At 44.4% G+C, this 144,179-nt stretch overlaps 3 protein-coding genes across 3 annotated transcripts; all 3 read left to right on the top strand.

Annotated features, from left to right (window-relative positions):
* Nucleotides 1-12,103: 12,103 nt before the first annotated feature.
* LOC309530436 (stromelysin-1-like) lies at nt 12,104-27,253 on the top strand. Its single transcript, XM_082219412.1, has 10 exons — nt 12,104-12,313; nt 13,844-14,088; nt 14,204-14,352; nt 16,195-16,320; nt 17,059-17,220; nt 18,107-18,266; nt 18,776-18,909; nt 20,338-20,497; nt 21,366-21,466; nt 26,007-27,253. Exons 1-10 carry the CDS (start codon nt 12,215-12,217, stop codon nt 26,111-26,113), a joined length of 1,443 nt encoding a protein of 480 aa, XP_082075538.1. The 5' UTR covers nt 12,104-12,214; the 3' UTR covers nt 26,114-27,253.
* A 24,183-nt stretch (nt 27,254-51,436) lies between these two features.
* On the top strand, nt 51,437-88,917 carry LOC309531573 (uncharacterized protein). The gene is made up of 21 exons (XM_082221165.1): nt 51,437-51,616; nt 52,744-52,988; nt 54,242-54,390; nt 54,474-54,602; nt 56,007-56,168; nt 57,975-58,086; nt 58,627-58,757; nt 60,346-60,505; nt 62,799-62,902; nt 63,393-63,491; nt 72,763-72,819; nt 73,984-74,213; nt 76,391-76,629; nt 78,877-79,025; nt 79,106-79,234; nt 80,046-80,207; nt 82,192-82,312; nt 84,677-84,807; nt 86,474-86,633; nt 87,694-87,797; nt 88,458-88,917. Exons 1-21 carry the CDS (start codon nt 51,497-51,499, stop codon nt 88,556-88,558), a joined length of 2,994 nt encoding a protein of 997 aa, XP_082077291.1. The 5' UTR covers nt 51,437-51,496; the 3' UTR covers nt 88,559-88,917.
* A 12,252-nt stretch (nt 88,918-101,169) lies between these two features.
* On the top strand, nt 101,170-127,617 carry MMP20 (matrix metallopeptidase 20). Its single transcript, XM_082219407.1, has 10 exons — nt 101,170-101,306; nt 102,164-102,408; nt 106,323-106,471; nt 107,996-108,121; nt 108,275-108,436; nt 110,615-110,765; nt 118,584-118,720; nt 120,622-120,778; nt 123,177-123,280; nt 126,220-127,617. Exons 1-10 carry the CDS (start codon nt 101,181-101,183, stop codon nt 126,318-126,320), a joined length of 1,458 nt encoding a protein of 485 aa, XP_082075533.1. The 5' UTR covers nt 101,170-101,180; the 3' UTR covers nt 126,321-127,617.
* The last annotated feature ends 16,562 nt before the right edge of the window (nt 127,618-144,179 follow it).

Raw genomic sequence — 144,179 nt, 5'->3', positions numbered from 1 at the left:
ACCTCTCACCCTTTGAAAGCCTGTTCAGGGAACACTCTGGGTTTTTTAAGACCTTTCTTCTCTTACACATCAAATGGCAATGCTAGAGTCCCTTCCCAGCATTCACACACACGTGCACACACAAAAACCTTACATTGGCCAATGCCAGTTTTCACCAGCTATATTGTGCAAATGCTTTCTGAAGAAGCAAATATAGAGGGCAGGTGAGGGAAAACACAAATCTGCTTAGTCATAGCCCAATGCACAAGGAGCGGTTGGGCCTGAGGCTGACCGTCTCTTTAGGGAACAGATATTCTTTTCAATGGAGGCCGAGGCAGAGATGAAAGAGTGTTTGATTTGATTTGGTTTGGTTTGGTTGGTTGGTTGGTTATGTCCTACCTCATCATTTATAACCCTGGGATTTATAACCGTACTGCAAAAAAAATGGTATTTAAAAATACTCTTGACTTTTTTTATCCCAATATACGTCTAAGAAGTTCAGGGTAGCAAACCTGGTCCCTCCAGGCATCCACAAATTCACTCATTTGATTACAAGGGATGAGTGGCCCCAGGCCTCTGGAAAACAGGGCAGCCACACAACAGCGGCGTAGCGTGGGTTATCAGCACCCGGGGCAAGGCAAGTAATTTGCGCCCCCTAACCCGGGGCAAGGCAATTAATTTGCGCCCCCTAACCCGGGGCAAGGCAATTAATTTGCGCCCCCTAACCCGGGGCAAGGCAAGTACAGTAATTTACTCTCCCAAGCAGCAGCAGCGAGGCTTCTCTTTCCCCCGCGCTCTCCTGGAGCTGCCTCTTTTCTTTCCTTTTTTCCCTTTCTCCAAGGCTTTTCGCTTTCTCTCCTTAATTGATTCCTCCTCCACACCGCAGCGTTTCCTGGCTGCTTCCCCCCCTTCCCCTCTCTTTCCTCCTTGCTCTGCTTGCCTTGCCCTGCCCTGCCTGAGGGCGCCCTGAGGAGACTCCGCTCTCCTTTTTGACCAGGCGAGGTGGGAAAGTCTCTTCCCGCCCCCTCGCCAGACTCCCTGCTCGGCTCGGCCAGTGGAGAGAGAGGGCTCACTACCCAGGCGGCCAGTGGAGAGAGAGCCGCAATTACCATAAAGCTCCTCTCCCTCCGCTTCGCCAAGCTGTCAGCAGCGGCAACGGCAGCAGCAGGCGCAGCCAGACCCCCGCCAGCTCGCCCGCCCGCCCGCCCGGCTTCCTCTCCTTTTTTTGCCCGCGGCAGAAGGCTTCGCTCTCCCCCTTCCGCAACCTCCTCGCCAAGCCGAGCGAGCGCGGGCTCCCTAACCCATGGATTTTAGTAGGGGCAGAGAGCTGCTAGTGCGAGCGCGCCCCCCGCCCATGTTGTGCCCGGTGCGGCCGGCCCCCCTGGCACCCCCCACGCTACGCCACTGCCACACAAGTCCTTACCCCCAGAAGGCTCATTTCCACTACTGTTTTCATGTAGGCAGAAAACAGCAGAGTCCCTTCTGAGAAACTCCTGTTGTTTCTTACCTTCTCCAAATCCTCCCATCAGATGTCAAGAAGATAAAGAACTACACAACTTTCAGAAGGCAGCTGAAGGCAGGATGTTTTTAATATGTGACATTTTATTATGTTTTTATAAGTACTGGAAGCTGCCCAGAGCACATATGGGTGGGGAATAAATTATTATTACTAGCATTATCCAAGGAGAGAGGACTGCTATCTCACTAGCAGGACCTCAAGTGCTTGCCAAGGATTTGGAGCACAAACTCAGTGGTGATGACCACAAATAATGGTTGGCTAGGAAGCCAACTCCTAGATACTGTGGACTCCTGAGTATTCCCCCTTTTCTCCACTCAGCAACAACCCTTTGAGCTTTCGAGGATCCACACCAAAAGCACAGTCAACACACATTTAAAGAGCATAGCTTCCGCAAAGAATCCTGGGAACTGTAGTTTGTTAAGAGTGATAGGAATTGTAGCCCTGAGAGGGGGGGATTGCAGTTCCCAGGATTGTTGGGGCGGGTGTGTGTGTGCAATTGTATACTTTAAATTAATGGATCTGCCCTTAGGTTAGTGCTGAGGAAGTGTGACTGACCTGAAGTCACTCAGTAAGCTTTGTGGGGATATGGGGATATGTACCCAGATCTAAATCTGAACCTCGAATCAATACACAACAGTGCATCTCAGTTTTAAAAGAAATGCTTAACAATGCAGTATTAAAAACAAGGGAAAAAACTGTCCAGTAGCACCCTCAAGACCAATTAAGTAGTTGGTCTCTAAGGTGCTACTGGATATATATATATATCGACTGCGTCAGACCAACATGGCTACCTACCTGAATCTAAAAACAAGGAGACGGCTGGTTCCAGCTACATACAAGCTATATCCTGCCTCGTGTGGATGTTGTTAAATATAAGCATCATAAAATGGGGTGCATAATACTTTCTCTACCACTCCCATCCTGGGTATGATTGCAGATGTGTACTTACATAGACTGGCCTCAGGGTCTGGCAGAAACAGTACAAATTATCAGGTGATGCCAACCACTCTAAGGCAGAAATCATCCCTGGCAGTAATGTGTGCACATTCAGAAGTAACATATATATTATTAATTTTCTCCTGAAAATTCTTCTGCATTTTACTGCAAATTTATCCTGATAAACATTTTTGCAGTTTCGACTGCAAAAAATTGCACATTTTTGCAAGCAATTTCATCTAATAAAATGCATTCCTGTTTGTTGTTTGTTGACTAACAGCATCATTCCGTATCGTTTGATAAAGGTATCAGACACCCTTGTAAGCTTTGAAATGACCTCTTTCTGAGCAAGAAGCCATCTGAACAGGATCCCACCCTACCAAAGTAACAGAAATGCCTGCTCCATCTTTCTATCCCCCCCAAAACAGGAAATGTCCAGAGGAGGTAAAAGCATAGACACTCCCTATGACCAGGACCTTTGCAGGGTCAGGGGTTGTGAGTGTATGGACTGTCTCCGCACTCTGACTTTCCCATAAGAATGTAAGAATTGCCTTGCTGACTAAGCCCCAAGGTCCAAGAAAAGTGGCAGCTATGTGAATCAGAGAAATGACAGGATGCAATTAGTACTTGAGACTTCGAGGGAATAATTTTGTAATTGAAAGCTGCCTCCCAGAAAAGTCTCTTGAAAACCATAGTGAAACAGCCTTCTGTAAACCACAAATTTCCTCTTTCTCTCATGAGAAATGATGGGACATAGCAACGGGGAGGTAATACGATTCAATTTGTTTCCGACACTTGGAAGAAACAATTTTGTCACCAAGAGCAAGACACTTTCTAAATAAAATCTCCCACTTTATTTAAACAGTTAAAGGTAAAGGGACCCCTGACCATTAGGTCCAGTTGAGACCGACTCTGGGGTTGTGGTGCTCATCTGGTTTTATTGGCCGAGGGAGCCGGCATACAGCTTCCGGGTCATGTGGCCAGCATGACTAAGCCGCTTCTGGCGAACCAGAGCAGCGCACAGAAATGCCGTTTACCTTCCCGCCGGAGTGGTACCTATTTATCTACTTGCACTTTGACATGCTTTTGAACTGCTAGGTTGGCAGGAGCAGGGACCGAACAACGGGAGCTCACCTCGCCACGGGGATTCGAACTGCCGACCTTCTGATCGGCAAGTCCTAGGCTCTGTGGTTTAACCCACAGCACCACCCACATCCCATTTAAACAGTTATATGACACCTTTTTCCAACAAGGTCAAGATGGGGCTAACAGCATACAATGGAAATGAAACAATAATATAAGAAATGCAACAACCGTTTTTTAAAAGCAACATCAGCAATTTAAAAATATTCAAAAAGAGAGCAAACATTTAGGGCTTGAAAGGGTTCCTAACATGGAAGGCTTTTGCCATCTTCTGGAAGGCCCTTAGAGAAATCCAGTGAATATATCCTCTTCCTAGTACTAACTAGCCATATTTCTTAGGACACTGGGACATACAGGAGGACCTCAGTAGGACAGGTGCATTCAGGAGAAAGTGATATCCTTGTGATTTCCTATTAAAATAGGCTTTGAAGGTCATTACCAGCCCCTTGAATTGAGCCTGGAAACAAAAACGAGTTTAATGATGTAGATTCATGAAGCGAGTTCTTCACAGGTATGTTGGAAATAGCCTTCTTCTCTTGCCATTCCATAGAAAATGGTGATGAGAAAGAAGGTCTTCTTGGTGGTGTCCCCCCCAAAAAAACCTTTGGAATACTTTGGAAGCTTCTCTGACTGTAGCAATGGGCAAATCTTGTCAATATCCATATTTTTTTTAAAAAAAGAAACAGTTTAAAAATATTTCCAGTACAGGTGCAGACTGGGATAAAGATCTCCACTTAAAAGTCTTGGTGACTCCAGCGGGCGCCAACGAGGAACAGAGACGCTACCTGTAAATATTGATCCTGCAAATATGTGGATTTATTTTTTTACTCTAGTGGTTGCAAGCTGCTTCGTAGAGGGATTTTCAATAAAATAAAATCAACAAAGGCAAGGACGAGGGAAAACAATTTACGTCAAGTTCACTGTAAATACACCAGGTATTATTAATGGTGCAAAGCGGAGTATGGAGGAGGGGGGAGGCGGGGAGCAGAGATCAGAGAATTTCCCAAACAGACTGAAGAAAAAAATTAAAAAGGGATGCCATGCAAGTAATAAAGAAACCATATAGAAACTTGGCACAGTGTTGTGTTGTGGTTACAGTGTCAGACTTGGAGCTGGAAGACCAGGGTTCAAATCCCCACACAGGCAGGAAGCTCACTGGGTGAAACTGGGCCAGTCGCTGCCTCTCAGCCTAACTTACCTCACAGGGTTGTGGGGAATAAATGGGGAGGAGGAGAACCACGTTGGCCTCCTTGAGTTCCTTGGAGAAAAGATAGGATATAAATGGAATAAGTAATAAATAAACAATGAACTTGGAGGAAAAACAAACTCATGGCACATTTCACATGGTACATTTATATCCCACTGGTCTTCCATCAAAGAACTCACTGAGTCCCAGTTGGGCTCTTATACAGGCACCGAGCAAACCTAAACCAGCTTGGCTTGTGCAAGCATCATGAGCACTTCTGCCATGTTCCAGAGGGTAGGATTCAAGTTACCAGAAAGGAGATTCTGACTAAACATCAGGACGTAAGAGCTGTTTTACATTGGAGGTTTTTAAGCAGAGATGGGGTGACCTTCTGTCATGGATGCTTTAGTTGAGATTCCTGCATTGCAGGGGGATGGACTAGATGACCCTCAGGGTCCCTAGCTTCTGCCAACCTAGTAGTTCAAAAGCATGTCAGCGCAAGTAGATAAATAGGTACCGCTGTGGCGGGAAGGTAAATGGCGTTCCCGTGCGCTCTGGCACTCATCACGGTCTTCCTTGTCCCAGTAGCAATTTAGTCACTCTGGCCACAGGACCTGGAAAACTGTCTGTGGACAAACGCTGGCTTCCTCAGCCTGAAAAGCGAGATGAGCACTGTGTTAGAATTCCTGCTCCATGATTGCAGTCATGGGATTTTTGTCTATCACATGACTTGGTATGTTTTGACTCCACAAAGTGGGAAGTGACGGAGACAGGATGTTTGTGTTAATGTGTTCCGTGAAGTGGGACTGTTGTCCTTTGTTCTTTCTCTTTGCCGTCTGATGCTAGAGAGAGAGGGAGCCATGTTGTAGTGCTCTGTGTGTGTTTATATGTAAATAAAGTAGATTAGCCAAAATGCTGAGTTGCTCAGGTCTGTCACGCAAGCTGCAAATACTCTGCGGATCCCTAAGGGTGCCGATGTCTGTTGGCATTGGTCGCTGTGATATTCAGGCAGAAGAAAGCTTTTGAAGCTCCCAAACGATCGACCAGGAGGGAGGGAACATGCCAGTGTCCTACTTGAGTGTAGGATGAGCTCCTGACACACTGCACCCCATAGTCACCTTTGACTGGACTTTACCGTCCAGGGGTCCTTCACCTTTACCTTTTTACCAGGGTCCCTTCCAAGTCTACAGTTCTATGATTATACGCCATTGACAAAGCATGCTGTCAGGGCTGCCTCAGGTCTCAGCTCACAAAAGACCAACACCAAGCTCTTCTTATATACAAGGATATTTATTGCAGTTCATTATTGGTTCCACAACCGAGGCCTGCAGCCCCGCGTCTCTTTCCCCTAGACATTAGAAGTCCCCTCTGAATCGGTCCCTCCCCTACACCAGTTTAATAAGCTAACGCTGCTCCACCTTTTTCTCTCTTTCCTTTTCCGCAGGGTCTTTCTGCCCGTCGGGGTTCCTCCCCTCCTGCTCTCTCCTGAAGCGGAGTCTCCAGACTGCTCCTGCCCCCTCCTGCGGGCTTTGGGTCCTGGCCCCTCCTCCTCCGGGCTCCCTGTTCTCCCGCGCGCCTCCTCATTTGAACTTGGCGCGCGTGCCCAACTTCTGACCTTCCTTTTGACAGTTATGCTACTCCCCTCACTGCCTTCCTCCCCTTCCGGGAGAACGGCTTGCTCTGATCCCTCCCCTTTCTCTGTCGCCGGAGCTGCTCCCTCTGACACACTGGAACCTCCCCCTCCCTCGCTGCGCTCTGGTGGGGAGGCTGGCCCTGATTCCCAGCTGCCGCTTTGGGGTCCCCTGCTGGCCCCCCGCTCCTGACACTTTCCACCCGGGGCTCCCCTTGCCCTTACCACAGGCGCCCCTTTCTGGGAATCCTCTGATTTGCTGGAGAGACTCATGGAATCCCCTGCGTCATTCCTATCCTCTTCCTCACTCTCCTGGGATTCCTCTCCATCGCTCTCCATTTCCTGCCTTCCCTGTGCCTCTGTCCCTGTACCCCTGACACATGCGGTGTGCCTTTACTGTGGAGGCTGGTTCATTAGAGAGAACAGGACACAGCCACCACCAACCTCAATCTGCCCACAGTTAAGTCCCCAACTACCTGTCTTCTTACTTGCATCCAGTAAGTGGTGACACGTCTGTCATTGGCTCTGGCTCCACCTGCTGTCCCCTTCTCTGCTTTACAGCCTATCGGTCCCAATGGGTACCAGCCATAGCTGCATGCTAAAAATAATAATAATAAACATTAAAAAAATCCAACCCGTGCCATCAAAGTGCTGAACACATAATTAATTTTTACTTCAGCAATTTGATAGATGTTGCTTGATGTTGCTCACCCAAACTCATTATCTGGAAGAACAGCTTGTGCCAGACGAATCAATGTTTAAATTATTGTTGGGTAGGTGGGTTGAATCAGAGAACATCAAGAGGTGTTACAAGAAGCTCGTGGCATGGAGCAGGTCCCTGCTTGCTAGTAATTATTAAGCATGCCCTGTTGTATAACTAAGCCACAAGTTCTTCGCTCTGTTGCAATTTTTGTAAGCAGGCATTAAAAAATTTTTTTGGCACAAATGTCCCATGTGAATGAATAACAGATTCACTTGGAATGTTCACAATGCAAAACGTTTATTTTGGGGACATAGATGGGAACATCATCAAACTATGACATGTCATGGAGAGGGTCCACATTGCTTGGAAATTCAGAAATGACCAAGTTGCTAATTTTTATGATTGAAAGGACAAATTCTATAATGAGTCACCCGAAGCCCCTCTTAGCTATGATTGTGCTATGAATCATGGCCATCGATGATGCTTCTAATGGATCACTGAGTCTCAACAACAGCTTCCTAGTTCTTTTAAGTGGTAAGGAGAAATCGAAAGGAGCAAGCAAGCAAAAACAACAAAAACATCTGAATATGGCAAATCCATTTATAAGGAAACATTTCCTGAAGATTCATATTCTATCACATTCATTCTGCGTCTATTCATCACATGATAATCCACGGTAGGGAAGTGTCCTTTTTTTTCTGGGGGGAAAGTGGGGGAGCTCACCATGAAGTAAGTTAGTTTTTTGCGGACCCAGTTGCAGTGTCACACCCACACAACCATGGGCAGTGCCTAAATGTAATATGTGATTAATAAACTCAGGCAGACAATGATCTGGATTAGAAATGGTCACAACTTTATGATTACAGATATAGGTGCATTTTTGGCACAGGCATTGGGTATACAGTGGTGTCCCGCAAGACAAATGCCTCGCAAGACGGAAAACTCGCTAGACGAAAGGGTTTTGCGGTTTTTGAGCTGCTTCGCAAGACGAATTTCCCTATGGGCTTGCTTCGCAAGACGAAAACGTATTGCGTTTTTTGCAAGTTTGTTTCCTTTTTCTTAACACCGTTAATACAGTTGCGACTTGACTTCGAGGAGCAACTCATAGAACACGGTGTGGTAGCCTTTTTTGAGGTTTTTGGTGATTTTTGAAGCTTTTCCAAAACTTTTCCGACACCGTGCTTCGCAAGACGAAAAATTCGCTAGGCGAAAAAACTCGCGGAACGAATTAATTTCGTCTTGCAAGGCACCACTGTATATTCATTTCGTCCGGCCGCCCACTGGCAGACAAATAGTAATAATAATTTCATTTTAAAAAGGTTTAAAAACCCTGTAGGTTGTCAGAACAGATGTTTACTGTTATGTACTGAAGTTCTCACCCTGGGTCAGCAGGGGGATACTGTAGATAGTTCAGGTCCACATATGCAAATAAGGGATCGAAAATGACGTTCAGTGATTGGATAGTTACAGAAAGTTGTTACAGTTATGTTGTACTGGAGCTCTATATAAGCAGGCTGGCTGAACCGTTCAGTTCAGTTCTGTTCTGGCCTGTGAATAAACAAGACCTGTTTGAAGAATCGCTGTGTCATCTGATATGTTCACCCAGAACTTAACATTTACCCACCTCATGTTTCACCATTCAACAGAGAATTGAAGTCTCCAAAGAAGACCAGAGGACTTAACGTAATATAGCTATTAAGTTATATAAACAGAGCATGGTGCAGTGTCTAGAGTGTCAGACTTAAGACCCAGGAGGCCAGGGTTCAAATCCCCACTCACATACCCTCCAACATTTCTCCGATGAAAATAGGGACGTCCCATTCTATAATGATAATTTTACTATTTATGCCCCACACATCTTATTGGGTTACCCCAGCGATCCCGGGCAGCTCCCAACCTATAGAAAAACATTAAACATTTTTAAAAAACCAAAAACCTCCCTATACAGGGTTGCCTTCAGAAGGCTCAGGGGTTGGATAACTCCAAACCCTCCAACATTTCTCCAATGAAAATAGGGGTATCCTAAGGAAAAGGGGACATTCTGGGATCAAATCAGAAACTGGGACGGCTTCTCTAAATCAGGGACATCCCTGGAAAATAGGCACACCGGGGGTGGGTGGGTCCTGCACTCATCCAGAAAACCCAGTCACTGTAATAATGATGATGATGATGATGATGATGATGATGATGATGATAATTTATTCTTTATACCTCGCCTATCTGGTTGGGTTTCCCCGGGCACTCTGGGTGGCTCCCAACAGAATATTAAAAACACGATAAAACATCAAACATTAGAAACTTCCCTAAAAACGTCTCTAAGCCTAACCTGCCTCACAGAACAAAACGGGGGGGGGGGGGAGTGTGTGCTTGATAAGCTGGATATAAATGTCTGTATACATACATACATACATACATACATACATACATACATACAAACAGACATAACCACTGCAGTCAGAAGATTCCTCAGACAGTAAGAAACAATCTTCCTGCCTCTCAATTCATCTCACACACACACACTTTCTCTCACATACACAAAGACGCACACACTGCCCATTCCAGCAGTCCCTGTCTGCTCTCACTCAAGTGCTTTGCCTCTGCATCGTTTTTTTTTATTATTATTATTATTATTATTATTATTATTATTATTATTATTATTATTTTAAAAAGTCAGTTGGAGGAGGGTAGTAAAGTTCGACTGTTGTGGGACTGAGAGAGGTTTTATCCTCTTGCCCCCACTGAGGTCCATTTGGAATTAACTGTCTTTGCCCCCTAACTGTCTGCAACTTATCATGGGAGGAAAGCTCTCCCCACCTCCACATCTGACACACAAATCTGCAGAGCATCTGCCCAGATCCAACTCTGGTGGTTGAAGGGGTCGTTTAGAGCATGGGTAGACAAGCTAAGGTCCGGGGGCCGGATCCGGCCCAATCGCCTTCCCAATCCGGCCCACGGACAGTCCGGAAATCAGCGTGTTTTTACATGAGTAGAATGTGTCCTTTTATTTATAATGCATCTCTGGGTTATTTGTGGGGCATAGGAATTCGTTCATTCCCTCCCGCAAAATATAGTCTGGCCTCCCACAAGGTCTGAGGGACAGTGGACCAGCCCCCTGCTGAAAACGTTTGCTGACCCCTGGTTTACAGAATGGGTAAAAAAAAAATTCTTTTTTTTTATTCTGAGGGCCACCTTTCAAGGCCCTTATGGGCAGGAAGGCCAAGGGGACAGAGCAATGAATACAGATTTCCCCTTTGCGCAGTGGACTAATTTCATCACACACTGACAGAACCCCCTCAATCCTCCGTCCAGCGATGCAAGAGGACAAATCCTGGCCAGGCAAAACCACTCAAGGCAAAGCAAGGCCCATGAGGGGTGTGGCCTGGAGAGAGTTCCAAGGGCCATATAGCAAAGCTTGGAGGGCCACATGCAACCCCCCTGAGATTCCCCACTTCTTGTTTAGGTGAACTAAATCAGTACAGTGGTACCTCGCAAGACGAAAGCCTCGCAAGACGGAAAACCCGCTAGACGAAAGGGATTTCCGTTTTGGAGGCGCTTCGCAAGACGAATTTCCCTATGGGCTTGCTTCGCAAGACGACAGCCCATAGGGAAATATCCGGGACAGTGGGGAAGCGCAGCGCGTCTTCCCCACTGTCCTCGGACCTCCTCCGAAGCCGGGCGGTGGGTCGGGAACGCCTCCTCCCGCCGCTGCCGGGCTTCAGAACGATGCTCCGAAGCCGGGCGGGGGGGAGGGAACACCTGCCCCCGCCGCCGGACTCCAGAGCGCTGCTCCGAAGCCGGGGGGCGGGAACGCCTCCTCCCCCCGCCGCTGGACTCCGGAGCGCTGCTCCGAAGCTGGGCGAGGGGGAGGGAACACCTGCCCCCGCCGCCGGACTCCGGAGCGCTGCTCCGAAGCCGGGCGGGGGGGAGGGAACACCTTCTGAAGGCGGGCGGGAGGGAAGTCTTTGTCCCCCCTGCCTGCCTTCCCAGGGGCTTTTAAATCGCCCCGGACAGCGGAGAAGTCCTCCACTGTCCCGGGGCGATTTTAAAATGCCGCCCACCAGCATTTTAATATCGCCCGGACAGCGTAGAAGTCCTCCGCTGTCCCGGGGTTTTTTAAAATGCTGGGCGTGGGAAGAAAAGCCCTTGTCCCCCCCCCAGCCTTCAGAAGAGGTCAGGGGACAGACTGTCCCCGGACCTGGTCTGAAGGCGGTTTCCCTAGGAACGCATTAATTGATTTTCAATGCATTCCTATGGAAAACCGTGCATCGCAAGACGAAAAACTCGCAAGACGAAGAGACTTGCGGAACGAATTAATTTCGTCTTGCGAGGCACCACTGTAATCAGAGTAGTAGTCCTATTCACACTTATTTGGGAATAAACACAAACTGAACCCAGTGAGACTTGCCTCTGTGTGTAAACAGGTACAGGATTGGCCTGGAGAAAATCTCACCATTCTTTTTTCAAAACACTTTAAGGCAGAAGCACTATGCCCCATTCACAGGCACAGTAATCATGCAGCAAACATATAACACTATTTTCTCTCTCTCATTTCTGAATTCACTCGATATTTTGGTGTTATTTTGACAGTCCTTTTGAGCTGGAAATACATTTGTTCCAGCAATCTGGATTCATCTGATCATTTTAAAATAGCCAGTCGTTTCAAGCTAGGAATTGGTCCGAAATGAATAGAATCAAATAAATTTGTGGGCCTATTTCTGGATTATAAACAAGAGCCACCTTGACTGTGCCCCATGAAATAAAATTATTCAAGTCTCGGATAAAAAACGAAGACAGATTCGTCACCCTGGAGCATGCTGTCAGCATCCTTGCGGCTAATTGACGGACAAACGTAGGCAACCATTTCCTAAAACAAAATTATTTAAGATTGCAACATCTGCCAAGGTGAAGAGTGAAGCAACTATCTCCAGGCCAAAACATAACTCTCTCTTTTTCCATGCCCTCTCCTCCTGCTGATTGGGTAATATTCTTAACTGAGTCAGAACACAGCTTATTTTATGAAGCCCCAAAAGTGCTATATAAGCAGGGACAGATAGTAAACAGGAGCAAAGACTGAGCTTTGGAAACGGAAACGTGCGTAAAGGAGCAACTGGATTCAGAATGAAAACCATCTGCTTTATGCTGCTGTGCCTGGCCGTGGCATATGCAGCGCCAGTCAGTTCACAAGGAAGAGAAGAAGAAAACTTGCGGTTCGTTCAGGTAATGGTGGTTAGGTGATGGGTAGAAACAGTGCTTTTTCTGGGGCGATGCAGGGGTATGCATACCCCTAAACATTTTGTGAATCTTTGTACTTTGGTCCATTTACTGTATTTATTTCCCCCGATCTGAACTATAAAATGGTGATTTTCTTGAGTCAAAATGAGAGTACCCCTAAACTTTTTTTTTTTTAAGGAAAAAAAGCACTGGATAGAAATCATTTGTCCATGAATAGCAAGGAGACTCGAATGAAAAGTGATTGCTGGTTTTGCAGCTTATTGGTTTGGTTTGCATTATTTTGAGAAAGGTGGGCCTACCCAGAACTCTATGTATTGTGCACTCTGTTGGTCTTTTACGGTGGTCTTTGACAAAATGTTATTCAGAGCAAACCCACTGAAATTAATGAACATGGCCCCATTAATTTTAATATGTCTACTGTAAGTAAAAGTTTGTTGTTTATTGTTTAGCGTTACGGATTTACTTTATAATCAACAACAAACTTTATTATGGTCGCAGCCCAGCATAAGATACTTTAGAATCTAGACTGCAGAATTATAAGGGATTTTCTGCATTCGTGATTTCTTTTTAGGTATACTGGAACTGAGAATTTTACCTGATCTCACTGCATAGAATTGCTATGTTGCAAAAATGAAATTGACCTGGCTTGCAGTAAAGTCAGGCAATGGCAGGTGGCTTAAGTGGTGGTGAGCTTGGAACAAATATATGCATGTAGATAATTCAAAGGCTGTTTTAACAATCTGTGTGGTTGAGCCAGGAAGAAAATAGCATGTAAAACCTAGCAATGGATAAATATGTCAGTTTCAGATTTCTCTCAGCGCATTTTTTTTCTTTCATTTTTTTCCAGTCTTAAATTCCCCTTCTCCACATTTTTGCAACAATTGATGACATTTTTTTAAAAAAAAAAGATCATCAAAATTTAACATTTCAGTGTGAATTTCACATACTACGGTACAGTCAAGCCTTGGTTGTTGAACGTAATCCGTTCGACTTCCGAAATGTTTGGTAACCGAGGATCAAAGGGCAGTTGGCAATGGAGAAAAAAGAAAGAAAACTCCCCGGAAGCCATTCAGCTTCTGAAAAGCATTCGAAAACCAGAGCAGTTACTTCTGGGTTTTCGGCATTTGGGAGCCAAAACGTTCCAAAACAGAAGTGTTCGGGAGCCAAGGTTTGACTGTATACACATCTTTGTATGCAGTTTTGAACAATATGCACATCAATCAATTAGCAGCCAATATTAGAAAGTCACCTGGCATCATGTATGGAACATCAATTTTCCTGCTTGGCAGGGGGTTGGACTCGATGGCCCTTGTGGTCTCTTCCAACTCTATGATTCTATGATTCTATGATCTGCAGAAGCTGTTTGTTCCTAGCATTTCTTGAAATGGTTTTTATTGTTTCTGTGTTTCATTCTGTGTATCTTGTACACCACACCAGTGGCTTTATGCTATGAAGCAGACTATACATTTGTTAATTAAAAATAAATAAATGTGCACATTTCTCTTTCTTTATCAGAAGTACTTGGAAAAATATTACAACTTCACATCAGATGGGCAACCAGTTTTTAGACAGAAAGCCAACAGCCCTTTTGTTAAAAAAATCAAAGAAATGCAAAAATTCATGGGGCTCCAGGTGACGGGCAACCTGGATTCTAATACGCTGGAGGCGATTCAGAAGCCCAGGTGTGGAAACCCAGATGTTGGGGGTTTTGGCTTCTTTCCGGGACAGCCCAAATGGGAGAAGAAAGACCTGACCTACAGGTAATCTTTCAGCATCAGGTCTTAAGGGTGAAATCCACACATTTTATAGTGATTAACCACAGCCTGAAATGATAGCCCGCTTCTGTTTTGATTTGTGCTGCCTTCTTTTTCGAAGGATTGTGAACCATACGCCAGATATGGATTCAAGCGATGTGTACGAAGAGATTGCGAAAGCGTTTAAAGTGTGGAGCCGGGTTACACCCTTGACATTCAAACGTGTTTCAGCCGGCGATGCAGATATTATGATCAGTTTTGCTGAAAGAGGTAAAAAAAGGGGGCGGGAATAGGTTGAACCATTAAATATATTAAGGGCAACCTAGAAACGCTGGACAGATATGACATCAATAATAATAATAATAATAATAATAATAATAATAATAATAATAATTTATACTCTGCTAATCTGGGTGGCTTCCAACAGAATATTAAAAACACGACAGAATATCAAACATTAAAAACTTCCCTAAACATGGCTGTCTTCAGATGTCTTCTGAAAGTCAGATAGTTGGCCATTCCACAGGGCAGGCGCCACTACTGAGAAGGCCCTCTGCCTGGTTCCCTGCAACCTCACTTCTCGCAGTGAGGGAACAGCCAGAAGGCCCTCGGAGCTGGACCTCAGTGTCCAGGTTGAACAATGGGGGTGGAGACGCTCCTTCAGGTATACTGGGCTGAGAACGTATAGAAAGGAAGCTGCCGTATACTGAGTCTGACCATTGGTCCATCTAGCTCAGTGCTGTCCATACTAACTGGCAGCCGCTCTCCAGGGTTTCAGGAGTTTTCCCTAGCCCTACTGGGAGCTGTCGCAGATCGATTCTGGGAGCTTCTGCATGCAAACCGGCTGCTTTATGGCTGAGCTATGGCCCTTCCTCCTAAACCAATTGCTAACAGTACTTCTGGACAACTTGTGATGCCCAAACTGAAGAATCTTCCAGTGTAGCTTTTCTAGCAATTGGACATCAAGTACAACACCTTGTTTTTGCAGTGCTGGGGGGCAGGGAGAAGGCTGGAAAAACTGGAGATGCCTGGTGCTCCATGATGCATTAGTGTTATATGATATCTGGTTTCATGGGTTACATGTCGGTTTCTTTATGTATAATTTTTATTAAATTTTCTGTTTTACAATTTAGAGTATTCATTTAAACAACCTAAAAATATCAATGACTTCCATTCTTCTCTTTCCGTGGTTCATTTTAAATAGCATAAATCCCTGCATATTTTATATAAACGAAATCATTCAGTATTCCGTTATTACATCCATCAAAACTTATTTACACTATTGAATTTACCTTAATGCTGCCACAATCCCGCCCATATATTCAATAAACATTTTCCAATCTTCTTTAAACGAAGGTTCTTCTTGTTCTCTTATTCTATAAGTTAGGTCCACAAGCTTCACATATGCCATCAGTTAAAGTTGCCATTCTTCTTTAGCTGGGACCTCACTCGTTTTCCATTTTTGGGCTAACGCATAGCTGTCAAGCGTCCCTTATTTGGCGGGACAGTCCCTTATCCCAGCGCCATGTCCCGCTGCTGTCCCTTATTGATGATGTCCCTTAAATAAGCTACTGAAGGTAATGTCCAGCTGTCCTTTGTCAACAACAAATTGTTGCTAGTTTTTTGTGTTGAATATATGCTATATGGTAATTTATGGACCTAATAGGTATCTAAAGCCATTTGAACGCAACAAAATATGTATTTTATCAAAGTAATTGTTGATCCCTTATTTTGGCTGCTGATCCCTTATTTTTGAGGCTGCTGGTCCCTTATTTTCAAATCTGTAAGTTGACAGCTATGGGCTAACGAAACACGGGCCGCAGTAGTGACATACATAAATAACCTTTTTTGACATGTTTACTAGCACGCTAGAAATAGTTACAGCATATTTCACACATTCTTGTTTTGTAAAAACTTGCTTCATGTTTTGTGAAGCTTCAGCAGCATTTTATGAAGGAAGGGGAGAAAGCAAGGCCAGGTGTTATCAGTGTGTTGATGGTGTTGCAATTGGAAACTCTGGGATGAAGGCACAATTGCTGAGTAATAACTAAGTGCAGCTCAGCAACTATGGCCAGCAAATGGGCAACCAACTGTTTCTTCTTGCGTACTTAGAACATGGCGATTTCAATCCCTTTGATGGTCCTGGCGGGACTGTTGCCCACGCCTATGCTCCCAGCAGAGGTATTGGAGGAGATGCTCATTTTGATGAGGACGAAAAGTGGACCAACGGCTTGGAAGGTAATTTTAAAGAATGGAAAACAAACAAAACCACACAGATTTGCCATGTCGTATTGGAGATCTAGTGTGATATCCCTATCTCCAGTTGCAAACACAAAAGTATGCACATACTTCTAGAGGGGGAATTACGTGGTGTCAGCTGACTCAGACATGTTCATTTGCTCCTAAGTAAGTTCATAAAGGAGAGAGAGTCCGCTGGCTTATTTTCAAATCTCTGTGCACCAAACAAGGTCCAGAAGGCAGGCAATCAGTCAGCCTCTATGCTGTATACAGTGTGCTTATAGATAACTCTGTGGTTTGCATGGGGACGGGGGATTTTTATCACATCTTACTTTTGCCATCTGCTTGCAGAAATGCAAATTTACAATAGTGAACAATATTCAAATCTGTATTTCCCCGAGAGCTCTCAGTTGTTATAAGATACCTTCTGAGCAACACTGGGAGACAGAGTTTGCTTAGACAGATGATAACTGTTAGAGGGTTGTTGCTGTTTTTTTAAAAAAAGCAACCGTGTTTATTATTTTAACATTTTAATCTACAGAGGAGTGTTGGTTGCTGCAGTAGGTGCTGTTGCTACCAGATCCTGCTTGCATGCTTCCCATAGGAACCCGATTGGCTACTGTGAGATCAGGATGCTGGATTATGATGGGCCTTTGGCCTGATGCAGCAGGACTTTCCTTATGTTAAACCTTGGAGATGCAAATCTGTGACGTGATGCGTTTCTCTTCTGCCTTTCAGGTTCCAACCTGTTTTTTGTTGCTGCTCATGAATTTGGCCACTCGCTTGGGCTCTACCATTCCCAGGACCCCCAAGCCGTGATGTTCCCAGTGTATAGCTACACCCAGCTCACTCAAGAGGTTCTCTCTCAGGACGATATCAAAGGCATTCAGTTCCTCTATGGTAATTTATGTTCAGTTTTATTAAATGATTAAGGAATTTGTAATACCTTTTTTGAAAGGCCACAGGATGATTGACAACGTAATAACCTTAAAACACACACACAAACTTCAAGCCATTATTTGAGTATAACTAGTAAAAGCATCAGCATCAAACTATTCATAAATTACGAATCACAGTTCCCTTCACTCAGCCTGCTGGAAAAGGTGCATCTTTACATGTTTCCTAACAGAAAACAATTATATGACTAGGTGTACCTCACTGGGGTGCAAGCATCACACACACACACACACTCAGGGCTGTGCCCTGCTCACTTCATGCATGAACCCCATATATCCCTTTCCCCACCCTTTATACCTCACCAACTCCACCACCATAACCCTGTGGTTTGTATGGAAGACCCACCTGCTTGTGTCTCCATCCTCTGGTCCCCTCCTTCTCACCTTGCCTGAGCCTGCTGGTCCATCTTCTAGAACTCTCCTCCCCTTCTCTCTTTGGCTGGGCTGCCTGCCCACCCACTGGCCCAGCAGCTCAGCATGCTGTAGTTCTCGGTGCCACCTGTCTGTGGCTAAGCGAACTGCAATGTGACAGCATCCTTACAATTTCATATACGAGAGAGAGAGAGAATCTAAAATAGTGTAACATTTGGGAAATGAAAGTTGACTGATGTTTATGTTAGTCTATGTAAAAGCCATTCCTTAATGATATGTTACTAAGAAATACATTCTTCTTGGTCCTGCTTGTCAAAAACTTTGTTTACACATGCTCTGTGTAAATTAATGTCAACATATAATTAAGGAAGTGTTCTTTGTGCAAATGTTTGAGTATTCTTATATTTAGACAAAGAAGGCTGTGCTCTACTAATTTCAGACTATTCAATATCTTTAAGGATCAACAACTAACCCACCTGAGGAGGACCCAGTGGAAGACGACATACCAAGAGTACCTGCCAGGCCAACCCAACCTGCAATACCAACTGCCTGTGATCCTCATTTGACGTTTGATGCTGTCACTAACTTTCGGGGAGAAATGTTGTTTTTTAAAGACAAGTAAGACAGTAATCTTTAAGCCCCCCTACCATCCAAACAAAGTAAGCTATGCCCAAGTCCCATAGAACTGAATGGGGCTTAGGGCAGCCATAATGAACTTGGCCCATTAATTACAATCAGATCTAAACACAGATTTGTTGAGTTGGAAGGGTCATCTAGTCGAACTCCCTGCAATGCAGGAACATGACTCATAGTTCAGTTCTAGCCATGTCTCTCAGAAGTAAGTCAATGTGGCTCACTCCCAGATTAGTGTTGTTAGGAGTGCAGCCTAACAGTACAATCGTATACATGTCTACTCAGAAGTAATTTCAGTGGGACTTACTCCCTGGCAACTGGGTTCTTCTGCCACACACACAAACCCCTTTCCTTATCCTTTCCTCTCTTTAAGCCCCTCTCCTCACTTACCAGGAAAAAGCTGCCATCATCATCATGCTGTCTAGATGGTACAAGTACAGAAATAGCGTGTCCCCAGGCACATTATATAAAATAAATGTATATGTTTCTTACAGGTATTTCTGGCGAAAGCACCCCCATTATGCACAGCTTGACTTTAGTTTAATTTCCACATTCTGGCCATTTTTAACATCTGGAGTTGATGCAGTTTTTGAAAATAGTGATAAAGATGTGGCGTTTCTTTTTAAAGGTAAGGATGCAGAAAATAATGACGATTCTGTTACACTTTTACTATTTAGAGCTTTCAGCCCAGACCACTGTAAGCAGATGAAAACATTAGCAGGATTTTAATTGCACTTGTAATGTAAAAAAAATAATTCAATGGATAATATGGATAGATATAAAACATAGACTATGATATAATACACAGTTGAAAACGTTGACATTAGGACCCACTGAGGGGATCTCTGAGTCACGAGATTCAGAGAAATCTCTGTATATGTAAATCTATTTGGTTTTGTTATAAAGCTATACCTGTATTTGAAAAATCAAATAAAAACGATTGTAGAGCTTTCAGCTCACTCCATCTTGACGATCGCAGACAATAGAAAAATGAAGATTGGCAAGCAAGTGGCGCTACATTGATGACATGCGCTTGCTGTAGCGATAGCATTATCGTGCCTGTTTCCACCCTTGATCTGGTGGCCGGATGCAAAAAAGAGGACAGTGTTTCAGTCCCTTTAAAAGTTGTAGCTTTTACAAGAAGGGTCGTAGCTCAGTGGTAGAGCATCTGCTTTGGGCACAGAAGATCCCAGGTTCAATCCCTTAGTTGGGCTGGGAGAAAACCCTGTTGGAACTCCTGGACAGACAAGCGCCAGGCCGTGTAGACAACTTTAAGGTCTATAGACCAAGTCTGACCCAGAATCTCCCTCTGGTCCTAATTCGGGGCCAGATTTAGGTTTGATGAAGCCCTAAGCTAAGGGGGCCCTTTATATGTCCAGCTGTCCTTTGTCAACAACAAATTGTCGCTGTTTTTTGTGTTGAATATATGCTATATGGTAATTTATGGTACCATTGTATATAGAAACAAGCAAACCAGTGATATTTTAGGGAGCGGGCTAGCAGGCGGGGTCCATTATTTACATCATAGGAGCCTACACAACACAAAACACTGTTGTTGTATGTAGGTTTTATTTCATTTGTTTTTTTATCTTATATTTTGGAAATGTACATCCAGGTTTTTTCCTTTATTTTTGGGGGGAGAGGGCCAAGAGAGTGGGGCCCTAAACTATAGCTTGTTTAGTTTATACATGAATCCAGCACTGTATAGACGAAGTCTGACTCAGAATCTCCCTCTGGTCCTAATTACTTTTTCTACACAACTATTAAAGGTATGGGAGCCTTGTCTCCTTTGGCATCCAACCCCCCTATTTCTTCCACATATGTAAGTGGTATGAGCAATATCAGAGGGGTGCAGGGGTGGGTACTAATGCAGTCTCCCCCCAATCTGCCCACCCCATTGCAGTTATTGGAAGGGAAGGCACATCTCTCTCATGCACTGTCCCCCACCCTAAAAATCACTTTGCACCTCCTGTGCTGTCCCCAGCGTTGTTTTTCTTCTATTGCCGTCACTGAGAAGCGTTGGCTAAAATATGTTCCCCCACCTGCTTCATCTCAGGCAACCAATTTTGGGCCGTGAAAGGAGACTCCAGGCTTCCTGGCTACCCCAAGCGCATCCATACCTTGGGCTTCCCAAAAGACGTCAAGAAAATCGATGCAGCGTTTTACAACAGCAATGAAAGAACGACATACTATTTTTCATCTGACAGATACTGGAGGTAAGAAATCGTGTCAGATGCAATTGGTAAATACTCGTCGCTGGCTTGAAAAGAGCTCCAGAAGAACCACAGAATCAAGCATGTTAGATGACAGATGATAGATAGATAGACAAATGATAGCTAGATAGATAGACAGATGATAGATAGATAGATAGATAGATAGATAGATAGATAGATAGATAGATAGATAGATAGATTATAGATAGATGATAGATAGATAGATGATAGATAGATGATAGATAGATAGATAGATAGATAGATAGATAGATGATAGATAGATAGATAGATAGATAGATAGATAGATAGATAGATGATGATAGATAGATAGATGATAGATAGATAGATAGATAGATGATAGATAGATAGATAGATGATAGATAGATAGATAGATAGATAGATAGATAGATAGATAGATAGATAGATATAGATGATAGATAGATATAGATGATAGATTCAAATATATAGCTCTGTTTTATTGTTCAAGTCCCATTCATTTTGGGAAGATTGACAGAATTGAATGTTCCCCACGGAGTGTCCCCAGGATTAAGTTCCACACATTTATTTGAGCTGGTTTAGACCCTTGGGGTGCCTTCATGAGCTATGGCCTGCGGAGGAAGTAGCATTGAATGAGACCCACCCACAAATACAGAGAGTGCTTTCTAGCAGTGATTTGCATGAGTGTGGCAGCCAGAAATCACATGACTTCTTCCCACGTGGCTGTAGGAAGGAGCAGTTCTAAGATGGGTGGTTTTTTTTGATTCAAGGATTCACAAATCCCCTCCCCCCCAACAAAAAGCATTGTTATCTCAAATAGTGCTTTGTTCGTGTACAAATGCCTTCCTTATTATTATTATTATTTTTTACTCAGATACAATGAAGCTAGCCAAACCATAGACAAGAAACCCACAAAAATAAGAGACGGCATCCCAGGTGTTAATGGGAAGGTTGATGCTGCCTTTCAGCATAATGGTAAGTAGCCTCTGTCATGAGGACATATGAAGTGATTCCAGCCTGGTGTGAACCTTGTGATGTGTACAAACAGGAAATTGCCATGGTCTGGGTCAAAGTACCCATATTTTATTATTCATTTTTTAAAAGGGGGCAACTCCATCCAGGCGTGTAGGAAGCTGATTCAATGGTATATCCATTGCATCTGGGCAACCCAGTCAGATGGGTGGGGTACAAATAGATTAATTAACTCTGGGTGGCTTCCAACAGGACATTAAAAACACAGTAAAAGATCAAACATTAACAACTTCCCTAAACAGTTACAGATAGGTAGCCGTGTTGGTCTGCCATAGTCAAAATAAAAAAATTCCTTCCTGTAGCACCTTAAAGACCAACTAAGTTAGTTCTTGGTATGAGCTTTCGTGTGCATGCACACTTCTTCAGATACACAGAAACAGAAGTAGCCAGATCCTTCTATATAGTGAGAAGGTGGGGAGGGGTATTACTCAGAAGGGTGGTGGGAATGGGAGATAGGCAGATAGCTGAGAGAGCCTGTTGACGACTCTTAACGACTGTAATAGGTCTTACAGGAAAAAGCAAGGGGTGAGAAGGTGAGAAATGGTTTAGTCATGTATAGTGAGATAAGAATCCAATGTCTTTGTTCAGCCCAGGTCTTTCCATGGTTTTAAGTTTGGTAATGAGTTGTAATTCAGCAGCTTCTCTTTCCAGTCTATTTCTGAAATTCCTTTGTAGTAAAACAGCTACTTTGAGATCTTGTATAGAATGTCCTGGGAGATTGAAGTGTTCTCCTACTGGTTTCTCTGTTTTGTGATTCTTGACGTAGTGCCTGGCTATATACAATGGACTGTTTGGTATGTTTGGGATGGTAGCTAGAGGCATGTAGATATGTTTGTCGGTCAGTTGGTTTACGGTATAAGGTGGTGTCTATGCGCCCATCCTGTATTCTTATAGTGGTGTCCCAAAAATGTATTTCTTGCATGGATTGATTCATAGTTAGGTTGATTGTGGGGTGAAAATCGTTAAATTTCTGGTGAAAGGTGTCCAGGGTCTGTTGACCATGTGTCCAGATGATAAAAATATCATCAATGTATCGCAGGTACAAGAGAGGTTTGAGTGGGTAGGAGTTTAGGAAACGTTGTTCTAAATCTGCCATGAAGATGTTGGCATACTGTGGGGCCATGCGGGTGCCCATTGCTGTGCCGCTGATCTGAAGGAACAGGTCATCACCGAATTTGAAGTTGTTGTGGGTAAGGACAAATTGGCAGAGTTTGGTGGCAAGGTCCTCTGTGGTTTTATCTGAAATGGTGTTCCTTATAGCTTGTAAACCATCGTTGTGTGGGATGTTGGTATACAGAGATTCCACGTCCATAGTAGCTAGTATAGTATTGTTGGGGAGATTATTTAAAGATTGTATTTTCCTCAGAAAATCTGTGGTGTCACGTACATAGCTGGGAGCACTGATGGCATATGGTTTCAGAACAGAGTCCATATAACCAGAGACACCCACTGTAATAGTGCCAATGCCTGAAATGATGGGGCGTCCTGGATTTCCTGGTTTGTGTATTTTAGGTAGAAGATAGAAAGTTCCTGGTCGAGGTTCTGTTGGTGTGTTGGTGAGGATCTGTTCTTGGATGTGTGGGGGTAGCTGCTTAACAATCTTGTTCAGTTCTTTCTTGTATTCTTGTGTGGGGTCTGAGTCCAATTTTGTGTAAAAGGTGGTATTGGAAAGTTGTCTGTGAGCCTCCTGAATGCATCATCAGAGATCTACAACCTCTCCTGGACAATGACAGTTCTCTTTCTCAAGCTCTGTCATTGCCTACAGACAGCCACCCAATCTTAAACAACTCCTAACCCACAATAATACTACAACCAGACTTAACACAGACACTGGCACCAGAGCCTGCAATAAACCCAGATGCCAACTTTGCTGCCACATACACCCGGACAACACCATTACTGGCCCCAACAACATCACACATACCATCTCGGGACTATTTAATTGCTCATCGTCTAACATTGTGTATGCCATCAAATGCCAACAGTGTCCTTCAGCTCTCTATATTGGACAAACAGGCCAAACCTTACGCCAAAGAATAAACGGACATAAACCTGACATCAAGAATCACAAAACAGAGAAACCAGTAGGAGAACACTTCAATCTCCCAGGACATTCTATACAAGATCTCAAAGTAGCTGTTTTACTACAAAGGAATTTCAGAAATAGACTGGAAAGAGAAGCTGCTGAATTACAACTCATTACCAAACTTAAAACCATGGAAAGACCTGGGCTGAACAAAGACATTGGATTCTTATCTCACTATACATGACTAAACCATTTCTCACCTTCTCACCCCTTGCTTTTTCCTGTAAGACCTATTACAGTCGTTAAGAGTCGTCAACAGGCTCTCTCAGCTATCTGCCTATCTCCCATTCCCACCACCCTTCTGAGTAACACCCCTCCCCACCTTCTCACTATATAGAAGGATCTGGCTACTTCTGTTTCTGTGTATCTGAAGAAGTGTGCATGCACACGAAAGCTCATACCAAGAACTAACTTAGTTGGTCTTTAAGGTGCTACAGGAAGGAATTTTTTTATTTTCCCTAAACAGGTCTGCCTTCAGATGTCTTCTAAAAGTCAGATAGTTGTTTATTTCTTTGACATCTGGTGGGAGGGTGTTCCACAGGGCGGGCGCCACTATTGAGAAGGCCCTCTGCCTGGTTCCCTGTGACTTCGCTTTTCGCAGTGAGGGAACCGCTAGAAGGCCCTCGGTGCTGGACCTGAGTGTCTGGGCTGAACAATGGGGGTGGAGACGCTCCTTCAGGTATACTGGGCCAAGGCTGTTTAGGGCTTTAAAGGTCAGCACCAACACTTTGAATTGTGCTGGAAACATACTGGGAGCCAATGTATTATTATTATTATTATTATTATTATTATTATTATTATTATTATTAAGCTAAATGTTCTTCACTCTCCCTGCTCTGTCTATATCCAAATCCAGAAGTTCCAAACCACTTATGGTTGTCTCTGTACCCCTTTATCTGATTTTATGGGTACCGCATTCCCAAGAGATACTGTGACATTAAACACAATTAAAATTGAAACATCCCTGACCCTGATGGCCAGTCAAGTTTCCCATAACTCAAAAGTGGAGTATCTGTCTTGCATGCAAAAGATCCCAGGTCCAGAGGTTCATTCCCCAGCATAGGATTGGGAAAACCTCCTACTGAGCTGGATGGACCAAAGTTCTGACTCAGTATAAGGCAACTTCCTCTGTTCCCAACAAACCATAGAATAGGCCCATAGTTGCTAATCAAGGTCTAAAGGGCACCATAATAATGAGTAACTCCCAAGGCTGGATCTTCAAAATACATGTATGAAATTTTAATACTTATCTAGATCATGATGTGACGTTTGCTGTGCATATAGTTGCAGCTTTAATTATGCCCCTTTCCACGAGATTAGCAGTGAAATATAAATGTTGTGCCTATAAGATAGTGCTTATCGATGACCATTGCATGTCGAGGTCCCCAAGCCACCCCCCAATAACTCACACATCACACATCAATTTTGGTTTGGGTTTTTGGCACTATTTTGGCCACAACTTTATTTAAATACATCCAAGTGAGTGGTTGCTTAGGCATTGGTTCCGACTATCTGTCCTTGCCCAGGGGACAGGACTGACTTCCGGATTCCAGCGGAAGCCAGTCAGGGAAACAAATTTTGGGGAGAAAATGAAGCTGGGTCTCAGTCCCTCACTTCTCACCCTCATGCTCCTGGTGGCTTGCATGACCCAAGTCCGATGCCAGGGACAAGGACGAAAAGAATGGCAAGCCCCTGGATTCCTTTAATGGAATTCCCTTTCCGCACCACCATTGGAGGGGTAGGCACTTACCCCTCCACCAACCAATTTGAACCAATGCCTAACCACCAACCTTACAAGTTGTGATGATTTGCTACGCAGTAGGCAAAACCAAATGGCACCAGCCAATCAGCCAGATGGACAAATTCCTACCAGGCCCCTGCCTCAAAGCAGACGACCCCATGACAGGCATAGCAAGGTCAAGCGAACAACCCCCCCCCCAATACAGGGAGGGTGGGAGGGTGATCCGGTGCAAGCAGCCAAGAGCACACTCAAAGTTGGGCGACCAGTATTTAAAACAAGCAGTTCTCCCCAGTGACCCGATTAACCAACTCACTGCCTGGGTCCCTCTACAAATCCGCCCAGTAACAATGGGGTGGCTTGTATCCCCCACCGCAACACGCGCTCTCTGCTAGGGAGAACACGTCTTGTCTTCCAGGAGGCTGCTGAGAGCTGTCGCCCAGTGCTATGCAAACGTAGCAGTTAGTTTGACAGCAAACAGGGTCAATAGCAGGAAATTATCCCTTTCGCGTTCACCATCTCTCCACCCCCATGACGCCAATGTCCCAGCCATTGTCTTTTGCACTAGCCAAAGTTTCCCAATACCTCAGCATGTTTTTCTTTTCATATTTTCTTGCTGCATGTAACTTATAGTAACTTGACTATGTTTCATTTTATAGGATTCTTTTACCTCTTCAGCGGAACAAATCAACATGAGTTTGACCCTAATAGCAAGAGCGTTACTCGGATCACAAGGGCAAACAGCTGGTTTCCATGCAGAGGTTAAACCACTGACGATACAGAAAACAACTGTTCAGAAATAACCATATCAGCACTGGTCCACTGAAACTGGTTATATGTTTATAACGCATACAAATGGCAGCTACTACATGTGCAGGAGATCCAAACAGATGCAACCAGAGCTGCCCTTGAAATATCAAACTTGGAAGCTGGCATACCAGTTAACTTGACCTCCGTTATCCATATTCTGGTTACTTCCAAGTGGTTTAGACTACTGTAAAGTGCTTTGTGTGGGGCTGCCTTTGAAGACTGTTTAGAAACAGCAATTAGTACAGGCCATATTACTAACTCACGAATGTGTGTTAAGGTGATATTATATCTGTATTGGGCCAATTGCAGTGGCTCCCAGACTCCCAGTGCTGAAATGTATATCAGTAACTGTCTTTTCTGTATTTTTGTGATGACCAGTGTTTTTTAGCAGATAAACTTGACTGACTGACTTTCACCAATGTTAAGTGCCACTTTTTGACGACTTGACGACTGCAGCATAAATGTTCAGTCTGTGAACTTTGTGCCTGACACTTGTGTAATATTTTCATCTTTTTTTATTCCATATGTTGACCGCTGGCATTCACATATACACATATATAACCTTCACCACCTTGGCATAAATGACAGCTGGCTGCAGCTGATGGGAGTTGTGGTCCAAAAAATCTGGGTTGATGAAGGCTGATCTATACTAATAGCAATTTCAGTTCTCTACATAGCCAGAACAGTACCATCCATGCAGCAGAATGGTGAGGTTTTAAACAAGTTAGAGTTAACCAACTTGGAGATCCTTGGATGGGGAGCAGCCTGTACATTAGTTGAGCTACTAAATAAAAGCAATAAACCCAAAGTTCTGCAAAAGGACAAAAATGTTTTAAGGGGGAAAGTTGAAGGGGAGAGAAACACCCTAAACGAAGACTGAGCAAATTCAGTAGCCACAAAATGGGGGAAATGGAAATCTGGGTTGAGATGGGAAACAGTAGCCTGGAACCAAGAGCAATCCATACTGCAACATTTTGTTGCAGGCCCCATTTCTTTGTTTATCAGTGGACATGTGGTTTTAGCCCAGCAGTTTGTATGTACTTGTTTCTCACATGGTGTTTGATAATTCATGAATAAAGTATTTTTTGTTTCCACATACGCGGGCTACGTTTTTGTTGCTGTTCTACAACATGGCCATTTTTGCATATATTTCAGAGTCTATCAAAACAACTGAATATGTTACCCTAAAGAGCTGGGGCCTCACGGGATGTTTAAACTTCCATCCACTAAAAGCATTAAAAAGCATGAGTTATTTTCAGACACATAGATTATGAAAACCAGAAGGAACCACTAAGGCCATCTGGTGTGATGTTCTTTTTAACATAGTCATAACATTTTGCCCACTGTTTCCTGCAGTGAATAGAGATTAGTGTTCCCCCCCCCCCAATTATTTCAGACCCAATAAACTTGGGTGGAAAGCTAGGACATATAATGTAGAAAGGTGTCCTAACTTCAGCTGACAATTTCAAGTGAGATGAAATGACCACTTCCGCAGTAGAAGTAATCCAGTAAATAATTTTTCTTCCTTAGTAAGCAATGTTTAATACCAACATACTGCCAGAGTCACAAAACATTATACCAAGCAGAACTTTCCATTCATCAGTTGTGTTTGTTTATGCTGAGAATTAAATGCATATGCTATTACAGGCTTGGTTACCTTCTTAATCTCACTTACTGGGAAAATGAATATATAACCGTCATAAGGAATCCTGGGAACTGTAGTTTGTTAAGGGTACTGGGAATTGTAACTCTGCACAGTCAGAACCTTTAACGAACTACAGCTCCCATGATTATTTGGGAGAATCCATGACTATAATAGCAATCTAGTTTTAAATGTATTGTGTCAGAAATAAATTGAATCGTATTATGTTCCCCATTGCTATGTCCCATCATTTCTCATGAGAGAAAGAGAAAATTTGTGGTTTACAAAAAAGCTATTTCACTATATGCTTCGACAGTTTCTCAGAGCAGCTTTTGATGAGAAGATTACCGTATTTTTTGCACCATAACACTCACTTTTTTCCTCCTAGAAAGTAAGGGGAAATGTCTGTGCATGTTATGGAGGGAATGCCTACGGATGGCGGGGGGATCTGCTGCAGTCATGAGCAGAGGATCCATTGTTCCCCTTCCTTCCCTCCTCCGTGGCTCGCTTTGAGACAGCAAAGCGGGAGAGGAGAGGAGCCTTCTCCTCTTGTACCCCTCTTCTGCATTATGAATAGCATCCTTCTCCACCCAACCCACGCGTGTTCCTTGTCCCTTGAGTGCTTTTCCTTCCCTCCCCACTTAAAACGTGGTTACAAAGCATGGATCCACATGGATCCTCAGGATTTTTGCACTGGGCTACCCCAAATTCACCGTCAGATCACATGTCTGTGGCCACAGCATGAACCACAAAAATCATACACCCACTGTTTCGTTTAGAATATTTTTTTTATTGTTTTCCTCCTCTAAAAACTATGTGCGTGTTATGGTCGGGTGCGTGTTATAGAGTGAAAAATACAGTATTTCCTCAAAGTCTCAAGAACAGATTGCGTTCTGTCATTTCTCTGATTCACATAGCTGTGAAGTGGGTTAAAGTATGGATATTGAGTTCATTTCTCACACTTGGGCCTTGGATGAGAAAGTCAAAGTGCAAAGGCAATCCATGCACCCATGACCTCTGGGGACATTTCATTCTAAAAGCATAAAGGTAAAGGGACCCCTGACCGTTAGGTCCAGTCATGGATGACTCTGGGGTTGCGGTGCTCATCTCGCTTTATTGGCCAAAGGAGCTGGCATACAGCTTTTGGGTCATGTGGCTAGCATGACTAAGCCGCTTCTGGTGAACCAGAGCAGTGCATGGAAACGCCATTTACCTTCCCGCTGGAGCGGTACCTATTTATCTACTTGCACTTTGATATGCTTTTGAACTACTAGGTTCGCAGGAGCAGGGACAGAGCAACGGGAGCTCACCCCATTGTGGGGATTTGAACAGCCGACCTTCTGATCAGCAAGTCCTAGGCTCTGTGGTTTAACCCACTGCGCCACCCGCATCCCTTCTAAAAGCATATGATGTCCCTATTTTCATGCAGAATGTTGGAGGGTGAGCCCTAACCCTGCAGGGTTCCAATCACAGCAAGTGTCTTATGTGCTTTCATCGCCTCTCGACATTTTTTGGGTTTTGGAATGAAAAGACGCAGCAGGCACTTCTGTTACTTTGGCAGGACAGAAGCCACTGCAAAATGGCTCCTTGCGCAGAAAGAGATAAATAAAAGTAGCATTTCATAGCTTACAAGGAGCTGATTATTGGGAGTCGGAAATCTTTATCAATTAATACAGAATGATGCTGTTGGTCAAGGCTGCCTAGGAAAAGAGTGTAACAAAATGGGTCCTTGCAACACAATCTTGCAATGTAGAAAGCTATATATAGCTATACAGTGGTACCTCAGGTTAAGAACTTAATTCGTTCTGGAGGTCCGTTCTTAACCTGAAACTGTTCTTAACCTGAGGTACCATTTTAGCTAATGGGGCCTCCTGCTGCTGCCATGCCACCACTGAGTGATTTCTGTTCTCACCCTGAAGCAAAGTTCTTAACCAGAGGTACTATTTCTGGGTTAGCAGAGTCTGTAACCTGAAGCATCTGTAATCTGAGGTACCACTGTATATAGATTAAAACCTTAACTACTTAATTAAAAAAATTGTCCAGTAGCACCTTAAGAGAGCAACTAAGTTTGTTCTTGGTATGAGCTTTCGTGTGCATGCAGACTTCTTCAGATTTATATATTTCGACTGCGTCAGACCAACACAGCTACCTACCTGAATCACTAAATTAAAATGTGCATATTAAGACATTGGCCACTAGATTCATTCAGAGCTTGTCTCCTTAGTTTTATAGCAGCAGCCCAGAATTTAGCCACTTTTAAGGTAATCTCTGATTCCCTGTCCTCTATTAGATATTTTAATCTGCTTGGTTATTGTGTGTGACATGAATGCTTTAAATAAATAAGAGATTTGTTTTGAGATTATTTCAGGCGGGTGACAACGTTATTTCCTCAACGTTTCAAAAACAGATGGCTACATATCATCTCCTCCATAGCATGTCCCATCAAAATCTGCTCATGAGAGAAAGAGGAAATTTGTGGTTTACAAAATGGCTATTTCACTATATGTTTTGACTGTTTCTCAGAGCAGCTTTTGATGAGAAGATTATTTCCTCAAAGCCTCAAGAACAGATTGCGTTCTGTCATTTCTCTGATTCACATAGCCACGAAGTAGGTTAAAGTATGGATAATGAGTTCATTTCTCACACTTGGGCCTTCGGTCTGATTCAGCAGGGCTCTCCTTGCATTCTTAGGAGAAGGTCAAAGTGCCTAGGCAGTGCACACTCTCGTGCCCCTTTACCCTGCAGGGTCTGATCACAAGGAGTGCCTAAGTGCAATCACCATGTCTTGTGTAGGTGTATTCGTATAATGCATGGAGATCAAGGGACGTCCCAACGGTATCATGTGATGATGGAGGAAGAGCCACGAACATGGCCTCATTTCTAACTACATGCATGGAACCTCTTCATGTGGAGAACACATGGTGGAGGCTTAGTTTGGTCCTTGAATTTTCAACCCACCCAGTTTGCCCAACTTCCGGTTCTTTAGTCCTCCATTTTTCTTTCCCCAGAGGTAGAAATGAAAGGTGTCCATAGAAACAATGGAGAAATCTAGACTTTTGATTTATCTGTGATTGGGCCCCAGCATGCTTAAACAAATAGGCAAACAAAGTATACATAGTAACCACTTTAGTTTGCCAGTGACACAAGATCCATTCCCAGAAAATGAAATGGGTCTGAAAATTTCAGGTTCTCTCTGTTTCTCATTATTCCAATCTTAATTTTTGTTGTCCGTGTTTCCACATCAGTTTGCGAATTTTAAAAAAGCAAGTCCCCTTGAAAATTCATTTTATGTGAATTTCCCCTAATATTCATATTTTTGCAAAGCAATTTCCCCTAATTTAATGAAATTTTGGATTTCTCTCTCTCTCTCTCTCTCTCTCTCTCTCTCTCTCTCTCTCTCTGCAGTGTGTCTGAAGGTGAGTGTGGAGCCCAATTCTGGATCCGCACATCCTTCCACATTAGGGACATAGGTTTCTAGGTGGGAGTTGATCACGGTGAGGATTTGCCAAATGTGCCTTCCTCTTAGCTCGTTATTCCCTTTGATCTTGAATTTGTGCTACTTCAAAATCCACGATGCCTTTGTAGAGGCTATTCTCATTACTATATGCATTCCTATGCACACTGTACCACAGTATATGCATTTCTGTACTCTAAACAATCCAGCTTCTTTCAGTTAATGATGCCATGTCTGGATGCAAGTCAGTGATGTGCACACAGTGTTTAACATGTCAGAAGATGGTCGGGTGTTTTGTTTTTCTCTGACTGCAGCAGATTAATTATGTTGATAACAGTTTGTGGTGTATTCTTTGCCCATGGACAATACTGTCTCAGTGTAAAGGTGTGACTACTACTACTCTGAGGATGAACGTCAAAAACAATAGTGCCTTGTTTTAAAAAAGAAAGTACCCAATTAATCATTTCCCTAAAAATAGAATCATTGGTGTGATTCGTTTGGAAACATAATGAATCATTTCTTTGCACAAAGTTACCCGAGGTTTAATACAATGAATTATGTCAAATAACCCCTTTCTTTGAGAGAGAGAGAGAGAGAGAGAGAGAGAGAGAGAGAGAGAGAGATCCCTCCTGGATCATGTCCATCGAGATCAGCATCCTGCTCTCATGGTAATGAACCAGATGCCTGTGGGAAACCTGCAAGCAGGACTTGTGCACAAGACACATCTCCCCTCCTGCACTTTCCAGCAACTGGTATTCAGAAGCCTGAGACAGATGGATGCCAACATCACTGCCTCCAACTGTGAAGGCAAAGCATAGCCATCATGGCTAGTGGTCTTTGATAGCCTGGTCTGCATGGTTGGCATCCGTCTGTTTCAGGAGACAATGGAGGAGTGGGGATTCAGCTTTGGGACTGAATTCAAACTGTGGGAAGGTTGCAGCGCCTGCTGTGGCTGGAGAGACCAATGTGGGAGAGACATGTTTTGTTGCAGCTGGGGCAGATGAAGGTATTTGGTTGTGCGGCTGCAGACGCACCATGGTGTTTCTTCTCGCTGAGCTCCTCTCTCAGTGGTCATTCCTCCTCTGGTCACTGCTGTGGGCACACAACCTCACTGTCTTTCTCCAGGCACTGTGGTCATCTTGCATGGTTGGTGTTGTCAGCCTTCATGCCACACTTGCAGACATCTTTGTAATGCAGAGCTGGTCCGCCAACAGGCCTAGTGTCTGATTTGTCGTTCAAGTTGTTTGGCATCATTGCCTCCGATGGAAGTGAGTTCCGTAGTTTATGGGCAGACGCTCACACATTATTATCACATTTCTATGCTAGCTTTCTTCCAAGGAGCTGGATCAGGCCAAATATATTCCAATGTAAACCTCCAGCTTTGCTTGTGATGGTGCATTGTGAAGCACATTTAGCTGTGTGGCAGGATTAGCACTGGGATGTAGAAATGATGCTCATCTTAGCGAGGGAAGACTGCTTGTCTCTGCTCTTCTTGCGCCCATGAGAACATAAGGTTTGCCCTTGCCTGAATAGGACCAAGGGTCTACCTAGTCCAGCCTTTTGTTTTGAACCATAGTCAGCCAAATGTGTCCCTAGAAATCTCTGGAAATGGAAAGGCAACTCCTATTGTCTGCTCCCAGCAGCAGCTTCTTTGGAGAAAAGCTCATCATCCTATAATGCCTTATAATGCTTCAGTTTCTCCCATTTTACTGTCTTTTAAAATCCAGCCTCAGCCTGAACTGATCTTTCCAATGGACGCTAGCACTGGACTTCCCCACAAGTCTGGGATATGTCACAATGATGTGTTAATGCCTCCAAAGATAAATAGCACATATTTCAGTTCATCCGTCCCGTGCTGCCTGTTCATGCTTTACAAAAGCACAAAGGGCTTATATATTGGCCTGTTGCGGATGGTGGTTCAAGACTTCATAAGCCATGATTTATGAAACCTTAAACATTAGGGCAGAGTTGCTCCCATTCCCCCTCCTTCCTTAGGATTTCCCTCCCACCATGTGCTGGATTCCATGCCAAGAACCTGGCATGGGGAACTGCGGTTAACAAACTAGGAAAATAAGTCAAGACATGGCCCTGGCTTACTTTCTTAGCCAATATTAAGGCAGAGTTCCACAGATCAGACATAACTGGGAACTTTGGCTTAAGTCAATCCAGAACATCATACATAAGAAAGGTACTACACTGGAAGAAGGTAGTGTACTGGAAGAAGCAAAGATCACCAGTGTCGAAGCAATGATTCTTCAACATCAACTTCGTTGGACTGGTCTTGTGGTTCAGATACCTGATTATCGTCTCCCAAAGCAATTACTCTGTTCCAAATTTCAAAATGGAAAGCGTAATGCTGGTGGTCAACAAATGAAGTTTAAAGGCTCGCTCAAGGTCTTTAAATGTAGTATAAACACCGACAACTGGGAAACACTGGCCTGAGAGTGCTCCAATTGGAGAACAGCCTCTACAAAAGGTGTCATGGACTTTGAAGACGCTCGAACTCAGGACGAAATGGAGAAATGTACTAAGAGAAAGGCATGCTTGGCAAACCCTCACAGTGATCAACTCCTGCCCGGAAACCTATGTCCCCACTGTGGAAGGATGCGTGGATCTAGAATTGGCCTCCACAGTCATTAATAGAGTAACTGTTAAAATCGTAATCATGGCAAAGCTCGTGCAAAACAGGAGTACAGTGTAGGGTTAAAGAAGAATATATAGAAGAATAAAGACTTGAAAATCCCTAGTCCCGGACTTGCAGCGGGCAAAAAGTTGTGTTGCGGATACACTTACAAAGCTGAAACAGACACTTAGAGGCATTACCGGTGGATACAATTAAGTAACTGTATTTTGCACCTTTTAAGAAACTATTGTGGCAAAATTGAGAGGGCTCTGCCAGAGGGAAAAGATCTTCTCTAAAGACACTGATTAATTTAACAAATTGTAGGAACTTTAATGGCGACTGAAACTTTGTTTCTTCTTTCATGAACTGAACAATACTCCCCCTAGTGGAGTTTGGGATTTACAATTTCCTGAGAACTGACTTTGTTTTGTCTCTCTGTGGTCTGGTTACTCACTCTGAGGCCTGTCTTTCCCATGGAACTTTTGATAGCTTGACCTTGAATCCAAAGACAGGTGTGGAATGAGTGTGGAATGAGTGGTAGACCAAAAACAAGAGCTGCGTCGAAAGCAGGGAAAGGCAAATTGGTACAAACAACTTTGGTTTCCCAGGCCCGCAGATCTTCAGTCCCTGCGGTTCTACAGGCTGTACCATTACCAACAACCCCAGCTGAAGAATCAGAACAATCAACAAGTGAAGATATGGCAGCTGGGGGATCCAACATTCTCCTAGAGGAAATGCTACAACAATTTGCAATTTTGAACAAAAAAGTGGATGATCAAACTGCAAAAATTGACTTAGCCACATCTTCAATTACCAAACTTTCTGAACAGGTGGCTAAGCATTCACAAGATATTGGAAACCTAAAGGACGTTGTATCCGAAAATCGAAAATTGGCCGAGGCTGCGAATGAAAAAGTAGATGCAGTAACTAAAGAAGTGGAGGAATTGAAAGGAGAGGTAAGGCCGCTCCATAAACATATTACTGACCAGCAGGCCTATTTGTCTTTGGTGGAACTGCGAAACAGGGAAAATAATTTGAGATTACGCTCTATCCCAGAGATTGAGAAAGAGGACTTGATTGGCTTTTTAACAGCAGAATTTGCTAAATTCTGGGGTATAAACGAAGATATAGACTTCAAAATAACAACTGCATTCAGATTGGGAAGGGCCGCCGGGAAGGACAGACCTAGAGACTGTTTGATTATCTTAAGGACTAAGCAGGAGAGAGACAAGATACTTGACCTACATTTTAACAAAGCACTTGTGATCCAGGACAGAAGAGCACAAATCTACAAGGATATTCCCAAACAATTACTGGATCTAAGAACTAACTACACTGACCTAGCTGGACTTTTGAGAGGCAACGGAATACCTTACAGGTGGGAGTTTCCACAAGGCCTCTCATTCAAATACAAAGGAAAGAAGATAAAAATCAAAACGAAAGAGGATAGCCAGAAGTTCCTACACGACCACGGAGAAGACTTGCAGAAAGGAGCGGCAGCTATTTGGCCACCACTAGAGTCAGGAAAAGAGTTACCACCCTCGGATTTGGACAAAAAAGAAGACACCCAACAAGAGTAACAACAGATTGACACAGGATGTCTCTGCAGCTGTATAGTTGGAACATTAACGGTGCGAATTCCCCAGAAAAACGCAAAAGGATCTTCCATATCCTAAAGAAAGAGAATTTGGATATAATTTGCTTGCAAGAAACCCATGTGACCAGGTCACACAGGAAGGTGCTAACAAATAAAAGATTAGGCCAAGAATTTATTTCATCAGACAGAGTTAAGAAGAGAGGCGTGGTGATTTACGCCAAAGAGAATCTATCACCAAAATTTTTGTTTAAAGATGAACAAGGAAGAATCCTGGCTATTGAAATTTCGACCCAAGGAGAAAAAGTTTTGATATTAGGAATCTATGCACCAAATGAGGGGAAATCAGAATTTTATAAGAAGCTGCATGAGACACTACTGGACTATCTGGACTATTCCAACATCATTATGATGGGAGACATGAATGGGGTCGTCTCTACTTTGATGGATAAGTCACAGAATCAGAATCTGACTAAAGATGGAAGACTACCAAAAACTTTCTTTGAACTAACTGACAATATGGACCTAATTGACTTATGGAGGACGAGAAACCCCCTAGGTAAAGAAGGAACTTTCTTTTCTGAGGCCCACCTGTCATGGACAAGAATCGACCAAATCTGGGCAACTAGAGGGCTGGCATCTAAGACTACAAAAATAGAAATCTGCCCAAAGACCTGCTCCGACCATAAGGCTTTGAAAATGGAAATGAGATTTACTACTGCCGACTCCTTCAGATGGAAAATGAATGACAACCTGTTAAGAGATCAAGAGATCGTAAAGAAGGCCCAAAAAACTTTAAAGGATTATTTTGAAATTAACTTGAATACCTCGGTGGAAAAAAGAATTATCTGGGACGCAAGCAAAGCTGTTATGAGAGGGTTTCTGATACAACAGAATACAATCAAGAAAAAACTTTGGAATAGTAAAAAAGACAAGATATTGGAGAAGATAAGTGATGGAGAGAAAAAATTAAGAGTGAATCCAAAATCAAAAGAGACTTTAAGAGAAATCAAATTTCACCAGTCACAATATGCGAAATTGATTAACCCAAGAAGTGGAATGGAAAATCAAACAAATGAAACAAAGATCCTTTGAATCTGCGAACAAATGTGGGAAACTGCTCGCTTGGCAGTTGAAAAAGAGACAAAAATTAAATTATGTCACCAACTTAGAAGTTGAAGGGAAAAACATTCAGAAACCGGGAGAAATTAGAAGGTGTTTCCAGAAATATTTTAAAAAACTGTATACACAAGAACCCGAGGAAGCAACTGAGATAGAACAATTCTTGAAAGATAACGGCCTACCAAAATTATCTCAAGAGAAGAGATCAATCTTGAATTGTAAAATAACACAACAGGAAATCGAGGATGCCATTCAGAATATGCAACTAGGCAAATCTCCGGGCCCTGATGGACTCACCTCCAAGTACTACAGGATTTTAAAAGACTATTTGATACAACCATTAATGGAGGTTTGTAACCAGATTATGGGGGGAGGGAGGGCACCGGATACGTGGAAAGAAGCATTCATCACACTGATACCTAAAGTGGAAACTGAAAAGACTCAACTCAAGAACTACCGCCCCATCTCACTCCTAAACGTGGATTACAAAATATTTGCGGATGTTTTGGCTAACAGATTTAAAAAAGTACTAAATGAAGTAATCCATAAGGACCAAGCAGGCTTTCTCCCAGGCAGACATTTGTATGATAATACCAGGAACATTATCGATATTCTGGAACTTTTACAAACAAATATTAACACCAAAGCAGTGTTAATTTTTATTGATGCGGAGAAGGCCTTCGACAACATTTCTTGGAAATTTATGAAGAAAAACTTGGAAGGGATGGGAGTGGGAAGGGGGTTTGAGAACGGAATAGAGGCAATCTATTCAGAACAAAAAGCTAAGTTGATAGTGAACAATGTGGTGACAGAAGAACTTCATATTGAAAAAGGAACACGCCAGGGGTGCCCCCTATCCCCTCTGTTGTTTATTTCAGTCCTGGAGGTTTTGCTGAATATGATAAGGGAGGATCGGCAGGTACAAGGAATACGGGTCGGAGCGAAACAATATAAACTGAAAGCATTTGCAGATGACTTGGTTTTAACATTACAGGAGCCAGAACCTAGTACAAAAAGAGTTTTGGAATTGATTCAGAAATTTGGTCGGGTGGCGGGTTTTAAGCTGAACAAACAAAAAACTAAGGTGTTAGGGAAAAACTTGACGGTTACTGAAACAGAGGGGTTTCAGAAGGAAACAGAACTAAACATCGTAAAAAAAGTGAAATACCTGGGGGTCAATCTGTCCTCCAAGAATTTGAATTTATTTAAAGATAATTATGAAAAATGTTGGTCAGAAGTTAAAAAAGATCTAGAAATTTGGTCAAGATTGAAACTATCCTTGTTAGGCCGAATTGCAGCTATAAAAATGAACGTTTTGCCAAAAATGTTGTTTTTGTTCCAGGCCTTGCAGATTGTGGACAGAGTGGATTGTTTTGGAAAGTGGCAGAAGGACATCTCTAAATTTGTCTGGCAGGGCAAAAAGCCCCGAATAAAGTTTAAAATACTAACTGATGCAAAGGAGAGAGGGGGGTTTGCCCTGCCGGACCTAAGGTTATACTATGAAGCTGCGGCCTTCTGCTGGATGAAAGATTGGATTTTATTGGAAAACACTGATGTCCTAGATCTGGAAGGCTTTAATAATTCGTTAGGATGGCATGCGTATTTGTGGTATGACAAGGGGAAAACACATGGAATGTTTAAAAACCATATTGTCAGAAAAGCAATATTCATGGTCTGGAAAAAATACAAAGACTTATTGGAAAGTAAAACCCCGAGGTGGATCTCACCAATAGAGGCCAAAGCTCGGAAAACATCCAATATGGAGGCATATTGGCCGAAATATTGGGAAATAATAGAAAACATTGGAGGTAATTGGAGGTTGCAGAGCTTTGAAAAATTAAAGGATAAGGTGCAAAATTGGCTACATTATGCCCAAATTAATGAGGTTTTTAAGCTAGATAAAAAAATAGGATTCCAGGTGGAAAAATCGAAACTTGAGACAGAGTTGTTAGAACCAAAGACCAAGGTAATATCGAGAATGTACAACTTGCTGCTTAAATGGAACACTCAGGATGAGACAGTTAAATCAGCCATGATAAAATGGGCTCAAGACATTGGTTACAATATTATGTCTGAGGACTGGGAAAAGTTATGGACCACCGGTATGAAGTTTACGGCATGTAATGCCCTGAAAGAAAACATTATGAAAATGGTATACAGGTGGTACATGACCCCAGTCAAGCTCGCTAAGATATACCATTTGTCTGATAATAAATGTTGGAAATGTAAGGAGGCTGAAGGGACATTCTTTCACCTCTGGTGGACTTGTCCAAGATTGAAGGCCTTTTGGGAAATGATCTATAACGAGTTAAAAAAGGTGTTTAAGTACACCTTTCCCAAGAAACCAGAGGCCTTCCTTCTGGGCATTGTCGGCCAGAAGGTGTTAAAAAAGGATAGAACTTTTTTTCTGTATGCTACAACTGCAGCAAGAATTCTTATCGCCAAGCATTGGAAGACCCAAGATTTGCCCACACTGGAGGAGTGGCAGACGCAATTGATGAACTACATGGAGCTGGCCGAGATGACTGCAAGAATCCGAGACCTGGGAGAAGAGGCAATGGAGGAGGACTGGAAAAAATTTAAAGACTATTTGCAAAAGTATTATAAGTTGTATGAAACATAAGACGTCGTATGATTTGGAACGTTAGCCCCAGCAATGAAATTTAATTATCTATGAAATTGCTAACATTTGTGAAAGAATCAAAGTTTAAATGGGTAAAAATGATATCATGTTATATTTTTGGAGTAAATGGAGAATAAGAGATTTAAACTTAAATTGCAACTGAAAATATAAAGAAACACACGAAATAAGGGTATAATTTGCTGATGACTTTATTATCAAGAATGCATTATGCGGGAGATGTGGGGAAGTCCAATGGAAATTTGAAATAAGCTGTTGAATTGGATGTGATTTTTTGTTCTTTTTTCTTTTTTTCTTCTGTTCTGCTTTTTCTTTTGTTCTTTCTGTAATTTGGAAAAATGTAATAAAAATTATTATATAAAAAAAAGAAGAATATAGCACTCTGCAGAAGCAAGGGTTAGGAGAGGAGTGCTTTCTCTGTTGCCTGTTGGGAAAATGATTTTTCCAAACTGTGATGTTCTGTTGTGGGTGCAGATGTGCACTCCGAGATTGTTGGCTAGAAAAGAACACATGGCTTTGGAACATCTTATGTAGTTCTAATAACACCAGTGACGTTTAGTGTAACTGCACTTACTTTACAACTTCCAGATCTCTAGGGAGAAAGAGGCCTGCTTAGGGGCATGTGGGGCAAAAATGTTTTCTGGAAAACGAAAAACACTTCCTTGTGTGATTAATAGATTGTAGTTCGAGGTGGGGAAACTGAGACCTGGAGCCAAATACGTCCTTCCAGACCTCTCTATCACCCCCCCCCCAACATGCCGCAGAAGAAAATCAGGATGTGCTTCTTTGGGGGGCAGCACTCCTGCCGGAGCTAAGAAACTTGTGAGAGATTGTGCCCCCCCCAAAAAAAAACCCAGGTATCTTTGTGAGGCACGGTCTTGTGTGAGCCAAAACAGGACATCCCAGGATCCAGTCGGAAGCTCCTGTAATTCTGGGAGGTCATCATCATCATCATAACTATTCCGCCTGGCTTTCAATTTTGAACTTAGCCTGATCTTTTATTCCCTTTCCTTCCCTCCCCCTCCCCTTTTTATGAAGATTACCCACTCTGGGATCCCACAGCTAATTCTCCCCGGTCTCCTCGCTTACCAAATAGAACTAATTTAGCCACCTAGCCCTGGTGATCATCTAAATTTATTTTTGATTTTTGGTTTTATTGTTATTCACGTTTTCTACCGTAGTTTATGCTGGTTTTTTTGTAGCATCAATTAAGTGTTTTAAATTTGTTGTTAGCCACTCTGAGCCCAGTTTTCTGAACCAGGAAGGGCGGGGTATAAATAAAAAAAAAATCATTTATTATTATTATCATCATTATCATCATATATTTATATGGCACCCATCTGACTGGGTTGCCCCAGCCACTCTTGGCTTAAAGCGGAACAGTTGAGGGGTATACTCAATCTATTTCTTGGAGCTCAACTGAAGCCACACCCACACCCCAGGCCACACGCCTCCCTGGCTGGTATTTGCTGATGAGCTCTGCTCAAGTCTCTATGTGAATTTACAATCTTTGCTCTGCTCACTTTTGTCTCTACTGCAGGCGTTCCCAAACTTGGGTCTCCAGCTGTTGTTGGACTACAACTCCCATCATCCTTAGCTAGCAGGACCAGGGGTCAGGGATTATGGGAGTTGTAGTCCAAAACCCACTGGAGACCCACGTTTGGGAAACCCTGCTCTACTGGCAGGTGGCCCCAAGAAGGTTGCACAGAAGGAAAATTGGCCCCTGGCTTTTACAAAGTTCTCTCCCCGCCCCTTGCATATAGTTGGGGGGGGGTTGTTGAGTCAGAGAGCAACAGCGGGGTGTGTTCCAGTGCACGTAGACCTATTTTTATTGATTCATAAAGTGTCACTGAATGAAGAGGGGATTTAAAGAGCTTTTTGGGGAAATGGAGGGTATTCAAGGCCATGATGTGAACATACATAATCATCTACTTCTGCTTGGTCCCGGAAATTTAAACACAAGGTTGTCATGGCTGCTCCTAGGCATCCGTTCCTCTCGTTATTGCTCAGAGGAAAAGTGATGAAATAAATCAGGATACTTGCAGAAATTTGTCACCCTCATTTATGGTTTTAATGACTGATGAAGAAGTCTGGAGGAAGCTGAGTTTATATAGTCCTTGTGTGGTCCAGTAATGGGGATGCTGTACCCAGGGTGACCTGGGTTCAAATCTCCCTTCAGCCACAAAGGGCTCCTGCAGATAACCAGTCAATTGAACATTCACCCTGATTTGCTTACACAAAACTTGTGCAGAGGTAAGATTATATCCAGACTTCATTGAGCATTTGCTCTGATTGCTTTTGCAGGGACATTATGTGGCAATGAACATGCATCCTGAATTACTTGAGGGTGTTGGTACATTTCCTGTTAATCACTGCTTCTTCCCACACTTTTCAATGCATTGCCCCATCTCTTGCCTAACCACAAAATGTCTGTTGCTTTTTTAAAAAGTGGATTTGTGATGGCACAGAATGTCTTGATACAAACCAACATTTCCTAGTACTGTATGTGCCTGAATCCCGCTAAACACCAACAGTTTAGATGTACAGTGGTACCTCAGGTTAAGAACTTAATTCATTCCGGAAGTCCATTCTTAACCTGAAACTGTTCTTAACCTGAGGTACCACTTTAGCTAATGGGGTCTCCTGCTGCTGCCACGCAATTTCTGTTCTCATCCTGAAGCAAAGTTCTTAACCTGAGGTACTATTTCTGGGTTAGCGGAGTCTGTAACCTGAAGTATTTGTAACCTGAAGTGTCTGTGACCCGAGGTACCACTACCCAAAGTTTACTGCTGATTTGGGACTTGTCACTATCTTTCAGCCTGACCTTCTCCGCAGGGTGGTTTTGAGGATAAACAGGGCAGATCCTGAACTCACTAGCAGAAAGGCAGAGTTAAAATATGAATATTTATTTATACAAAATTTATACAACGCTTGATTGGGTTGTTGTTTTTTTAAAAAAGCAACCAACAACTTCTAAGCAGTATACCAAAATATATAGATACATTATTTGCCATAGATCAGATCTGATAAAACATTTGGAGGAGAGAGATTGCTGGTGGCTTGACTTATCCTTAGCTGTGATTTCTGCATTAGACTAGATGATAATTAATTATTATTTATTCAATTTCTTTACCACCCTTCACCTGAGGATCACAGAGCAGTTTACAATATAACAACACAAAAATACATAACACCAAAACAATATCCCCCTGCAACTTTAAAAAGCCATAAATTGCTTAATCAGCAAAAAGGCTTGGGAGAAGAGGAATGTTTTTGCCTAGTGCCTAAAAATATGTAATGAACGTGCCAGGCGAGCCTCCCTGGGGAGGGCATTCCACAAACAGGGAGCCACTGAAGAAAAGGCCCATTCCCATGTTGCCACCTCCAGAGCATTTGTGGAGGAGGCAGGCAAAGAAGGGCCTCTAATGATGATTGCAGGGTCCAGGTCAGTTCCTAAATCAAGGATTAACAAGGATGTTAAGTGAGAGCCAGTGTGGTGTAGTGGTTAAGAGCGGTAGTCTTGTTATCTGGGGAACTGGGTTTGTGTCTCCGCTCCTCCACATGCAGCTGCTGGGTGACCTTGGGCTAGTCACACTTCTCTGAAGTCTCTCAGCCTCACTCACCTCACAGAGTGTTTGTTGTGGGGGAGGAAGGGAAAGGAGAATGTTAGCGGCTTTGAGACTCCTTCAGGTAGTGATAAAGCGGGATATCAAATCCAAACTCTTCTTATAGATCACATCATTTAGAGGGCACCAAGTACTCAACAGCATGGATAAAGTGTAATCTCTAAGTATTCTGAGATCATTTCCCCCAATTACCTATTAGGTAAAATGCACTATAGTTTCAGCAGAAGACCAATGAAGATCCCCACATATGTTGAACGGTCTTCATGACATAGGAAAGCAATTAAATTTACATACGTATTTCTACAAACTATCTTTATGGGTGGCAAGCTTTTCCAAGTCTGATAGCAGAAATCAAAGCTTTTTAAAGAAAGCCATGCTAGCCTAGGAAAAAGACGGAAATAATATATTGGATGGTGTGATCAATTATATTTTAGCTGCTCACCAAGAAATGTTGTTTTATCCTTGAGTTACTGCAGAGGCATGGGTTTGGAGCCTAACTTTTCATTCTCTAACTTGGAGGAAAGTTGGGCTCTTGGAACGGAGCAAAATGTTGTCTGGAAAAACAGCCACGCAAACAGTTTTCTAAATAAAGGAGACATCAATCTGTGGGGATATAATTTCTGGGTGTGATTTTTCTTTTCTTCAAAAAGATGGTGCTATTTTGTAAAAGGCAAATGTTGCTTGAATGCTCCCCAAATCCTGAAAGCTGTCTTTGCCAAAGTATCTGTCTTTCATTAGTTTTCCAACTGTCTAATTTCCTGCATCAAGCAACATTTCAACTGTCTCATTATACTCTAACAACCATGCCTCTTGATTTCAAGATCAGCGATTGTTGCTTCCACAGAGGGGCTTTTTAAATGGAGGGAATAACAGCATTACAATAATTTCCATAGTTTTAACTGGTAAAAGAAGAGTAATTGGTGATAGGAATGGAAGGATCTGTCAATTCCAGTTCTCTCAGTTTTCTTCTTATTTTTTCCAGTCTTAAATTCAGTTATCCACATTCCAGCAGCAATCCGCTTTTTAAACAAAAATCCTTGTAAAAATTAATCAGCATCTTAGTACCAATTTTACCTAATAAACACATATTTATACACAGTTTTGGGAAAATATATATATACACAGTTTCACAAGCAATTTCACCTAGTACAGTGCATTTTAGATGTTATTTCCACTAATACCTTAATTTTTATGCACCCTAGCACAGTTGTACAGTAGTACCTCAGGTTAAGTATTTAATTCATTCCAGAGGTCCGTTCTTAACCTGAAACTGTTCTTAACCTGAAGCACCACTTTAGCTAATGGGGCCTCCCGCTGCCGCTGCGCTGCTGCTGCACAATTAAGTTCTCATCCTGAAGCAAAGTTCTTAACCTGAGGTAATATTTCTGGGTTAGCGGAGCCTGTAACCTGAAGTGTATGTAACCTGAAGCATATGTAACCCGAGGTACCACTATACAAGCTATTTGGCTGGAGAACTACATTGCAAAATTCAGATAAGTGCAAAGTTCAAAGGATGGCTGTGTTTCAGTTTGTGTGTTGTTTTGGAAAGTGCAAATTTGATAGACTGAATCAAAGTTCTTCCCCACTCCTACCCAGAAGGCTGATGGACTGTCCCTCATTACAAGTTTTCAAGGAGAAACTGCACTAGAAGATGCTCTAGATCTGGATTTCCTTCATCATTCAGGGGGCTGGGGTAGATAGCTATGCAAGGCCTCCTGTAACTCTTCATATATTCTTGCCTACTCTAGTTTAAAGGTCCAGTTCGCAGGACACTGGATGAGTGCTCTTTTAAATGACAACTGAATTAAAATTCCTCCCACCTTCGCTTGTGGACACATGCCTGTGTTGCAGCTGGTGCTCTTCAGGGCAGACACAGGAGAAGAGTCCTTAAAATAAAACAGGGGGAAGCCAACATGCTGCCCCCCCAGGTGCTGTGGTCTCCCATCAGCTCCAACCGCCTCTGGCTACGCTAGTGGGGGCTGACAGCTGATGGCAATGTCTGGTGGACCACAGATTCCCCATCTCTGGCATACAGGATGTCAACCAAGAACAAAAGCTACCTATCAAGATTTGCATCAAAAAATAAAATAATAATAATAATAATAATAATAATAATAATAAGAAGAAGAAGAAGAAGAAGAAGAAGAAGAAGAAGAAGAAGAAGAAGAGTTTGGATTTGATATCCCGCTTTATCACTACCCAAAGGAGTCTCAAAGCAGCTAACATTCTCCTTTCCCTTCCTCCCCCACAACAAACACTCTGTGAGGTGAGTGGGGCTGAGAGACTTGAAAGAAGTGTGACTGGCCCAAGGTCACCCAGCAGCTGCATGTGGAGGAGCGGGGAAGCAAACCCGGTTCCCCAGATTACGAGACTACCGCTCTTAACCACTCCACCACACTCAAGTCAGGTCAACTCAAGATTCACCCAGAATCGGTTGCAGCAGGTCAGATCAGGTCCACCCTGGCAAGGGCAGGGAGAGAAGGAAACCCTGATTAAACTTGCATTCAGGGAAAGAGACATTTAAAATCTTAATTAGACACTGTGGAAGGTCCCTGGTTCAATTTGGGGCCCAGATCCAGGTTGTGTCACTCCTGGGCAATGCTATTTTTCTAGGGGGGGGGAAGGTGCCAGAACTCACCATAAACAACTCCCCCATTCTCTTAGAATGGCAATGGCGCCCACCTGAGAGGTGCCAGAACTGGGCTCTGGCAAGTTCCGGTTGAAAAAAGGCCCTGCTCCTAGGTCAGTGCAGCTCCGAATCGCCAGATTTGGACCCGAAACAAATCTGGGAACTCTCCCTGCCATCTTGCACTGAAATGAATGGGGTGGAATAACAAATATATATCCTAAGAACAAACCAGTTTAAAACCAAACGTGTTGGACTTCCGGGTTGGCGCGATCTGGAAATGGCGGATTTCCTCCGAGCTCCGGAGGGAATCGGCTCAGCGGTGGATGGGTCTTTGCCGTGCCGGCGACACGGGGACCTTTAAAAACCGCAGGCGCGGAAGCCTGCGGACTGAAGACTCGGTGGGTGCCTCAAGCGCCCCCCCTGATTCGCGAAGAGCCTTTTTAAAGGCTGCGGAGGGGATACGGGGGACGGCGCGGCACTGAGAGTCGATCGCTACCGCCGCTGAGCGAAGCCGCGAGCCATGACTGGAGAGCGCTGACTTCCTTCCTTGAAATTTGGATTGAAAAGAAGAACCCGTGAGTAATTTGGAACCGAACTTTAAAAATTTTACCTTTCGAATTTGAGACGATCGGGGGGGGGTGTTAAAAGGAAGTCCCCACCCCCCCCCTTGCAGACAATCCAGAGCAACGATACAAGAGCTAAGCTGGAGTGCCTACCCTGTAAAGGGTGAGTTTCAAAAAGACAGTAACTTCCAAGATTTGGAAAGGTAAATTTGAGCAGGAGAGTGGAGTGTTGGAAGTGTTTCTGTTTTGTTGTAAACAACCCTCCCTCCCGGGCCCGGGAGCGACCTGCTTTGGAGCCTGTATAAGAGGAGCAGAATTTGACAGCTGTCAAAGCTGTCAAATGGACTGTTAACAGTGGAAAAATTGCTATTTAAGACCTCTCTGGTTAAAAGGAGTTACAATTGAATTAAAATTGTTGGAAACAAAGAAACAATAACAGGATAGAGGATTGTTGGAGAAAAGAACATTAAGTAACCAGATCCCCTCTAGGGGGAACTCTGTGGAATTACAATGGCTGTGGATGGAAAGATACTGAGAGAAATCGAAAGGATGTTTTGCCTGGTGGGAATCTTACAGGAACAGACTACAGATATGAGCAAACAACTGATGACCTTGAATTCTGAAACAAGTAGTCCTGCTGAATGTAATGAGGACTTGAGAGAGAAAGAATCCACAGCTGGATTTGAAATAATAAATAAAGAAGAGGAGAAGACAAAACAAGAAAGAGAACAAGTGAAGTGGGAAAATATTAACCAGAAGCTGACACCTGGAGAACACAAGCAAGGAGACTATTGGATTAAATCTACTTTAAGCCTACGAAAGATACAGAAGACGAAAGTGGAGGCCCTGGGACTTTATGGAACTCAGAAATTTGAAATAAAGAAGTACAATTGGGGCCTCCACATAGACTTTGATTTTGATTATCTTCAAGAGTCAGGCCTTGTGGAAACTCTTCAGCAGTTGTTTCTGAATATGGGAAGAGACTATGGACTGATTGGACTGATTGTGAAGGAACTCTTTCGAGACTTGATGACCGACATAAAGGACTACCAACACAACCGGCGGAGAGGGACTGAAAGAGATTTGAGAGCCTCGGACGTGCGGAACCCAGGCTAAGAACTGATATTTTGGACATGTTTCGGGAAGGGACGCAAATCGGGGATGGGAGGGAGGGAAGGATCTAAATTTAAACAACACTCAAGACCAGGGGGTTTAGTTAATAAGAAAATTATTCAAGATAAAATGAGAAATCGATGGAAGAGAATTGGGGTCCAACTTAGGAAAAATTTATTTTTGCTTTTCTTTATAAAAGGATTAATATTAAGATAAAAAAGGAAATGCCAATTTGCTGACATAAATTTGGGAATAGGGATGCAAGGGAGGGGGTGGGGGAAGTCAAGGACTAGGGTTAGAAAATTAAGATTTTCGGAAATTATATATGTTTGTTGTCTTTTATGTTTGTTTTGGTGTTTTGTGTTTTGTTTTTGTCTATATAAAATGTGAAAACCCAATAAAAATTTTTGAAAAATAAAAAATAAAACCAAACGTGTTTCTGCAGCTTCACCTTTAATTGGTAAATGTACTGGTGATGTAACTTTTCATCATCATAATCTTCCTAACAGCTACATCTGCACAGCGGTGGCTTGGCTTGGCTGTCCAAATACGATTTGTTGGAAGAAAACTCTCCCCACTTCCTTTCATTTAAGTCTCTTTCTATTACAAGGTTACATCTTATTTCTCCCACTGAGCAAGGCTGATCCACTGTGACTCTTGTAATGAAATAATTGTTTGGGATGGTGCAACTGTCTGGACGGATAAAACTTCCTGACAGTAAGAGCTGTTCTTCCTGACTGTAAGAGCTGTTCGACAGTGGAATTTGCTGCCAAGGAGTGTGGTGGAGTCTCCTACTTTGGAGGTCTTTAAGCAGAGGCTTGACAACCATATGTCAGGAGTGCTCTGATGGTGTTTCCTGCTTGGCAGGGGGTTGGACTCGATGGCCCTTGTGGTCTCTTCCAACTCTATGATTCTATGATCCTATGATTCTATGATTCCAATTAATAGTTTTCTTGGGTGTTCAAAGATGACGCATGACATTGTTTGCTCACCCACGTTTTCAGACATTTCGGCGGAATAGCACCCAAGTGCTAAAACATGCATTCATAATTTTCTGTGTTGAAACTAGTTCAGATCTGCCTGTTCAAGAAAATACTTTTTAAAATTACTGGTGACAGGATAGTGTCTGCTTCTTTTATTATTACTTTTGCGCCAGGCTCCATTGCCCAGGCAGGTGCAATCTGTGGCCCTGTGTTGGCTAAGACTCACGGGAAATCTTTATCGTCTTCATTGGAAAGCAGGGCTGGCATGGCAACGGGGCAAGGATCCTGTTTCACAATCCACCCACCCTTGCTGATGGAATGGCCCTCTGCTAGGGTTCAGAAGTGCCCAAAACCCCTTTCATGGAAATCAGCCAGTGCTGAGTATTGGTATGGTGCAAGTCAGGTGTCCAGCGTCTCACTGGGTGATCAGATCATGAAGAGATCCAAGCTTAGGGCATGCTATGGTCAATCCTTCCGTCAGGTCCCTTGGGGGGCAGCCTTTACAAACCCGCCTAAAGGAATTTCCTGGATATAGCTGGCAGTGTGAAGGCAGTGTTGGAAGCAGTTTTGCAAAAAAAGCTCAAGAACTTTGCCCAAAAGAAGCTCAACCAATTGGGACTAAGGGACCAATTAAGGTTGGGAGAGAAAAATATTTTCCAGCTCTGACTACGAATAGCCCAGTGAGGCTCTAACACTGAGGTGGGGTGGTTGGGATGCCACATGGATGAGGCATTTTAGAGGCCTCACGCCTCACTCCTCTCACATGATCTTGCAGAAAATGCCACCCCACAAGAGAAGCCTACAGAGGAGGTACAACTGAGCCTCCTCACAACTCTCTGGGCCCCACTCTGCCAGACCAAGTCACCCCACACCTAAGTAGCTCCCAGAGCGAGGCTAATCACATTCACTTTGGATGTGTTGAAAGAATGAAAAGCATCCATCTTTTGCCACTCATTTTGCCAGTACAGTGGTACCTCGGGTTACATACGCTTCAGGTTACATACACTACAGGTTACAGACTCCGCTAACCCAGAAATAGTGCTTCAGGTTAAGAATTTTGCTTCAGGATGAGAACAGAAATCGTGCTCTGGCAGCGCAGTGGCAGCAGTGGGAGGCCCCATTAGCTAAAGTGGTGCTTCAGGTTAAGAACAGTTTCAGGTTAAGAACGGACCTCCGGAACGAATTAAGTACTTAACCCGAGGTGCCACTGTACATTTATTCCTTTGTTTGTAGAGTTCTTTCCGTTTCTATGTACTCCAAGTAGGATTAGCATTGGAAACAGCCCAATATTTTAAAGGGGGTGGTGTTCTTATCTTCTCTCATACGTATATTTTTATACTAGAATGAAAAACAGGACAGTAATAAGTCATGTCCTTAAGTGCCCCTTAGAATATCTCCCTACAGCCACATTCCACTGCTTGTCCCTATCTAGTTAAACATCCCCTTTAGTTCTGCTCTTCAGGCATGGGTGGTGTTGCTTACGTAGGCAAAATTGCACAACCCCACACAAAGGAGGCTTCTGAAGACTTAGGAGAATGCCAAGCATCTTGTATATATTTACAAAGTTTTTTTTAAGGAAAAGAAAACTGGTGGGGGAAACTTCAAAACAGCCCACTGCGGACTGAGCATGCTTACTGAATACAGTGGTACCTCGGGTTACAGGCGCTTCAGGTTACAGACTCCGCTAACCCAGAAATAGTACCTCGGGTTAAGAACGTTGCTACAGGATGAGAACAGAAATCGTGCTCCGGCGGCGCAGCGGCAGCGGGAGGCCCCATTAGCTAAAGTGGTGCTTCAGGTTAAGAACAGTTTCAGGTTAAGAATGGACCTCTGGAACGAATTAAGTACTTAACCCGAGGTACCACTGTATAACAGTCATAAGGAATAAGGGAATATCATGAAGGACGCCTCGGCACAGCAGCGTTTTGTTGCAGGCCGCAGTTGCAGCCAGATCATATGCATTAATGCTTCTTGCTTTCACTGCACATAGAAAGCAAGCATGTTAAAGCAGGGCTGGCCCAGGGCATTTTGACACCTGAGGCTACCCACAAAATGGTGTGGGTTCCCCAGGAAAGATCCACATCAGGAACAAGGGGTGGAATCAAATCAACTTTACCAGATGCAGTGGCGGAGCATCATGCTCCGGCACCAGGGGGGCGAAGAGCAGGCAGGGGTGGGGCTGGTGCACATCCCAGGGTGGGGCGCGCCGCCTGCAGGGGCGTGTCATGCATCCCGTGGGCGTGTCATGCTGTGATGGCACCCCACTGGGATTGCGCTGCCGGGGGTGGTGTGCTCCCCCCACACTCCTCTTCCTCCGCCAGTGACCAGATGGTTGCAGTGGGAATCAAAGGCTGCTGTGGAGGGGAAAGAGCCCCACTCTGGGTCATAATGTGTGGATACAGACCCCACGAGACTCCAGAGGTCAGTCCCCCCCCCCACTTCCTCCCTTGGGATGGGATTAGACCAGCAGCATCTCCCATTCACCACGAGGCCTCTGTAGACATGGCATTGGTGGGACTGCTGAGCAGGCAGCATATCCAACCTCCAAAGCCATCGCTGCTACCACAGCGGCAGCAGGAGCACCAGGCAAAGCATTCCTTGGAGGCTGGATTGGCTGCCGCTGTGGAGCCTGCCGCCTGAGGCAGCTGCTTCACCTTGCCTCACGGATGTGCCGGCCCTATGTCAAAGATGAGAGATGAGGCATGCCAATTCCTGTCATTAAACTTTCCTATGGGGGATGGGGAATTTAATCCGGATTTATCTAATTCATGCCTCCTGAAACTGAAATGCAACTGGGTTTTTAAAAATCTGCACTCGTCCAAATTCTTCAATGCAGTTTCTCCAACAATGAAAACCTACACAAAAATGCATCGTCAAAGTATGATATGCACCAGCAATGAACATAATGGGCAAACGTGCATTATGTTAGGAACCATATTAGGAAAAATGCTTGGTTAAAATGCAGTCAAATATCTGTGGTGACCTCTCTTTTTTTTTAATGCAAACTGATGCAGAAAGAGACGAAATGACCTTGGCCGGAAAAATGAGGAGTAAAATGCAAGAGAAATATCTGATCATCACAGCATGTTCTGACACTGAGCAAAACATCTTTCCTTTTCTTTTTCTTTTATTTTTTAATTACCCAGTCTAAGGCATTGTGAAAACAGCCATGATGGTACCATTGCTCAATGATGAGCCCTTCTCCGGTTGCTAATCAGAGGATGTTGTAGCAGACGATGAGTCAGAGCAGAGGGAAGTTGTGAACTGCTATATAAATCGGGGAGATCCCGCTAATAATACAAACAAACAAAGGGAAACAATTTTCTCTATAGGCAACGAAGACACCACCATGGCTGTAAGGATGAAGAATCTACTTGTTCTTCCATTCCTGCTGCTCATCATTATATCTTCCACTTTTGCTGCTTTACTGGATCAAGGCAACAAGGATGAGAACACCAGGCTTGTTAAGGTAAATATTCACTTTGAAAGTTTCATTGAGCAAAAACACTTTTGCTTCTTGTTGTCGTGCCAGGATTAATTAAAAAAGGAGGGCTCTTTGGCGCTCCTATTTTATTGAGGGCCAGTGTGGTGTCGTGGTTAAGAGCGATAGACTCGTAATCTGGGGAACCGGGTTCGTTTCTCCGCTCCTCCACCTGCAGCTGCTGGGTGACCTTGGGCCAGTCACACTTCTTTGACGTCTCTCAGCCCCACTCACCTCACAGAGTGTTTGTTGTGGGGGAGGAAGGGAAAGGAGAATGTTAGCCGCTTTGAGACTCCTTCGGGTAGTGATAAAGTGGGATATCAAATCCAAACTCTTCTTATGTTCGAATCTAGCCCTTCTTCTAAGGCTTTCAGGACAATATGCACATGGTTTCCTCTCTATGCATGGAATCATAGAGCTGGAAGGGGGCCTTGACAGTCATCTGGACCACCCGCTGCTCAATCTGGAGTGCCAGATGCAACAACAGCATCCCTGACAGATTGCCAGCTCACATTCCTCCAGTGATGGGGGCATTTTACCCTTACATCCAACCCTCCCCTAATGCTTATGATAGATAGACATCAGGGATTTGGGGGCCTTGTCATTGGTTGCACCAGCAGAAGGACCACTGGCAATGATTCGTCACCTACTTGGGTGGGTCTGCAGCACCCACAATAGTAGTGTGTGTGTGTGTGTGTGTGTGTGTGCGTGCGCGCGCACACACACACACACACACACACACACACTACACAGCATGTGACACTCCCATCATTGACATACTACTCAGAAAAGTCAGGTATTGGTTGATTCTAAGAGTCATACCTATTTAGCTGGCTTGGATTTTCACTGTGCATTTAAAAAATAAATCTCTGGGCTTAAAAGGTAGGACAATGTGCCTGTGATATCAGGAAATATTCTGTTGTCTGCATAAAAGGCCAAGATTGTGCAGCACTCCCATTCCACATCTAGAACCTGACTGAATTGACTGCTGAATATTACTTCCACTCTGTTTATCTCACATTTTTATCTCGCATTGAAAACACAAAGGGTCTAAAAGCCCCTCTCTCCCTCCCTCCCTCCTTCCCTCCCTCCTTTTCTCTGTTTCCCCCCGGCAGTCCTATTTAAGTAAATTCTACAGCCCTGAAGGTGAGGCCGTGGCCACGATCAATATGGATGATGAAGTCGCTGTAACAGAAAAGCTCAAGAAAATGCAGAAATTTCACGGGCTACGAGTGACCGGGAAGATTGATGCCGAAACAATAGCAATGATGAAAAGGGACAGGTGTGGCGTCCCTGATGTGGAGCAATTCACCCTCAACCCAGGGGAGCCCAAATGGGACAGGAAGAACATCACATACAGGTAAAGGTTTGTGAGTTTCCCTTAGGAGTGGGCAGCTTCAATAAGGAAATGCTCCAGTCCTCAATGTACTTGCTCAGGAGTAAACTTAGGACTTCCTGCCTACTGTTCTATGCAGAGCTCAGCATGCCTAAGGTTATAGATTTCACTGGGCTCAGCAAGACCTGATTTTTCATAGAACCATTGCAGCGCATGTATTAGGATGATAGCCTATGGCCATGGTTGTGAGAGCTGTGCAACAAGGCTTACACACACACACACACACACACACACACACACACCGCAAAAACAGTGTGAATACATGACAGTACACACTCACTCACACTACCACTGCAACTGAGAGCGGGGTGTGTGTGTTAGGGATGTGCATGTACCCTCCCTCACACAGCAAATGAGGGAGATTTGGACTCTGCTGCCTGCAGATTTCATCCACTTGTGTGAAAAGCGAGGGAAGGTTACAGCCATTCTTAGATGCATCACTGCAGTCAGTGGGGACAAAACTCCTTCAGATTAACAGATCGAGTTGGGTTCCAAATAATGAGTCAAATCTAAATGACACAGAGTGGATTTGAAAAAAGATTGGGATGCTTCCAAAGGCTACAGGTATAGATACAAGGTGGCTCTTGTGTTCATTGCATGTCCCTAGTATATGCAATTAGCAGACTCAGGTGATAAATCTTTTCTTTTTTCTTTAAAGTGCGCACATTAGGTGCAAAGACACGCCTGCCTTAGGGCCAAAGTAGACAGGCATGTCTTTGCACTTAATGTGTGTGTGTGTGTGTGTGTGCGCGCGTGTGTGTGTGTGTATAACCAGACTCCACTCGCTTGACTCATCCACTGGGCTGCTATTTGTATTTGCTTTGCTTTCTTTTGATGTACAAGTCAAATGGAAAGACATATTCAAATGTGTCTCTACACCAGCCTTCCCCAATCTGATGCCCTCCAGATGTGGCTGGACTCCAATTCCCATCAGTACCAGACAGCATGATCAGGGGTGATGGGAGTTGTGATCCGAAACCACTGGATGGCACCTGGTTGGGGAAAGCCTCCACCGCTGGGGATTGTGGTCTGTCTGTCCCACATACTGTTTCATTCTATGTTCTGGTTGCCTAAGCAGTGCTTCCCAAACTCGGCCCTCCAGCTGTTTTTGGACTACAACTCTCATCATCCCTAGCTAGCAGCTGGAGACCCACATTTGGGAAACACTGGCCTAAAGGAATGACCTTGGGCCTTTTTTTGTTTGTTTGTTTTGAAAGGATTGTAAGCTATACTCCAGATATGCACGAATTCTATGTGGAGAAGGCAATCGAGGCAGCATTTAAAGTCTGGAGCAAGGCAGCACCCTTGGAATTCAAAAGAGTCACGGATAAATTGGCAGATATAGAGCTCTCTTTTCAACGTGGAGGTAACCCTACAGTGCAAGAACAAAGTCACCATATGTCCAATTTTAATAATGATGATGATGATGATGTATTGTTTTATATTCAGACCACTATGATAATTCTCCTTTCGATGGGCCTGGTGGGACACTGGCACATGCCTTTCAGCCAGGGAGCAACATTGGAGGAGATGTCCATTTTGATGAGGATGAAACCTGGACCGCCGGGGGCCCACAAGGTACCATTTTACAACACTTCCTTTCTCAGCACTGAACTGTATAAAAAGACAATGCAGCGCATAGGTGATGCAAGGATATAAGCAGCTGGTTTTGCTAGGTCCCCGAAGGCAGGCAAAGGTGATTGGCGGAACAGATTATATCCTTCCAGAGCACAGTATGTCCTCATTCTGAACTCTTCACTACATAAAGCATTTCTATGAATGAGAGTGTGACCATTGAGGAGATTCGGGGAGGCTCTAGACCAGCCCTTTCCCTCCTATGCAGCTTACCTATCCGCAGAAGTGAGAGCCCCATTGAAAGCAATGCAAAAGGGACTTAGCCACACTAATTCACATCCCAATAGGACTTAAGGCTAAATTACGCACAATGTTAAATGCATTCGTGAATGTAACGTGCGCAGGAATTGGCTTTCTCTTCTGCCTAAAAACAACCCCCCAGGAGGATATCAGGATTAGTGCTAGGACATGCTGGAAATTAAAGTTTCCCACTTGCCCCATCCCACCCCCGGCATTCTGATGAATATTTCCTCCCTGTTAACTGCCCTACAATCGAATTTTCCTTTGGACCAAACACAATATTTTTGATTTTATTTATTAAATGCATCTACCGCCCTTCCTCCGAAGATCATAGGGCAGTTCGCAGCAGGAGATTCCCTCTTCTGCCAAATAGCAGGGGGGTGGGGGTGATTTTCATCAGGACTGTGGAGCAGGGAAAGGGTCAAAAAGCATATCTATGCATCGTGGTCCCAATCCTGAGCAGTGCCCCCCTCACTGGGGAAGCCAGACATGTTAAATGTAGCTTGGCCTTCCTTTCTTCCTTTCTTCCTTTCTTCCTTCCTTCCTTCCTTCCTTCCTTTCCTTCCTTCCTTCCTTCCTTCCTTCCTTCCTTCCTTCCTTCCTTTATTTTCCCCCAAGGAGCTCAAGGTGCTTTACGTGAATCTCCCCCTCCTCATTTACCGGTAATGCCCAAAGTGACCCTGGGTTGGGGTGAGAGGCAGTAACTGGCCCAAGGACTCCAACTCCCATCAGCCTATCAGTGAGCTTCCTGGCCAAGCGGGCATTTGAACCCTGGTCTCCCAGGTCCTGGTCCGACACCAGCCCAGAAGTTTCCCAACCTTGGGTCTCCAGCTGTTTTGGACTACAACTCCCATCATCCCTAGCTAGCAGGACCAGTGGTCAGAGATGATGGGAAATGTAGTCTGGAAAAAGCTGGAGACCCCAGGGTTGGGAAGCACCGCTTTAGCCACTAGACCACAGTGGCTGGGTCACATTCTGCAACCCTGATATGCAGAGCCTGTGCTCATCCTCTGAGCAGCAGCCCCTAGTGAAAGCATGCCTGGAGTCTATATTCTGACCCTTTTCCTCCCAGTTTCCCCCCTAATGGAACCATGACTTCCTTTTCAGGCCACAACTTGTTCATCGTCGCGGCCCATGAGATCGGACATGCTCTGGGTCTGTCTCACTCCACCGACCAGGGGGCACTGATGTACCCCTCCTACACATACTCGGACCCCCGCACGTTTCAGCTCAACCAGGACGATATTGATGGCATCCAAAGCCTCTATGGTAAGGCTAAGAGAAATCACCATGAAGTTGAAACGTGTGTGTTCTTAAACGAAAGAATTGGTTTTGCCTGCCCATACCTTAAGATGGGAGTGGGGAACATTTGCCACTCCAAGGACGACATTTCCTTCTTGGCAAGCTTTGAGGGGGGGCAGCATGGCCCGGGTGGCCAGAGGTGAAAGAATGTAAATTTTCACTTGGCGAAGTAGAATTGGTCCTCTCTATCTTCTCATCTTGGCAAGCATGAGTCCCTGTTGCTCAAGGAGGATGTGACGCAATCTCAGAGGAGGTTCTGGTCTAGGGAGAGAGGAGGTGGCTTGGAAGGGGTGTAGCTTGTGGGGGGGGGAGTCCCAAGAGTGGGCTGGAAGGCTGTGTTTGGCCTTCAGGAGTGAGGTTCTCCATCTGTGTCTGCCAGTCTTCTGGAGAGGCACTGCTGCTCTCCTTTGTGAAAGTGTGACATAATTCTCTCTGCAAAAGAGGGAAGAATAATAGAATCATAAAATTGTAGAGTTGGAAGAAGAAGAAGAAGAGTTTGGATTTGATATCCTGCTTTATCACTACCCTAAGGAGTCTCAAAGCAGCTAACATTCTCCTTTCCCTTCCTCCCCCACAACAAACACTCTGTGAGGTGAGTGGGACTGAGAGACTTCAGAGAAGTGTGACTGGCCCAAGGTCACCCAGCAGCTGCATGTGGAGGAGCGGAGACGTAAACCCGGTTCACCAGATTACGAGTCTATCGCTCTTAACCACTACACCACACTGGCTCTCAATAAAATAGGAGCGCCAAAGAGCCCTCCTTTTTTAATTAGTCCTGACATGACAACAAGAAGCAATAGCACAGAAAAGTTTGTGTTTTTTCTCAATGAAGGTGAGACTGGCCCAAGGTCACCCAGCAGCTGCATGTGGAGGAGCGGGGAAGCGAACTCAGTTCACCAGATTATGAGTACACTGGTCTTAACCACTACACCATGCTGGAAGGGACCCAAGGGCCATCTAGTCCAACACTTTGCAATGCAGGAATCTCAGGGAAAGCGGCCATCCATCTGTCTTGATGTTGTGCTTTTACAAAAGAGAAGGCCTTTTCCACTCTTGTTTTGGAATGACTTCTGGCATGGGGGCACATTTGCTGCCAACACGTCAAGTGTCTCTGTGCTGCATGAAGATTTTTGTAGGCACATAGGCTTTCGAGTTTTGGAATTGTGCTCTGTTTTTTTAAATCGTTTTTTGTGAGGGGTTAAAAAAACAACAACCTTGAATTTTGCCATTCTTTGGGTCAGTGATGGTTTAAAATTGGATCTATATGTTACATGAGTTAATTTCACTCATCCTTCCATAGATCGCCCCTGGGGTGTTTGATGAAGGGTGGTTGCGAACATATTTTAAATAAATAAATAAAGCTGATGGATTTTAAATAAATAAATAAAGCTGATGGGTGGACCACAACCAACTGGAATATGGATGCACCTTTCAAGGGAAATGGAATGCGATTCGGAGGTGCTTTGCCATAGGTCCTCTTCATTTCAATAGGGTCTGCATAGATCTCTGACAGATTGGGCCCACATCTGAAATATGCCTTGTTGCATCAAAATGAGACTTGCTTTGCCAAAAAAAAAAAATTTAAAAATATTTACATTGTAGCAAAAGGCACTTTTTATTTTTTAGTTTAACCTTTACTGAATTCTGCTACTCTGAACATCACCTTGCTTACTTGTTTGTTTGCTTAATTTTAATTACTGTATTTCCATATGCTTAAGATTGCTTAAATTATCCACTTGATGTGAGGCTTCCTTTATTTTTCTTTCCATTTAGGAAAACCTGATATCCCAGTAAAAGGACCCAAAACACCGGAAGCTTGTGCCCCCAGCACCACTTTTGATGCTATCACCACCTTACGTGGAGAAATGTTGTTCTTTAAGGGCAGGTCAGTTGCTTTCTTAAAAACACCAATTTGAACAAAATTTCCATCTCCAAACAGGACTTGCATCTCTAATGCCTTGCTCCAGCACCCCACCTGTACCAAAGCATGCTCTCAGACTCTCAGCCCTGCATTTTGAGGCGAGGTAACAACAAAATGAGCCATAAGAAGCCATAAACAAATGACATGAAAAACAGCAACACCACATACCTATCGTTTCAATTGTATGTGTCATGATGGATCAATTCAGTGTTATGTGACTCTCTCTTACACAGACAGACAGACAACAGATCACTCTATGGTGGCTTCACCCCACAACTCACAAAATCCGGCTAATAGTCTGGATTTATTCCGCTATTTTGTCACAAAAACAGAATCATAGAATTATGCAATCATAAAATGCAGAGAAAAGCATCAGACCAAAGTCAGAGCCCTGGACCATGTAGTTCAGTATTGTCCACATTAACTAGCTCTCTGGGGTTTGAGACTGGAGTCTTTCTCTCTGGAGATGCCACTTACATGTTTCCATCGACGTTTTCAAATTAGGTATTTCTGGCGCAAACACTTCCAGTCAGGTGTTCAGCTCGAATTCATCGGTACCTTCTGGCCGGATCTGCCATCTGGAATACAAGCCGCCTATGAAAATTTTGAAACTGATAACTTCATTGTGTTTAAAGGTGAGTGGCGAATTTCGATTCCCTTGCAAAATTGCTGGGACTAGTTTATGCTGCAGAATAAGCACTGAAATGCATTTGGTCAGTGTTCCTCAGCCAGCATGGCCTCTTCAGGGTGCTATGTGAAAGCCAAGAGTATGTAGGCGGTATTTATTTAATCGGCTGCCTTATCCTACGTACTGTCTACTTACCCTGAAGTAAGTTCTGTTGGGTTCTGTGGAACTGAACCCCAAGTAATATTGCAGCCTGACCAAGTGAAATTTGCTCATATAATTTGGCCTTCATGTTCTAAGTTCTGCCACGTTGCTGTCCTTCAGACTTAGCCAAGGCTTAGCAAAGGCTTCACACACTCTCAGCGACATCGCAGAATGGAAGCCAGGAAGGCCATAGTTTTTGTAATACTAGCTTCTTCCATCTATCAAAGCTAGCATTCCCAAAAACCTTTTTGAACAGTACAGTACTTTTTGGGGGGTGAACCATTGCACATTCCAGTCCGGAATGCCCTCTCCAAGCCCAGTGTAAGGCAGGGGGTTGGAATGTCTTGTTGTTAGGAAAACATTATTTAAGAAACAGATAAAAGTTCCTGGAAGCTTTAAAGAGGGTTCCAGAATTTTCTTTAGTGTGTAGGAATGGCGCTCTAGGCTTGATTGGTGTCAGCCGGAGGTGCAGATAAAGGGAGGAAGTTGCAGGCTGCAATTTCCGCACAAGGAAAGCACGCACACACACATGCTGTCAGCACACATTCTGACAAGTCTGAAAGTAAGACAATGTGTGCTGCTGATACTGTGAGTTTTGCTGTGTCAGGATTGTTAATTGCTGGATTGAGATTATACCGTGCTGGAGAGATAAAGAAGGAATGTAAATAGCTTGTATATACAGGTTACATACGCTTCAGGTTACATACGCTTCAGGTTACAGACTTCGCTAACCCAGAAATAGTACCTCGGATTAAAAACTTTGCTTCAGGATGAGAACAGAAATCGTGCTCCGGCAGCGCAGCGGCAGCAGGAGGCCACATTAGCTAAAGTGGTGATTCAGGTTAAGAACAGTTTCAGGTTAAGAACGGACCTCAGGAACGAATTAAGTACTTGACCCGAGTTATCACTGTAATAGTAACAGAAAATGCTTGTGACTGTGAATTTGAGTATGACTCCTGTTCTTGTCCTCTGTCTCCAGGGAAAACTCTGCTACAAACAGTAAGAAGTGGTTTTACCGAGGTGCCACCACACAAGAGAAAAGCACAGCAGAAGTGTGGGGGTGGTAACCTCTAATATTTGCCACATCTGCTTAGTAGGACAGGAGAGTCCATGCAATCTCTCTCACACAGGGAGAAAGCAATAATTTAGCACTCGATCTTCAGATCACCTTTTAATTCCAAGCCACTTTGGATACAATCACATGAGCATAGCCAGCAGTAACCATTAATTCATTAATTAATTCATTCTTAAAATATTTATATACCCTAACTCTCTATCAAACTTTCCTGAAGCATCTAATATAAAACGGTTTCCCTATTAAAAAAAAAAAATTAAACAAAACTGTTTCCCTTGAATTACATGGAATGTTAACCCCTCTCTTCCCCCCCCCCCAGGAAACAAATATTGGGCTCTAAATGGATATACCATTGAATCTGGCTACCCTAAGAGCATCTACCAGCTGGGCTTCCCAAATACTGTGAAGAGAATTGATGCTGCGTTTAGTGATCCAGAATCTGGGAAGACATATTTCTTTGTAAATGACAAGTATTGGAGGTATGGCTTGACTATTCTGAAGTTCCAAATGAGGGATGGAACAGTCTATTTTCAGTCTGGTCGATTTTGCCAGCATTTATTCATAAGTCTGTCCTGTCCCATTTCCACATCTATCTGTGATTTTTTTAAAAAAATGCATAGATACAAAAAATACATTCAACTGCAAACTAAAATATGTATTTTATCGCAAAATGCCTATTAAATGCAAATTTAAATAAGTATTTGATAATAACACACATATTTATATATGGATTTAAAACAAATTGTAGGAATGGGAATTGCAGTGTACACTTTTCTAACCCCATTTTGTCCTAAAACATGCATTTTTATGCATTTTCATACATTTTTTTGAGCTGAAACTATTGAAAAATTTGGAGAAGCATGAAATATGAAGAATAACAATATTCAGATCTGTATATCAGTCGAGGATGTACAAATTAGGTTGGGGACTGCTTAAAAATACAAATGGAAAACTCTCTTTTCCTAATGCCTCACTCTTAAAGTGTGGCCACTATATATTAATTTACTTGCATTTATATTTTTTATTGCTTTCATTGAGGAAGCCCAAGGTTGCAGGTTTGATCTGTGAGAACATATCCTAGTAGTCAGGAGGAACCAATAGAGGCTGCATACATGTCATATATTTAAAACACATGTAAAACACATGTTGTTTGTTGTTTAGTAGTTTAGTTGTGTCTGACTCTTCATGACCCCATGGACCAGAGCATGCCAGGCACTCCTATCTTCCACTGCCTCCTGCAGTTTGATCAAACTCGTGTTTGTGGCTTTCAGAACACTGTCCAACCATCTCATCCTCTGTCATCCTCTTCTCCTTGTGCCCTCAATCTTTCCCAACATCAGGGTCTTTTCCAGGAAGGTTTTTCTTCTCATGAGGTGGCCAAAGTATTGGAGCCTCAGCTTCAGGATCTGTCCTTCCAGTGAGCACCCAGGGCTGATTTCCTTAAGAATAGATAGGTTTGATGGTCTTGCAGTCCATGGGACTCTCGAGTCTCCTCCAGCACCATAATTCAAAAGCATCAATTCTTCGGCGATCAGCCTTCTTTATGGTCCAGCTCTCACTTCCATACATACTACTGGGAAAACCATAGCTTTAACTATGTGGACCTTTGTCAGCAAGGTGATGTTTCTGCTTTTTAAGTTGTTGTCTAGGTTTGTCATTGCTTTTCTCCCAAGCAGCAGGCATCTTTTAATTTTGTGACTGCTGTCACCATCTGCCATGATCATGGAACCCAAGACAGTAAAATCTCTCACTGCCTCCATTTCTTCCCCTTCTATTTGCCAGGAGGTGATGGACCCAGTGGCCATGATCTAAGTTTTTTTGATGTTGAGCTTCAGACCATATATTGCTCTCTCCTCTTTCACCTTCATTAAAAGGTTCTTTAATTCCTCCTCACTTTCTGCCATCAAGGTTGTGTCATCTGCATATCCGAGGTTGTTGATATTTGTTCTAGCAATCTTAATTCTGCTTTGGGATTCATCCAGTCCAGCCTTTCACATGATGAATTCTGCATATAAGTTAAATAAGCAGGGAGACAATATACAGCCTTGTCGTACTCCTTTCCCAATTTTGAACCAATCAGTTGTTCCATATCCAGTTCTAACTGTAGCTTCTTGTCCCACATAGAGATTTCTCAGGAGACAGATGAGGTGATCAGGCACTCCCATTTCTTTAAGAACTTGCTATAGTTTGCTGTGGTCAACACATTCAAATGCTTTTGTGTAGCCAATGAAACAAAAGTAGATGTTTTTCTGGAACTCTCTAGCTTTCTCCATAATCCAGCGCATGTTTGCAATTTGGTCGCTGGTTCCTCTGCCCCTTCGAAATCCAGCTTGCACTTATGGGAGTTCTCGGTCCACATACTGCTTAAGCCTGCCTTGTAGAATTTTAAGCATAACCTTGCTAGCGTGTGAAATGAGTGCAATTGTGCGGTAGTTGGAGCATTCTTTGGCACTGCCCTTCTTTGGGACTGGGATGTAGACTGATCTTCTCCAATCCTTTGGCCACTGCTGAGTTTGATTCCCCCAAAGAATCCCAGGAACTATAGTTTGCTAAGGGTGCTGGGAATCATAGCCCATTTTCATAGTCACGATGTTTTCCGATACATTATTTTCGTATGTTGTCCCATTTTTTATGGTTCTTTCCATCAATCCAGTTGATGGCCTTGTTTATAGAAATGAGAAATTTCATTAGCTTCATATTTCCGTGAATTGTGAATAAAACCTATGCTAAAGGTTGTTTTAGCTTCAAGTAACAATGCTTGTCTTTGATCAGGTATGATGAAATTAGACAAACCATGGAAACAGGTTACCCAAGGCTGATAGCCCAAGATTTCAAAGGAGTTGGCAAAAAGATTGATGCTGCTATACAGCAAAATGGTAAGTAAAGGAATTAATTGGTGCCTTTTTTTAATTGTAGAAATAAAATTCACCTGGAACTCAGCATGGCTTAAAGAATAGTCTAGGATCTCATATATTGTGTTATTAAAATGTATTAATTGCTGTGTTGTTTTAATGGATTTGTTTTGATGCATATTTTAAAGTTGGTTAAGCTTTTTTGGGTAAAATCACTGCCGATGTCCAGATTTTCCCGGACATTTTTAGTGATTTCTACTTTGGCAACCTCATACTTACTCAGCTGCCGATTCAGGCATTAAGCACTACATTAATTTAATAACAGCAGGAACCATTGTAGACATACCCTAAGACTGGACTTTCTCCAATTTTACAATTTTGCCTGAACTTCGATACAGTCATGAAATCATAACTTTCTTTTTTTTCTTTCCTTTGCAAGCACAGCTCACTTCTTCTGAAAGAGATTTGTTATCCCGCTTTTTCATTTATCCCTATCTCTTTTCTCCTTTTTTAGGGTACATCTATTTCTTCCGGGGAAGACGGGTGACTCAGTTTGATCCTCGGAGTAAAAGCGTTGTTCCGCCCATTCAAAAGAGCAACAGCTGGCTGAACTGTTAAAACATTTAGCGAGTGCTTTCTAATTAATAGTTAGCACTCCTGTTGTGCCTAACCTTAATTTATAAACAGCAATTCCTCCTTTATCTACTGTCAACTGATGAATCAACAATGGCACGTGGAATTATCTTCTCACCCAAACATACAGAAATTTTGGCTGAGGAAAACGTGCCCTAAATGTGCTTATGCAATCCACTGTGTTGTAACAGATTTGACTGCTTCTTCTATAAAAGACTTGTTATGAGGAACATCACTGTGTGTGTTTCCTTTGTGATTTTCTGAACTGAACACCACATATAGATTCACAACCAACCTACTAAAACCAGTGCTAACTCTCTGAAGTCAGAGAGGAAGAAGTTCACCCTTTTGTAACTCTTTGGCCTGATTCACACATTTATGTGCCTCACTGGATTGGTCACCACTTGATCATCACTGGATAACTCAGTATGGAATTGCCATCTGTAGTGTTATCTCTTTGATGGCTCATTCACTGGTGAAATAACAACAACAACAACAACAACAACAACAACAACAACAACAACAACAACAATTTATACCCCACCCATCTGGCTGGGTTTCCCCAGCCACTCTGGGTGGCTTCCAACAGAATATTAAAATACAATACTCTATTAAACATTAAAAGCTTCCCTAAACAGGGCTGCCTTCAGATGTCTTCTAAAAGTCTGGTAGTTGTTTTTCTCTTTGACATCTGGTGGGAAGGCGTTCCACAGGGCGGGTGCCACTACCGAGAAGGCCCTCTGCCTGGTTCCCTGTAACTTGGCTTCTCGCAGTGAGGGAACCGCTAGAAGGCCCTTGGCACTGGACCTCAGCATCTGGGCAGAATGATGGGGGTGGAGACACTCCTTCAGGCATACTGGACCAAGGCTGTTTAGTGCTTTAAAGGTCAGCACCAACACTTTGAATTGTGCTTGGAAACATACTGGGAGCCAGTGTAGGTCTTTCAAGACCAGTGTTATGTGGTCATAGGGATGGGGGATAAATTCAATTCAGTTCACATTTAAAGAGGAACCTACCTAATTTGCACTTTGTGAAACTCACAGTTCACTGGATTTTGCAACACAGTTCTCCAACCAAGTAATGTGTACAAAAATGCATACACTGGGGTAAAGTGTGCAAAAAAAGAATTCGCATACAGGTGGAAATGTGCATGTTTGTCCAAACTGCATACGAAAACATGCTTATTAGGAGAAACTTGTGCGACTGCAGGATACATCAGGCTTCTCCACAACTGAGCAAAATGTGGATTCATACCTGCCTGTCTCCCCATTGATGCAGAAGTATCCATATGACTTTCTCTTCATCCCATTGTTTCCTCCTTTAAATGTGGGGTTTCTCCATTCTTGCAGAGTCCAGAATCCAGAGTTGCAGAATCAAAAACCAACAACCCTACATATAAAGGTGGAGAAATCTGGGACAGCAATGGAGTGAGACCCACATTTTTCTGCAGTTTGATCAAGGCCATCTCCTTCTTGAAGCCTTTCTCCTTAAGCCCTACAGTTTGAGGACACCCTGTGAATATTTGCTGGTGAGGGAGACTCCCCGTGCAACTGCCCTGCCGGTTTTTTTGTTCTATGTCAGGCATGTCGATTCAATCCAGCCCCCATGGCAGTATATGTCCTGGGGTAAAGAAAGCTCAACAACTTTGGGGTTAAATCCTTTAAAAAGTTCAACAACCTCAGAGTAAACTTCAATCCTAAAAAAAGCTCAACTTTGGGGTAAAATGGTAAAAAAAAGTTTGACAACTTCAATCCTAAACTTCAGTCCTAAACAAATCTGGCCCTCTTTGAAAAAAAGTTTGGGCTGAAGAGCACTATGTGATCTTCAGGGTTGGTTGCTCATACTGAAAAAGACAGCATGGTTAACTGGCAGAAATTAACACATGGTCATCCCCACACACATAGTTTTCTTCTGCAGGGGCCTTCATGAATTGTGGGCTGAACTCTCCCTATTATCAAAGTAGTATTTAATATACCCATTTTCCACAGACCCAGAGGCCCTGGGAGAAGGGAGATGAACCAGTCATACAACACTCCCCAGTTTAACTGCTCTATCTCACTGGGCGGCCAGAAGGAGCAATGGGGTACAAAGGATTGGTTTCCCCAAAGCGCACCATGGTTGTGTATGGCGCATGCCATTCAACCCAGGACAGCACTTGGTAATCCCAGACAGCACACATTGAGCCATATGTGTGTGTTCAGATCCTGATAACTCTTTTTAAAAAAATTACCCGCCAAATCAGTGTGTGTGTGTGTGTGTGTGTGTGTGTATATATATATATATATATGCTTTCGTAGATTTTCACGGGTACAGGAATGCAGGTTTTGGTGTCTTCGGGTGTCTTCCCGTGTAAGAGTCGGGGTGTCTGTGCGACGTTTCGACGAGGTCTCACTCGTCATCTTCAGGCTGGTGCTTTCGGCTTCTTGTTACTGGAACAGAGCAGAGTCTGGTGTTTGAGTTCCTATAAATACTGTTGAGGGGTGTGGTGTATAGCCTCCAACGTTCTGGGCAGAGAGGAAGTTCCTAGATTAGTGTGCCTTTTCTTCTTTTGTTCCTTAATTACTTGAGGGATATCTTGGGTGATTTCATGAGTGATATTCTGAATATCACTGGGTGGGTCATTAAGTGTAGATTAGTTGCTAAAGCTTTCGTGTCTTGACCTCTTGAGCTTGTGAAGAGTTTTTCTGAGAAGATGGCTGTGCTGCATTTAGTTGTGCTCTGGCTTGGCTTCGTGTATAGGGGCGAGCTATGGTTTTGTGCCTTGTGCCAGCCAGATCTGTGTAGGGATTGCAGGGGGGTGCAGCATCCGGAGGTGCCACTATAGTTTGGCTACTGGATGGAGTCTGTAATATGTCTGTGGAGAGGGTCTGGGTTTGGGTCTGGTGTGGTTGATTGGTGACGGCGTTCTGTGTGCCTTTGGTTCTGGTGTCGGTTTTTGTGGGGAGGGCTAATTTCCAGATGTCTGGCAGGCGGGACGTGTCGTCACGCTTGTTCATGTTGTGAGGGTGTTTCTCTATCTCGATGGCTTCCATGATTATTCTCTTGTGGTGATGTTCCATGTTAAAGAGCAATTTGGAATCTGCAAAATTAATTTCATGTCCTGTTTCTTTCATGTGTTGGAAAAGAGAGGAAGTTTTTTCTTCTTTTTTGACGGCATTCTTGTGTTCTGCGATACGTGCATTTATTCGTCTGTTTGTTTGTCCAATGTACGTGGCTGGGCAGACTTTGCAGGGTATTTCATAGACCCCTTGGTTTTCCAGCTGGATTTTGTCTTTTGGGTTTCTGAGGATATTGGCTATTTTTTGGTTGGTGCAGAAGGCTGTTTTGATATTGTGTTTATGGAGGATTTTGCTGATTTTGTCTGTAGTGCCCTTGATATAAGGAAGGAGGGCCATGCCATTGTTTTCTTCTGTGTCTTGGTTTTTGGGGGGTGTTTCTTTTTGGATTAGCTTCGTAACCCTGTTTTTCTGGTATCCATTGGCGATTAACACATTTGAGAGATTCTGTAACTCAGTTGTCAAGTGGTCTTTGTCAGCCAGGCGTTTGGTTCTGGAGATGAGAGTCTTGGCTACGGAGTTTATTTGTGCAGGGTGGTGGTGTGATTGTGCATGTAAGTAGCGGTTGGTGTGTGTTTTTTTCCGGTAGATAGTGTGTCCTAGGGAGCCATCAGGTTTTTTGTAGATTAGGACGTCAAGAAAGGGGAGTTGGTTGTTGTCTTCTATTTCCATAGTGAATTGTATTTTGGGGTGTAGGCTGTTGAGATGTGTGAGGAAGCTATCTAGTTTTTCTTTCCCGTGTGGCCAAATTACAAAGGTGTCGTCAACATATCTGAGCCAAAGTTTGGGTTTGTGTTCTGACTTGTCTAAAGCATTGGTTTCAAAGTGTTCCATGTACAAATTTGCGATGACCGGTGAGAGGGGTGATCCCATAGGTGCTCCTTCTATCTGTTTGTATCTTTGTCCATTGTGGATGAAGTACGTGTTGGTTAGGCAGTGGTTGGTCAGGTCCAGGATGTATTTGGGGGGGTTGTATTTGTTTTGAATGGCTGTCAAGGCTTCATTAATGGGCACTTGAGTGAAGAGAGATACAACATCGAAGCTCACAAGTAGGTCATCGGGATGTAGGTATTGTTTCTTTATTGTTTCTATGAACTGGAAGGAGTTAGTAACGTGTGAAGCGATGGATTCTGCATAGGGCTGAAGTTGCTTAGCGAGAACACAGAACGCCGTCACCAATCAACCACACCAGACCCAAACCCAGACCCTCTCCACAGACATATTACAGACTCCATCCAGTAGCCAAACTATAGTGGCACCTCCGGATGCTGCACCCCCCTGCAATCCCTACACAGATCTGGCTGGCACAAGGCACAAAACCATAGCTCGCCCCTATACACGAAGCCAAGCCAGAGCACAACTAAATGCAGCACAGCCATCTTCTCAGAAAAACTCTTCACAAGCTCAAGAGGTCAAGACACGAAAGCTTTAGCAACTAATCTACACTTAATGACCCACCCAGTGATATTCAGAATATCACTCATGAAATCACCCAAGATATCCCTCAAGTAATTAAGGAACAAAAGAAGAAAAGGCACACTAATCTAGGAACTTCCTCTCTGCCCAGAACGTTGGAGGCTATACACCACACCCCTCAACAGTATTTATAGGAACTCAAACACCAGACTCTGCTCTGTTCCAGTAACAAGAAGCCGAAAGCACCAGCCTGAAGATGACGAGTGAGACCTCGTCGAAACGTCGCACAGACACCCCGACTCTTACACGGGAAGACACCCGAAGACACCAAAACCTGCATATATATATATATATATATATGCATATGAAATTACTATAACAAACAACAACATTGTTTTGAAGTTCAGGGTAGAGGGACAAACATTTGGCAGGGGAAAGCCGGAATATGAATTCACCTCTCAGGAATGGGGTATATTTCAAAAAGTGAAAATCTCCTCCCAAAATGAAGCTTTTAAGCTATTTGCAATGGAAATTTGCCCCCCAAAATCAACGCTTCCAATATGGACACCCAGGTTTTCCGCACATTTAAACCGATCTCCGAAAATTCCACCCAAACGCCATTTTTGGTGGACGAATCCCAGCTATGTCCAGGAGATTCCGATTGTATGGCAGCCCTAGAATAGGGCGGATCCAATTCAGATCTACCAAAGCTCCCTTCGTACATAACCAGATTCAAATTGAGGTTCTCACTCTGCTTCCACCGTCTCAGGGCGGGGTGTGTGTTAAAAATTATTAGCTTAAAGAGGAAGGTAAGAGGTGACAGAGTGCTCTCACCCTGTCTGGAGAAGAAGAAGAGGAGGAAGGGGGGAGGAGGAGTTTGGATTTGATATCCCACTTTATCACTACCCAAAGGAGTCTCAAAGCGGCTAACCATCTCCTTTCCCTTCCTCCCCCACAACAAACACTCTGTGAGGTGAGTGGGGCTGAGAGACTTCAGAGAAGTGTGACTGGCCCAAGGTCACCCAGCAGCTGCATGTGGAGGAGCGGGGAAGCAAACCCGGTTCACCAGATTACGAGTCCACTGCTCTTAGCTACTATACCACACTGGCTCTCCTGAGGGATCTTTTCTCAGCTGCAGATAACAAGCAGAACATAATTTGTAGCTGGATTGCATTGGAAATGAAAGGGGGAAGGAGAAGAGGAAACCGTGGGCAAATCATGAATTTCAGGTGTTCCAACTGAGCACTAAAAATTCACCCACACCCACAAAGGATTTCATATGTTTGACAAAACAGCCCAGGGTGTGGGGGGGAATGAAGACATTGCTCAGTTCCAGTCCAGCAATTCTTAAAATAATGGAAATGTGGGGCATAGGAGATGCTTACAGGGGACCATTTGAAGGTGGGCAAGGGAGGCCTCCCATCTCCTATATCCACTAGATCTACTTTGCAAAGGCTCTTCCAGGACCCTGATCTCCCAGTTAGGTTCATTTCCAGGCAGATTTGGAGACTGACTCAGCTTCTTAGAAAAGAACCTGCGGGCAGAGGGAGAGAATCAGAAGGAAGAACAGTGCGGAAGGGAATTTGGTAACGCAAATTGTGTCTTTCTGCATTTCAGTCGGAAGGCGATGTCACAACACGAAGCACTGATGTGTAATCTTATCTTGTTTACAAGCAGCAATTATGACATCGCTCCATGTCAGTAGTTTACATTCTTTCCAGTTTCCACTGTGGGATAAACATCAGTATGGAGCACACACCTCCTCTTGAGGCTATGTGTTTATCAACATGCGTCTGGCATGCCTCTTTGGTGACCTGAAACTAATGAAAAATTGCAAGAGCTTACCTTGAGAAGGGATACGGGTGGCGCTGTGGGTAAAACCTCAGTGCCTAGGACTTGCCGATCGAAAGGTCAGCGGTTCGAATCCCCGCAGCGGGGTGCGCTCCCGTTGCCTGCCAACCTAGCAGTTCGAAAGCACCCCCAGGTGCAAGTAGATAAATAGGGACCGCTTACTGGTGGGAAGGTAAACAGCATTTCCGTGTGCTGCGCTGGCTCGCCAGATGCAGCTTTGTCACGCTGGCCACGTGACCTGGAAGTGTCTTCGGACAGCACTGGCCCTCGGCCTCTTAAGCGAGATGGGTGCGCAACCCCAGAGTCGGACACGACTGAGAAGGGAAAAGTAGAGGAGGAGTCTTCATGGAAGAGAAGGCTATCAGTCGCTACAAGTCATGGTGGCTCTGCTCTGCCTCTGTGGCTGGAGGCAGTGATGCTTCTCGGCACCAGTTGCAAGGGAACACAGTGCTGTCGTGCTCATTTTCTGCTTGGTTTCCCACAAGCATCTGGTTGGCCATTGTGAGAACAGGATGCTAGACTAGCTAGACCATAGGCCTGATCTGGCATGTTCTCCTTATGCTCTTATGGAAGAACCAGTGGAGAATGAAAGGTTGGCCAGGGCCAAGCCCAGAAACCCTAACAAAATATGATGTCACTGTAGCAAGAGCTAGGGGAAACAAGGGCTGCCATAGGATCAGGGAACACACACAAACAAATATATTTCAGAGCACTTTTAGTCTGAAAATGTTCATGGGCAAACGCAATGTTCTTATGCACTTAAAGGCCGGTGTAATAATAATAATAATAAATTTTTATTTATACCCCACCCTCCCCAGCCAAGACCGGGCTCAGGGTGGCTAACAACCAATAATAAAAACAAATTGATTAAAATACAATTTAAAAGATTAAGATACAACATTAAAACATTAGGGTACAATCTCTTCATAGGAGGAGAAAGGAAAAAGAAAGAGGGGGAGGGAATCAAACTGATTCCAAGCCAAAGGCCAGGTGGAACAACTCTGTCTTACAGGCCCTGCGGAAAGAGATCAGATCCCGCAGGGCCATGGTCTCATGAGGCAGAACGTTGAGAAGGCCCTGGCTCTGGCTGAGGTTAATCTAACTTCCTTAGGGCCCAGGACCTCTAGGGTGTTGCTTAAGGTCCTCCATGGGGCATACCAGGAGAGGCGGTCCTGTAGGTATGAGGGTCCTAGGCCGTGAAGGGCTTGATATATAATATGATATAAGATGTACATTTTGTAATGTTCTAGAGGGGCCTTTCCAACAAGAGGTCTGCAGGGAGGCAACATGGGAACAGGCATTTTAAGCTGTGGCTTTCCATTTGTGGAATGCGCTCTCTCTGAGGAAGCTCGCTTGGCGCCTTCATTACATATCTTTAGGCACCAGGCAAAAACGTTTCTCTTCAACCAGCCACTGGGCTGATTAACATTCTACGGCACTTTAAATGTGTCTCTGGGGGGGGGGAGTTATTGCTTTGTTTTGTTTTATTTTATTACGTATTCTGTGTTTTCATTTTGCATTTTTATGTTGTGAACAGCCCTGTGGTCTTCGGACGAAGGCCAGCATACAAATTTAATAAATAAAGCAAAACAAAAGTCACACCAAAGTGACTTTCTCATTGCACCATCTTGATTCAAAATGGCGCTGGCAATCCAAAGGGTGAGGAAGTCTGCCACCCCAACCTCAGGACCCCTTGTGCTGAGTTTGACAATGATATCTCAAGAGATGTCCAAAGCTATGGAGAACAAATGGAGAAACCAGTTCCCAAAATACGTTACTGCATATAAACAACAAGTCACATTCTGCTGATAAATCTGTGTTCTACTCCACGGGAACAGGATGGTGGTGAAGCAAGAAGCTTAAAACAGAGCACAGATGTTGCCTCATGGTGATGAAAGTTGCAGCAAGGGAATTTAGTAACAGGCAGTTTTGCAGACGATGGTGAACCTCCTCATACTTTTGAGGGTCTGAGAACTTCATCTCCTCCTAGTACCTATAGGAGGCAGGGATGGGGAACGTATGGCCCACGAGAAGTTGTTGGATTGCACCTCCGATCAGCCCCAGTCAGCATTGCCAATGGTCTGGTCTGATGGGGGTTGTAGTGTATACTGTGTATATACGGACAATGACAATAAATTTATCTATCTATCTATCTAACATCAAGTGGTAGGTCCTCTGCATGGGGAAGATGGAGAAATGCTATTGGGTGACAGAGAAAAGGCAGGACTACTCAACAGCTACTTTGCCTCTGTCTTCACCCAAAAGAAAAGTGATGCCCAACCTGGTGATAAAAGAATAGATGATGTAAGGAGGGAGCTGCTGCCCAAGACAGGAAAAGAGGTAGTAAGGGAACACCTAGCTACTTTAAATGAATTCAGATTTTCGAACCAATGGCTTCAAGTTGCAAGAATGGAAATTCCGACTAAAAATTCAGATAAACTTTCTGACAATAAGAGCTATTTAACAGTGGAACGATCTCCATTGGGAAGGTGGTGGACTCTCCTTCCTCGGAGGTTTTTAAGCAGAGGTTGGACAGCCATCTGTCATGGATGCTTGAGATTGCTGCATTGCAGGGGGTTGGATTAGATGACCCTTGGGGTCCCTTCCAACTCTGAGATTCTATGATCATTTGGAGGGCCTCAGGTTCCCCATCCCTGATGTACAGGAACAGACAACCTCCTGCTGACAACAACTTGTTATGGAATATATGAGTTTTGAAACATGTTTTGCAAACTTACTCAACAGAGGAAATGTCAGCAATTTGTGGTTGATGGAGGATTTCCAGAAGATTAGTACCAGCTCCTGGAGTGGGAGGTGAGCTGGACAAAGGTCTTCTCCTCCAAAGGGCTCACTGAGGACACCTAGTTAGCTTCTGTGGGATTAGATGGACTTCTGGTCTAATCCAACATGTCTCCTATGTAAAATTAGTTACCTTTGTCATATTCCTTCCCTCCCTCTTTTGGTCTCAGACCACATACAGCCTGGGTGTGGAACAGCATTCGGGGACCTTTTTCTTATGGTGCACAGGCACATTCTCAGGGGATAATCCTTTAAAGGACATGTGCTGACAGTGGATATGGTACACACCTTCTCTCTCTCTCTCTCTCTCTCTCTCTCTCTCTCCTACCAGTCCTTTCCCACTGTTTTCCCTTTCCTTGCCACCTATAGGAAATTAAGCTGAACTGGGGCCCCAGGTTGACCACCTCTGGTGAACAGGATACATGGTAGGGCACAGGAACAAGCAATGGGTGAGGAAAAGCTGGGATGAAGACTCATTCTTGGGTGCTATGCTATTTTGTATGCCCTTCCATTGGCTGGCCTTGAATACAAGGTGCAAGTTTTCGTGTGTGTGAGAGAGTACATTGTTTCAGAAGTGAGTCTGCAGCAGAAATTCACCTTATTTTAGACACACATACTATCTTCTTCCCCATATCAGCTTCACCAGAAACCTGTTTTTTCCTGGTTTGCTTCAGAAGACATTTGTGCAGAGCGCTGATCGGACGGCCAATCTGTCAATCATGAAACCACTTAACATTCTCACAGCAAGTCTGTATGCAATGCTGATTGTCTGACCTTGGTATCAGTCATGAGACCTGTACTCAGAGTAGATCTTCAAGTGGGGGAAAACATTTGCGTTTATGGCAGCGTCTAGTCTCAGCTTCAGGACAAAGAGGCTTGCTTCCTTGGTCATTTTGTGGTTTTATTTTATGACTTTGATTTAAATTGCACTTGTTTTAATTGTGACATTTGGGGGGGCATTTAACGATGATGACATAGGAACAGGAGGAGGACAAAGTGTGCTTAGATTGCTTTGCTGTTAAAACAGCCACTCAAGAGTTGCAAAAACATTTCCTGTTTCACATCTTCATCCCAAGGATACCTTCTTGTTAGCAACTGTCACAAAAGCCGGACTCTGTTCTTTCATTGCAAATATGCTTGCCAATATGGTGTCACGCTGCTAAAGAAGCTTATCAGCAAGTCGGTTGTTTTGTGTGTGTGTGTTGGGGTTTTTTGGGGGGGGTGGGAGGGTTTGCAGAACATCATTTATTAGCTGCAACAAAGGGTTACAAAACCAGGCTTTTTGAGTTTACTTGCATTGTGACACCCTCTAGTGAGCCTTATGTTTTCTGTTGCTAATCAGAGCATGATAAACTGTGAGTCAGTCCACAGCTGGCTTTATGAAACCTAAAGCAGAAAGGAGCCTGAAAGTCAGAATTACTGCAGGAGCAGAATATGCCACCGACCCTTCTCACAAAGCAAGACCACCCAGCTTTAAGATGACGAGTCTCCTGCTTGTCCTACTGTCGGCCACATTTTCGTACGGATTGCCCATTTTTTCAGGGAAGCAAAGTGAAGAACAAAAAAGACAGCTTGCACAGGTAACAAACGTGATCAGCCCCTGAGAAACTTGGAGGTCATGGCTAGTGCATGCCTTTCCAATTCTAATTCCAGGGCCCTTCCTGCAGAGGCAAGGCTTGAGCCTAAGGATACTTCTAGCAGGTCTTTTGGGGCAGGGGCTAAGACTTGTGTGGCTGATCAGGAACGGCAGTTCTTCTTAGGTAGCGTAGTGTCTAAGAAACGGAGCTGCGAATAAGGAGGTCGCTGCTTCAAACCTCACCTTTGTGACGAAGGTGGTCTGTAGCAAGCCACTATCACCCAATCTCACTCCCTACATCTGCAATATGACAATTATACTGGATTAATTTGTTGCAGAGTTGTTGTAAGAGATTGTACTGGAAGCACTGTGAGTCCTTGAAAGTGCTCAGCATTGTAATCTGTTGATGTTGATTTGAAGAAATTATTGAAGGACTTTCTTTACTTGCGCCTAAGTGCTGAAAGGTGATGCGTGGGCTGGTTCAAATGTCACCTTTAGCTAAATCTCTTAAGATAATATAATTAGAAATACTTGCGAGCACCAAATATGCCTAGGGTTTGAAAATATGATGTGTAAAATATTGTGTTAAGTTAAAAATGAAAAGAAAGTAAGATGTTAATTGACCAAGTAAATTTTATGGGGAAATAGTTTTTATACGGAAACTCAGCCAGGGGGATTCGAGGAAGTCACCAAACAATGTTAATAAAAGTGGAATTATTATAATCAGGATAAATGTTTGTTGGTTTGTTTGTTTTGTTTTCTTTTTCCTATCCATTTGTTATAAATTTGGAAAATTAATAAAAAAAAATTGGGGGGAAAACAACAAATGTCACCTGAGCCTCGTGATCTCGGTAGATCATGGAATCATTGAGTTGAAAGGGACCACAAGGGTCAACTCATCCAACCTCCTGCAATGAAGGAATTTTTCACGCGACGTGGGGTTCAAACCCGCAACCCTGATATTAAGAGTCTCATGCTCTACCGACTGAGCTATCCAGCCGACGATCAGTCCACTGTAATCTCCATCCTTCTTTTGCACTAGATGATCATCTATACTACAACCACTTCTAAGTAGAGCCATTATTTTCACCCCCTCTCCTTTCCTTGTTCTTTCCCTTCTTTGTGGTTTTTGTTTGGGGACGATGAGGGCTAGATTCAACTTGAAGTGTCTGTGAATGTGAGTTGGAGTTATTATTTTGGTGCACACGTAAGTTCTTTGAACACCGTTCAAAAAATCAGTCTCACTTTCCTGATCACTACTGTGCTTTACTTTTGTTCTCCGTATTTCAGATTTTCTCAATGTTGCGCCTAGATTAAATGATTGGGGGGGTGTAGGAATGCCTAAATAAAATGCAACTTGGGGGGTGATTATTCTTGGCCTCAGGACCCTTTCTGGTATTATTGCTTACCCTGAGACTTTGGAGATAGGAAAGGTTAAAAATGAAATAGTTGCTGTAAATTAAATCCCTCTTTTTGGCAATCCTGCTCACTCACCTGCAAAGAATTCCTAGTCACCTATAGCGACCAGGCAGGTGATTGATTGATTGATTGATTGAATAAATGACTGATGTAAGCCATTAATCACTTTGCTGGTGTCTTCTGTCACCCACCCTCTGTGATCATGGAAAGACAGACTCCTCACCGTTTAGGCTATAACCATTTTTTGTACCCATTTGCAAGGCTGGTATAATAGACCAAAAACCAAACTTTTTTACATGATTTTTATTGTAGAGTTTTATGTACCATTGCTGTAAACCACTTTGATTTTTTTAAAAAATAAATGAAATGAAATATATAAATATGTTTATAAATAATAAATGGATCCTAAACAGCCATGTGGTCATTGTTGGTTTTATGCTGTATTTTTTCTTAACATTAGCAGTACAGAATTTTTTTCCAGTTAAATAAATGATATACACTCATGGTTCATCATCATAATAATAATAATAATAATAATAATAATAATAATAATAATACTGTAAAATCAGCAGAGGTGATCAAATAATAACTGGAGAGGATTTCATTTATTTATTTAATATTCCTAAGAAATTGTTATTTGTTCCTTGGAAAATGCAAAACTCTTCATATTCTAAAGCAGAAATCACAACAGGTGGTGGTGGTTGTTTTTAGAAGGCCTCTTCCCAATCCTGTAGCAAATTTACTATTATCTCTTTTTATCAGGAATATCTAAATCAGTTTTATGAGCAGGAAAATGAACCACAACAACGAGGCTGGAAAAGCAATAAATCTTCCTTTGTGGAGAAAATCCAACAAATGCAAGAATTTTTTGGACTGAACGTAACTGGAATGATAGACACTGACACCATGAAAGTGATGGAGCAACCCAGATGTGGCGTACCTGATATTGGACAGTACGTCCTGGCCCTTCCTGGGTGGGAGAAAACCAAGCTTACGTACAGGTAACAAACAATTTTGGGTTACAGTTAGGATGAATCATGGGAGATGTGGGAGATTCCTTATTCCGAATGGCAACACGCACATCTAGGATGGATCAAGACCAGGCATCCCCAAACTTGGCCCTCCAGCTGTTTTGGGACTACAACTCACATCATCCCTAGATAACAGGACCAGTGGTCAGGGATGATGGGAACTGTAGTCCCAAAATATCCGGAGGGCCGAGTTTGGGGGTGCCTGATTTAGACACATCAAAAAAATGTGATTCAGTTAAATGCGTTGTAAACTTCATACAGGGAAATCCCATTGGCGAAAGATGGGACTCCACAGCGCCATCTGGTGTCATGGTGTTATAATACATATAAAGGGCTTTATCTTACGAATGTAGCTGAGTCCAGAGTAAAGAACAATAGCCAAAGGAATATGGGGAGTTGACTTATACTGAGTGAGACCATCAGCCCATCTAGTTCAAAATCATCCACACTGGCTGGCAGTGGCTTTCCTGGTTTCCAGGGCCACATCTACACTTGTGGTTTAGAACGTTAAAAATGTGTTATTAGAATGGGACACCAGAGGGTGCTGCAGAGCAGCGAGCCACCGGCAAAGGGAACTGCATTAAACATTATAAGAATGTTATGTCTACAGTCCTATATGGAGATGTTGGGGATTGAACCTGTGAATTTTGTATGCAAGGCAAATGCTCTACCACTGAGCCACAGCCCTTACCCGGCCTGTGTATTTAAGATGCCCTTCAGTGCCCTACTTAAACTGCTTTGGAATGGTTTTTAGACAACTTGTCCTTAGTCTTAGACTTGCTTTCCATGACCATTGCTTCCATAGTGGAATCAACCCAGGAGAAGGGCTCAGTTTCAGTGGATTTTGACATGCTAACCTGGTCTTGTGAATACACCTGCATAGATTAATTAACTACCTGTCCCTATGCATGTTCCTTCTGCTGAATTCAATGCGTTTTACTCTCCAGTAAGTGTGTTTACGAAGCAGGGCTGGCCCAAGACATTTTGGTATCTGAGACAAACTACAAAAGGGCTCCCCTTCCCCCCCACCAGGGAAGAAGGGGTGAGTGGAGATCCACACTGGCAACAAGGATGGAACAAAGAGCCAGCGTGGTGTAGTGGTTAAGAGCGATAGACTCGTAATCTGGGGAACTGGGTTCGTGTCTCTGCTCTTCTACATGCAGCTGCTGGGTGACCGTGGGCCAGTCACACTTCTTTGAAGTCTCTCAGCCCCACTCACCTCACAGAGTGTTTGTTGTGGGGGAGGAAGGGAAAGGAGAACGTTAGCTGCTTTGAGACTCCTGAAGGGGAGTGATAAAGTGGGATATCAAATCCAAACTCTTCTCTTCTTCTTCTATATTGAGATCTGCTGCCCTGTGGTTGCCTGACTCTGCCTCCTGGTGGGCCAGCCCTGTTACAAAGCTAAAATCCTAAGCACACAACTGCTTGGGTAGCCTAGGGCTTGCTGATTGGAAGGTCGGAGGTTCAAATCCCCGTGACCGGGTGAGCTCCCATTGCTCGGTCCCAGCTCCTGCCAACCTAGCAGTTCGAAAGCACGTCAAAGTGCAAGTAGATAAATAGGTACCACTCCGGTGGGAAGGTAAATGGTGTTTCCATGCGCTGCTCTGGTTTTGCCAGTAGCGGCTTAGTCATGCTGGCCACATGACTCGGAAAAACTGTCTGCGGACAAACGTCGGCTCCCTCGGCCAGTAAAGCAAGATGAGCGCCACAACCCCAGAGTTGTTAGCAACTGGACTTAACTGTCAGGGATCCTTTACCTTTTTTTAAAAAAAAATGCATAAGATTGATTAGTAAGACTGCAATAATTAAACACATTTACTTGTGTATGTAGACTTTCATCTGATTAAAAATGCATAGGAACAGACGGTTAATCCTGCTGGCTGCATCAGGATGCAGTCAACAGAAAGCTGGAACATGTACAAAACCAGTTAATTGCAACAAAATGTTGGGGGGGGGGTGATGGAGATCAGCTTAAATTCATCACATTCGATTCAACAACAACAACAACAACAACAACAACAACAAGTCATGTGAATTGGGCCCATATTCTGGAACTGATCAAAAGTGAAATCTGGCAGAAATCAAAAGCTGCTTGGCAACTTCTCCAGCCTATCTCTGAACTTAATTAAAATCTTCAGTTCTTAAAAGCTCATTGTGGATTGTGACAGCAACGATAAAGATGAGGGTGAAACCATTTCTTGCATTTTACTCCTTTAGGATTGTGAATTACACCCCTGATATGAAACAAGCTGATGTGGACACATCTATCCAAAAGGCATTTGAAATTTGGAGTGCAGTGACTCCTCTCACTTTCAGCAGGGTTTATGAAGAGACAGCAGACTTCTATATTGTGTTTGTAACTGGAGGTAGTATATGAGATTTGTTGAACTCTTTCCATAGCTATAGCAGTACATGAATAATGACTCCTCCCTATGCTTTTGATCAGCACATGGCAACTGTCCTCGGCGTTTTGACGGTCCTCTGGGAGTCCTCGGTCATGCATTCCCCCCCAGCGACCCCTTCCGTGGAAATGTCCACTTGGATGATGATGAAAATTGGACTGCCAGCTTAGTCCGTAAGTTGAAAAAGGGTCCCTTGCAGAAATGATGGCTCCACGTAGGGTTGATTGGGGTGAGGTGGGGAACCTCAGGTCTAGAGGCCCAGTGTAGCCTTCCATGCCTCTCTGCCTGTACCACAGGGGTCTTTCTTCAATCCTTGAGAGAAAACATAAAGTGAAACTTAAATGAGAAAAATGGAAATTTTGTTGGGCACACCCTTCAAATAGGAACCTTTAGAATTTTCATTCCCTCCTTAGTTCAGGTTAAAGGTTATAAAAGGTAAAGGTAAAGGGACCCCTGACCACTAGGTCCAGTTGTGGCCGACTCTGGGGTTGCGGCGCACATCTCGCTTTATTGGCTGAGGGAGCCGGCGTACAGCTTCCGGGTAATGTGGCCAGCATGACAAAGCCGCTTCTGGAGAACCAGAGCAGTGCACGGAAAAGCCGTTTACCTTCCCACCAGAGCAGTACCTATTTATCTACTTGCACTTTGATGTGCTTTTGAACTGCTAGGTTGGCAGGAGCAGGGACCGAGCAACGGGAGCTCACCCCGTTGCAGGGATTCGAACCGCCGACCTTCTGATCGGCAAGTCCTAGGCTCTGTGGTTTAACCCACAGTGCCACCTGTGTCCCTGTTAAAGGTTATACTGGAATGCAAATCCATAGCAAGTTATGGTATGCATTATAAATACATTTTAAATATTTACTATTTTCTCCATCTTCATCCACACACTTACTTGAGAGTAAGACCCATGAAATTCAGGGGGAGTCAGAACACACGTCAGGCTGCACATGTAACTTGTCTTTGCACACTTGTTTTGTCATTTAGAATTCAACCTGATGCTTGTTGCTGCTCATGAGATTGGCCACGCCCTCGGCCTTGCACATTCTGGTGACCCAAGAGCACTGATGTTCCCCAATTACAAACTCATGGAGCCCATCGATTTCCCACTCACCCAAGATGATATTGATGGCATTCAGGCCATCTATGGTAAGACAAGAGAAGATGTCCAAAACATGTGCAAAACAAGAGCAAAAAATCTACATCTCTAAAGTTAGAATGTATGCTTAGAATCCTAAGTTGTGTGTACAAATGTGTTTTCTTCAGTGAGTTGAAAAGGACAGTCATGTGTGTGTGTGTGTGTGTGTGTGTATTTGTATGTATTTGTATGTATGTGCTTGTGTGTCGGTGTACACACAAACACACAAACTTCCACTCAGGCCCATGCAGAGGGGAGGACATATGGGTACACTTACCCAGGTCTTGGAAGAAGAAGAAGAGTTTGGATTTGATATCTCGCTTTATCACTACCCGAAGGAGTCTCAAAGCGGCTAACAATCTCCTTTCCCTTTTTCCCTCACAACAAACACTCTGTGAGGTGAAGTGGGGCTGCGAGACTTCAGAGAAGGGTGACTAGCCCAAGGTCACACAGCAGCTGCATGTGGAGGAGCGGAGACGCAAACCCAGTTCACCAGATTACGAGTCTACCGCTCTTAACCACTACACCACACTGGCTCCCTGCTTTAGCTCTTTGAGGGCTAAACAATCCTGGGCACCCTCCCAGGGGCCTGCCGGATTTATGCTGTCATGTCAAGAACAAGACTCCCACCCTGGGCCTCATATAAGCTCTGTGCAGCCTGCTTCCACTATTGGAAGAAAACTTGTGGGTTAAGGTGGATGGCTTATGCAGTCACTGTAGTAGCAAGTAGCCTGTTTGAGCCAAATGGTCAGGGGCAGACTTCGATCTTTCAAATTTTAGCGGCACCCTGTGCAAGGCCAGAATTCAGTGCCCCCACCCTCCCATTCTTCTCAATTCACTATGCCATGGTTGTGGTGTTCTGTGGCGCCCCCTAGGCTCAGAGCCCAGTGTGGCAGAACTGGCCGCAATGCCCTAAATCTGCATCTGTAAATGGTACAATGCCAACTTGCAATGTGAGGCTGAGTCACATGGCCACATGCACACGGTAACTTTACAGCACAGTTCGAACAGGAGGTTGTGGACTCTCCTTTTGTGGAGATTTTTAAGCAGAGGTTGGATGGTCATCTGTCATGGATGCTTTAGCTGAGATTTCTGCATCGCAGGGGGCTAGACCCTTGAAGTCCCTTCCATCTCTATGGTTCTACGAAGCACATTCTTTCCCTCAGAGAATTCTGGGTGCGGCAGTTTGTTAAGGGTTCCTGGGAATCGCAACTCTCTGAGGTATAAACTACAGCACCCAGAATTCTTTGAGCTAGAAAATGTGCTCTAAAGTATGTGTGTAGCCTATGAATTATTTGAAGAGCAACTGTAATCAACAAATTACGCTAGTAGGACTCCAAGAAGTTTTGTAAGGAGAAATATACGAAGTGTTACAAAGTAGAAAAAGATAGAGATATTGGTTATGAGTTTGAAATGTAATAGGGAAGATAAGAAATGCATACGGAGAGATTAGATTGGAAAATTTCCAGGCAGGATTGATGGAAGTCAAAAATTTGATTAAGATGTAAAAGTATGTTTAATTACGGTTGAAAATGATATGTTAAAAAAAACTAATAAAAAATTATATATATAAAAAAAAAATTCCACGGAATTCCACAGAGCAGGCTCCTCTCAGTCAGAGGAACACCGCCATTGCCGATGGCGCTAACCCGGAAGTATGCGCGTAGCCACAATCCATCTGAGAGGAGGAGCTGCTGGTGGTCCAGCATGTGAGCTAGAAACACCTTGTGCAAAACCTCAAAATCTGTTGGTCACGATGCTGGAACTGTCCAGCCTCCTGCACTTATTTGCCTGCTTGAGAGGTGATAGGATAAGCCCAACTTCAAATCCCCATGACGAAGCTCCCTGGAGAGCCTCGGGCCAGGTACAATCTCTCAGCATAACCTACTTGGCAGGGTTGTTGCACAGATAAAATGAAGGAGGACCACCTTGAACTTTGGGGAGGAGAGGTAAGTATTGTCGGCAAGCGGTTGAAATGCACCTCCTTATTTTTAGGACCTCCGCGAAATCCACCCAAAAAGCCAGTGAAGCCATCAATCCCTAAGGCTTGTGATCCGAAAATGACGTTTGATGCCGTCACTACGATGCGAAGAGAAATCATTTTCCTACGGGGCAAGTAAGTACAAACACCCTTAGTATCTGTTTAAAAACTGAAGTTTGCATTTGCCCCGCGGCCTGAATATGTAGACAAGTGTATGGATGGACAGCTGTAGAGATTCTTCTAATTAATTAAAATCATCGTTATAGAAATGCATGTAATTATGTTGAATGGAGTATGTGCGTATGAAGAAAAAGCACTTATAAATGACACACACACACCCGGAAGATGCAACTCAGCAGGAACCTTGTCCGTGAGGGATGAGCTGGTAGTCTCACTGCAACTATGTCCCCAAGTACTAATAATAATAATAATAATAATAATAATAATAATAATAATAATAATTTATTATTTGTACCCCGCCCATCTGGCTGGGTTTCCCCAGCCACTCTGGGCGGCTTCCACAGAAACCAAAAAACACTAAAATATCATACATTAAAAGCTTCCCTGAATAGGGCCGCCTTAAGATGTCTTCTGAATGTCAGGTAGTTGTCCATCACCTTGACATCCAATGGGAGGGCGTTCCACAGGGCGGGCGCCACCACCGAAAAGGCCCTCTGCCTGGTTCCCTGTAGCTTCGCTTCTCGTAATGGGGGAACCGCCAGAAGGCCCTCGGCGCTGGACCTCAGTGTCCGGGCAGAACGATGGGGGTGGAGATGCTCCTTCAGGTATACTGGGCCGAAGCCGTTTAGGGCTTTAAAGGTCAACACCAGCACTTTGAATTGTGCTCGGAAACGTACTGGGAGCCAATGTAGGTCTTTCAAGACCGGTGTTATGTGGTCTCGGCGGCCGCCCCCAGTCACCAGTCTAGCTGCCGCATTCTGGATTAGCTGTAGTTTCCGAGTCACCTTCAAAGGTAGCCCCACGTAGAGCGCATTGCAGTAGTCCAAGCGGGAGATAACTAGAGCATGCACCACTCTGGCCAGACAGTCCGCGGGCAGGTAGGGTCTCAGCCTGCGTACCAGGTGGAGTTGGTAGACAGCTGCCCTGGATACAGAATTGACCTGCGCCTCCATGGACAGCTGTGAGTCCAAAATGACTCCCAGGCTACGCACCTGGTCCTTCAGGGGCACAGTTACCCTATTCAGGACCAGGGAGTCCTCCACACCAGCCCGCCCCCTGTCCCCCAAAAACAGTACTTCTGTCTTGTCAGGATTCAACTTCAATCCATTAGCCGCCATCCATCCTCCAACCGCCTCCAGGCACTCACACAGGACCTTCACCGCCTTCACTGGTTCTGATTTGAAAGAAAGGTAGAGCTGGGTATCATCTGCATATTGATGGACACCCAGTCCAAACCCCCTGATGATCTCTCCCAGCGGCTTCATATAGATGTTAAAAAGCATGGGGGAGAGGACGGAACCCTGAGGCACCCCACAAGTGAGGGCCCAAGGGTCTGAACACTCATCCCCCACCACCACTTTCTGAACACGGCCCTGGAGGAAGGAGCGAAACCACTGTATAACAGTGCCCCCAGCTCCCAACCCCTCTAGACGGTCCAGAAGGATGTTATGGTAGATTGTATCAAAGGCTGCTGAGAGATCCAGCAGAACTAGGAAACAACTCTCACCTTTGTCCCTAGCTCGCCGGAGATCATCAACCAGTGCGACCAAGGCAGTTTCAGTCCCATGATGAGCCCTGAACCCTGATTGGAAGGGATCCAAATGGTCCGCATCCTCCAGGCGTGCCTGGAGTTGTTCAGCAACCACACGCTCAATACTTTACCTTTCCCTTTAGGAATAAATTGTATCCATTCATTCATTCATAAGAGCTGATTGGGATCTAAACCCCCTCCTTGCCCTTGATGACACTAGAGCATGGACTTGGGATAGGAAGTTGACAGCTAATCTTGACAGCTACTTAGCATTCACAGAATGCGTTTTTGGTGTCTCAAAGGCTTCATGTGGAAGCTGGACTTGCTGAAATAGTTGATAATTCCATGTCCCCCACTCAACCTCAAAGGACCAGATTCAAAGCGCTGGCACACATTCTAGAATGGACTGCAGGAAAAGGTGCATTGATGCAACATTCCATTGCTAAGAGGGATCCTTAAAAAGCCAATCTAGGAACCAGCCGGATGGGCTGCAGAAGCACCAAACATCTGTGTTGTACTCCTCACAAAGAAAATATTATTAGTAGTAGTATTAGTATTAGTATTATTACTTACAATTAGATAGGTAGCCGTGTTGGTCTAACAGTCGAAATAATGAATTAAAAAATAGTCCAGTAGCACCTTAGAGACAAACTAAGTTTGTTCTAGGTATAAGCATGCACACGAAAGCTCATACCTAGAACAAACTTGGTTGGTCTCTAAGGTGCTACGGGACTATTTTTTAATTTATTATTTACAAGACAAACACAAAACAATCCTATTCATTTCAGGCACCTCTGGAGAGTGTATCCCAGTCATTCAGAAGTTGATTTTGACTCGATTTCTACCTTTTGGCCTTCTTTACCATCTAACATCCAAGCTGCTTATGAAAATATGAAAGATCAGCTCCTCTTTTTTAAAGGTAAGCCACCCTGAAATTATCCTCATTTGTCTTGTTGAAAGTAGTTTCAGCAACTGGCATTCAGAAGCAGGGGCGTAGCGTGGGTTGTCAGCACCCGGGGCAAGGCAAGTAATTTGCGCCCCCTAACCCGTGGATTTGCGCCCCCTAACATGTGGATTTGCGCCCCCTAACCCTAACCCCTAGATGTTGCACCCGGTGCGGCCGGCCCCCCCTGCACCCCCCACGCTACGCCACTGTTCAGAAGCCTCTAAGGTGTTGGCCACTGTTTCCCACAATGGCCAATCAGATGCCTATGGGAGATCTGCACCAACAGGGTGCAGGGCATGTGGGCAATAGCCCTTTCCTTACTTGTGATGCCCATTTGGACACATGCTGCCCTTGAACTTGGGAGTGGTATACAGCCACTGATTGGGAGAACTATTCTACTCTGGAGTACCGGTAAGGACTGTAGCTAAGCAGCAAAGCATCTGTTTAGTGTGCAGAAGATTCCAGCTTCAACCTCCATCATCTCCAGGTTGAGTTGGGAAAGGATTTTCTGTCAGAATCTCCACTCGGCCAAACTGATAAAGCTCATCTTCCGTCCGAGTCCTTCAGAATCGCCCTCTGACGAATAATTAACGACCTGAGCCTTTGATAAGGCCTCAGGCACGTTCCCCCATTCAGCAGAGTTTCCAAAGCAGCAGAAGTGATGAGGTTTAGGGCTACATGCTATGCTTTATTACTAAGCTACACGGAGAGCAAAGAAAAATACATCCTCTCCCTGTGAGAGCAGAGAGCAACTGAACAAAGGAACAAAGGAACAGAGAAACCAGTACGTCACATCCGTCTCCCTTCTCCCGTGAGACTTCCAATAGCCTGGACTGTCTCTGGAATGTAAACAGAGCCTTGTGACTCTAAGCAGCTGCTCAGTGGCAAACAGAAACTAACATTTTCTGCCTGAAACCTAGAGTTATGCCAGTCTCTCTTATTTTCACAGTAGCTGGACCAGCTAATGAAGGAGGAAAGCAAGAGATGGAGGTTTTATTCTCCTATGCCCCCTCTGTCCATCTTATTAGCAATGTGATTGGTGGGACTCTGGGGTGGGGAGTTCTCCTGAGGTCTCCTGCTCTTTTTGGGAGGTGACAAGCAGGGACTTTGCTAGGTAGGTGAGAAAAGGACTGTGAGCTTTGCATATGCTCATTTTAATGCATCATTGGAAAATTAAGATGGCAAGTGGCTGAGGTCTCCCTAGTGTATGCCCAACACTCAATATATAAAGATCCAGACCTAGCACAAAACATCTGAGGTTGGGAGAGGAAGTACCCAGCTGGCGAGTTGGGAAGGGGAAGCTGGGAATCTCTCTACAGGCTGGATTTTGATCCAAGCTGGAGAAGAATTCTGGGCCTTGTAAATCTCAATTTTCATTTTGAGATGGGCTTTCCCAGCTCCCATGTACTGTAAGTACTCCAGGCCTTGCTCAGGAGAACTTTGCTTTTTCCTCAGCAGACCAACTGGTGCGTACGACATCCCCAGGAAAAAGAGATAGAATAAGCCTTGCTCTCTAGAAGATGTAAACCTTCTGGAACTGATTTACACTGTTTTGCAATGAGGACATTGACATCTATGTGAGCTTTGTTAAATGAAACCAGAAACTCTTTCACACGACATTTTCCACCTGTTCGAACAGATAATCACTTCTGGGTCTTTAGCGGATTACAGATGCAGCCTGGCTACCCCCAAACCATTGACCATTTGGGCTTCCCACAACGCATTAAGAAAATTGATGCAGCTGCTTTGGATAAAAATACTGGGAAAACCTATTTCTTCGTTGGGAACAAGTACTGGAGGTAAGATCTCTGGGGAATGTATTTTGCAACAGTGCATGGACAGATGTTGCATTGGGCTCTCACAGGGAATGTTCTCCAAAATCCTAATAGAGGATGTTGTTGTTTAGTCATTTAGTCATGTCCGACTCTTCGTGACCCCATGGACCAGAGCACGCCAGGCACTCCTGTCTTCCACTGCCTCCCGCAGTTTTGTCAAGCTCATGTTGGTAGCTTCGAGAACACTGTCCAACCACCCCGTCCTCTGTCATCCCCTTCTCCTTGTGCCCTCCATCTTTCCCAACATCAGGGTCTTTTCCAGGGAGTCTTCTCTTCTCATGAGGTGGCCAAAGTATTGGAGCCTCAGCTTCAGGATCTGTCCTTCCAGTGAGCACTCAGGGCTGATTTCCTTCAGAATGGAGAGGTTTGATCTTCTTGCAGTCCATGGGACTCTCTAGAGTCTCCTCCAGCACCATAATTCAAAAGCATCAATTCTTCGGTGATCAGCCTTCTTTATGGTCCAGCTCTCACTTCCATACATCACTGCTGGGAAAACCATAGCTTTAACTATGTGGACCTTTGTTGGCAAGGTGATGTCTCTGCTTTTTAAGATGCTGTCTAGGTTTGTCATTGCTTTTCTCCCCTTCATGGATCACTTCCTTGCTGTGGCGAAGGGGCTTGAATAACTCAGAGAAGCTATGAGCTATGTCGTGCAGGGCCACCCAAGATGGACAGGTCATAGTGGAGAGTTTTGACCAAAAGTGATCTACCTGGAGCAGGAACCAGCAAGCCACTCCAGTATCCCTGCCAAGAAAACTCCATGGACAAAAACAAGAGGCATATAATAGAGGATAGTTCCGAATATATCAGTGATCTCACCATGTTTTCTATGCTTGTGCTAAGAAGGGTTTTAGGAAAGGGGAGTGGGGGGAAATAGCGGCCGAAACACAAATGATAAAAATGCTATATCTTTACACACTATATGCCTTTCATTCATATTTTTTAGGATGATGTGCTGAACTCACCTTGGTCAGGTTCCCTGCCTGATGTGAACAAACTCGTTTTATCAAATTGTCTTTTTCAGATATGATGAAAACAATCAATCCATGGACAAGGGCTACCCGAGAAAAATAAGAGAAGATTTTCCTGCAATTGGCCAGAAGGTTGATGCTGCCTTTCAGCACAATGGTAAGGGGACTTTTCTGCATAACTTAACACGGGTTCGTGCATAGAATCATGGAGCTGGTTGATAATTTCATAGGGAGAGAGAGACCTCATAGGGAGAGAGAGAATGTAGTGACATTCAAGTCATCAGTAAAAAAGCTAATGACACCAGGTTTGCTGATTCAGACAATTTGGCGGCATCAAAGCCCATCAGCCTTGAACATTTTCAGACACCTTCATGGGATAATTGCATGGCAAACATCACCACGCAGTGGAGAGGAAACCTGATTTGCTAAATCCATCAACCTTCTCCAGCACTGGGAAATTCTGAAGACAAACAAAGGCTGAATCTAGACACATCAAAAACGTGTGTCAGGAAAATGCATTGTAAACTTTATTATGGGAAATCACGTTGGTGAAAGCAGGGACTCCACAACGCCATCTGGTGTCCCAGTGTTATAATGCATATAAAGCGCTTTTTCTTTACTAATGTAGCTGAGTCCACAGTTACAGCCACAGGAGCAATTTGCAAGGAATTCAAAATTCTATTTTCTTGCATTTTAAACCCCACCTTTCTTCTGTCATGGTCCCCAAAAGTGTTTTGGAACATTGCCTCTGCTGTCTTGACACCAACCCTCCATAATATAAATCTGCTATAATAATACAATCTCCTTTTGGTTCTAGGATCCTTCTATTTGTTCCGTGGGTCGAAGCAGTGGCAGTTCGATCTGAATGCGAAAAGAGTGATTTGCGTCATGAACAGCAACAGCTGGTTTAGCTGTTAGCATTTTAAAAATCCATTTCCTATAAGGGAAGAAAACGTTAACATTTCTGCCAGAACATCAAGAGTCGAGTACATCCAGAACTATGCAATCTTGAATTCTGTCTTCAAAACAAAATGCCTTTTTCAACAGTCTGTATTTAATCGCTATACATATAAAACAGTGGCAAGACTTTAACTGCCTTTTTATTACTGCGCTAATGTATCTTCCTGAGATGTCCTGTGCAATCCTTTACATATCAGCACAGGACTAAACCCCATTTGTTTCAATGAGACTTCCTTTAAGATGAGTGTGTTTAGGCTTGCAACTTTAATGTGTTTACATTCTGAATGGGCTTGCAATAAAACCGGTTCATTGTTACAGTCTACGTTTAATGTTTTTTGAATAAGAGGAAATCTAAAATACTAAATTCTGAGGGGGGGGTTAAAAAAATGAAAAGCAATTTACGAAACTGCTCTGACATATTACACAACTTTTCAGATAAAGCACAGAATCCTCGCATTGCATAATGAGAAATACAACTGTTCAAAGGGAAGAAAGGAAAGGTTATAGGAAATTAGAGTTTGGGGCAGCTTTTGGTCATAAGTGATTCAGTTTGTACTGGGAAAGTTTAGGAGAGAAGACACACAAGGGAAAGATGAAAAGACAGTTCAGAACAAATACTGCGTGTGTATCTGAAATGTGCATGGTGTAGAACGATCCTCTAATCGCTTTCATATGCTTCAAGGAACAATTTTCAGGGCCTTATGGCTGGATCGGATGAACAAGGGTGCCTTTATCATCAAGCTTCACTAAGGCAAGTACACCCATTCACACTTATTGACTGTGGATCAGTGGCTGCCACAAGCAGAAGCTATTCTAGGTGGCAGATATTGCAAAGCAGTGAGGTGTTTGCATACATTAGGAAACTTTCAACACCTGAAAATTGGTTGCTATAGCGAAAATTACCTAATTCCCATGGTAAACCAAATATCATGTGGTTAACAGCTGTGCTTTGTGCAACAGTTTGGAACAAGGTCCCAATCCAGCTAAACTTGCAGCAACTCATGGGAACATAGGGATGCTGCCTTATCCCTAGTTAGACCATTGGTCCCTCTATCTCTATCTACTTGGAGATGGCTGGGATTGAACCTGGGACCTTGTGCATCCAAAGCAGGGACTCTGTCACTGAGCTATGGCCCTTCCCTTCCTCAGTCCTGCCCACGTCTACCCAGAACCAATCCCCATTGAGTTCAATGGGGCATGGGATTACAGCCTTATTCCCCCTGGAACCAATGGAACAAAAGTTAGCTTTCCTGCATTATTCCTATGTTAGAATGGCCCCAAGAGGTTCTCAAAGCAGCTTACAAAAGACTCCCAGGCTAAAACTGCACTCAAATCCGGCACAGGAGCAGAAGCTGCGTGGTGTCCATATGGAACTGGGATTCTTCAGGCGCCTACCAAAGTCTTTTGAGTCAGCTGGATCTCGCTCAGCCTGCGATGGAACTGCCTCGCTGGCAATTGATGGTTGCCAATCAACACATCCCTCTGGGGTCCTCTGAGGCAAGGGAATAAGGCTAAGCAGCTGGATCCTGCTCAGCCCATGATGGAAGCAGCTTCTGTTGCTGACAGCTGGCAGGTAACAATTCATCTGGGGTAAGGGAGTGTGGCTGAGCAGCTGGATCTCATTCCTTCCCATAGTGTCAACATTCCCAGTTAAGTAGCTGTGGCTGCATTTGCTCATTTCATAGAATCATAGAACTGTAGAGTTGGAAGGGACCCTGGGGATCATCTAGTCCAACCCTCTGCAGTGCAGGAATATGCAGCTGGTCCATACAGGGATCGAACCTGCAACCTTGGTGGTCTCAGCACCATGGTCTAACCAACTGAGCTATCCAGGCCTGAGCTAAGGAGGCAAAAGCCTACAGCACCCAGTATTCCCAGGCGGTCTCCCATCCAAGTACTAACCAGGCCTGACCCTGCTTAGCTTCCGAGATCAGACGAGATCGGGCGTGTTCAGGGTAGTATGGCCTCCATCTATTGTTTTCATCATTGTCTGTAAGCTCCTCAAGGGAAGGACCTCTGCCCTTTTGTCTGTGTACTTCTGAAAATGTGCTGGGTAATAATAAATCATAAAATAAGTTTCAAAGGCACTTTGTCATAACCGATTGTAGCTGGGCTGGGACTGGTAGTTATAAGGAAGCTACAAGTGACGAGGGATGGTTGGAGGAGCTGGGTAGGATGAGATTGGAAAAGAGGAGACTGGGAGAAGATACGATAGCCATCTTCAAATATCTCAATAGAAGATGGAGCAAGTTTGTTTTCTTCTGCTTCAGAGAGGTTAGAGCTCAAACCAATGGCTTCAAGTTACAAGGTGATTCTGACTTAACTTCAGGAAGAACTTTCTTTTTTAAAAAATAATTTTTATTAAGAATTTCAACATAACAAATTATCAAAACATATCATTTTCATTCCCCCCCATTTTTCCCTCCCCCCTCCCTAAGAAAAATCCTTCCCAAGACTTCCCTCAGCTCCTCTCTCTGATTTTTCAGCACTTGTTATTCTCTGCATATTGTAAAATTGTAAAGATCCTTAATTATCTGTCTATTATGTTAACAATCAATAAATTTGTGTATGTTTATTCAAAACCTGCCAAGGAGTTCAATTCATTTTGTTGTTGTTTTTTAGTAGTTTATAAAAAGTTCCCATTCTTCTTTAAAGTCACAGTTGTCCTTGTCTCGCAGTTTGTATGTCAATTTCGCCAATTCTGCATAATCCATCAATTTCTCTTGCCACCGCTCCTTTGTCGGGGTTTCCTCATTCTTCCATCCTTGTGCTATTAAGACTCTTGCTGCCGTTGTCGCATACATGAATAAATTCTTTATTTTCCTTGGCAGGTCTTTTCCTACAATCCATAACAAAAATGCTTCTGGTTTTTAAAAAAATGTTAATTGAGACATTTTCTTCAACTCATTATATATCATAACTTCAGGAAGAACTTTCTGATGGTAAGAGCTGCTCTACAGTGGAATGGTCTCCCTTGGGATGTTGTAGACTCACCTTCCTTGGAGGTTTCTAAGCAAAGGTTGGATGGCTATTTGCCATGGATGCTTTAGCCGAGATTCCTGCATTGCAGGGGGTTGTACTAGACGATGCCTGAGATCCCTTCCAAGTCCACAATTCTATGATAATAGGCAAGCTACCCACTTACTGGGTTTGAGATACTGGAAGGTGCTGTGTTTCTTGTCACCTTCACTGAATTATCTTAACAGCATCTGCCCCTCCTGGTATGTCCCACAGAGGAACTTACGGCCTTCAAATAAAAACATCCTGAAGGTCCCAGGCCACAGAGAGGTTAGGCTGGCCTCAGCTAGAGCCACAGCTTTTTCGGCTGCGGCTCCGATCTGGTGGAACACTGTCACAAGAGACTAGGGCCCTGCGGGACTTGACATCTTTCCACAGGGCCTGCAAGACAGAGCTGTTCCACCAGGCCTTTGGCCAGGGCACAGCCTGACTCCCTCCTTTGGCAATCTTCACAGAACTTTAGCTTAATGGTTGCCATCAATTTGATTTTAATTAATTTTTATAATGAAATGCTTTTAGAATGTTGCACTATTTTATTGTTGTTAGCTGCCCTGAGCCCGGCTTCGGCTGGGGAGGGCGGGATATAAATAAAAATTATTATTATTATTATTATTATTATTATTATTATTATTATTATTATTATGACAGAGCTTAGAGAGCTGGGCTAATCTTTAGCCCTCTTCAGCTGTTAGCCTCCCACACCCCCTGGCATCATGTCATGTTTAAGGTGTAATTCTGCCCACTCCCAGATGAAACATTGTGTTTGATTAGCCAGACATATCCTCTTAAAAAAGAACAATTACCTATACAATTACAGCTCAGTCATGGCTTTTTATGAGTCACGGCTGTTGCTATTTTCTAAAGGAAAAAAGTGTGTTTAGGAGCAACTTGGAGTGGGAGATTAAATAGCATTGTAAGCAATTGCTATTTAAACAACCCTCTCACTCTGCAAATGGCTCGCTTCTATTCGTGACCAAACATGTACGTTGATGTCAAAAGAGTGAAGCAACCGGCAAGATGCAGGAGTCAGTCGTCACTTTGTCTGCTCCAGGCTAGGAAAGACGTGTTTCATGTGCATATTGAAGCCAACTTTGCGCTCAGGTGGATGAGGAACTTGCACGACAAATTCCAATCCATCTGTTGGGGCCCAATGAAACTGCAAGTGTGTGCAGTTAAACGATGGAACTGCCTTCCACAAGGAGGCAGTGATGGTCACCAGCTTTAAAGGTAAAGGTAAAGGGACCCCTGACCATTAGGTCTGGTTGTGACCGACTCTGGGGTTGTGGCGCTCACCTCACTTTATTGGCCGAGGGAGCCGGCGTACAGCTTCCAGGTCATGTGGCCAGCATGACTAAGCTGCTTCTGGCGAACCAAAGCAGCACACAGAAACACCGTTTACCTTCCCATCGGAGCGGTACCTATTTATCTACTTGCACTTTGACGTGCTTTCAAACTGCTAGGTTGGCAGGAGCAGGGACTGAGCAACGGGAGCTCACCCCATCGCAGGGATTTGAACCGCTGACCTTCTGATTGGCAAGCCCTAGGCTCTGTGGTTTAACCCACAGTGCCATCTGTGTCACCAGCTTTAGATGGCTTTAAAAGAGGAATAGACCGATTCATGGAGGAGACGACTCTCAAAGGCCACTAGGCATGATGGCTTTGCTCTGCCTCTACTCTTGCATACCAGTTGCTTGAAACCTCAGGAATCATAGGATCCTAAAATCATAGAGTTGGAAGGGACCCTGAGGATCACTTTGGTCCAGCCCCCTGCAACGCAGGAAAATGCAGCTGTCCCATACAGGGATCAAACTTGCAACCTTGGCGTTTTCAGCACCCCTCTCTAACCAACTGAGCTATCCAGGCTTGAGAGTACTCTTCTGCTCAGGTCTTGCTTGAGGGTTCCCCACAGGCATCTGGTGGCCCCGTGTGAAAATAGGATGATGGACTAGATGGGCCATTGGCCTGATCCAGCAGACACTTATTATGTTCTTATGTATTCATAACAGTGAAGGGTTGCAGCAGGTGGAATTTCAGAAGGTGCAAATGGCCATATAACCACACTGGGGGTTGGGGGGAGTCAGTTCTCATGCTTTTCATAACTGCCAGTGTCATAAATTTGGGCTTTTGGGGGGGAAAGGATGCAATATCATCATCATCAAAAACAACAACAACAACATAAAGATTTTTAATGGGGAGTACAGATGGGACGTGGGGGGTGGTGCTTTGGGTAAACCACAGAGCCTAGGACTTGCCAATCAGAAGGTCAGCGGTTCAAATCCCTGCGATGGGGTGAGCTCCCGTTGTTCGATCCCTGCTTCTGCCAACCTAGCAGTTTGAAAGCACGTCAAAGTGCAAGTAGATAAATAGGTACCGCTCCGGCGGGAAGGTAAACGGTGTTTCCATGTGCTGCTCTGGTTCACCAGAAGTGGCTTAGTCATGCTGGCCACATGCTGGCCACATGAGCTGTACGCCAGCTCCCTCGGCCAATAAAGCGAGATGAGCGCCGCAACCCCAGAGTCAGCCACGACTGGACCTAATGGTCAGGGGTCCCTTTACCTTTACCTTTTACAGTTGCTCTGCCTCCCTTTACATTTAGCCATCCTAGCTGAATGGATGACAAAACTGAAGAAAGTTGCAAAAAAAGTTATATAAGCTATACCAGTGATAAAGTCTTCCATGCATTGTTCAACTCCAATTGTCATCAGCCCTAGCTAGCATTCCCAGTATCCAGGAATTTTTGGAAACCAACAGCTTCTGGAAAGCACCAGATTCCCTATCCATCATCTACATGACTAGGGGAAATATTTAACTACTGCTGCATCCATTATATGTGATGTGTTGTTTTCAGTGATGCTGATCACCAAATCAATGTTGTTTTTTTATGAGTAAATAAAAATTGTTAAAAGTACAGGAAACCTGCGCAACAAATGCCTTTCTTGGTCTTGATGGAAAGCCATGTTCTTTTTTGGACATAAATGACTGACTAGACAATCCCTGCAAAAAAATAGCATGCAAAAATATTAGAAGGGCATGGTGTCATCGCTGAGCATTTTAGCATTCAAAAGAATAAACAGGTTGGTTTTCAGAAAGCACTATGGACATCGTCAGTGCCAATAAGAATTTCCTCCGGTTCTGTGTGTTATATGAAGATCTTCCTCTGCCACCTAGTGGGCTTGTCTGTTCCAAAATTCTTTCATCGTTTGGCCAGTCTAAGCCACTGAAATGTGTTCCATGCAGAAGCAGGAAGTCGATACTTCTGAATCTCCCCTTTCTTGACCTTTGATTCTTACAGCCTGCACTCTGTGATCAGAAAAAAAGAATGCAGTCTGGGTGTATTTGCAAATATATAATTTTGCTAATGCATTCTGATTGCAAATGTTGACTTAGGGTTGATCGGACATGTTGTTGCATAGGAATAGAAACAAACAAATGAAAAATCATAAAACTGTAGAACTGTCCAACCCCCTGCAATGAATAGGGACACTGTATTATGACTTTGTCTTCTTCAGATTTCTTGCCCATCCTTCACCATAAGGTCCCAGGGTGAATATCAATCATTTACTTCTATTTATTTTGTTTTTTAAAAAAGACTTGCCCACTGCAATTTCATTAAAAAAGGATCAAATCCGTTTACAACTGTTATATCTGTGCAATAAAAACCACATAACAATTTAAAATCACATGTTATCAAACAACTATTACAGGTGTTTTATTATGTGGGGAAAGTCCATGTCAAGGGAAATGAAGGTACGGGTATCAGCATTCTTTCTAAGTCAACATGCCAAAAGGGAAAACAGAGAAGAGATAGCAAAAATCCAACACTGCAATTAAGTTATGGGGATGAGGTTCTCTGCTGTGAATGTTTTCATGTCAAGTGCTTTTAAGGGAACATAGGCAAACATTTTCTTTATTTTGCAAAATAAAGAACTTTTTGCACATTCAAGAGCAAGTGGCCAGACAGATGGCATATTGTTTTCGCCCCATCTTTGCCCCTATATGCTGAGAATGGGCATTATTTAAATCTCTTGTCCCTGCTCTGCATATAGTTTCATGGAGGACTATGTAACCCTTGAGTCAGCCCCCAGGTCTGCGGTCAGTGTCTAGAGCAGCCTTTCTCAACCTTGGGTCCCAAGATGTTGTTGGACTACAACTCCCATCACCCCTAGCTAGCAAGGCCAGAGCTCAGGGATGATGGGAGTTGTAGTCCAACAACATCTGGGGACTCACAGGTTGAGAACCGCTGGCTCTAGAGGGCATTCTTTCATATTAATTTCTGGCTCAAGCCCCACCCAGGAAACTTCAGACTCCAATATGGATGTCAGAGGAGCAGCCTTCCCTCAGAGCACACACATTCCTTAAGCGATGCGCAAGCAATGGCTTTATTCAGCTAACAAGCAACAGGGGTTCAACAAGAGATTAGCTACATAGAGAACAGTACAAAAACATATTTGAGTCTCTCAAGGCCCAGCTGTGCCAAAGCAAATCTGTGTTCTTAGGGGGCACAGGCAGTTTGGTGATGCAACCGAGGAGTCGATGCAAAATTCGAGAGCGTTGCAATTTGAGAGGCCTGCCGGGACGCATTGCAATAAGGAACTCCAGGCAGCAGGTGGCAGCAGTGAAGTTTCTGCAGCTCCAAGCCCGGTCTAAGGTCCTAGGGTCCAAGGTACTAGCAAGGCCTGGCAAAGGCCCACGGCAGCTGCAGCGAGGCTTGGTGAAGCCCGTCCCCTCAAAGTTTTTTGGGGGGGAGCCTCAGCCCTGTCCCATGGGGGGGTGAGGGTTGGTGCCTATGATGGCTGTGCATCGGATTTCATTTTATGCTACTCTGCAGTTTCAATATGTTGTTTTTCTTGTGGTTTTTCGCTCCTCCATTTTATGTGAGCGCCTCTGAAAGTCCAGGGGATGAAGACTAGGATTCAAGCGTTCGAAGTAAATAAATAAATAATGGCCTTGTGCCTGTGTCGTTTATTCTCTCTAATATAAAGGTATCTGATCTAATGAAAAGCATGTAGCATAAAGGGGGGAAAGCACATCACTGAATCATTTTGATCTATGCCTGCATTTCTGGAAGGGCACGTGACCATGACTAAACCTGTGGTTCAGAAACGCAAACATGCCCCAAGGTATAATTACAAGGCCTAAAATGGACCGCTGCAAAGGATAGCCTGTCAATTTGTTTGCTTTTTTAGACGCACTACCAGAAAACAGCTGAGATGGTACATTAAGTGCTAGGATGCGAATGAAAGAATGATACCCGCATCTGGAATGTCAAAATATGCCCTTGGGTGTCATCAAGAGAGTTTCAGGTTATAAGCAACAAATGCATCTTGATGCTGTGGATTCTTCTCATAGATCCTGAACCAGTTGGAATATTCCAAACAGAGGAAAAATATCTATTTTGGGGGCGGGGAGCCGCAGTCTCTGAATTGGGTGCAAATAATCCAAGGAGAAAATGCATGCACGATCCTTCACGAATTCAAGCAGGTGTGCTAACAACAGCTCTGCACAAATGACCTCTGGAAATGCTCCACTGAATAGAATAGAATAGAATAGAATAGAATAGAATAGAATAGAATAGAATAGAATAGAATAGAATAGAATAGAATAGGTTTCCCCAGCCACTCTGGGCGGCTTCCAACAGAGTATTAAAATACAGTGGTCTGTTAAACATTAAAAGCTTCCCTAAACAGGGATGCCTTCAGATGTCTTCTAAAAGTCTGGTAGTTGTTTTTCTCTTTGACATCTGGTGGGAGGGCGTTCCACAGGGCGGGTGCCACTACTGAGAAGGCCCTCTGCCTGGTTCCCTGTAACTTGGCTTCTCGCAGCGAGGGAACCGCCAGGAGGCCCTCAACGCTGGACCTATTGCTGCACAGTTGATGAAAGAAGGGAAATTGATGTCATTCTGGAGTAATGTTTACCTCTGGAGTCTGTCACAGGAGCAGGGTACTGATGGGGTGAGAGATACCTGTATGACTGACTTCTCTTTGGCCTATTTAGTTCAGTATAGCGTAAACTGGCTGACAGTGATTCTCCAGGGTTTGGTGCAGGAACATTCCCAGCCATACCTAGAGACGCCAGGTATTGAACCTTCTGCGTGCCAAGCAAATGTTCTATCACTGAGCTACAAGTCCATGGCAAGTGACATTGTGGTTGAAAGAATATTCAGATTCCTTCCCCAGTGGCAATATCATCATCATACAAGTATGCCCGATCCATCATAGTACTTTTAGGGCACAATTCAGGCTATCCCTTTACTCCAGTTCTTCCATTTGTGTATCTCTCTCTGTGTGAGGTGCCAATAGGAGAATGGGGAAACCTAACAGGACTTTCTTGGGCTCCATGATCACTGCAGATGGTGACAGCAGTCACGAAATTAAAAGACGCCTGCTTCTTGGGAGAAAAGCAATGACAAACCTAGACAGCATCTTAAAAAGCAGAGACATCACTTTGCCAACAAAGGTCTGTATAGTTAAAGCTATGGTTTTCCCAGTAGTGATGTATGGAAGTGAGAGCTGGACCATAAAGAAGGCTGATCGCCAAAGAATTGATGCTTTTGAATTATGGTGCTGGAGGAGACTCTTGAGAGTCCCATGGACTGCAAGAAGATCAAACCTCTCCATTCTTAAGGAAATCAGCCCTGAGTGCTCACTGGAAGTACAGATCGTGAAGCTGAGGCTCCAGTACTTTGGCCACCTCAAGAGAAGAGAACACTCCCTGGAAAAGACCCTGATGTTGGGAAAGATGGAGGGCACAAGGGGGCGACAGAGGACGAGATGGTTGGACAGTGTTCTCAAAGCTACCAGCATGAGTTTGACCAAACTGCGGGAGGCAGTGGAAGACAGGAGTGCCTGGCGTGCTCTGGTCCATGGGGTCATGAAGAGTCAGACATGACTAAACGACTAAACAACAACAACAGGACAGAAGTCGATGACCAGAGAGTAACAGGAGAGGGAAGGAATCAGCTAGGCACTGAATTGTGTCCTAAATACAACCTGCTTGACAAACATTATCTCAGTACAGTGGACGCTCGGGTTGCAAACATGATCTGTGCAGGATGCACATTCACAACCTGCAGCGGCGCATCTGCGCACATGTGGGTTGCAATCCAGCGCTTCTGCACATGCACAAAGCACGATTTAGCGTTTCTGCGCATGCGGAACCTCCGAAACCCGGAAGTAACCCATACCGCTACTTCTGGGTTTTGGCAGTGCGTAACCCGAAAAAAGGCAACCTGAAGCATCTGTAACCCGAGGTATGACTGTAATTCTTAAAACAACCCCCTACGGTGCCCTGGTGTTATTATATTCCTACAACAGGATTTCTTTGTTTCTGAGGTACTTAGAATAAAAGTGGTTAAACAAGAAACCCCAACCTTCCTCTCCACCCTGAGAGAATGGGGATTGTAAATGTGGCCATGCAGGGCTTTCGAGACCCCACAAAGAGCTATTGCAAAATAGTTTCTTCCAGCAGGATGCTGAAACTCAGCTGGAGAGATGTCAACTTCACTTAGAGAAAATGCTGATTTGTATGCCAAAGTACCCTATAATTTAGGAGACTGGTAACGGTGCAATGAACCGACAGCTTGCCAATGCATCCAGTATGTGATTTCTTCCATAGCACACCCAAACCCGGCTATAATTGTAATGGCTGTTCATGGGCATCTTTCAGAATATAACCCAGTAAACTTACATTTAGGATAATTAACAGTAACGGGAGTTTAACAGACTTCAGATTTCTTAAAGAGCAAACACACTTTACCACCCTTCTCCGCAAAGGCAAGTGCTATTTGGAATATTGTTGAGTAACTGATAGCTGAAATTCCAACGCAGCAGACATGTGTAGATGCAATGTCATGCAGTGAAGGCAATCTTTTATTTCACCAAACTTGTTTATGTGTTGTGATTGTGAAGTGTCTTTCAGTCATGTGTCATGTGCAGATCACTCTTCCCAACACCGATGTCTCCGTTTTGGGTGAAATGCTTGCAGAATGCCACACACAAGGGTCATCTGTTTACCCATTAGGGATGGGGGAGGGACTTGATTCAGTTCATATTTAAAAACAGAGCTACTAATATGCACTTTCCAGAACAACATGCAAACCAGAACACAATCATCTTTCAAAATCTGCTTTTCTATGAATTTTTGAAATGCAATTCTGCAGTAATGTAATAGTTACAAAAATGCATATATTGGGGCCAAGTGTTTATTAAAGTGCATATATTAGCAAAAATATACCGTTGTACCTTGGAAGCTGAACGCCTTGGCACTCGTACGCTTTGGCTCCCAAACGCCGCAAACCTGGAAGTGAGTGTTCCGGTTTGTGACTGTTCTTTGGAAGCCGAATGTCCGGTGCGGCTTCTGCAGCTTCCAATTGTGTGCAGGAAGCTCCTGCAGCCAATCGGAAGCCGCGCCTTGGTTGCCAAATGTTTTGGAAGTCGAACAGATTCCATTCGGCTTCCAAGCTATGACTGTACAGAATCTATTTGGGAAAATTGCTTTGCAAAATGGTGTGTTTTAGGCAAGACACCTATAACAACAAATAGTTGCTTCTTCACATTTGGCAGGTGCATTATCTGAAGAATATAGGAAGCTGCCTTTCCAAAATAGTGGCTTGCCAGAGTTTCACACGGAGCTCTTCACCAGCCTTACCTGGATATACTAGAGGCTGAACCTTCAACCACCTACATTTAATTTCATTTGCCTCCATGCAGGCAGCAGGAAAAAGTCAACATCAAAGTTTCTTTTTTTAAAAAAAGTTTTTATTTATACTTTTCTAGTTTATGCATTTCATTAGTTTTACAATCAATTTAAGATTTCAAAGTTTGACTTCCTTCCCCCTCTTTCTACGGTTCCTTAATATATTTTTTTAATATCTTCTGCATATCCAAATTCATTTAATTATCTACTTTAAATATATACTCTTGTGAAACTGCAGGTTATTGCAATAATCCTGCCAATGTTTTTATCTGTTTGTAATTTATCTGTAAATATTCAATAAACCATTTCCATACTTTTATAAAAAGTTTGTTATCTCGATTTCTTATTCTTCCGGTAAGTTTTGCCATTTCTGCATACTCCGTAAGTTTTTGTATCCATCAATACCAGAGTTCCAGGGCACATTCCAGGGAAAACATGCATGGAGGGAGTGGCCTACAGAAAGCAGGTGTGACTGGGAAGAGTTCAAAAGACCAGGGCCTGAGCTTCACCACACCTGTAGTTCAGGAAGACCCTCAGGAGCAGCTGTTTGGGAGGGGCCAAAGTGGCAGTTTCAGGAACAGAGAGGTGGAAAAGCCCCATTGTGGAAGCGCTGCTCTTGATTCCAGCTGCATCTCCCCTGGCTACTATACAATGTTTCTTTCTTGATAAGTTCGAGAGGAATCCAGCTTTTCCCCCTGTTTAAGTGCTATTGTGTTACCCCTTCATCAAAACACTGAGCTGTGTAATTACCTTCTGAGACGTGAGTCACCTTGGCTCTGAGCTCCCAGAGCTGCTTCCCTCTATAAAAGGGGCTGCAGGGTCTCTCTACCTGCTCTTCTCAAGCCACCCGTTGCACATTTAGGAAGAAATGGAGCTCTGTTGGATGCTGTGCCCACTTTGGTTTCTCGTGCTTTCGTTGACGTATTCAGCTGCCGCCCCTGCTCTTTTTGCACTGCCGCGGACAGCCGGTTGGAAGGACTTCTACCTGGCCCAGGTTGGTGGTGCTTTGCACATCTTAATGGCTTGGGGAGTGATGCTAAGTCCCTTCTAGCACAGCAAGGCTTTGCAGAGCAGCAGCCAGGGTGGAAGATGTTGGGGGACACAGGCAAACCACTGCATTAGCCGAGATCTGGTGCAGCAGTTAGTCCAGCTCATGGACCACACTCCTGGAGAGCATCTCCGCATGAGGAAAGGTTGCAATGTCAGATGCTTTTTTGTTTAGAGAAAAGGCAAGTAGAATCACAGTAGAGTTGGAAGGGACCCCGAGGAGTATTTTCTCCAACTTACTGCAATGCAGGAATATGCAGCTGTCCCATGCGGGGATGGAACCTGCAGCCTTGCCGTGATCAGCACCACACTCTAACCAGCTGAGCTATTCCGGGAGGAGTAGAAATGCTAGGAATGGTGGGATTTTTATTTTCTGCACTACATTGAGTGGAATATCGCCCCTCACTTTTTATGCGTAGATGGAGAAAGGTATCCTCATTCCCCAATGTCATGGAATTCACGGGCACCCAGTGAAACTGAACGCCAAAGATTTGGTACAGACAGACAACGGTCCTTCTTCACAAAGCACAGTTATACTATGGCTGGGGGGTGGGGAGTCCCATTGTGCAAGCAGAAGTCGATTCATTTGTGCATTGAGTTAGTTGAATACTGCCCAAAGTTGGTGTTGCTTTCCTTTTGACCTGAGGCGGAGAAGCCAAAATATGGACTTTCCTTCTTAGGAGCCAAAACATCTCAGCCCTGCCCTGCCTTTCATAAGTATGGATATCAAAGAAAGAAAAAAAGGGGGGAAAGGAGGGATAAAATATATTCCTTACCCCTTTCTCTCTCTCTCTCTGCCTGTAGGAATACCTGGACAAATATTACACACCGAAAGGAGAACATCACGTTGGAGAAATGACCAGCGGTAGCAATTCCATGACCAGGAAGGTCCAGCAGATGCAGGCGTTCTTTGGCTTGCGTGTCACAGGGAAACTGGACTACAGCACCATGGGAGTCATGAAGAGGCCTCGGTGTGGCGTCCCTGACGTAGCAAACTATCGCCTTTTCCCAGGGGAACCAAAGTGGAAAAAGAGCACATTGACATACAGGTAACAGGCTGACATCAAGTGTACAGTGGACGCTCGGGTTGCGAATGTGATCCGTGCAGGAGGCACGTTCACAACCCACAGCGCAGCATCTGCGCACGCACGAGTCACAATTTGGTGCTTCTTTGCATGCGCAAAGCACGATTTAGCGCTTCTGCGCATGCACGAGCGCCGAAACCTGGAAGTAACCTGTTCCAGTACTTCTGGGTTTGGCGCAGTGCGCAACCCAAAAACATGCAACCTGAAGCATCTGTAACCTGAGGTATGGCTGTACTTGAAATGTTTTAGATTGTCCCCTCTCCCCAGGAGTTTTCTTCTCGTTGTCTGGCAATCTGCAGAAGATGCAGCAATGGCCACCAACTTGGTCGGCTTTGAAAGACGATGGTGATTATGTAGTGTGTAGCATATTTCATTAGGGTGTGCACCCAGGGCCTTTTTTTGTTGGTTGGTTTGTTTCAACAAAGGAAGAAGGGAGGGGGGAAATGACATGGAAAAATGAACAAGGAAGAGGTAAAGAGGCAAAAGGCTAATGAAACAACCACAACAAGTGGTCAAGAAGCCAAAATAGGAGATTTATTTCCTGCAGAGGCAGGGCAGAATGGGAGGGTCAAGGGCAGGATAGCTCCACCTTTGGGTTCTTCCTGGCATATCCAATTTATGTGCGATCGCCAATGCACGGGTCCTTTGGGACCTGGAAGAAGGCAAAACTGGGGCGAGATGGGGCAGGGCACGCTCCACTGACACACGTGTCGGCCGCAAACCGGATCCCCACACAAAATGCTTGCCACCTGTATACACCATGCATTTTCTACTGGCAAAATTATGCAACTGACTCTGGGCTTATCTTATCAGAATTCGCCTTGTGGGTTGCCTGTTTGTGCTTTTTTGGGGGTATGAACTACATGACACTAACCAGGTGGCATGTCAGTTTTCCTGCAACTAAAACCCACATTTTGCCTAACCAACTGCAGTGCAAAAAGGTTTTCTAAAACAATTACATTCATGCATTTGGCATATTGCGGTTTTGGGATGACATTGGGTTTGTCTGCTTTCAGACCCTGCCTCCTCGTTGGTGCCCATAACCACGTCATGCAGTCCTCTCTCTCACACACCCTCTTGCCTTGTTTCTTTTTCACTGTTGCTGCAGTTCTTTTCTGGGTGCACATTCCCCTCCTTTCTGGGTGTATTTACCTGAGAGTAAGTTCCTTTGCACTGAATAGGGCTCATGTCTGAGTAGGAGTGCCCGAGATTGTGCTGTGAGTTGTGTTACTCAATAAACAACACAGGCTGGATTTTCCTTTATTTACCGGGTGGCAGCTGTTGTGAGACACACATCTCCCCCACCCCCAGAAATAAAAATGATATGCTATTCCCCTATTAATGTACTCGGAGCAAATATTGAGCTGATAGCAGGGTGAGATAGCAATTCTGACTGCTGAAAAACATTGTTAGGGAGTTGCAGGGATGAAAGTCAGAGCGTAGAAGCAACCTAACAATGCCTCAAAAATATGTGGTGATGGGGAGAGAAAGAAGCAAACAGAGTGCGCATGTTTTCCTTATTTTGTCTGGAAACACAGATAGAAGGCTGTTTCAACAGTGCTGATGGGCTGCTTATGAAGGGTCCATGGTTGGGTTTTTAGAAATCATCAGACTTTTGATCTGGAATAGAAATTGTCAGAATGTGTAAAGCAAAAAGGTAAAGGACCCCTGGACGGATAAGTTGAGTCAAAGGCAAATATGAGGTGTGGTGCTCATCTTGCTTTTCAAGCCAAGGGAGCCGGCGTTTGTCCACAGACAGCTTTCCCGTTCATGTGGTGTCAGAGAACTGACATCGGAGGGAGAGGTGAAGGGGAGGCTCCCAGATGATGCTGGCGAAGGACCCAGCAGCAGGGGGAGAAACAGCTCAGTAGAGGGGGAAGCCATTCAGCACAACACCAGGGATGAAGGGGGGCAGACGAGGGAATTGGAGAGAGGGCTCCAGGACTCTTCACTGGACATCAGTGAGGAGAGCCCAGGTCCTCCGCTACCCACGCCTTCCCTGCGCAGAAGACTCCCGCGCAGTGAGAGGAGGAGGAGACTGGGTGTCAAACAACTTTTATGTTGGAAGAGGTTCAAGAAACGCCCACTGACGGATTCTGCCAGTGACTGAGACAGCCACGATGAGAAGGGGCTGTGCAGTCAGAAAGGTTTAACAAGGCAAATTAACCGAGAAATGCACCAGCTTACGCACGAGTAACTCCTACCTATTACATGTGGACAGCATGATGAACTGCTTCTGGTGCAACAGGACACCATGATGAGTGCCAGAGTACATGGAAATCCTGTTTACCTTCCCGCCACAGCGGTACCTATTTATCTACTTGCACTGGCGTGCTTTCCAACTGCTAGGTTGGCAGGAGCTGGGACAGAGCAATGGGAGCTCACCCTGTAGCTTGGATTTGAACTGCTGACCATCTGATCGGCAAGCCCAAGAGCCTCACTGGTTTAGACCACAGCGCCACCCGCGTCTCTTAAATGTGGGTAGTCCTAGTGCAATGCAATATGAAAACAGTGAACAACCAGCCTTGGTATGGAACCATGGAGGGCTGCAATCAACAAAACAGATTTAGAAAATGTGGATTTTCAACAGCGGTGCAAAAGAGTCATCAGTCATGTTTGGAATGAGATAGAGGGCTGACCACAAAGTTACTCTTGGGTCCCTTTTCTTATTAATGACAATGGCCCCACCTGAAGGATGCAACATGTCCTCACCATCAGCCAACTCAAGTATGGATCCTGCATAGACCTTCCTTGAGCTCCATGCCCTACCTAACATCCTTGGAAGCAGCTTGCAGTACTAGGGAGGCAAATTGTATGGTGGAAGACCACTCTATAGAATGTAGCTGGTACATGGGGACGGACAACTTATTTATCAAGTGTTTATCCTGATTTGCTCACACAAAGTTTCTGCAGCAGTTAGACTAGGTCCAGTCTTTACAGAGCATTCATTCTGATTACTATATGGAGTTGTTACATGACAAAGATGCAGGTTTGGGGGTTGCATTGTATTCTCAACAAATGTTCTTAAGCAGCAATGAATTGAAAATACACCCAAGCACCACAGACCTTGGTTGTCTGCTAACATTTTACATGGAAAGTGCCCTTTATCATAGCTGTTTTATGGGAGTGCTCATCTACCTTTCCAAATATTGCTATCAGACTAGGAAATTTAGTTTGGCTCACATTTTGCATTAAAATTCACACTTCCCAAAACAACACACCAGCCGTAACCCAGCTATCCATCGAAAATCACACTTCTCCAAATTTTGTTCTCCAAACCAAAAATGCATATATCTGGATAAAGTGTGCATTTAAGTGCAGCATGCAAAAATGAATTACTTTAGGAGGAAATGTGTATGTTAGGCAAAATTGCATAAAATCCTGGTGAATTTTCATGAGATTTTTTTAAAAATGCAAACTAGTGCAGAAATGTGAGTTAAATTAGAAACTTAAATTGCAGGTTCCTCCGTTCCCAGTTCAAATTATTACCCTTTCTTTACTGTATGTGTTGGATTTCCCCTTATCTTGATAACCTGGCTTTACCATTCCCATCATTCAGGAGCAGCTAGGGGGCAGTAGGAGGTCCACTGTGGACCTAGGCCGCCAGCAGCCACATCGCTGCTGGCAAACCAGGAAGGGGTGAGGGAGGGCTGTGGTCAGGCCAGGATGGTTCAGGCACACTGTCAGGAGCACCAGGTTGGCTATGCCGGTACACTTGAACAACCCCATCGCCACTGCCACCCAGTCTCACCTTACTCTCAATCCCAGTTCACAGCAACAGGTGAGAGGGGGATAGTCTACTGCATCACTCTTCCTCTCTGGCCGCTCCTGCCATCGTTGCATATCTGCATCCTGAAATATGTCATTTCCCTCCTCAGAGTAACAAAATATACATCAAGCCTGAGTCATGCAGATGTTGACAAGGCCGTGGAGATGGGGTTGAAAGCCTGGAGCGCTGCTGCCCCTCTGAATTTTGTAAAGGCCACCTCGGGAGAAGCGGATATCATGATATCGTTCCAAAGCGGAGGTAACTGTTATCGCTAAATTCTGCGACACTAACTGCTCAACCTTTGCGCTATTGTGAAGAGGTTAAGCTGGGCAAAATAATAAGGCAATTTATTTATGCTGGTTTAGATGCACGGAACCGTCCCTTGGAAAGTGGCAAGTGTGAAAAACAGCTAGAGGATGAAAGGGCAGCCGTAACAAAAAGGGAACATTTCTCAATATTTTTTAAAGCATGGGCAAACACATTGCACAGTTCTGCATGAGAGTGCTTCAGGAAGGCTGCCACAGAGCTCATATGGAAGTGCTGTTTGTGTGACATGGAAGTGCCTCCATGTGTACAAACTCCTAAATTCCTGTAGCGGTGCTACTCTCCCCCCCCCCCAAGTCTTCACTCAGCGTTAGTTCAGTTCTTAGCAACAGCAGCAGCAGTCACAACAACAGCAGCGTATCCATAGAGCATTATCAACGTAAGCTGCATTTTTAAAGTAAAGGGAGAAGAACCTGCCCTGAGGAGCTTACAATCCAAAATTTGACATTAGGGAGAGAATTGAGGCAGGGAGTAGGGAAAGAGAGAAAGAAGTACAACAGGAATGATGTGGGTGTATACTGTACGGCTGACCTTGATTTGGTTGCTGTTGACCTGAGATTTTAACAGGGAATATTTGAAAGAAGTGTAACCAGTGTGCCGTGGCGCCCTGGGGTGCCTTGAACGATGCAGCGGGCAGCACTGGCCTCTGTCCCTCTTTCCTTCCCTCCCTCCTCTGATGCCCTCTCACGTCTCTGCCTCCCAAAGGCTTGCAAAGCTGTTTGTTGCAGCGGCCCTGGCTACAAGCTCCCCAGGCAAATCGTGCCTTGGGGGCTGGCCAAGGGGTGCTGGTTGCCAGGAGCTGAGGTGGCCTCAGAGGAAGCAAGCAGGTGAAGGGAGTCCAGCCACCCAGTCCGCCAGCCCTTGCTGTTGGGAATGGACAGACAAGACCCAGGCCCCTATGGGGCAGTGTGAAGAGGCACCTCTCTTTGGTGCAAGGGGGCAGCTCAGAAACTAGGGGTGGCAGCTGCAGCTGCTCAGAGATCTCCCAAGCAGAGGGGAGAGGAGGCTGAGGGAACACCCTACAAGAGAGGGTGTTAAAAAAAGGGTGTTCAAAAAAGGGTGAGAGGCTGCCAGCTCTGCAGGCAAGGGGTGACATATGTGGGCTCCTGAGCCCCACAGGGGTGCCGCAGAAAGAATGTAGTTGGTCAAGGGAGCCATGGATTCAAAAAGGTTGAAAACCTCTGCATTAGGAGCATCAAAGCCTTGCATGTACTGTATATGAAAAATGACCATTTCAGGCATAATGGCTTATAGGAGATCTTGGTCTTTGTACCCAGACACTGGCAGATTTGGAAGGGATTTTGCAATATGTGTCAGATTCCATTGAAATGCTCTTGTTTGTGGGAGCCGCTGAGATCACAACGGAACGCACTGTGCAACTTATGTCTCTCTGATCTAACCATTACACCACCTGCCATGACTGTAAAGTCACATGATGTTCCTTGTACTCTGTGTTAGATCATGGGGACTCCTATCCATTTGACGGCCCACGGGGGACTCTAGCCCATGCTTTTGCACCTGGGGAAGGACTGGGCGGAGACACCCATTTCGACAATGCGGAGAAGTGGACGATGGGAATGAATGGTAGGTGCAAAGCCACACAATGACCCGAAAGCACCCAAAAGAAGCAATTTGTCCCCAGCTAATCAAGTATGGCAGAATGCACAGACAAGTGAATATGTATCAGAAAGAAACTCACCATTGCTTATATGAAATATATTGCTTTGTATCATGTAGGGTTTAATCTATTCACTGTCGCGGCTCATGAATTTGGCCACGCCTTGGGCCTTGCCCATTCGGCCGACCCATCAGCTCTGATGTATCCAACATATAGATACCAACATCCATATGGCTTCCATCTCCCGAAAGATGACGTGAAAGGGATCCAGGCCCTTTACGGTAATAATTTAGATGCTTGCTTTTATTTATTTCAAGAGTTCTTTCTCCAGATCGAACTAGAGGGCAGCGTACAGTATAAACAGCAATCTAAAAGCAACAGAGAATAAAATCATATGTCAGTTACAAAAGCAGCAGCACTGAGGCGAAACTCCAACCTTTGCTTAAAAATCCAGCCACCGAGAGTGAGACGGGGCAGCGCAAGCTTCTTGGCAATAATAATAATAATAATAATAATAATAATAATAATAATAATATATTATTATTATTATTATTATTATTATATACCCCGCCCATCTGGCTGGGCTTCCCCAACCACTCTGGGCGGCTTTCAACAAAATATTAAAATACAATATTGCATCAAAGATTAAAAACTTCCCTAAATAGGGCTGCCTTCAGATGTCTTCTAAAAGTCTGGTAGTTGCTGTTCTCTTTGACATCTGGTGGGAGGGTGTTCCACAGGGCGGGTGCCACTACCAAGAAGGCCCTCTGCCTGGTTCCCTGTAACTTTGCTTCTCACAGTGAAGGAACTGCCAGAAGGCCCTCAGCGCTGGACCTCAGTGTCCGGGTAGAACAGTGGGGGTGGAGACGCTCCTTCAGATATACTGGACCGAGGGCATGACAATGCTGCCACTTGTCAGGACTACGATGGAGCAGAGCAGTGGAGAAGGCCAAATAAGTGAGCAGTGGGAATGCTCACCTTCCCCTCCCCTTGCTGCCACCCCATGCCCCACCCCATTCCAGGAAGCAGCAGGACCACCACAAATTTGCTCACCTTTCCAAGGTCAGGCCATGTTGTGGGGCGGGAAAGGGTGCAATTGTTTTGGAGTTTTCCCTGGTTGTCATGATTCCCTAGAGCAGGCATGGCCAAACTTGGGCCTCCAGATGTTTTGGGACTACAACTCCCATCGTCCCTAGCTAACAGGACCAGTGGTCAGGGATGATGGGAAGTGTAGTCCCAAAACATATGGAGGGCCAAGTTTGGCCATGCCTGCCCTAGAGGGACCTCGCACCAACCAGGAAGCCAGACTGTAGCCTGCCCACAAATGGGCCAATTGCAGGCAGACTGCTAGGCTGGCTCCGCCCTAGGGGCAGGCCCAGCCGAGCCAACAGGCTTCTCTTGGGTCCACTCCTCAGGTATAAATTCCCACCAGCCTCAGCCCTTAGCATCAGAACCAGGAGGACAGCACAGCAGCAGCGTCCAACCTCGTGAATTACAAGTCTTCCCGTAATTATTTAAACCCCTTAGGTGCCTTCTTCCTGTGTTCATTTCCAGCATGCAACTAGTCCTTGTCGGCTACGATTTATTGAATATTTTCTACCAACAGAACCATATTCAATGGGCCTCAAAGGAAGACGTACAATGAATACACTTCTAACATTTAATTGCACAACTCATAATAGCTTTCAGCTAAATGTACAGAATTATCTCCACTTTAAGACAAGCATTGGGTTAATCTGGGATGACCTATTCTTACAAACAAGTTATAATTTGATGTTATGGTTGGCATGTGTGAATCAGCCTTCTTCCATGCAGTGTTTCATAAAATTCACAGCCTAACTATTCAAATATCATGATCCACCAGGAATTCCAGAATGCAGGTTTTTGTATTGTTACAGATATGGAGTTAGTGAATGTCAGAAACTAGTAAAATGGTAGAATTTAGAAAATACTGGAGTACTGAAGGGAAGATTCTAGGCAAGTAAAAAATAATAATACAGCCTAAGCTTCCTTTCCAAGTCAGGGATAGAGGCCTTAACATGACAAAAGATGTTGATATTGATTAAAGAGGAATCCTTGGGTCTGTGCCAATAGAAGTTGCCAAACAAAATTTTTTGTGCGAAACAAAATTGCTCTTTTGTACCCCAAAAAGCAAAACCGGAGAATAGTTGGCACAGGCCTATGTTAAACATACTGCAGAAGATATAAAAATGAGGTGGAGGGTAGAATCAATGGGTTGTATTCAGTTACGTTTTACTTAGGGTATACCCATTGAAATGAATGGACATGACTCACCTAGGTTCATCAATTGCATTGGGTCTACTCTGAGCAAACTTTAATTGAATGCAGCCCAATATATTGAATGGGGTAAAATGGGACTTACACGGGATACATGGCCACAGGCAAGTCAATATATGTACTAAGTGCAGTTTTAACTTGGTTTGTGTGTCGTATTCTAGGGTCACGGCTATCTGGATCCAAAGTACCACAAGTTCCGCATCCGCCTCTTCCCAAACCACCAACTCCAGCTGATCCAGACCACTGTGACGCCACGTTTTCGTTTGATGCTGTTACGATGCTAGGGAAAGAACTTCTTTTCTTCAAGGATAGGTGAGATTCCCGATTGATCCAACCTGCAAGGGGCAAGACTATATCAGTGCTTGTGTTTTCCAAGCCTTTTTTGGGTTGTTGCTTTTCTAAGGAAGCTCCCAACTCTGCTCTCCAAAAATGACAATTGAGTTCAAAGTCCCTCCTTTGCAAAGAAAAATGAAATAATCCCTTGATTGTGGGACCGGGCATCAGACTTCCCATACTCCCATACTGTATAATAAGAGATCAATAAGACTGGGTTTTGGGTCAAAACAGGTCACAACTTTATTGAATACAGATGAAAGAGGTTTGGCTTGGGCATGGGGCAATCTAAATACTTCTGGCCCGCCTCCAGAAGTGAAGCATGGCCAATCCAGGTGGGGGTTCCTAAGACTTACATCCAATAGGGTGACCCCCACAGGGACCGTTGTCTGGGGGAGTGCCTTCGGTCCTGGCCCTCCTGGGCATGTGGACATGGCCACTCCCTCTGGATCCCATTAATGGGATACCCCAGCATTTGGAGGGGCAGGTGGAGACTACAACCTCCCCTCCATCCAAAACAAAGGATTGCCCCAATGCCCAACCAGTTGTGATGATTGCAATGAAGTAGGCAAAACCACCAGGTCAGTGACAATTTGCCCTGTGGGCAAATTCCTACCCGGCCCCTTGAAGAATGGCGACCACCGTAGCCACAGCAAAGTCATTGACTATCGGCTTAAACTGAGGGCAGGTTGGTGGCAGGAACAAACAGGTTGAGCAAGGGGCAGATCCGAGGGAAGCCTACCATCGGCTCCATCTCCATCTCCGCCCCCGGCACAGCCCAAGCCCCAGCCTGCAGCCCCATTTGTCAAAGCAGGGGGCAGGCTAGGATTTGGTTCCTGATAGACAGAGAGGGTTTGTGCCCCCTCCACCTATCAGGAAAGGCACAGCAGTTTGAATTCCCATGTTGGGGCCCCAGTGAAGCCTCCTCCGTCCCACAATGCCACCCCATGCAAAAGGGGTGAGCGGACTTGTTGCTGAAACTACAGTGGTACCTCGGGTTAAGACCTTAATTCGTTCTGGAGATCCGTTCTTAACCTGAAACTGTTCTTAACCTGAGGTACCACTTTAGGTAATGGGGCCTCCCGCTGCCAGCGTGCTGCCACCATACAATTTTTGTTCTCATCCTGAGGTAAAGTTCTTAACCCGAGGTACTATTTCTGGGTTAGTGGAGTCTGTAACCGGAAGCGTCTGTAACCCAAGGTACCACGGTACTCTCTCCTCCTGTGGTTTTCAGAGGCCTATTGCCTCCGACAGTGGAGCCCTCGTGACTAGCAACCACTGGTAGCCTTACTGTAACCTGAGGTACCACTGTACATTGCTTCATATACAGCTCTTGGTTTTGAAGAATGAGTTTGCAGGGCATCAGTTGAAGAAGGAGCAAAAAGGGTTTTCTTGTGTGTGTGTGTTTCTTTGTGGCTGATTAGCTGTTTTCCCTGTGTAAAGGTCAGAGGGGGCAGGGTTTCTGTTGAGGCAGGGGATTAGCTGTGGGAGGAGCTTATCAGAGTTTGCAGGGCATCAGTTGAAGAAGGAGCAAAAAGGGTTTTCTTGTGTGTGTGTGTTTCTTTGTGGCTGATTAGCTGTTTTCCCTGTGTAAAGGTCAGAGGGGGCAGGGTTTCTGTTGAGGCAGGGGATTAGCTGTGGGAGGAGCTTATCAGAGTTTGCAGGGCATCAGTTGAAGAAGGAGCAAAAAGGGTTTTCTTGTGTGTGTGTGTGTGTTTCTTTGTGGCTGATTAGCTGTTTTCCCTGTGTAAAGGTCAGAGGGGGCAGGGTTTCTGTTGAGGCAGGGGATTAGCTGTGGGAGGAGCTTATCAGAGTTTGCAGGGCATCAGTTGAAGAAGGAGCAAAAAGGGTTTTCTTGTGTGTGTGTGTGTGTGTGTGTGTGTGTGTGTTCTTTGTGGCTGATTAGCTGTTTTCCCTGTGTAAAGGTCAGAGGGGGCAGGGTTTCTGTTGAGGCAGGGGATTAGCTGTGGGAGGAGCTTATCAGAGTTTGCAGGGCATCAGTTGAAGAAGGAGCAAAAAGGGTTTTCTTGTGTGTGTGTGTGTGTTTCTTTGTGGCTGATTAGCTGTTTTCCCTGTGTAAAGGTCAGAGGGGGCAGGGTTTCTGTTGAGGCAGGGGATTAGCTGTGGGAGGAGCTTATCAGAGTTTGCAGGGCATCAGTTGAAGAAGGAGCAAAAAGGGTTTTCGTGTGTGTGTGTGTGTGTGTGTGTGTGTGTGTGTGTGTTTCTTTGTGGCTGATTAGCTGTTTTCCCTGTGTAAAGGTCAGAGGGGGCAGGGTTTCTGTTGAGGCAGGGGATTAGCTGTGGGAGGAGCTTATCAGAGTTTGCAGGGCAGTGGCGCGCGCCTAGCGGCGCGCGCAGTTAGATCCATCTTTTAGATTTAGGGGAGCTAGTCTCAAACGTTTGTTGGGGAGATCTAGGTGTTTTTTTGTGGGGGGGAAGTTATTTGTCCTGTCTTCAAGCTTTTTATGATGGAGGACCTCTGTAGCCAACCCCAGCGACACGATCTCAAGATGGAAGGGGAGGGAACAGCTGCAGTCGCCTGCGATTCCTGCGCAATGTTTGCCATCTTGCCAAAGGTTGCAGGCAGCTTTACCTGCAGCAATTGCATGTTGATTGCCCTCTTAAAAGACAAAGTCCAGCAACTGGAGGAACGTGTAGCTACGCTCCAAAGAATTAGAGAGCTGGAGCTCTTCTTGGAAGCAACAGAGCACACCGTCTCCACCAAGGAGGAGACAGGGGACTCCCCTGAGAAGGAGTCTAGTTCACCAACACAGGAGCCAGATATATGGAGAAACGTGACTCAAAGAAGTAGGAGGCCCAGGGTTCACTCTGATTGCTTAGAAATACACAATCGCTTTGAGGTCCTCTCCCCTAGCATGGAAGACGAAGAGCAGACTCCATTTGAGGATCTCTCCCTCATTACAGTCGATCAGGTATATGATGACGAGCAGCAAAGTCAGTCCTCAGGGAATGTGCAGGCGACCTTGGAACGGACAGCTCACGGAAGAACCCCGACCAAACCCAAGAGGAGGCGTGTAGTGGTGATAGGGGATTCCCTACTGAGGGGAACAGAAGCAGTGATCTGTGGGCCTGACAAGATGTCTCGGGAAGTGTGCTGTCTCCCCGGGGCTAAGATCCAAGATGTAACTGAACGACTGCAAGGAATCATAAAACCCACTGACAAATACCCCTTCCTCTTGGTTCATGTGGGAACCAATGACACTGCAAGCAATAGCCTCCAGAAGATCAAAAGAGTCTACGAGGCTCTCGGCAGGAAATTGAAGCAACTAAATGCACAAATTGTCATCTCGTCTGTCCTCCCAGTTGAACGACGTGGCCCAGGGAGAGAGGGGAAAATAGTGGAAGTGAACAGCTGGCTTCGCAAATGGTGTAAACAGGAACGGTTTGGATTCTTAGATCACGGACTGCAGTTTCTTGAAGATGGACTTCTGGCAAGTGATGGGCTGCACCTCACAACGGTTGGGAGAAATGTTTTTGCCAAAAATCTCAGAAACCTCATCAGGAGGGCTTTAAACTGACTAATGTGGGGGAGGGAGACAGTGCTCCTGAAGGTAGGAGTCTATCAATTAATGAAGATGATCATCCAAATGTCATAGACCAAATGGAGCAAACAGCACGCGGACCTAGTGGTGGGAGGAAAAAATCCTTAAATAAGAGACACGGGGGAATGATTAATGGACTTCAATGTCTCTACACTAATGCGCAAAGCATGGGAAATAAACAAGATGAGCTTGAGCTCTTGGTACAGCAAACTAAATATGACATAATAGGCATCACTGAAACATGGTGGGATAAGTCCCACGATTGGAATGTAATAATGGGGGGATACAATCTATTTCAGAGAAACAGACCAGACAAGAAAGGAGGAGGAGTGGCGTTATATGTCAGGGATGTGTATACCTGTGAAGAGATCCAAGATTTAGAAACTCAAAGCCAAAGTGAGAGCATTTGGGTCAAAATTAAGGGAGAGAAGAATAACAGAGACCTCATTGTGGGAGTTTACTATAGATCCCCAAGCCAAACGGAGGACATAGATGATGCCTTCCTGGAACAGATGGCCAAGCATGCAAAAGGAAGGGAGATAGTAGTAATGGGGGACTTCAATTACCCGGATATTTGTTGGACGTCAAACTCAGCCAAGAGCATAAGGTCAAACAGATTCCTCACTGGCCTTGCAGACAACTTCATTGTCCAGAAAGTGGGAGAAGCAACAAGAGGAACAGCCATTTTAGATCTGGTCCTAACCAATGTTGATGACCTGGTTAGTGGGGTAGAAGTGGAAGGATCATTAGGCGCGAGTGATCATGCTCTTCTGAAGTTTACTATACAGCGGAAAGGAGCAGCCAAGCATACTAGGACTCAATTTCTTGACTTTAAGAAAGCCGACTTCATAAAACTTAGGGAAGTGCTGGGTGAGATCCCATGGACAACAATACTAAAAGGAAAGGGAGTTCATGATGGCTGGGAGTTTGTTAAGAGGGAGATACTAAAAGCACAACGTCAGGCAATACCAATGAGACGGAAACATGGAAGGTGCCTAAAGAAGCCAAGGTGGCTATCTAAAGAACTTTTAACTGAATTAAGATTAAAAAAGGATGTGTACAAAAAATGGAAAAGGGGGGAAACCACCAAAGAGGAATTCAAACAAATAGCCAGCACGTGTAGACACAAAGTCAGAAAAGCTAAAGCACAGAATGAACTCAGGCTTGCTAGAGAGGTTAAAAGCAACAAAAAAGGCTTTTATGGGTATGTTTGTAGCAAAAGGAAGAACAAAGAAACAATGGGGTCACTCAGAGGAGAAGATGGTGAAATGCAAACAGGGGACACAGAAAGGGCTGAACTACTCAATGCCTTCTTTGCCTCAGTCTTCTCCGATAAAGAAAACAATGCCCGACCTGAAGAATTTGGAGCAAATGATTCAGCAAAGGAAACACAGCCCAGAATAACTAAGGAGATAGTACAAGAATATTTGGCTAGTTTAGATGTATTCAAGTCTCCAGGGCCAGATGAACTGCATCCAAGAGTATTAAAAGAACTGGCAGATGTGATCTCAGAACCACTGGCAGTCATCTTTGAGAATTCCTGGAGAACAGGCGAAGTCCCGGCAGACTGGAGGAGGGCAAATGTTGTCCCTATTTTCAAAAAGGGGAAAAGAGAGGACCCAAATAATTACCGCCCAGTCAGTCTGACATCAATAGCAGGGAAGATTCTGGAGCAGATCATTAAGCAAACAGTCTGTGAGCACCTAGAAAGGAATGCTGTGATCACCAATAGTCAGCATGGATTTCTGAAAAATAAGTCATGTCAGACTAACCTGATCTCGTTTTTTGACAGAATTACAAGCCTGGTAGATGTAGGGAACGCAGTGGATGTAGCCTACCTTGATTTCAGCAAGGCATTTGACAAGGTGCCCCATGATATTCTTGTAAAGAAGCTGGTAAAATGTGGTCTTGACTATGCTACCACTCAGTGGATTTGTAACTGGCTGACTGACCGAACCCAAAGGGTGCTCATCAATGGTTCCTCTTCATCCTGGAGAAGAGTGACTAGTGGGGTGCCACAGGGTTCTGTCTTGGGCCCGGTCTTATTCAACATCTTTATCAACGACTTGGATGATGGACTCAAGGGCATCCTGATCAAATTTGCAGATGACACCAAACTGGGAGGGGTGGCTAACACCCCAGAGGACAGGATCACACTTCAAAACGACCTTGACAGATTAGAGAACTGGGCAAAAATAAACAAGATGAATTTTAACAGGGAGAAATGTAAAGTATTGCACTTGGGCAAAAAAAATGAGAGGCACAAATACAAGATGGGTGACACCTGGCTTGAGAGCAGTACATGTGAAAAGGATCTAGGAGTCTTGGTTGACCACAAACTTGACATGAGCCAACAGTGTGACGCGGCAGCTAAAAAAGCCAATGCAATTCTGGGCTGCATCAATAGGAGTATAGCATCTAGATCAAGGGAAGTAATAGTGCCACTGTATTCTGCTCTGGTCAGACCACACCTGGAGTACTGTGTCCAGTTCTGGGCACCACAATTCAAGAAGGACACTGACAAACTGGAACGTGTCCAGAGGAGGGCAACCAAAATGGTCAAAGGCCTGGAAACGATGCCTTATGAGGAACGGCTAAGGGAGCTGGGCATGTTTAGCCTGGAGAAGAGGAGGTTAAGGGGTGATATGATAGCCATGTTCAAATATATAAAAGGATGTCACATAGAGGAGGGAGAAAGGTTGTTTTCTGCTGCTCCGGAGAAACGGACACGGAGCAATGGATCCAAACTACAAGAAAGAAGATTCCACCTAAACATTAGGAAGAACTTCCTGACAGTAAGAGCTGTTCGACAGTGGAATTTGCTGCCAAGGAGTGTGGTGGAGTCTCCTACTTTGGAGGTCTTTAAGCAGAGGCTTGACAACCATATGTCAGGAGTGCTCTGATGGTGTTTCCTGCTTGGCAGGGGGTTGGACTCGATGGCCCTTGTGGTCTCTTCCAACTCTATGATTCTATGATTCTATGATCTCATGTTAGCTTCCCCTTTCATAGAATCATAGAGTTGGAAGAGACCACAAGGGCCATCGAGTCCCTTTATCTGCTTCCTGTTGTCAAAATGACTAGTCTCTTCTCCCACATTTGTTAGCTCAAGCCTAGAAGTAGGGATGGGTGAAATGTTTCAGTTTCTAACAGAAAAAAAGCTATCTACTTACCTCAGGTCTCTCACTTAAAAATCAACAAGAGGAGACTGAGTGGAGATATGGTAGCCATCTTCAAATATCTAAAGGGCTGTCACATGGAGCAAGGAGCAAGCTTGCTTTCTCCTACTCCTTAAGGTACTACTACTACTACTACTACTATTAATAATAATAATAATATATTATTATTTATATCCCACCCTCCCCAACCAAAGCCATGCTCAGAGCAGCTAACAACAATAAAAGTAACACAACGTTCTAAAATCAATTCATTTTAAAATCAATTCAAAATCAAATTCATGGCAACCATTGGGCTAGAGTTCTGTGAGGATTACCAAAGGAACTGTGCCAAAGGCCTGGTGGAACAGCTCTGTCTTGCAGGCCCTGCGGACAGATGTCAAGTCCCGCAGGTCCCTAGTCTCTTGTAACAGAGCATTCCACCAGATCGGGGCCACAGCCAAAAAATCTCTGTCTCTGGTTGAGGCCAGCCTAACCTCTCTGTGGCCCAGGATCTCCAAGATGTTTTTGTTTGAAGACCATAAGGTCCTCCGTGGGACATATCAGGAGAGGTATGAGGGTCCTAGGCCGTATAGGGCTCTAAAGGTTAAAACCAGCACCTTAAACCTGATCCTGTACTCCACCGGGAGCCACTGCAGCTGGTATAGCACCGGGTGAATGTGATCCCACAGCAAGGAGATTGAGGAAAAACTTTCTGAAAGTAAGAACTATTCGACAGTGGAATAGACTTCCTTTAAAGATGGTGGATTCTCCTTCATTTCAGGTTTTTAGCAGAGGTTGGGTGGCCATCTCTCAGGTATGATCTAGTTGAGATTCCTGCATTGCAGGGGGTTGAACTAGATGACCCTTCCAACTCTATAATTCTATAAGTAGGACATAATCTGGTCTTGCCCCCTTGATTTGTCTGGCAAACAGCCTGAAAGCAAAAGCATTGTCCATGCTGGTAGCCGCACTTCTCGTACTGGTTGACAAGCCAGTGAATTCTGAGACTTAAAAGCATCTTGAGATGCAAACATTTTCTGTTCAGTTTGCTTTTTCTTCCTTCTTCTCCCCCTGAACAGGCTCTTCTGGAGAAGGCAGGCTCAGCTGAAGTCAAGCGTACAGCCACTTTCCATCACAAGCTCTTTCCCTCAGCTCATGTCAAACGTGGACGCTGCCTACGAAGTCGCTGACAGAGGAGTTGCTTATTTTTTCAAGGGTGAGTGACTCTTGAAAGCTGTTGCACTTTGGCTCCAGAATATTAAGTATACCAAGGATTATTGTGCATCATCTCCATATTGACAACACTTACTAAGGTTCTTATTCACCCTGAAAACAGCATTGTGAGAAATATCATAATTGTGTGGCGTGTTCCCGCCTCCCCCCCCGGTGGAAATAAAGACACATGACACAATTATTTAGGTTAATGGGCAAAAAATGGCCACAACTTTATTGGTTACAGGAATGAGCGGTATTGGCTTAAGTATTGGTCCTAATCGACTATCTGGCTTCAGCCCATTTGCTTGAAGGGTTAACCACCATTAAGGGGAGACCTACTGATGCACAACAGCTAGGAACTCCCCCGGGGTCACCACTCAGGGGCTTGCCTTAGGCCCTCACCTCCATAGGCTTCGGAAAGGGCCACGCCCCCAGAATCCTTTACCGGACTACCCTTCAATATTTGAGGAAGGTGATGGCGCTTCCTCCCCCCCCCCTTCATCTACATGACAATACCCCTACCAATGAGCTGAGGCAGCAAAAGAGGGAGATCCCCGGCCGCGCCGGTGTGATATAGCGCAAGCCACGCCCCTCCTAGGTCAGCCGATTGGCTGGCCAGGGGATGACGCAGCCGGGGATTCCCTCAATTGCGGGGAGGCTGAGAGCCAGCCCCTGCACACGTGGAGAGGGAGTGAAGCCCGCAACTCCACCTCCTCTCAAGTTCGGAAGTGGTTTTGTCAGTTTAAGCCACTCAGAAATTGCCATGCCTAGCTGGGAGCAGCATTCAGCTTAGCAGGCTGCATGGTGCAGCAGAGAGTAGCTAACAGGGTGCCGTACAGATGTTGTTGGACTACAACTTCTATCCTCCATGAACACTGGCCGTGCTAGTTGGGGCTGTCGGGAACTTGAGCCCCACAACATCTGGAAGGGGGCACTATGATGGATAACCTTGACATAACACCATTCTGAGAAGAGGGCTCTGGAAAAATAATGGAGGTCACCAATTCAGGGCGCCATTTTGATTTCCCCAAGCCTCCTCAGAATGTGGTCAGCAATGGGAAAGGAAGGAAGCTTTCGGCAGTGCTCTTCCCCAAGCAAATTTAATGGGTTTCAATTGGTTGTGGTTGATTTTCTCCACTTCCAGTGAAGAAAAAGAGTTTGGATTTGATATCCTGCTTTATCACTACCTGAAGGAGTCTCAAAGCGGCTAACATTCTCCTTTCCCTTCCTCCCCCACAACAAACACTCTGTGAGGTGAGTGAGTGTGACTAGCCCAGGGTCACCCAGCAGCTGCATGTGAAGGAGCAGGGAATCGAACCTGGTTCCCCAGATTACGAGACTACCACTCTTAACCACTACACCACACTGGCTCAATTGCAGTGGTACTTATAATAAAAAAAAAAATTATAATTCCCAAGCATTCCTGGGTTAGCAACCTAGCCACATTTCAATCATATACTAGTTGTCCTGTTGTTCTAATTCACCTATGGGGAACCACAGGCCTAATTTGCTCTTTCAGGACTCCCCACAAGGCCAGTTCAGCCAAACCACAACTACCTGACATCATATGTTAGCCAGAAGGGGGTTTGCAGGCTCCACAAATCAGCAAAGACCTGTGAACTTACTACTACTACTACTACTATTATTATTATTATTATTATTATTATTATTATTATTATTATTTGCTGTTGTTTTTATAATATTGCTGACATTGCTGGTTTTTGTATTCTACCATACACTGCTTTGAAATTTTTGTGGTTATGTGGTCTATAAGTACTGTACACAAGTAAATAAATCAAAGGTTAGATGTTGGGAGATTCAAGCTATAAATGTCCTCGAAGCAAATAGATTGTTGTGTTGTTGTTGTTGTTGTTGTTGCTGTTGTTGATTCCTGTTTGCCAGGCCCCCATTACTGGACAACTCGCGGGTTCCAAATGCAGGGCTCTCCGCGAGCCATCGCAGACTTTGGATTTCCTAGGAATGTGCTACAAATAGATGCAGCTGTCTACCTGAGGGATGAAAAGAAAACGCTCTTCTTTGTAGGAGATGACTATTACAGGTTCCTTTATTATTGCCTCTTAATACAAACTTTTTTTTGGGGGGGGAATCACTTGTGAAACCAGACATCATCCCTTGGTGCTGAAAAGAAGGGGGGGAGAGGACATGCTTTCCTTTCTCATAATATTTGAACTTGGAGTCACCTAGTTAAGGTGATTGGTTCAGAACCAATTAAGTGTAAGCTCTAGTGGGTTCTTTTCAGCTGCCTCTCTGCAAAACAGGTCTATTGCATGGAGGAGAATGCAATTGTAAGCATCCTTTTTTCAAAAAAGAGAGCAAGAGGGAGAAATGCTCAGGAAGTGTATTTTTAACAAGTTTACAGCTATGCTAGTCACCTTAAATTGTGTGTGGGTGTGTTTCGCTGCAGCTGAACAGACATTCAGGTGGCAATCTTATACTCATCTAGGAACAAGTCCCACTGAACTGAGCGTGGCTTAGTTCTGAGTGGAAATGTCAGATACAGATTTCTATACCTTGATCAGGATGGAACTATGGCTTCCCTTTTTCTAGCATTACTTATTACATTATCCAGACAACCTGTTGTCATCCCCAATCCACACTTCTCAGTGGATAATTTGCAAGGATTGGGGCTTCCATTTAACTATTAAACCTTTGGTACCAAATAGTATGGGAAACAGCCTTACTAGAAAAATTAACCAATAAACTGAAACTGACACGGGGACAAATAGAAGAAGACGCCTTCACCCCGGTATGGCTCTCTTTTATCACATAGACAGCCCAACAAGACAATGACAAAAATCCACCAACAGCATATGGCTAACCTGATCCAAAACACACCCACCCACCCCACTCAAACACGAAAACAAAGATCACCACAGCCAATCACAAACGAACAACCACACCCTGGGGCAACCCCAACCTCTCTCACCACCAAAGGAACACAAGTGAATAGCACAGAACCTGCACAAGCAACGCTGACACAAAACCCCACATATATTAAGTATAATACAAACATTGCCACCCGACCCCACCCCCACCCATCTTTCCCCCTCCCCTTCTTCTTCCTAATGTCTCAACAAATGAAAGTGATCTGTAAAAAAATGTTACTTGGAGAAGAGAGAGAGAGAGAGAGAGAGAGAGAGAGAGAGAGAGAGAGAGAGAGAGAGACATTGCACATACTTTTGTAAACTAAGAAAATCTTTAATAAAAATACATTTTTTAAAAAACTATTAAACCTTTGATTAGGTAAAATTCATAAAGCACACTTTTTAATGTGCGCAGTCATGAGAGAGAGAGGGGGGAGAGAGAGAGAGAGAGAGAGAGAGAGAGAGAGAGAGAGACTGAGACTAGTGGAAGAACCGAACATGCACAAATTCCAGATTAATCCTAGACATTTTCCAAAAAGAATCCAAGGGCAGGTGGAATCAAAGGTGGGTTACCACTGATCTGCTGAAGACTAACAAGATGGAATGTGAGAAATCTGCCCCTTGCCTAGAACAAAGAGAAGTACTTTTTTGCATAATGCACAGTTCTCTACCACAAGATACAGTGATGCCTATTGACACAGATGCTTCTGTCAGCAGCTATTAGTCACGTTACCTAATGGAATGTCCATATACAGACACAGTATAGCTCTGTATATACCATGTTCTGTTTATGAAGACCCAAAGCTATCTGGCTCACTGCTGTTAAAAACAGAATAGCAAGCTTGGGCTTGTTTGTTTGTTGGTTTACTAGATTTATTCCATGCCCCTCTACAAAGAAATATTAACTGTGTGCTAAGATGGACCTTAGTCTATTTAGACAAACTAAGTGATCAGGCAATGATAAGCCTCAAGTCACAACTAAACAACGTACAGTACTAGATGAGACCTGGCTAGAGGAGGTTAAGGGGTGATATGATAGCCATGTTCAAATATATAAAAGGATGTCACATAGAGGAGGGAGAAAGGTTGCTTTGTGCTGCTCCGGAGAAGCGGACACGGAGCAATGGATCCAAACTACAAGAAAGAAGATTCCACCTAAACATTAGGAAGAACTTCCTGACAGTAAGAGCTGTTCGACAGTGGAATTTGCTGCCAAGGAGTGTGGTGGAGTCTCCTACTTTGGAGGTCTTTAAGCAGAGGCTTGACAACCATATGTCAGGAGTGCTCTGATGGTGTTTCCTGCTTGGCAGGGGGTTGGACTCGATGGCCCTTGTGGTCTCTTCCAACTCTATGATTCTATGATTCTATGAATTCTTTCACACAATCAAAAGCACTTTTGACTCAAAGCTTGCTGTCCCGTTGCAATCATTACAGCGAAACTGCTTTTCCAAGAACGTCTTGCATATGGTATAAAAATAAACCTATAGCGTGGGTTGAAACCTATTTATATCTTGATAGACAAGAGCAATAGGTTTGAATTTCTCCTTTTATGGCATTCCTTTCTCTCAACAGCTATGACGAAGCCAAAAGAAAAATGGAGAAGGATTTCCCAAAGAGCATCGAGGACGAGTTCTCTGGAATCAGTGGCAGGATTGATGCAGCAGTAGAAGTAAATGGTAAGTAGTTACTCCATCATGATGCATCATCAATACAGGGTAGCTAATGTTGCACTGCAGACTGGGCGACAGCTTACATTATGCCTGGGCAATGGCCAAGGTGGCTTGGGCTGATGGGAACTGGAGTCCAACAGCAAAGGGTACCACATTGGCTGCCCCATCTTAGACAAAAGCAGGACTTCCTGGCAAAGGCATCACTGCCATTTACCAGGACGCAGAGGGGTAGGACAGAGGTACCATCCCAGTAGGTGGCAGGGAGGCATGCCAACTGCTCAGACACATGGCCTTGGTGTCCCAGAGACCACAGCCCACCCATCACATAGTTGGCTGAACTATCTTTTAGGCTAAGAACCAAGACACCCTTAGCCTACTAATGCATCACTGACTCGTCCATCTTACTTCCCCTACAATTCCTTCTCAGACCCAGTTAAAATGTGACATTGGGGGGCAAGGATTGGCCGTGTAATAATTCCATATGGTTTATATAATTTCAATACACCTATCCATTTGGTGTGGGTGCAGGATCAATACACCCATGATCTGTGATCCTGGACAGCAGGATCTTCTTCTGCCTATATAAATGTTTGCAAGGGATAAGTACATTTGCACCAAACTCTTATACAGTGGTGCCCCGCAAAACGAATGCCTCGCAAGACGGAAAACCCGCTAGAAGAAAGGGTTTTCCGTTTTTGAGCTGCTTCACAAGACGATTTTCCCTATGGGCTTGCTTTGCAAGACCAAAACGTCTTACAAGTGTTCCGATTTTTTTTCGCTCCCCCCCCTTTTCTAAGCCGCTAAGCCACTAATAGCCTTTTAGCCGCTAATCCGCTAAGCCTTTAATAGCCGCTAAACTGCTAATAGCGCTAATCCGCTAAGACGCTAATAGGGTTGCTTCACAAGACGAAAAAACCGCTAGATAAAAAGACTCGCGGAACGGATTAATTTCGTCTTGCGAGGCACCACTGTACAACAAAGTGCTTTCACCTCATATTTAAATCAGGCCATAGAGGACAGATTTTGCAAGCATTTGCAAAGTAAAGCAGAGCAGAACTGAAAACAGTAAAGTGCAGTAATAAAAGCCCACTGGAGACACAATCTTTCCTTTACTGCTCGATAAGGCAGAGTGGGTATGGGGGAGGGGAGGAATCAATGCATTTGAATAGTGAATTGGAAATTTTCAGTGAAAAATATAACACCCCAATTTTGCATGTGTTCAAAGAACACACAAATGTGCACATGTGGGCCATTTTCAGATCCAGAAGAGAGTGGGGCAGGCTTTTGCGCATTCTGCCGATGCATGTGATGATCCTGAATGCAATCCTTGCGCAAATCAGGGGTTGCCTGTCCCTAGATGCATATCATATAGGGGATTTGGTACTCTATCCCCTGGAATAAAAATGCAATCATTCGTGCAACTTTAAGATCAATAATGCCTAAGCCTAAGACGCTGAAGAGAAGAAGAAGAAGAGGAGGAGTTTGGATTTGATATCCCGCCTTTCACTCCCCTTCAGGAGTCTCAAAGCGGCTAACAATCTCCTTTCCCCTCCTCCCCCACAACAAACACTCTGTGAGGTGAGTGGGGCTGAAAGACTTCAGAGAAGTGTGACTAGCCCAAGGTCACCCAGCAGCTGCATGTGGAGGAGCGGAGACGCGAACCCGGTTACCCAGATTACGTGATTACCATAGAATCGTAGAATCATAGAATCATAGAGTTGGAAGAGACCACAAGGGCCATCGAGTCCAACCCCCTGCCAAGCAGGAAACACCATCAGAGCACTCCTGACATATGGTTGTCAAGCCTCTGCTTAAAGACCTCCAAAGTAGGAGACTCCACCACACTCCTTGGCAGCAAATTCCACTGTTGAACAGCTCTTACTGTCAGGAAGTTCTTCCTAATGTTACGGTGGAATCTTCTTTCTTGTAGTTTGGATCCATTGCTCCGTGTCCGCTTCTCTGGAGCAGCAGAAAACAACCTTTCTCCCTTCTCTATATGACATCCTTTTATATATTTGAACATGGCTATCATATCACCCCTTAACCTCCTCTTCTCCAGGCTAAACATGCCCAGCTCCCTTAGCCGTTCCTCATAAGGCATTGTTTCCAGGCCTTTGACCATTTTGGTTGCCCTCCTCTGGACACGTTCCAGTTTGTCAGTGTCCTTCTTGAATTGTGGTGCCCAGAACTGGACACAGTACTCCAGGTGTGGTCTGACCAGAGCAGAATACAGTGGCACTATTACTTCCCTTGATCTAGACGCTATACTCCTATTGATGCAGCCCAGAATTGCATTGGCTTTTTTAGCTGCCGCGTCACACTGTTACCGCTCTTAACCACTACACCACACTGGCTCTCTTCCCTCAAAGGCAAAAAGAATTCAGATTTGAAATAAGTTATTAAGTGCTGTGTACGCAATGCCAGAAGTGCTACTGAGGCCAGTTTAAGGTGCACAGTCTCCCATCAAAGCCTTCGGAATTGATGTCATCTCAAGCGGCTTTCCTCAGGGGATCCGTGTAAAGTTCTCTGGTGAGCGTCTGAAATCCGGTCTTTTCAGTGGTGGCACCAAAAAGCTGTGGAACCCCCATCCTCTTGAAGGCTTGTCAAGCTGCACCTCTACAGTTTTGCATAGCTTGTGACACACTTTTGGCACGAACATTTCCTTGCTGCTGTTGTGTTACTTTGATGGATGTTCTTACATAATTTTCTTTTAAAGGTCGATTTTATCGTTGCCTCTCCTTTTTTGTTATTGTACACTGCTTGGTTATTTTTTTATGGAAAACGGGTACATCAGCTGATTAAACAAAGAAAAGAAGGAACTTTGTGAGTGGGGATACAGAGGTCGTATTTCACAACTGTACCATGAAGTCTATAGTATTGTTTGGTTCCTCGAAAATTAAGCCCCCTGATTAGTAGTTCCTACTTTTGTTTCCTTTCCTTTTTAGGTCACATTTACTTCTTCTCAGGCCCCAAAGCCTATAAATACGACAAGGAAAAGGAAGATGTGGTTAATATTGTGAAATCCAGCTCTTGGGTGGGCTGCTGAGCTGAAGTGGGAAGTGGATTATCACAGTGAGCTAGAAGATAACTGGAAACTTTGGAGCCTGTCAGCCAAAATCACATTCTGTGGATTTGATTCCAGAAGCACAATGGCAAAAGGATGTGCCGTTATTGCTCAAGCCCAGAAAAAAAAGAAGAGTGGGAACGCATTGAAATAAATGACACAATAGCAAGCTTCGGGAAATCCCTAGGGGGAAAATTCCATGTACTCATCTTTTAAAAGTCTGGTATCTTCAGGGATAGAAAGCAAAGATGGACCCCAATGCTCTGCTGACGCTTCTACCCCAACAATGTTTCCTCAGAACAACGGTTGCATTATGCCAGGGGATAGGGATAGGGGATGATCGCCAACACTGAAGGGGTGCCATTTCCATCCCATAATGCCCCTGGAACCACACTAAGCACCACATAGCATCACTGAAAGCGTGTGATGATGTGTTGAAGTGCAAATGATGGCAACTGGTTGTGTGTTTCAGTCAAGGATTACTGTTGTTAGCCGCTCTGAGCCCGGCTTCGGCTGGGGAGGGCGGGATATAAATAAAATTTTATTATTATTATTATTATTATTATTATTATTATTATTATTAAGGATGGGAGAGAAGTTCCATTCAGGCCCCACCTACACCATATATTTAAAGCATTATTGTGCCACTTTAAACCATCATGGCTTCCCCCCAAAGAATCCTGGGAATTGTATGGGGGCTGAGAGCTGTTAGAAGCTCCCTTTCCCCACATGGTTCTACAATTCTCAGAATGGTTGTAAAACGCCTCTTCTTGGATTTTTTTGCTCTGTGAGGGGAACTCCAAACAACTTTCACACACCACAGTCTGCAGGGAAGCTGTGGTTGTTTGAATCTGTATGATAATACTTTAAATGCATAGTGCAGATGGCACCTCAGTTAATATTTAAAGACAGATTTGCCTAAGTCATGCTTACTGAAACAATACACAAACCGGTAACTAAAGCCATCCTTGGAACATTGCCCTTCTCCTCCCAAGAAATGTATACAATAATACAAAAGTGTGCAATCAAATGCATATGTAGGGCTGTAATGTCCCTCTAAAATTTTGGAATGCAGTGAGGGGGCTTTTTATTTGCCTTGAAAATGAGGAAGAAAAATGTCTAGGGCAAACGAGATGGGAGAGCAAACCAAATTGTTACCCAGAGGAATGGATGCTAAACAATTCACGAGGGAAAATACAGATTAACGACTTGCCTAATCCTTGGATTTTTATGTTGTGAACCGGCCTGTGATCTTCGGATGAAGGGTGGTATGCAAATTTAATAATTAATAAATAATATATTGATGGAAACAACATATAGAAATGTATTATATTGGGGAAACTGCTTTGCAAAAATGTGTATACATATTAGGCAAAATTGCATAGAAAAGTGCATTAAAATGCTGGAGAGTTTTCATGATAAAAGAAATTTGCATAAAACGGATGAAAAAAATGCGGAGTACTGGTCTTAGGATTGGGGGGGGGAATGAGAAATGGTCAGAGTCACCCATCCCAAGTCACAGCTGCTGCTTGCAGCAGAAGTAACAAAAATGAAAGCCTGCTGCCACCCCATACGTCATCTCGGGAAAATAATCTCCTCACTTCCTCCTGCAAAAGAAAATCAGCACCTGACCCACATTCACTGCTTGCAAATGGGGCGACATGTCTGTGGTGGCCATTTTCACCCAACTCTAGTTTCAGATCACAGGTGAGTATTCATTCCTGAAGAGAACCTGTGGCCAGGTTGCACTCTACACCAGAGTAGAGAAATTATTGTATTGAGTCTAAGGCTGGCATTCGCTCCTGGACAATCTTTCAGTGGCAGGTGGACATTAGTGGTGATTCTTGTACCCAGTGCTTTTTTTCTAGAAAAACAAGTCTTGGTACTCACCAACAAGTGAGGGTGGGTGGAGGGCGTGGCCTGACATCAAAGAAAGGAAGCATTTCTCCATGCTTTCCAGTTTATTATAGCGGGGAAAGTAACCTAACAAAATCTGTACTGAGAATCACAGTGATGATGGCAAGCATGCTCACTGTCACTGCAGTGATTGCAACCTCAATTACTGTGTTATTTTTTAAGCTGCAGGGATGGCGGAAGTTGAGCAATCCTGATAAAGAACCCAAACACTTGAGGAGGGGAAACCGCAACACTACATTGGATAGCCTTGCCCAAACCACAGAGATGTACAAATTTCCCCCGCCTGCAGCTCTCTAAACAGTACCAATGTTTAGGCACAGCAGCCCCGGTCCTAGGCATGTTTACTCAGAAGCAAGAACACTGAATTCAATGGGGCTCACTTAGTGACTGCTGGGGCCCATTGAGAACGGTAGGGCAAAATTCAGGGAGCCCAAACAGTAGGTGGGTGGCACTGAGAATACAAGCAGGACTAGCTGCCCCCTTCTCTAATCGTTGCAAGTATGCAGGCAATGGAGGGCTAGCTGGTGGCAGTTGGTGGCATAGGAACCAATTCTATAGGACTGAGGCATCTTCAGCCCCTGTTGGGATGGGGCTGAGCCCCCTCAATCTTGAAGAGACAGAGGAGGCTGAGTGGAGAGTCGGGCTCTGTGCTTGGTCTCCTCCTGATGATCAGCCTCTTCCACCCAAGCCACTTTCTTGTGATGGGGCGGCCAGGACCGTCCAGAGTGTTCTGGGGGTGTTTCACCAGAAGCTTGTCTTACACTCGAGTAGGACCCTGGCAGAGACATATGCCCGACTGACATGTTCTCTCCCTCCTGGTTGATCATTCGGGAGCTTCAAAAGCTTTCTTCAGCCCGAACATCACAGCAACCAATGCCAACAGACATTGGCACACTTAGGGATCTGCACAGTTCACGTGACAGACCTCAGCAACTCAGCATTTTGGCTAATCTAATTTATTAACATATAAACACACACGGAGCACTGCAACATGGCTCTCTCTTTCTCAAGCATCAGACAGCAAAGAAAAAAAAACAAAGGACAATAGTCCCACTTCATGGAACAGAGTAACACAAACATCCTGTCTCCGTCACTTCCCATGGAGCAGGAATTCTAACAGGGGGCATCACAAGATTGCTTGAAGTGGCAATGACAGGATGGCTCCCCTTTCCAGCCCTGTCACTGCTCTGGCTCCCAATGGGTCACCCACTGCCTCTTCTGTGCCTCCCAGTCTAGGGCAGGGCAAGCGGGGACAATGAGTGAGACCATCAAGCCAGGAGCTGAGCGCAACGCCATACCGTGCAACCGGGGTCCGCACTCAGCCTCCTCTTGATGTGACAGTCATACACACGATGTTCGTCATGACATGTGCGATGCGTATGATGTCACACACGCACGATGGGGCCCCCAATGTTGGGTGCAACTCGGCGCCTCTGGTTGGTGCAGCAGTACCCCATATTTCCTAATACCTAGCCTCCCCTGGGCTTTCTCGGTTGCAAGCATGTTTTGGATTGTAGCCTTAAAGGCCATTTTTGGTGAGCTTAATGTTTGTAAGATTCTGTTCTTAGGGAAATAGAAGGAAGAACTGGGCATGACCCAACATTTCATAATGAACAGGTGATGCCTTTAAAAAAATGGTATTTAAATCTTTTTTTAAAAAAAAGTATTTCCTGATCCTGGGGTTTAGCTTGAGCCATTCAGTATGAGCCTCTCATTGGTTAGTCAAATGCTTGGGTTATGGAATGTTTAATCAGTTAATCAGTGGGCGACTTGCGTTTGTGTGCTGGTGTGCATGTCGACACAGTGAGTGCCAGGAAATGGCCAGGTGTGGGGGAAAGATATTCTCTTCCATGCCATGTCAGTGACTCATTTTTGAAAGCATCCTACTGCCATTTCCCATGCATGCTCGCCACACATTTAAAGCACATTTTAAAGCTACCTTAACAGTCATGCCCTCCCTCCCCTCACAAGAGGGGGAACTGCAGTTTGCCCCCACAGAGATACGACCTGGAGCAACTTTAGGAAACTACAGTTAAACCATGTTGCTTTGATTGCTGGGAACAGGTGCAATCAGCCAATGCAGGATTTAACCCCACCCACCTGTTGGATGACACCACAAGTTATTACAGCTGATGGATTATGGATGACATCACAAGTTATGGCAAGCATGGGTTGGGGAAAACAGCCTTGCGAGTAAATTTGGACCCCCTGGTAGACCAAAAGTCGACCATTGACTGGCAGTTTCCCACTCCTGTTTCATAATACAGTGGTACCTCAAGTTAAGTACTTAATTCATTCCGGAGGTCCGTTCTTAACCTGAAACTGTTCTTAACCTGAAGCACCACTTTAGCTGATGGGGCCTCCTGCTGCTGCCGGGCCACCGGAGCACAATTTCTGTTCTCATCCTGAAGCAAAGTTCTTAAGCCGAGGTACTATTTCTGGGTTAGGGGAGTCTGTAACCTGAAGCATATGTAACCCGAGGTCCCACTGTATTACTGCCCAGGCCTGTTCTTCAGAATTCGCTTCCTAGAAGGACATGTATAAATCCATTTTTGCTGGTTTTTTAGCCATCCATTCTAATTTAGGACAGTTAGTGTTAGTTAAAACTCCAGTACACTTCTGTTTTGCTTGGTCCTTATTCCCAGCTTATTTTTCTCCCTTCTAACCTTTTTGTTTGTTGTTGACAGTGGCCTTGTGCTAATGAATTATTTTGAAGTGTGCTTAATGCATTCTTTAATAAATGAACACATGTACACACACACACACACACACACACACACATTTTCAAGCTGCAATTCTTTCTTTCTTTTTACAAAGTTTATTTGGCAAGATTTACACTTAGTCAGAACTGCTTCTCTAAGCGGTTAACATAAAATAGTCATGTAGATAAAAGCAACGATTTTGAAAGCAAATATACACGATAGAATGGCAGGTGGGCAGTGCCGGATTTACATATAAGCTAAACAAGCTATAGCTTAGGGCCCCACTCTCTTGGGAGCCCAAAAAAAATTTAAAGGAAAAATAAACCGGATGTACATTTCCAAAGTATAAGATAAAAAACAAACAAAATAAAACCTACATACAGTTAGAGCTTAATAATTATTTCACTATTAATATACTTCTTAATTGTATTTCAATTCAACAATTACTTTGATAAAATACGTATTTTGTTATGTGCAAATGGCTTTAGATATCTATTAGGTCCATAAATTACCATATAGCACATATTCCACACAAAAAACAGTGAAAATTTATTGTTGGCAAAGGACAGCTAGACATATAAAGGGCCCCATTACCTTCAGTAGCTTAGGGCCTCATCAAACCTAATGCAGATTGAAGAGAAAGTGCAAGCTGGAAATGCACTAGAACAGGGGTCAGCAACATGGGCTGGATGTGGCCCACAAAGACTATTTTACCGGCCCACAAGCCGCCCCTGATCCGAGCTGCCTGCTTGGCGAGTCCCCCGCTCGCTGCGCTAAATTGGCGCGGCGCAGAGACTCACTGAGCGGTGCCGGAAATTGCGTCTGTGGATGCGCAGTTACTAGAAATCACATCTGCACATGTCCAGACACCGAACATTGCTTCTGCACAGGCATGATTTCCAGCATCTGGGCATGCGCACAAGCAATTTCAGGCACCGCGGACATGCGTACACGCAATTTTCGGCGCCGCACTGTGCCAGTCCTGCCCACAGACAATCTCCATGGGAATGATCCGGCCCATGGACGGTAAACCTTGCCAACTACTGCACTAGAATCTTCTGCATCGCCTGGAAATGAAATATGTGAAATTTATATCTTGGGCACAATGAAGAAGCCAGGGACTGAACCTTTTCAGTGTAATGTTTATGTCACTCGCTAGGCGAGGGTCTCCCCATATAGGATTATAGCAATGATGCCTTAAGACCACAGAGACACCTATCTAATCTTTTCCAGCACTCTTGGAATTGTGTCAAAACGGGGTTCTTGATCAGCCCTTCCATGAGCTGCTACTTCTCATATAGTTCTTGGTAGACAAGGAGAACTGAGTGACGTCCTCCTTTAGGCAACTCTGGGTGCCTGAAATGGCTCATCGGCCTCTCTCTTGTGCAAGAGGAATAACACAAATTGCTTCTTTCCCATCCTCTCGTGTAATTTTGCAGACTTTGAATCATTTTCACCATCCCTATAGCTTTCAGAATTTACACTGTTCTGACTGGCAGCAGGGTCTGAGGCAAAGGTTTGTCATAACTATGTAAGAAGAGCCTGTTGGATAATAATCATAATCATAATCATTTAATATTCATTTAATATTTATACCTCATGCATCTGGCTGGTTTCCCCAGCCACTCTGGGTGGCCCCTAACAGAATATTAAAAACACGATAAGACATGAAACATTAAAAACTTTCCTAAACAGGGCAGCCTTCAGATGTCTTCTAAAAGTCAGAAATTTGTTTATTTCCTTGACATCTGATGGGAGGGCATTGATCCTTTTTTTCTTGATCCTTCCCCCCCCCCCCTTTCCTTGTCATTCCCCTAATAGCCAGCTGCTCAGAAATGGATTTCAACATGCCTGAGAGATGCCTGAGTCACTCTTGGCAACAGCACATCAACTGCAGTAAAGCTGTGAGATACAATCAGAGAGATAAATTGTCACCAGAGGATGTGGGGTCTACTTGGGTACGTTTCTTCAGTTTATGAAACTCATTGTTTGCTCTTGCAAAATGGACTGGAATATAGGGCATGGTCTGGTTTCACTTTTGCAGACGTAGTAAAAATCTATCTTGCAGGCTGATAAATGAATAAGTAGCCGCCTGATTTGTCCAGAGACTGCTTTACAAAATTCCATCTTATGTCATCACTGGAACATTACTGAATGTACCTGTTATTTTAAGTATCCACAATCCCACCACTGCTAGAACTCTAGCAAAGTGCAACATTTTGTTTCAGGTCTCACTTGTTTTTTTTTTTTTTTTTTTATAAAATTTTTATTGGGTTTTCACATTTTATATAGACAAAAACAAAAACACAAGAAACAAATAAACACATAAACAAAGAAAAAAAAGAAAACAACAACAAACATATATACTTTCCCGAAAATATTATTTCCTAACCCTGGTCATTGACTTCCCCCTACCCCCTCCCTTGCCTCCCCATTTCCAAATTTATGTCAGCAAATTGGCATTTCCCTGTCCTAATATTAGTCCTTTTATAAAAGCAAACAAAATTAATTTTTTCTAAGTTGGACCTCAATTCCCTTCCATCGATTTCCCATTTTGTCTTGAATAATGATCTTTTTAACCAAATCCCATAATCATGAGTGTTGTTAGAACTTAATTTTTCCCTCCCTCCCATCCCCGGTTTGCGTCCCTTCCCAAAGCATGTCCAAAATAACAGTTCTTAGCCCGGGTTCCTCACGTCCGAGGCCCTCCAGTCTCTTTCAGTCCCTCTCCGCCGGTCTTGTTGGTAACCCTTTATGCCAGTCGTCACATCTCGAAAGAGTTCTTTCACCATCAATCCAAAGTCTCTTCCCATATTTGCAAACAGCTGCTGAAGAGTTTCCACAAGGCATGAATCTTGAAGGTAATCAAAGTCAGAGTCTATGTGGAGGCCCCAATTATATTTCTTTATTTTAAATTCCTTAATTTCATAAACTCCCAGGGCCTCCACTTTCGTCTTCTGCATCTTTCGTGGATTTATAGTAGATTTACTCCAATAGTCTCCTTGTCTGTATTCCACAGGCGTCAGCTTCTGCTCAGTATTTTCCCACATCACTTCTTCTCTTTCTTGTTTTGTCTTCTCCTCTGCTTTTATTATCATTTCTGGTTCAGCTGTGGATTCTTTCTCATTGAGGTCCTCTTTAAATTCAGCAGGACTACTTGTTTCAGAAGTCAAGGTCATCAATTGTTCACTCATAGCCGTAGTCTGCTCTTGTAAGATTCCAACCAAATAAAACATCCTTTCGATTTCTCCCAGTATCTTTCCATCCACAGCCATTGTAATTCCACAGAATTCCCTCTAGAGGGAATCTGGTTACTTAGTATTCTTTTCCCCAACAGTCCTCTGTCTTGTTATTGTTTCTTTATTTCCAACAATTTTAGATCAATTGTAACTCTTTTTAATCCAGAGGTAACTTAGGTAGCAATTTTCCACTATTAACAGTCCGTTTGACAGCTTTGACAGCTGTCAAACTCTGCACTTCTTAAACCAGCTCCAAAGCAGGACGCTCCCGGGCCCGGGAGGGGGGGTTGTTTACAGCAGAACATAAAACATCCAACACTCCTCTCTCCTGCTCAAAATTTCCAAATCTTGGAAGTTACTGTCTTTTTTAAAACTCACCCTTTACAGGGTAGGCACTCCAGCTTAGTTCTTTTTTCGTTGCTCTAGATCGTCTGCAAGGTAGGGGGTGCGGACTTCCTTTTAGCACATCCCCCGATCGTCTCAAATTCAGTGGATAAATTTCTTAAAAGCCAAGTCCAAATTACTCACGGGTTGTTTTTTCAGCCGAATTTCAAGGAAGGAAGTCAGCGCTCTCCGGTCATGGCTCGCGGCTTCGCTCAGCAGAGGTAGCGATGGACTCTCAGTGCCGCGCCACCCCCCGTATCCCCTCCGCAGCCTTTAAAAAGGCTCTTCGCGAATCAGGGGGGGTGCTTAAGGCACCCGCCGAGTCTTCAGTCCGCAGGCATTCCGCGCCTGCGGTTTTAAGGGTCCCCGTGTCGCCGGCACGGCAAAGACCCGTCCCCTGCTGAGCCGATTCCCTCCGGAGCTCGGAGGGAATCCGCCATTCCCAGATCGCGTCAACCCCGGAAGTCTCAGGTCTCACTTGTTAAGGAATAATAGGCATTTATCATAGGAGCCACTCGAGGCCTTAAATGTAACTGCTTTAGTACACAACTGTGATTAATGTGCACTCATTTATCTGAGTATGTGCTTTGATTTAATTTCTGCATTTCATGACTTTGTGGCCGGGGACTAAATTCTGGAAGTATGGAAACAGTTGACATAAACCTCAACTGCATGCGAACTGGTTTATTCTATTTACAGTTTAGGATTTATTTAGGGACGCGGGTGGCGCTGTGGGTTAAACTACAGAGCCTGGGACTTGCCGATCACAAGGTTGGCGGTTCGAATCCCCACGACGGGGTGAGCTCCCATTGCTCGGTCCCTGCTCCTGCCAACCTAGCAGTTCGAAAGCACACCAGTGCAAGTAGATAAACAGGTACCGTTCCGGCGGAAAGGTAAATGGCATTTCCGTGCGCTGCTCTGGTTCTCCAGAAGCGGCTTAGTCATGCTGGCCACATGACCCAGAAGCTGTACGCTGGCTCCCTCGGCCAATAAAGCAAGATGAACACTGCAACCCCAGAGTCGGCCACGACTGGACCTAATGGTCAGGGGTCCCTTTACCTTTACTATTTATTTAGGATCTGCGGTTTAGGATTGATTTATTTTCAGTTTGAGCTGAGCTGCTGAATTTTTCACACGCAGAAGAAGTTCAACAGCAACATTTATTATTATTATTAGGCTAATCAATATAGTAAATAAATCAATCATGCAGAATAGCAAAAATTGCAGAAATAGGGGAAATGATTGTGCAACTTTCAACGGGCCACAAAATTCAGCTTCTTTTGCTGCAGATTTTTGATTTTTTGGATACTGACTTTTGAACTCCTGGTGCCCACAGACCATCTTATATTCTAGTCAGGGGCTCTAAAAACAATAGTAAAAAGAAAGAAAGAAAATCACATGGGCTGCCTCATACTTGGCAGAAGAAAGTGCTTCCTTCCAGAGAAAAGCAAAGGACCCATAACCCAAAGCCTGCCTCGTGATTTTAACTCATCCATGCTGCAGAATATTTAACCACAAACCCAATGCCTTCTGTAAAATTCTTTTCAGTGTGCTCTGTTTTGATGGAGCACTGAAAGACAAAAATTATACGTTTCTAGCTTAAAGGCGTTTTAGAGACAAGTGTTTCAGTTTTTTTGCTCGGTGTGCAAATTCCAGAAAAACCTGAGAGCTACCCAACTGCACAGGCCCGTGCTGGGCATGAAAATGCACTGTGTACAGAGAAACGTCCCTCTTGGTTTGATCTTTCAACCTAGGTATTAAAAGCTGCCTTTATGAATGTTTATGTTCAGTTGAACTCTTATCTCTGGCGTTGCCCCTACAGGAATGGTCAGATTCTCTGGAGCTGGAGACATATAAACAGCAATTTACCAGGCGGAACCTCAAGAAAATGTCTACTGACCTCACTCTGAGTTTTTTTCTCATTCCTTTGAGTTTCAGACAAGCCATGACAAGGTGCTGAAATGAACGAAATTGTTATTTTTCATTGGCAAGAAAACAAAACATTGCTGGGCTGTTTTTCTTGGGCCCTTTTAGAAAGGAAACAGCTGCTAGTATTATTATTAATTAAATCTGTACACCGCCCTTCATCCAGAAATCACAGGGCTGTTCACTACATTAAAATACAAAAAGAAAACACAAAATACATAATAAAAAACAAGAACAAACCAATAAACCCCCTCCCACAATCATATTTAAAAGGACATGTGCGGTTCTGTCTACCGAACTGCACAGCAAAATTTAGATGTGCAAATTTCAAACGATAGCGGTGTTTTGGTTCATGTGTGCTTCAGAAAGTGCAAATTTGATAGATCTGGCTTTGGATGAGACCTGAACTGAATTTCTTCCCCATCCGTAATTTTAAAAAAAAGAAAAGCTGAGATTAATTTTTCTGCACTGTAACATGTTACGTCCTAACAAGGACGTGTCTGCAGGGGGGAAAAGGCTTCCTTAATCTCCATCTGGGTGCTGTTTTATTGAGCAAGTGGAGTCTTCTCAGAAAAAAAATATGTTAAGGGCTGCTGAGTCATATTAACAGCCGTAACAAATGCAGAACAGCTTGGCTGCATGGGAAATTGACAAATTGTGACACATGTAGCCAAGTTCCTTCTGGGTGCTAGAGGCTTAGCGGTAGCTGATTACCGTATTTGTTTGTTGTTGGTTTTTTTTTTTAAAGCTGCTTTTTAGGGTTCAGTGAGGCCAAGGTGGCTTACAACAATATACCGCCACTACAACTTAGTAAATTTAAAACAAAAATGAAACAAACCCACATTAGCAATGACATGAAAATAATAGTAGCAGTAGCATTAAAATAGGACTTACCTCAAAGAATCCATTGCAAAATAGAAGAATTTGTGCGCCGTAGTTCTTTACAGGGTTTGGAAATGCCAGTCAACATGTGGAGCTTCACTGACAACCAGAATTTCCCATTTTGCTTGCTATTGATGAGGCAGATCCTCAAGAACAAAAAGTCCTCATACCTACGTTGCTGCCCTGTGAACATATGCAGGGCTGCCCCATTCCACCGTGGAAGAAAGGCAGATCTCTATGCAAGAAATATCAAACTACAAAAATAAGAAGCTGGCTCCTACAAGCCATGCTGTTGGGCATCATGTAACTCAGTAACATTAATAATAATAATAATAATAATAATAATAATAATAATAATAATAATTTATTTATACCCCGCCCATCTGGCTGGGCTTCCCCAGCCACTCTGGGCGGCTTCCAAAAGAATATTAAAATACTATAATACAACAAACATTAAAAGCTTCCCGAAACAGGGCTGCCTTCAGATGTCTTCTAAAAGCCTGGTAGTTGTTGTTCTCTTTGACATCTGGAGGGTGTTCCACAGGGAAGGCGCCACTACCGAGAAGGCCCTCGGCACTATTTCTGGGTTAGTGGAGTCTGTAAGAATAAGAATAACAATAACAATAACAATAATTGTTTGTATGCCACCCACCTGACTGAGTTGCCCCAACCTCTCTGGGTGGCTCCCAACAGAATATTAAAAATACGATAAAACACCAAACAGTTGTTTGTTTCCTTGACATCTGATGAGAGGGCATGGCACAGGGCATGGAGACAGTGAGGGGTAACAGCTCTCCAGCGATGCAGACAACAGTCTTTCCCAACCGCATCTGAAATTGGTGCATTCCGTATTCAAACCCCGGACGCATGTTGTCACAGGGCTGCACCGCTGACCTGAGCACTCTTCCGCCAAGTCAGCGCTGCCTGGATGGAGAGGGGCTGGTGTTGAGGGCAGTGCAGTGCAAACACAGAAGCTCCATCCAGAGCTCCAGCTGGCACATTTACACCATGCCTACCTCCATCCTGAAGCGCATTAGAGAGGTCAAGTGAGTGGCACATGCTGTTCACTGCTTTAGAATATAAGAAGGGCCTGCTGTATCAAGCCATCAAATCCAGCATCCCATCTGAAATCCACAAGCTGGATCCTAACACAATAGCATCCTCCCCTCCTGTGATTTCCGAGGCATTGCTGCCTCCAGCTGTGGAGGCATCTGGAGTCATGGCTAGTAACCATCAATAAATAGCCTTTTCCTCCATGAATTCATCTAAACTTCCTTGGAAGCCATCCAGGTTGGTGGCCATCAATGCCCTCTGTCAGGCAAGTTCCATAGTTTAGCTATGTACTGCACGAATCGTCCTGCTGAATCTTCCAATACAGTGCTACCTCGGGTTAAGTACTTAATTCGTTCCGGAGGTCCGTTCTTAACCTGAAGCTGTTCTTAACCTGAAGCACCACTTTAGCTAATGGGGCCTCCTGCTGCCACTGCGCCACCAGAGCACAATTTCTATTCTCATCCTGAAGCAAAGTTCTTAACCTGAAGCACTATTTCTGGGTTAGCGGAGTCTGTAACCTGAAGCGTATGTAATCTGAGGTACCACTGTATTCAGCTTCTTTGGATGCCCATGAATTCTAGTGTTAACAAGGGGGGGGTGGACGGGACTTTTCGCCATACACTCTTTCCATGCCATGCATAATTTTATACTTCTGATCAAGTCTCCTCTTCCTTGCCTTCTTCTCTAAACTAAAAAGTCCCAAACCCTGCAAGCTTTCTTCCTAGAGGAAGTAAGCCATGTGCTTCACCGCTGAGCTACGGCCCTGGATGTTCACTGTCTGTCAAAGTGGGTGGGGAAAACCACCTTGTGGTGATACGCCATCTGAGCAAATGCAGAGGCCTCAATAGGGAGGGTGCACAAGGCCCAGGCGCTTTCCCTGGACTCCCTCGGCTGAGACCTTGGGGAACAAAACGCCAGTTGCTGGAGACAGTTCTGGGCTAGACGAACCAAGGGCTGACTCAGCAGTGCAGGGTTTGTATGTTTCAGCATCCTCCAATGCAATGGCTGACGCGTGTTTCCAGCTTATCCCTGAGGCTAGGATAAAAGGCATGCAGCACAAGGGTAGACAATGCAGGTACCATCCATGTGTCTTTGGACTCAATTTCCCATCATCCCTTGCCTGTATGGCCAATTGCCGGGGATGATGGGAGCTGCGGTTCATCAACATCTGCATTGACTACTTCTAATGCAGTGTATAACCAAGCTGCTGCCACAATATCTCATCTCTGAGGGGTAGCCAATGTGGTCCACTCGATGGACATGCTAGCAGTGGCTGATGCAATATGTAGTCCAGCAACATCTGGAGGGCCCTGCGTTGGCTACCCCTCAAGTAAAGAAGGCTGGAAGACTTCTTTAGAATATGGATCCACCTGTCAGCTGCAGGGTTTGTTGACAGATCAGTTCTGGATTCACACAGCTATGTTCAGCTCAGATTGAACATGGCAGCCCTAACTTGCGAATCATCTGACCTCACAAGGCTTTTCAGTAGAGACAGTTCAGCTGTGATTCATCAAGAGAAAAACCAAAGGCAGCTGGACCAGCCCCAAGTATTGTGTGCACCATATGCAAACTTCTTGCTCACATTGCAAGAAAGATAAACGGCAGACCCATCTCTCTCTCAAACACACCCTTCATTTCTCTCGTATGATCTCACTCAGTCCTGTGGTTTAAGGTGCTTTCATATTGCATAATTTAACTACGATTGTGCCACCAACCAACACTAATTTGCTAGAGAAAAGTCGCAGCAAGCACCTTAGGAAGCAACCCTGCAAAAGCAACTTTTCAAGGAATCCTAGACGGAAGGCCTCATGGCCATTTTAACTGGAGCAGATTCAAAAAGTAGTTGCCTCGTTTGGACTTAGCTGTTGTGATTGCTGGAAGAATCCATGGGAACATATAAAGGTGCCGTCAGGCTATTGGTTTGCCTAGCTCACATGGCCTACAGCAGCGGTGGCCAAACTTGGCCCTCCAGCTGTTTTGGGACTACAATTCCCATCATCCATGACCACTTGTCCTGTTAGCTAGGGATGATGGGAGTTGTAGTCCAAAAACTGCTGAAGGGCCAAGTTTGGCAACCACTGGCCTACAGTAACTGGAAGCGACTCTCCAAGGTTTCAGCCAAGGTTCTCTCCCAGTCCTACCTGAAGATGCTGGGATTGCACCTGAGACCGTCTGCATGCCAAGCATTTGCTGTTCAACTGAGGTACAGCCCTTCCCTGTTGGAGAAGATAAGCCATTTGGAAGACTAATGGGCAGATACGAACAAAATCCTTCAGATTTTGCACTGCTCCAAATTTTGAGATACAGCCCTCACAAGAACATGCTAAGAACCTGCTGGGTCAACCGAATGGACCATCTAGTCCAGCATCCTGTTCTCACAGTGGCCAACCAGATGCCCAGGGACCTTTGGAGGGTCCCTATTTTCCAGGGACAGTCCCAGATTTACAGAAGCCATTCCGGTTTCTGAGGTGATCCTGGAATGTCCCACTTTTCCTTTGTTGTTGTTGTTTAGTCGTTTAGTCGTGTCCAACTCCTCGTGACCCCATGGACCAGAGCACGCCAGACACTCCTGTCTTCCACTGCCTCCCGCAGTTTGGTCAGACTCGTGTTGGTAGCTTCGAGAACACTGTCCAACCATCACGTCCTCTGTTGTCCCCTTCTCCTTGTGCCCTCCATCTTTCCCAACATCAGGGTCTTTTCCAGGGAGTCTTCTCTTCTCATGAGGTGGCCAAAGTATTGGAGCCTCAGCTTCAGGATCTGTCCTTCTAGTGAGCACTCAGGGCTGATTTCCTTCAGAATGGATAGGTTTGATCTTCTTGCAGTCCATGGGACATCAGTTCCTTAGGACGTCCCTATTTTCCTTGGAGAAATGTTGGAGGGTATGGAGTTGTGCGACCCTCCCCCCCTCCCCCCCCGAGTCAAGGAGGAAGTAACCACAAGACTTTTAGAAGACATCTGTGGGAATGAGTTGCACAGTTTTAACTACGCACTGCTTGAAGAGAAGGACTTTTTCATCACAAAAAAGTGCCAAATGCATTAAAATGATTATTTCATGATAAACCTTCTATAAAAATGTGCACATTGAGTTTAAATACACATCCAAAAATCACTTTATAATATAATAAAGTATGATTTCATTATAAAATGTGCATTTAAGTTCATAATTAGATATGACTTTTCATGTAGGGTTTTTGTTTGTTTGTTTAAATGACTTTAATGCAGGAATAGGATAGGTCAGACTTATGAACTATCATGTGTGAAATTGACTTGGTTCAGAAAGAGACTCAGCTGCCCATCGCTTAGTCACACAGAGCTTTTGTTAGGACGGATCATGACTTTTTCATGCTTTTGCTACTTAATGTCTTTCCTCCATTTCAGTTAGCTACATGGGGCTACAAGGAAGGAATGAGAAATGTCACGAGGATCTGTGGAGAGGCTTGAGATGGTTATAAAATGAAGTGGTTTCTTGATGACGATGGAGCACGATGGCAGGAATCCACTCTAGACTTTGGTGGACAAAAGACTAACTCATATCTATTTTTTCCTGGTTTGTGGCTAACAGATAGCTACAGTTTCTCAACATTGCACAAAGGGATCACATACGGCTGATGTTTCAGTCATGTTGAAATTCTTCATTTCAAATATCAAGGTATGTTGGCATCTAAAGTGTTTCTGACCTTATTGGTTTAGTGCATAAACCTGCCAACTTTCCAAGATGACTCGCCGAAAATTCTTAGGTAAAGTTGGCAATTTCAGTCAAATAAAATCACACCCAAAACAGGAAAGCGAGAAGAGCAGTCATTGAACAATCTGTTGTTCAACATCAGCACAGATTTAAAGTAACAGTCGCATCAAACAATGCTTAGAAAAATTTGAAAGTATTCATCCTCCTATAAAGTTCCTATGCGGTGGAATGTGAATTGCTCAATTTGTTTGTTTCAACTATTATAATCTTTAATCCTGAAGCCCCAAAGAGTCTGAAAAAAGCAAGGATAGCAAACTTGTCACCATCCAGATGTTGTTGGACTACAACTCCCATCAGCCCCAGCCACCATGTCCAGTGGTCAGGGATGATGGGAGTTGTAGTCCAACTACATCTGGAGGGCCATAGGCTCCCCATTCCTAAAGAGTTTTTAAAAATGTAATTTGGATTTGAATGAATTCAAAGTTGAGTGAAGTAGACATCATTCAAAGTTCTACCCCAAAATGAACGTACCGTATTTTTCACCCCATAGGGCGCACTGGCCCATAGGACGCACCTAGTTTTGGGGGGGTGGGAAATAAAGGGGGGAAATTATTTTTTCCCCCAGGCACGGAAGCCCGAGCTTCCCCTGACCCCAGCCCCCAGAACAGGCAGCTCTCCGCAAGCCTTGGGAGACCGGCGTGACTTCCCGCCAGGCTCCCACGCCTTGCGGATATCTGCCTGAAGCCCAAACCAGGTCGGGGAACAGAGGGATGGCGGCGCTCCACCTCCCCACTGTCCCCCGAGCTTGTGAGGCTGGAGGCAGGGAGAAACGCGCTTCTCCCTGCCGCCAGCCTCCAAACCAGGTCGGGGAACCGAGATGCAGGCTGCTATCCGCAAGCCTAGGGAGCCCAACGGGAACTCCCGCGGGCTCCCAAGGCTTGCAGAGAGCTTCCTGAAGCCTGGATTCGCCCCATAGGACGCGCACACATTTCCCCTTCATTTTTGGAGGGGAAAAAGTGCATCCTATAGGGCGAAAAATACGGTAATCTATGTTCAGTTCATCCAGAAATTATGGGAACTACTTCCAGCTGTCGTTCAGAGATTTTTGAACTAATTCGCTGAACTGCATGAACTGGCTCATTCCAAGCACTGAGAATAAGGAATGTCGCCTGTCTGCCAGTGATGGTGCTGGAGCTGCATGTGCAGAGCGAAAATTATAAAGCTTCAATTGCACGGATCAGCAGAAATGTACTATAGCACACCCTTTGGCATCTCCCTTTCCAAAAAGGAAGTGGACAAATAAGGAGAGCAGGATGCAGATCATTATTATTTATCCCTTATATTATTTATCCTGCATTGGGCTCTCAAAAAACCCCTTTCTTTTGTCCCATAAATAATAAAACGGTTGAAGAAAATGACTCGTCTACCCCTTCATTTTCCCCAGCCTTTTCCAAGCATGTAAGTTTAGTCGTTTGTGTTTGTCACCATTTCCTTCCAACGTTTTGCAACCAATTGTACGTGCAGCAATATGCCTTGCAGTAACACAATCGCTCTACACACTGCAAAACTGCCTATACTAGATTGCATCTACAGTTTATTTAGTCAGTTTATCTAGTTAGTTAACTATTTCTCCAAAGGGACTGAAGGCAGATCGAAAGCAGGAACAGGAGAAAGCAAACATAATCCCATAAAAATCCAATATGGGCTCAAATCAATGGGTTGACAGTATCCAACCCATTGAACAAAATCCAGGAATACAGAAAGAGCACAAAACCAAATCAGCAAACAGTACATAACTGGCAAACACAGGCATTGCTTTATTTTAAAGTAGTTTACCATGAAATAAATCTGAGCTCAGAAGCAGAGAGGCAGGCAAAATTGATCTTTCAAAATGGGTATAATATCAACCACCCCCGATGGACTTTCTCAGTTGGCTATATGGCTCTTTGCCACAACTGTTTGCTTTGTTTGGTTCTAGTTTTTTAAAATATATTTCTGATTATATTTGTGTTTTCAGCTGTTATTTTGCTGTTTTTATAGAACATTATTTTGA

The sequence above is a fragment of the Podarcis vaucheri genome, assembly GCF_965113315.1.
Source record: "Podarcis vaucheri genome assembly, chromosome: 4".
Lineage (NCBI taxonomy): Eukaryota > Metazoa > Chordata > Lepidosauria > Squamata > Lacertidae > Podarcis > Podarcis vaucheri.
This window is presented reverse-complemented; position numbering and strand designations above follow the sequence as displayed.

What these genes read in the sequence shown, in the direction of transcription:
- MMP20 (XM_082219407.1), top strand. Translation starts at nt 101,181, where the DNA reads ATGGAGCTCTGTTGGATGCTGTGCCCACTTTGGTTTCTCGTGCTTTCG. An exon ending in GATATCGTTCCAAAGCGGAG is followed by an intron (nt 106,472 to 107,995) that starts GTAACTGTTATC and finishes ACTCTGTGTTAG; the next exon opens with ATCATGGGGACTCCTATCCA. An exon ending in AGTTGCTTATTTTTTCAAGG is followed by an intron (nt 118,721 to 120,621) that starts GTGAGTGACTCT and finishes CCTGTTTGCCAG; the next exon opens with GCCCCCATTACTGGACAACT.
- LOC309530436 (XM_082219412.1), top strand. Translation starts at nt 12,215, where the DNA reads ATGAAAACCATCTGCTTTATGCTGCTGTGCCTGGCCGTGGCATATGCA. An exon ending in AAAACTTGCGGTTCGTTCAG is followed by an intron (nt 12,314 to 13,843) that starts GTAATGGTGGTT and finishes TTTCTTTATCAG; the next exon opens with AAGTACTTGGAAAAATATTA. An exon ending in GTGGACCAACGGCTTGGAAG is followed by an intron (nt 16,321 to 17,058) that starts GTAATTTTAAAG and finishes TCTGCCTTTCAG; the next exon opens with GTTCCAACCTGTTTTTTGTT.
- LOC309531573 (XM_082221165.1), top strand. Translation starts at nt 51,497, where the DNA reads ATGGCTGTAAGGATGAAGAATCTACTTGTTCTTCCATTCCTGCTGCTC. An exon ending in AGAACACCAGGCTTGTTAAG is followed by an intron (nt 51,617 to 52,743) that starts GTAAATATTCAC and finishes TCCCCCCGGCAG; the next exon opens with TCCTATTTAAGTAAATTCTA. An exon ending in TGCTGCTATACAGCAAAATG is followed by an intron (nt 62,903 to 63,392) that starts GTAAGTAAAGGA and finishes CTCCTTTTTTAG; the next exon opens with GGTACATCTATTTCTTCCGG.